General features: G+C 50.3%; 12 protein-coding genes across 25 annotated transcripts; 6 read left to right on the top strand and 6 right to left on the bottom strand.

Annotated features, from left to right (window-relative positions):
* The first annotated feature begins 3,121 nt into the window (after positions 1-3,121).
* SGF29 (SAGA complex associated factor 29) lies at positions 3,122-31,746 on the top strand. Of its 2 annotated transcripts, none has more exons than XM_060078796.1 (10): positions 3,122-3,299; positions 19,079-19,173; positions 23,298-23,373; positions 24,027-24,099; positions 28,601-28,665; positions 29,581-29,710; positions 29,782-29,928; positions 30,171-30,206; positions 30,315-30,477; positions 31,541-31,746. In XM_060078796.1, the coding sequence occupies exons 2-10, from the start codon at positions 19,099-19,101 to the stop codon at positions 31,655-31,657; spliced, it is 882 nt and encodes a 293-aa protein (XP_059934779.1). In that variant the 5' UTR covers positions 3,122-3,299; positions 19,079-19,098; the 3' UTR covers positions 31,658-31,746. The 2 variants fall into 2 exon arrangements, with proteins under 2 accessions (XP_059934779.1, XP_059934780.1); XM_060078797.1 differs by having other exon boundaries at positions 3,122-3,303.
* Positions 31,747-31,898: 152 nt separating this feature from the next.
* Positions 31,899-35,718, bottom strand: LOC132476675 (sulfotransferase 1A1). Of its 8 annotated transcripts, none has more exons than XM_060078788.1 (9): positions 35,571-35,718; positions 35,091-35,258; positions 34,134-34,352; positions 33,902-34,027; positions 33,715-33,812; positions 33,075-33,201; positions 32,876-32,970; positions 32,197-32,377; positions 31,899-32,070 (listed from the first exon to the last, which is right to left on the bottom strand). In XM_060078788.1, exons 3-9 carry the CDS (start codon positions 34,279-34,281, stop codon positions 31,910-31,912), a joined length of 936 nt encoding a protein of 311 aa, XP_059934771.1. In that variant the 5' UTR covers positions 34,282-34,352; positions 35,091-35,258; positions 35,571-35,718; the 3' UTR covers positions 31,899-31,909. The 8 variants fall into 8 exon arrangements, with proteins under 8 accessions (XP_059934771.1, XP_059934769.1, XP_059934770.1 ...); XM_060078786.1 differs by having other exon boundaries at positions 34,134-34,356; positions 35,571-35,717; XM_060078787.1 differs by having other exon boundaries at positions 34,134-34,317; positions 35,571-35,717.
* On the top strand, positions 34,943-40,057 carry BOLA2B (bolA family member 2B). The gene is made up of 5 exons (XM_060078798.1): positions 34,943-35,168; positions 37,668-37,887; positions 39,173-39,426; positions 39,518-39,615; positions 39,915-40,057. The coding sequence occupies exons 3-5, from the start codon at positions 39,364-39,366 to the stop codon at positions 40,012-40,014; spliced, it is 261 nt and encodes an 86-aa protein (XP_059934781.1). The 5' UTR covers positions 34,943-35,168; positions 37,668-37,887; positions 39,173-39,363; the 3' UTR covers positions 40,015-40,057.
* SLX1A (SLX1 homolog A, structure-specific endonuclease subunit) lies at positions 36,257-39,221 on the bottom strand. Of its 2 annotated transcripts, none has more exons than XM_060078794.1 (6): positions 38,719-39,221; positions 38,126-38,177; positions 37,704-38,033; positions 36,713-36,840; positions 36,464-36,620; positions 36,257-36,382 (listed from the first exon to the last, which is right to left on the bottom strand). In XM_060078794.1, the coding sequence occupies exons 1-6, from the start codon at positions 38,904-38,906 to the stop codon at positions 36,353-36,355; spliced, it is 885 nt and encodes a 294-aa protein (XP_059934777.1). In that variant the 5' UTR covers positions 38,907-39,221; the 3' UTR covers positions 36,257-36,352. The 2 variants fall into 2 exon arrangements, with proteins under 2 accessions (XP_059934777.1, XP_059934778.1); XM_060078795.1 differs by having other exon boundaries at positions 36,464-36,551; positions 38,719-39,204.
* Positions 40,058-42,127: 2,070 nt separating the features above from the next.
* On the bottom strand, positions 42,128-47,660 carry CORO1A (coronin 1A). Its single transcript, XM_060120278.1, has 11 exons — positions 47,503-47,660; positions 45,728-45,926; positions 44,447-44,569; positions 44,227-44,356; positions 43,952-44,136; positions 43,685-43,804; positions 43,385-43,489; positions 43,126-43,271; positions 42,953-43,010; positions 42,644-42,859; positions 42,128-42,341 (listed from the first exon to the last, which is right to left on the bottom strand). Exons 2-11 carry the CDS (start codon positions 45,923-45,925, stop codon positions 42,237-42,239), a joined length of 1,386 nt encoding a protein of 461 aa, XP_059976261.1. The 5' UTR covers position 45,926; positions 47,503-47,660; the 3' UTR covers positions 42,128-42,236.
* Positions 47,661-78,266: 30,606 nt separating this feature from the next.
* On the top strand, positions 78,267-84,198 carry MAPK3 (mitogen-activated protein kinase 3). Its single transcript, XM_060120246.1, has 9 exons — positions 78,267-78,356; positions 79,414-79,596; positions 81,426-81,615; positions 81,813-81,929; positions 82,230-82,344; positions 82,725-82,856; positions 83,017-83,126; positions 83,223-83,377; positions 84,086-84,198. Exons 1-8 carry the CDS (start codon positions 78,349-78,351, stop codon positions 83,343-83,345), a joined length of 978 nt encoding a protein of 325 aa, XP_059976229.1. The 5' UTR covers positions 78,267-78,348; the 3' UTR covers positions 83,346-83,377; positions 84,086-84,198.
* A 1,064-nt stretch (positions 84,199-85,262) lies between these two features.
* Positions 85,263-91,192, top strand: GDPD3 (glycerophosphodiester phosphodiesterase domain containing 3). Its single transcript, XM_060078258.1, has 10 exons — positions 85,263-85,608; positions 86,058-86,100; positions 86,336-86,471; positions 86,564-86,609; positions 86,771-86,889; positions 86,969-87,058; positions 87,379-87,512; positions 89,094-89,153; positions 89,254-89,305; positions 91,023-91,192. Exons 1-10 carry the CDS (start codon positions 85,470-85,472, stop codon positions 91,158-91,160), a joined length of 957 nt encoding a protein of 318 aa, XP_059934241.1. The 5' UTR covers positions 85,263-85,469; the 3' UTR covers positions 91,161-91,192.
* A 1,303-nt stretch (positions 91,193-92,495) lies between these two features.
* YPEL3 (yippee like 3) lies at positions 92,496-96,196 on the top strand. Its single transcript, XM_060078015.1, has 5 exons — positions 92,496-92,646; positions 93,318-93,500; positions 93,606-93,649; positions 93,861-93,969; positions 95,708-96,196. Exons 2-5 carry the CDS (start codon positions 93,384-93,386, stop codon positions 95,795-95,797), a joined length of 360 nt encoding a protein of 119 aa, XP_059933998.1. The 5' UTR covers positions 92,496-92,646; positions 93,318-93,383; the 3' UTR covers positions 95,798-96,196.
* A 1,152-nt stretch (positions 96,197-97,348) lies between these two features.
* Positions 97,349-101,203, top strand: TBX6 (T-box transcription factor 6). The gene is made up of 8 exons (XM_060078265.1): positions 97,349-97,466; positions 97,549-97,783; positions 98,696-98,963; positions 99,045-99,191; positions 99,268-99,338; positions 100,506-100,579; positions 100,662-100,845; positions 100,929-101,203. The coding sequence occupies exons 1-8, from the start codon at positions 97,349-97,351 to the stop codon at positions 101,140-101,142; spliced, it is 1,311 nt and encodes a 436-aa protein (XP_059934248.1). The 3' UTR covers positions 101,143-101,203.
* Positions 101,204-101,984: 781 nt separating this feature from the next.
* On the bottom strand, positions 101,985-109,414 carry PPP4C (protein phosphatase 4 catalytic subunit). Of its 2 annotated transcripts, XM_060078064.1 has the most exons (9): positions 109,321-109,414; positions 108,928-109,089; positions 105,404-105,455; positions 104,827-104,877; positions 104,500-104,601; positions 103,713-103,886; positions 103,488-103,614; positions 102,508-102,697; positions 101,985-102,428 (listed from the first exon to the last, which is right to left on the bottom strand). In XM_060078064.1, exons 2-9 carry the CDS (start codon positions 109,023-109,025, stop codon positions 102,299-102,301), a joined length of 924 nt encoding a protein of 307 aa, XP_059934047.1. In that variant the 5' UTR covers positions 109,026-109,089; positions 109,321-109,414; the 3' UTR covers positions 101,985-102,298. The 2 variants fall into 2 exon arrangements, with proteins under 2 accessions (XP_059934047.1, XP_059934048.1); XM_060078065.1 differs by lacking the exon at positions 108,928-109,089.
* A 2,363-nt stretch (positions 109,415-111,777) lies between these two features.
* ALDOA (aldolase, fructose-bisphosphate A) lies at positions 111,778-116,996 on the bottom strand. Of its 2 annotated transcripts, XM_060120601.1 has the most exons (10): positions 116,936-116,963; positions 115,803-115,866; positions 114,350-114,476; positions 114,053-114,264; positions 113,548-113,602; positions 113,257-113,417; positions 112,826-112,909; positions 112,534-112,708; positions 112,170-112,369; positions 111,778-112,081 (listed from the first exon to the last, which is right to left on the bottom strand). In XM_060120601.1, exons 3-10 carry the CDS (start codon positions 114,459-114,461, stop codon positions 111,986-111,988), a joined length of 1,095 nt encoding a protein of 364 aa, XP_059976584.1. In that variant the 5' UTR covers positions 114,462-114,476; positions 115,803-115,866; positions 116,936-116,963; the 3' UTR covers positions 111,778-111,985. The 2 variants fall into 2 exon arrangements, with proteins under 2 accessions (XP_059976584.1, XP_059976583.1); XM_060120600.1 differs by lacking the exon at positions 115,803-115,866 and having other exon boundaries at positions 116,936-116,996.
* A 221-nt stretch (positions 116,997-117,217) lies between these two features.
* On the bottom strand, positions 117,218-123,765 carry LOC132476708 (keratin-associated protein 10-10). Of its 3 annotated transcripts, none has more exons than XM_060078835.1 (6): positions 123,676-123,765; positions 123,394-123,429; positions 122,430-122,573; positions 122,022-122,177; positions 117,598-117,989; positions 117,218-117,309 (listed from the first exon to the last, which is right to left on the bottom strand). In XM_060078835.1, exons 2-5 carry the CDS (start codon positions 123,397-123,399, stop codon positions 117,876-117,878), a joined length of 420 nt encoding a protein of 139 aa, XP_059934818.1. In that variant the 5' UTR covers positions 123,400-123,429; positions 123,676-123,765; the 3' UTR covers positions 117,218-117,309; positions 117,598-117,875. The 3 variants fall into 3 exon arrangements, with proteins under 3 accessions (XP_059934818.1, XP_059934819.1, XP_059934820.1); XM_060078836.1 differs by having other exon boundaries at positions 123,664-123,728; XM_060078837.1 differs by lacking the exons at positions 117,218-117,309; positions 117,598-117,989 and adding an exon at positions 119,284-119,339.
* Positions 123,766-134,512: the final 10,747 nt, after the last annotated feature.

Raw genomic sequence — 134,512 nt, 5'->3', positions numbered from 1 at the left:
TGCCCACTCATGCTTCAGCTGAGGCTTCAGCACCAGGGGCAGGGAAGGAAGCAGGCACAACATTCCACTTTTTTTTTTTTTTTTTTTAACTCTGTGGTTTCCAGTGCAAGAGGACCTTCTCAGCCCAGGGCAGGTGTTAATTCCCTGCTCACATTCCCACTTTACTGTGAGCCCACTGAAACACTGTTTCATCTCAATGTTACCTAAACTCCATTCTTCCCTGAATAATAACCAAGTAATAATCCGGTCTCGTCCTCTGAAGAACAAGAAGCGTCACTTTGGCTTGCTCTTCTCCCTGGCCTGAGCCAGAATTAAATTTAGCTTCTGTTTTCCAGATTTGGGTGATTTGTGAGTTCTTTAACACCCAGGAAATGAAAGTGAACACAAGAGGACGCTTGAATAAAAACAGAGTGGGGATAATAATAACAAACCAGATGATAAGAGAAAGAGGAAAATAACCATAACTTAAACAAAAATAACAAACACACTGGAACTTCCCTGGTGGTCCAGTGAGTAAGACTCCAGGATCTCAATGCCGGAGCCCTGGGTTCACGATCCCTGGTCAGGGAACTAGGTCCCGCATGCCGAAGCTAAGAGTCTGCATACTGCAACTAAGACCCGGTGCAGCAAGAAAGAAAAACAAAAAACAAACAAACAAACAAAAAACCCCAAAACACAAACAGACCAAGGCAATTTAACGTGGAGAAATTAAGAAATACGGAGTTCTTGCAAAGCAGTGGGCTTTATCACTAAGTGTAGTAGCAAAATCATTCCTTCTAGCATGACATGAGATGGCGTGGGGTCGGGTCATTGAAATAAGTTGTTTTTTTTTTTAATAGCTTCGTGAATGTCTAGCAGGACAGTCAGATGTCATATGGGATGTGGGACAATTCCGTGTACGACCGACTGTCCTGCTCCGACCTGAGGTCATTGTGACTGCAGAGAACACACCTACAAATTCCCGAGCTACCTCTAGGGGATGGTCTTTCGCTCATTCACTTCTGCCACCAGGACTCTGGGTTACCAGCTGTGAGATCCTGAGCCCACTTCTTTTTTTTTTTTTTTTTTTTTTTTGCGGTACGCGGGCCTCTCACTGTTGTGGCCTCTCCTGTTGCGGGACACAGGCTCCGGACGCACAGGCTCAGCGGCCATGGCTCACAGGCCCAGCTGCTCCGCGGCATATGGGATCTTCCCGGACCAGGGCTCGAACCCGTGTCCCCTGCATTGGCAGGTGGATTCTTAACCACTGCACCACGAGGGAATTCCGAAAGGAAATTTTTAAGAGTCAGTTTATTTCATCCCTTTCCTCCATTGGGTTCCATGCATACTATGCCACCTTCTGGTCATGATATGTTTTTTTTGTGTGTCAAGGAAAACCACCATTACATGTGAGTATAGTAGTTATAATATCTCCCACCTACCTGCCACATGAGGTCAGGTTGAAGAGAGAGCTTTTTGTTTTGCTTAAGTGGGTGATGGGTGAGCATGAACAGGGACAATCTGAGAGATTGGAGGCTGGCTTTACACAGAAGGTGCCTGAAGCAACCATGTAAAAAGCCAATCCTGAAGGGGGAGAAACCAAAGAGCAGAGAAGGATGTGAGCATGGCCCACAGCAGTGGAACTCTGTGTCAAGGGAGGAATTTGTAAAGGGATTGTTAGGAAAGTATGCTATGTAACTCTCTCCACATGCCCTCAAGAGACCGTCAGTGAAGGGTGCTGTGACTTTTCAAGGCTCTTTGGAAAAGCATTTCAGATGTGTTGCTCTGAAGTGATGAGACTTAACGGATAAATGAAGAAGGCCCAGATTTCTTTGCCATGCTGTAGCTTTCTCACAGGAAGGAACTATGCTGCCCAGACAAAGGGAGTGTTCTGGTCAATTCCACAGTTCTAACTTTCTCCTATATGACAGTACCTGATACATAGTAAGTACCCAACAAATGTGAGCTGTTATTATTTTTATACTGCAGACACTTAGTGATGGATTGAATATGGGCTGGGAGGGAAAACGTGATATCAAGGGTAACTCCCAGCTGCCGGCTTGGGCCATTGTTGCCAAGGGGAAGGTAAGAAAATGAAAACTGAGGACAGATGATTCTTTTGAGAAATCTGCATGTGGAGGGGAAGACAGAGCTACCTCTTACAATATGGGCAACACTCTAAAACACTTTTAAAATTTAATCAAGTGATACATTTTAAGTGATACATGTTTATTGTAGGAAACATAAGAAATTAAAGTCAAACAAACAAAAAGTTGTGAGTGCCAAATCTCCCCTGAGGAGAATCTGAAGTTGGTATTTGACATTCAGGAGAAATAGCTTCTGAGACTCCTACAAACACGAAAATGTGAAGTCCTTGCTAGCATAAGCCTCATAAAATGCAGGATATAAAGCTGAGACTGGGTAGATGGTCATGCCATTTATTGAGAGACCACAGAAAGAAAAGCAAGCTTGCAGGAAGAAATTGATGCATTAAGTTTTGGGCTGAAACAGTTTGTGTTGATGTCTGAGATTCTTCTAATGAATAAAAAAATATTGAAGGCCTATTATGTACCAGGCACTATGCTAGGTAGCTGGAACACATAGGTGACTAAAACAGATGATCCTGACTTTATTGAGCTGGCAAGTGTATCAAATAATCGGAAAAATATATAATTATAAATTTGGTAGGGGTTATGTAAGAAATTACAAGATGCTAGGATGTAGACCATTGTAGTTAAATACTTGCTCACCCAACTGTAGTACATTCCTGGGAAGATTCCCTAAAAGCATGATTTCTGGGTCTACAGATCTGCTTGTTTCTATTTGTTTTTAAATAATTTAAAAATAAACTTTATTTTTTGGAGTAGTTTTACGTTTCCAGCAAAATTGAGGCAGAAAGTACAGAGAATTCTCATATGCCCACTGCTCCCACTTCAATCAACAATCTGCTCGTTTAAAAAAAGTATTATTGTTTTATAGAGGCATTTATTGGGGAATGGGAGAGGATACTGAAAACACACAAGGACCCTGGTTTGGTAAAATAAGGTTCAGTTGAGTCGGGAACTGTGTAAAGTGAAAACTACATTTCCCAAGGGGCAGCGCGGCATGTCACGGAGGAAGACGGCGCATGCGTAGAGGGGTCCTCCGCGCTGCGACCAAGCTCATAAAAGGCAAAAAGCGTGTGTGGTTTTCTCCCTGCCGCGAATCTTCGAACGCAAGCGCGTTGTTATCCGCAGACTTTGAAAAGCATTCGAGGGACCGCGCGCCTGCTCCCGCCGTCGCAGTTTCCAGCGCGACGTGCTTGTTCCATCCGTGGCTCGGTAGGTGGGTATGGGTCGCGGTCTGGGACACCCCCACGCCCCGCCTTCGCCCACCCCGCCCGGAGAATGGCGGGAGTGGAGGGCTGACGGTCCCCATTCCCGGGCCTTGCTGAGGCGGCTCTTGAGGGGCGGTGCGCACGCGCCCTGGGCAGGGAGAGGCAGGGCGCAGGGAGGGAGGGAGGGCTGGCGCAGACCTTACAGAAGGTCTGCGCTTGCGCCCGCCCGCCCTGCGAAGGTGGGAAGCAGCCACACGTGGAGCTTGGCTTGGTGGCCGGGAGAGGTGGGGTACCCAGCCCAGGTGCGAGAAGACGAGGGCAGAGGATGGGCCCCGAACCTTGGCAGCTTCTGTTATTTGCTCAAGATGTGACCATCTTAACCAAACAACCTGATTCTTCCTTCACATTCCTCCCGGTGGCTCATCTCTCTGCCCGTTTGCAGCCAAAATTTCAACCTGTATTCACCAGCACCTTTTCTCCTCCAAACCCACTCCATTCAGGCCTTGGCCCCCACCCCTCCACTGAAACAGCGCCTTGTCAAAGCCACCAATCATCTCTAGGTCGCCAAATTCAGTGTTAAGTTAGTTCTGAGACCCCTAGCAGTATTTGATGCAGTTAGTCACTGCCTTTAATGGAAACGCGTTTTTTGTTTGCCTTGTGGAACATTCTCGTCTTTAGCTTCAGCTCTCTCTGACTTCTCTGCTGATTCTTGCTCTTCCTTACGTTTAATGGTTGTACTGCCCCAAAGCGTCATCCTAGATCTCTGTTCAGTGTTCATTTCCTGGGCTTTAAATATAAATACCGTCTACTGTGCTTAACTCTCAAATTTCTGTCTTCAAGTCATTGCTCTTCCTGAAATTTTGAGTTTTACCTTTCGCCTTGCTCAGTTTTCTCTTTCTTCCAGTTGCTTAGGCCAAGCACCTTGAGTTATTGTAGGTGTCTTTTGCTTCCTCTCTCTCCTCCTCCATCAGTCAGCACATATTTATCCTTGAAGCTTTGAAGTTTCACTCCTGGGTGTCCAGTTGTAGGTATGTTTGGTATTTGGTCAGTCCTTTCTGCCTGAAAATTTCTGTTTTCATTTTTGGTGTTCTCTGTCATTTATTCAGATTTAGCCATTTATGTATTCTGATCCATCCCTTTTAGAGTGTTTATTTCACCTACAATTGAGTATACCAAACTGTTTAATATCTGTGTTCCTCTGGACTGTAAGTTTCCTAAGGTCAAGGCAGGGACTGTTTGTCTCATTCACTGCTGTATACCCCTCATGCCTGGCACAGAGTAGGTGCTTGATAAATGTTAATGAATGAATGAATGAATGAATTTACAAAGGGAAAGTACCTTTTCTCCATAGGTGGTAAGTAGACAATTCCTCTTAAGAGGATATTGGTTACAACTAATTTGTTTTCTGTGGTCAGGGAGGAGAAGATATTGAACAGCCCAGCTTCAGAATTGTTGCAGTGTTTCTAAGAGGTTTCCAGGATTCAGTTCAGTTCTGCAGTCTATTTTGAGGACTTGGTAGGTGCCAGGCCCTGTGCTAGTTGCTGGGAATATAAAGATAAATAAAATTGCATCCCTCTCGTCTAAGAGGTGTGACAGGAGAGACAAGTGAAACAATTAGTCTCCGGGTGTATGTGTGACAGGTGCCAGAACGGAAGTTGGTGTACCGTGTTTTGGAAGTTTCTGGAAGTTTTGGTTGCCCTTGGCAGCAGGGCAGATGAGAGGGGCCTGGGACAGCCAGATCTCCCTGCCAGTTGTTTCTGGCTATAAGCAGCTTTGTCCTTCTATCCTAGTATGCCATACAAATATTGTGTTCTCTGAGTGCCATGGTGTGAAAAAGGTTGGCAAATACTGCTGTAAAAGTGTTAATTTTGCTGCCATTTGATTTGGACCCTGAAAAACGAGTAAATTTGAGAGATCCAGAGGGGAAGAGGGGGAAGGATCAAAGACATTTCAGGCAGGCATAACAGAAGCATAAAAGTCTGTGCTTGTTTGAGGCTGGGGCGCTGGGATTTTTCGGCGTGGATATTGTAGGTCAGTTGAGAGGTGCCCTCCAGGATCTGAAGCAGTGCCTTGGAAGTGTTTGGTAAACCAGAGTGTTCATTTTATAAATACCTGGCCCACCACGAGGCACCCTTTTCTCAGTGGGTAGGTCCAATTAGAGTCCATAGGTTTAGAGACCAATTTTCTGGAGCTAGAAGCAGGGATGTTAAGTCAAAGTCCTTTTTTTCTGATTTCTAAACTTATATACAAAGATTCTTACAAAGGTTTTAAAAATGAATCTCACTTGGAATTTTGATGAGTCATCTGCCTTGGAAAAAATACCCAATTTATGTCACTTCAGGATTTGTGGTCACTGTATCTGTGGAGAGGAAGGTAGAATGGTGAACACTGAACCAGTGGGAGTTGGATGTTGATTCTAAGTTGTTTGAGCCCTTAAGGCTTAGGTTGCAGAGTCAGACAAATCTGAATTTGAATCCCACCTCTTCCACTTATTATTTGTGTTTTCTTGGTAAAGTCATTTATTTCTCCAAGACTCAAGTTTCCTCAGTACTATGAACAGTACTTTGCAGGATTGTTAAATAGGATAATCCATGCAAGAGTGCTTAGCACATGGTAGGTAATCAGGAATAGCTGTCATTGTTACCTTTATTTTCCTACCTCTTTTTTTTTTTCAGATGGCACAATGAATCACTGTCTTACTGGTGGTACTTTCAGTGTAATCATAATAACGTAACAGTTGACTGGCAGTTTACAGTAGACAAATTGCTTCTACTTCCATGATCTCTTTTGCTATTGAATATGCTGAAGTTGTGACAAAACTTAGAATTGGGAGGAAGAGCATAGATTTTATAGTTTGCAGACTTGCAATCCCAGCTCAACTACTTGTATTTCCTGAGTTACCAGCATAACTTAACCTGTCTGAACTTCAGTTTCCCCAGCTGTAAAGAAGGTGGGCTTGTAGCATTGATGTAGGTTTAAAGGAGAATCACCTGTGTAAGCTTCAGTACAGAAGCATGGTAGGTACTGGGCGGGGGTGGGGGGGTAAGTGGAAATCAACGTCTTATTAATTTTTTTAAAGAAACTGATTGATTAATGTAGCTTCTTACTGATGGTGGCTAAATTGAGGGTATGAGATCTGAGTGTAGAGTCTTAGATGCTTTGCTTCCCTTTGACTCATAACAAAGCTTTTATTGTCTTGAGTCCTGTGGGATTCTTTTTAGAGTGTTTTAAGTATAGGATGTTTGCATTTGTTTGTATGAGGCCTTGGCTGCTAGTAGAGAGTCAGAGAACAGTTTTAAGCTGGGTGTTTAGCAGCTGATATGTGCTTTCCACCTGAAGCCTTTGTCCCCAAGAATTACCTCTTTTTAGTCAAACTTCCCAGTTGCAGGTAACAAAAAGGTAACCCAAACTAGTCTAAGCAGAAAAGGAGTATCTACTGACTGTATCTGCTTCAGGCATGGCTGTGTCCAGAAGCCTAAATTATGTCACCAGTATTTTCTGTGTCTTCTCAGCTCTGCTTTTGTCCATGTTGATTTCTCCCTCAGGCAGGTAAAAGCCTCCATCAGTTCCAGGCTTCCATGCTACTCTTTTTTTAAAACATCTTTATTGGAGTATAATTGCTTTTTTTTTTTTAAACATCTTTATTGGAGTATGATTGTTTTACAATGGTGTGTTAGTTTCTGCTGTATAACAAAGTGAATCAGCTATATGTGTACATATATCCCCATATCTCCTTCCTCTTGTGGCTCCCTCCCACCCTCCTTATCCCACCCCTCTAGGTGGTCACAAAGCACCGAGCTGATCTCCCTGTGCTATGCAGCTGCTTCCCACTAGCTATCTATTTTACATTTGGTAGTGTATATATGTCCATGCCACTCTCTCGCTTTGTCCCAGCTTCCCCTTCCCCCTCCCCATGTCCTCAAGTCCATTCTTTACATCTGCGTCTTTATTCCTGTCCTGCCCCTAGGTTCTTCAGAACCATTTTTTTTTTTAGCTTCCATACATATGTGTTAGCATACGGTGTTTGTTTTTCTCTTTCTGACTTCACTCTGTATGACAGGCTCTAGGTCCATCCACCTCACTACAAATAACTCAATTTCGTTTCTTTTTATGGCTGGGTAATATTCCATTGTATATATGTGCCACATCTTCTTTATCTATTCATCTGTTGATGGACACTTAGGTTGCTTCCATGTCCTGGCTATTGTAAATAGAGCTGCAATGAACATTGTGGTACACGACTCTTTTTGAATTATGGTTTTTCTCAGGGTATATGCCCAGTAGTGGGGTTGCTGGGTCATATTCCATGCTACTCTTAACCAACAGAAGGAGGTTATCTTTTTGCAGATAGCTCTAGCAAAAGATCTGAAATTGATTTTGGCCAGATTTGTGTCACATATCTCTTCCTGAACCAGTCATGGTGGTCAGGGAGAATATAATATTTTCACGGGCCCAGGTGGTATACCCAGCCTTGGAGCCAAGGTGAGGGGTGGTTTCCCAAAGGGAAATTAAGAGTGCTATTACCAGACCTAAATATTTACTTAAGAAAAATGAATATGTGTGTTTAAAAAGAATCACATATGGCTGCTCATAGCAGTTTTATTCATAATGACCAAAAGTGGAAATAGATGCTATTCAGAGAGAACAGGTTAAACAAACCAGTTTGTTCATACAATAGGTGCAACTCAGCAATAGAAAGAAGCAAACTCCTGATACACACAGCAACACAGATGAATCTCAAAATACATTAAGTGAAAGAATCCAGACACTAAAGAATATGGATGGCATGATTATGTTTCTATGAAATTCTGGAATAGGCATAACTAGTCTGTAGTGGAAAATATCAGAACAGTGGTTCCCCTTGTGGGTAGAAATAGAAAGTGTGGCCATCTAAGTGGAAAAAAGAGGGTTCTAGGACCCAGAAGGTTTAGGGTACTGGGCCTTGCTTCAAAATTCATAAGAATTCTGAAACTTACAGGAATTGTGTAACCTCTTCTTGGTTTGAGACTAATGCTGAGATCAACTGGGACCCTTGGACTCAGATAATGGGCAGCTTGGGCTGAACATTCAGTTTCCTCCCAGCTGAGAGCTGCCTGAACTTTCAGTTAGATGTGGTCCTGAGTCTGCATTCCGGCTTTGCACCACCAGGCTTAGTGTCCTCAGAGTGGAGAACCACAGAAACCTTTGCCTCTGCTGAGAATGTGTGTTCTGGGGAAATTCAAGTTCACAGCTGACTGGATCCAGAGATAGCAGTAGTTTATTGGAAAATCATAAAATGAGTTGGTTTTCCCAGGCAGGGCGCACCCAGTAAGCAAAGCTTAAGCAGGAGAGGGCCCTTAAATGGTGGGGGCAGTGATTGCTTCCCCAGGCTTGGGATGCATCAGCGTTTTCTGTTCCTTGTGCCTTTGACTGCTTTGCTCAACTTAACACAGTCCCTGTCTTTTTTCCTGGTAGTCCCCTGACCCACATCTACAGATGAGGAGGCAGCTTGTATCTACTAAGTGCACGCTCTGTGCCAGGCACTGTCTATCACCTTACTTGTGTGGTTAGTCCTCACGTGGGTGCTCTGGTTTTTATAGAGACTCAGAAAGGTTAGAGAACTTTCTCAGGGTGAGAACTTTATAGCTGTTCTGTCCCCATTCCTCTCCTTGGAACACTCCTAAAATATGCCTGTCAGTTCATTACCCTGATGGCTCTATTGCAGGCAATCACGAGGGGACACAACCAACACACTTAAAACCATTCTGTACCTAGGCAGCCATTCTGTTTTTCACTTTCAGTGCAGTATTCAATAAATTACATGAGGGGGCTTCCCCGGCGGTCCAGTAGTTAAGACTCCATGCTTCCAATGCAGGGGATGTGGGTTCAATCCCTGGTTGGAGAACTAAGATCCCACATGCCGTGCAGTGTGGAAAAAAAAAAGAAATTAAAAATTAAAAAAATTTTTAAAAATAAATAAATTACATGAGATAGTCACTTTACTGTAAATAGACTTTGGGTTAGACGGTTTTGCCCAGCTGTAGGCTAATACTGTTAAGTGTTCTGAGCACATCTAAGGTAGGCAAAGCTAAGCTATGATGTTTAGTAGGTTAGGTGTATCAAGTGCATTCTCAACTTATGATATTTTCAACTTATAGTGGGTTGATCGGAACATAACTCCATGGTAAGTCAAGGATGATCTGTGTATTACATATACAGAAGGTATCATACAAAATGAAAATCATTGTAGGTTGCTGGGATTTGCTTTAAGATATTCTTTGATGTTGTTGACTTTTTTTTTTTCACCTAAGTTAGGAAAAAATGGAAATAGAGTTGTGACCAGAGTACTTTGGGGAGCCAGGGGAGTTTCTGACTGCCTCGCTGGTTAAGGAGTACCCCAGAGAAGAGAGGGCACTGGAGTAGGAACTCGCTGCCATTTGTCAGTCAATTCCCAGGGGAGGGGCATCAAGGTAGTGGAAACAGTTTGATGGTCCTTTCAGAGAGCTCAATACCGACTGCTTCCAGAGAGAGCAGTAGTTCATTGTATGATAAAATCATAAAATGAGGTTCTCCTAGGCAGGGCACACTACCCAGTGGGCAAAGTGAGCCTCCAGAATCCTGGCACTCATCTCATTACTTCAGAATTATTGGGTTGGCCACAAAGTTCGTTAGGGTTTTTCCATCAGATCTTTTTGGCCAACCCAGTACTTCACACTGAACAGAAATGAGGTGAGAAGAGAGCATTTTAAAAGTCACAAGTCAGTGTTTTTATGTGAGGGCATCCCGACAGGTGTCTTGTCAAAAACAGGGCCCTCCTTTCCCACCTCTGCCTTCTGATTGCAGGATTAGGCCCTGCCTGGCTTGGTATTTGACCTACTCCTTCCCCTCCAGACCAAGTGGGTCAACTTTTTCACTTTGGTTGGCTGAAAGTTTCAACGTCAATTTCATTGTCTGTCTCTGCATCTACTAATTGCAAAAGGTTTTATGAGATAACATACTTTTTCTTCTTGTATATACATGGGATCTCTGGAGAAATACCCAAAAAACAACAGGGGTTGCCTCAAGGGGTGGGAGATTTCATTGTGTTTCTTTTAATCGTTTGAATTTTTTTTACTGTGTGCATATATTATCTAGTAGTTAAAGGTTTTCTTTTTTTTTTCCCCCTTAAGTGGAACAGACTTTGTATCTAACCACAGTGAGACAAAGAGACAAATGATATTGCAGTAATGTGATGAGAGCCTAAACTAAGGCAGTGACAGGTGTGATGGAAGAGAAGGGTCTGGATTTAAGAGAAATTTCTCAGACAAAATCAATAGAATTTGAATGGGGATTGATCAAGGGCATGGGGTTTGGAGATGAGCAAGGAGAAGACCCCAGGATTTCCAGCTTGGGAAGCTGGCTGACCAGTGATGGGCACCACTAACCCACGTCTGGAAGGCAGAGCCGTGCAGGGCAGGAAGTGTGAGGTGTCTGAGGGGCATCATGGTTGGGACGTTCAGGCAGCAGCTGCAGGTCTGAGCTGGGAGCCTTGGAGAGAAGTCAGGGCTGATGATACTGATGTGGAAGTTTCAGAATATGGGTGCTTGAAGCTGGTGACAGTGTTCAGGGAGTGCTTAGAGAATAAGAGGATCCAGGGTGACCTTCCACTGAGGTGGAGGAGGAGGGCAACAGAAAAATAGGGGAGACTGGAGGCCTGGAAACCCAGAGAACAGAGCTTTGAGGAGCAGCGTGTGGTCAGGTATTCAGTGCAGCAGAAAGTTCCAGGAGCTGGCAGGAGATCATAGGCACTCAGGGAGAGCCGGACTGCAATGGTTAAAGATTAAATGGGAGTACAAGTGAGGATGGTGGGTACCGTGCCAGACCTGTGCTAGGTACAGAGGATAAAGTGATCCCTGCTTTCAGAGACTGGACACGCTGGGGGAGGGGACAAATACACACACACACACAGAATTGTAATACGATTTGATGGGTACAGTGGTGGAGAGATGCACAGGGTATAATGGGGACACAGAGAAAGGTAACTTCACCCAGCTGAGGAGACTGGGGATTTCTATGATTAGAGGAGGGGGTGACTTGGTAGTAATCCAGGTCTTAGAGAACAGTTAAATCAGGCAGAGGATTAGGGGTAATCTGCCTGCAGGAAGAACATCCCAGATAGAGGGAGCCGCACAAACAAAGGGCACAGGCATAAGAAGTTACATGGCGCCCAGTCAAAAGCGGAACAGTTCAGTATTACTGGAATATAAAATGTGAGGCAGACAGGGCTGAGAGATGTTGGAGTGGGGGAGACATGAAGATGGAAACCTCTTTGTGGAGACCTTGTGTCCTGTATTAAGGGCTTGACTTCTCCTGGGGGCGGGGACGTGGGAGGGGATTGAAAGTTTTTGGTAGGGAAATGATATGGCCACACTTGTCTTTTAGCTGGATAGTCCTGGAGCTCTGCAGAGGGTGCATTTGAGGGAGACGAGAAAGCAGGGAGGAAGCCCAGCTAGGAGGCTGCCGTATAAGTTACGGTGAGACGGACCTGATACAGCCTGAACCAACGAGTGAAGGACGAAAGAGGAGTGGATGGAGTCCTGAAATACTGGGGCAGTAAATCAGCCAGAGTGGTGATTGGTTGGACATGAGGACTGAGGGAGAAGGGGGAGTTGAAAATAACTCAGGTTCCAACATAGGTGGCTGAATGGGTTAGGAGGAGTGTGCTACCACGTAGGGGTTTGGGGGTGCGGTGAGTAGGGAAGGGATGAGCTTGCTTTTGGACATACTGATTTTTTTTTTGAACAGTTTTACTGAGATATAATTCACCTACCATACAACTCACCCATTTAAAATGTATAATTTATTGCGTTTTTAAAAATTAACCCCAGGTATTAAGCATGGAGCTTGAATATTTCTTTTTTTTTTAAGAAGATGTTGGGGGTAAGAGTATATTAATTAATTTATTTTTTGCTGTGTTGCATCTTCGTTTCTGTGTGAGGGCTTTCTCTAGTTGTGGCAAGCGGGGGCCACTCTTCATCGCGCTGCGTGGGCCTCTCACTATCGTGGCCTCTCTTGTTGCGGAGCACAGGCTCCAGACGCGCAGCCTCAGTAGCTGTGGCTCATGGGCCTAGCCGCTCCGCGGCATGTGGGATCCTCCCAGGCCAGGGCTCGAACCCGTGTCCCCTGCATTAGCAGGCAGACTCTCAACCACTGCGCCACCAGGGAAGCCCTTTATTGCATTTTTTAAAGTATATTCAGAGTTGTGCAACCATTATCATCATCTTATTTTAGAATATTTTCTGGGTACATTGATTTAACAAAATTTTTTTTATTATGGAACATTTCTAACATACAGAAGTAGAATCACATAAGGAGTGTCTGTGCTGGGCAGAGTGATTTGGGGTCTCCTCTGGTGGAGATGTGCAGCCAACACGAATCGTTGTTACGGGAATTTCAAAATGGACCTAACTTCGGGGAGGGGGGTCAGGGCAGGAGAGAGGTGGTGTGTGAAGGAGTAAAAATATGAAGTTCCTGTCGATTTCCCAACACTACTTACCAGTGGGGTTATTGGTGAAAGGGGGTTGTTGATAACAGCAGAGATGACTGTTCTTGCCTGAGGAGCTTCCAGGCTAGTTGGGGAAGAAAAGATCTACCTACATCCACTGGCTGGAAAGCCAGTTTATAGGTCTAGGTAGGTTCCAGGAAAAGTCAAGAGAAAAGTTAGGCTTATTTAGGGATGGTCAGACAAGACCAGTTTTGATCTGGTTGTTGAAACAAGTGTAATGTTTGTATCCTTGGCAGAGAGGGAGAGGGTGTAGATGGTACACCCTTTCAGCCTCTTTGGAGGGTGGGGTGGGATGGGACAGGACATCTGCGTTTGAGTATGTGTAGATAAGACAGACCAGAAGAAATGTCAGCAAATAATGACAGATGACACTGGATATGTCTCAGGGCTGGATCCCACCCCTCACCCTCCAGCCTCTTCAGATGCAGCCCCATTCTCTCATCCTTGGACTTGTTCTCAGTGTGCTCGCGCCCCTCAGCCAACAGGCTCACATTTCCTCCACCTGTAAACCCTCCTCCTTCTGCTTGGCCTCCCCTTCAAGGCTCCACCCCTGTCTCTGCATCACAACCCTGCTAGCAGGAAATTGTTATCTTTATTTGCTACCACACCCCTCCTGCATGGTGGTGGGTCTGAGGGCAGGAGCAAAGATATTGAGGAGGGAGAAGTTTGAAGTGTCAGAATTCTCAGGGAAGGTAACTGATTTACCTGGCAGCAGAGTGGGAGTGCTTGCTATCAATGCTTGTATAAACTAAAACCCACTGTCCGGCTGGGGGGGCTTCCCCAGTTCTTTTTTTTTTTTAATTTACTTTTATTTATTTTTGGCTGCATTGGGTCTTCGTTGATGCACGCGGGCTTTTCTCTAGTTGCAGCGAGTGGGGGCTACTTTTCATTGTGGTGCGCCGGCTTATTGCTGTGCCTTCTCTTGTTGTGGAGCACGGGTTCTAGGCGCGTGGGCTTCAGTAGTTGCGGCACGCAGGCTCAGTAGTTGTGGCTCGCGGGCTCTAGAGCATGGGCTCAGTAGTTGTGGCACACGGGCTTAGTTGCTCTGTGGCATGTGGGATCTTCCAGGACCAGGGCTCAAACCCGTGTCCCCTGCATTGGCAGGCGGATTCTTAACCACTGCGCCACCACAGAAGCCCCATTCCCCCAGTTTTAATGTGCACAGGTGTAGGCATGTAAAAGGCAGGTGGTTCTGACCAGGATTCTGCTTTATGTGGCAGGAGAGAACAGCCCTTTTCCATGCTGATCCGTTCCTTCCAGGGATCTTCCCACTGGACTCTTCTTTGGTCCACACCTTCACCTTGGTATGGTTCAGTGGGGCGGGCTCTTTACCTCTTCCTCTTTGCTCACTCAGCAGATCATCCCTAGCATCATCAATTCCCAAGACTTTAGCAACGACCTTTATACTGATCATTCTCAAATTTATCCACTTTGAATCTCTTAAACTCTAGATCCCTGATTTTGTGTGGTTCTAATTAATGCAACCAGACTTTTTTTTCTTAAGGGACATGTTCTTCTCTATATTAGAATGCATTATATAAAGCTTGTGGTGGTAAAAATAGTGTTGCACGTGTGAGGAAAAAAGATATGTCACAAGCAGTCAAATAAAAATAACTTGGACTTCATAAAAATTAAAAACATTGCTTCAAAAGACAATTCAGTAATCATTTTTTAAAAAACCAATTAAAAATGGCAAAGGGCAGTTCTCCAGAGAAGATACACAAAGGCCAATAAACACATGAAGAGATGTTCAACATCATTAGCCATCAAGGAAATGCAAATCAAAACCACTGGTTACCATTTCACACCCAGTAGGATGGCTATAATCAAAAAGACAGACAATATCGCATGTTGGTGCACATGCAGAGATATCGGAACCCTCATACGTTGCTGATGGGAATATAAAATGGTACACCCACTTTGGAAACAGTCTAGTTGTTCTCAAAAGGTTAAACATAGAGTTACCATATGATCCAACATTTGCACTCCTAGGTGTATACCCAGGAAATGAAAACATGTCCACAAGTATACATAGCAGCAATGTTCATAACAGCCAAAAAGTGAACACAACCCAAATGTCTATCAGTTGATGAATGGATATACAAAATGTGGTATATGCAAACATGAAATATTATTCAACAATAAAAAGAAATGAAGTGCAAAATAGGCAAATCTATAGACACAGAAAGTAGATTAGTGTTTGCCTGGGGCTGGAAGGGATGGAGATGTACATGTATTTAAAGCATACAATTCAGTGGTTTTTAGTATATTCAGAGTTACGCAGCCATCACCACAATCAATTTTAGAACATTTTCACCGCCTGGCCAAAAAGCCCGATTCTCATTAACAGTCACTCCCCTTCCTCCCTCAAACCCCCCCGCCCCCCCAACAGCTTTCTATAGACTTGCCTATTCTGGATATTTAATATAAATGGAATCATACAATATGAGGTTTGTTTTGTCTGGCTTCTTTCATTTAGCATAATGTTTTCAGAGTTCATCTATGTGTAGCATGTGTCAGTACTTCATTCCTTTTTAGTGTAATAATATAGTCTATTGTATGGATAATACCACAGTTTACCCATTCATATAGTTTCTCCACATCCTCACCAACACTTGTTATTATGTCTCATTTTCATTATAGCCATCCTATTGAGTGTGAAATGGTATCTCCTGTGGTTTTGATTTGCATTTCCTTGATGGCTAATGATATCAAGCATCTTTTCATGTGCTTGTTGGCCATTTGTATATCTTCTTTGGAGAACTGTCTATTCAGATCATTTTTATATATGGTCTGAGGTAGGGCCCCAAATTCACTCTTTTACATGTGGACATCCAGTTGTCCTTGCACCATTTATCAAAAAAGACTATTCTTTCCCCATTAAGTTGTCTTGGCAACCTTGTGGAAAATCAGTTGACCATGGATATAAGGGTTTATTTATGGTCTCTTGATTCTGTTCTATTCATCTTTATGTCTACCCTTATGCCAGTACCACAACATCTTGATTACTATAGCTTTATAGTACGTTTTGTAATTGGCAAAACTTTTTCAAGATTATTTTGGCTATTCTGGATCCCTTGAATTTTCATATTAATTTTAGGATGAGCTTGTTAATTTCTGCAAAGAAGCCACCTGGGATTTTGATAGGGCTTTCGTTGAAACCATAGATCAATTTGGGGAGTAGTGCTATTTTAACAATATTAAGTCTGCTGATCCATGAACATGGGATGTCTATTTATGTAGATCTTAATTTTTTAAAACAATGTTTTGTAGTTTTCAGTATAAGAATTGTAGACTTATTAAATTTATTCCTAAGTATTTTATTCTTTTGGATGCTATTGTAAATTGAATTGTTTTCTTAGTTTCATTTTTGGGTTGTTCATTGCAACTGTATAGAAATTGATTTTTGCCTGTTGATCTTCTGTCCTTTAACCTTCTTTATTAGTTCTAATAGTTGTTTAGTGGGTTTCTCAGGATTTTGTATATACAAGGTCATGTCATCTGCAGATGAAGATAGTTTTACTTCTTTCTTTCCAATCTTGATTCTTTTATTTCATTTTATTGCCTTAGTTTGAACCTCCAGAACAATGTTGACTTATTGCTGATCTTAGGGGGGATAGCTTTCAGTCTTTCACCAATAAGTACGATGTTATCTGTGGGTTTTCATTGATGCCCTTGATCAGGTTGAGGAAATTCCCCTCTATTCCTGGTTTGTATATTACTCTTTTAATAAACAAAAGCAGAGATTTTAAGAAGATATGCATATTTAAATACATAGAGTTCACAGTTCATTACCGGGGGTGGGGGACATGCAGTGTGAATCTGATCTTTGTGGAGATGGAGATGTACTAATTGAATGACCTTTATAAGAAGGTAGGGTATAAAGTAAAAATTTCAGCATCCTAAAAAAAAGTTCTTTTTTTCCAGTCTACTTTTTTTTTTTTTTTTTTTTTTTGCGGTATGCGGGCCTCTCACTGTTGTGGCCTCCCCCGTTGCGGAGCACAGGCTCCGGACGCGCAGGCTCAGCGGCCATGGCTCACGGGCCCAGCCGCTCCGCGGCATATGGGATCCTCCCGGACCGGGGCACGAACCCGTATCCCCTGCATCGGCAGGCGGACTCTCAACCACTTGCGCCACCAGGGAGGCCGCCAGTCTACTTTTATCTTTAGGCATATGACCAGTTTCACCTAGTTACAGTAGCTTACTTTTTTTTTTTTTTTTTTTTTTTTTTGCGGTTCACAGGCCTCTCACTGTTGTGGCCTCTCCCGTTGCGGAGCACAGGCTCCAGACGCGCAGACTCAGCGGCCATGGCTCACGGGCCAAGCCGCTCCGCGGCATATGGGATCCTCCCGGACTGGGGCACGAACCCGTGTCCCCTGCATCGGCAGGCGGACTCTCAACCACTGCGCCACCAGGGAAGCCCAGTAGCTTACTTTTTTTAAAAAATTTTTTATTGAAGTATAGTTGATTTACAATGTTCTGTTAATTACTGCTGTACAGCAAAGTGATTCAGTTACACATATATATATATATACATTCTTTTTTTTAATATTCTTTTCCATTATGGTTTATCATAGGATATTGAATATAGTTCCCTGTGCTATACAGCAGGACCTTGTTTATCCATCCTCTATATAAAAGCTTACATCTGCTAACCCCAACCTCCCACTCCATCCCTCCCCCAACTCCCTCCCCCTTGGCAACCACCAGTCTGTTCTCTATGTCCATGAGTCTGTTTCTGTTCCATAGATAGGTTCCCTTGGCAACCACCAGTCTGTTCTCTATGTCCACGAATCTGTTTCTGTTTCATAGATAGGTTCCCTTAGCAACCACCAGTCTGTTCTCTAGGTCCATGAGTCTGTTTCTGTTTCATAGATAGGTTCATTTGTGTCATATTTTAAATTCCACATATAAGTGATATCATATATTTGTCTTTCTCTTTCTGACTTACTTCACTTAGTAGGATAAACTCCAGTTGCATTCACGTTGCTGCAAATGGTATTATTTTGTTCTTTTTTATGGCTGAGTAGTATTCCATTGTGTGTATGTACCACATCTTGGTTTTTTTTTTGTGTGTGTGGTATGTGGGCCTCTCACTGTTGTGGCCTCTCCCATTGCAGAGCACAGGCTCTGCATGCGCAGGCTCAGTGGCCATGGCTCACGGGCCTAGCCGCTCCGCGGCATGTGGGATCTTCCCGGACCGGGGCACGAACCCGTGTCCCCTGCATCAGCAGGCGGACTCTCAACCACTGCACCACCAGGGAAGCCCCCCACATCTTGTTTATCCATTCATCTGTCAGTGGACATTTAGGTTGTTTCCATGTATTGGCTGTACAATAGCTTACTTTTAAAATTACCTTTTATTGTCTCTTATTCTTTTTCTAATTACCTACTGTTGTATTTTATTTTCATCACAATACATTTATCTTACCTTAAGTCAGATATTTTTAGTAGTTAATTTCTCTTCCCTCTACAGTAAAAAAAGTAATAATGCTTTATGACTTAGAAAGTGTCTTCATATAAAATCTTATTTGAATCCTCATTTTACACATTAAAAAAAAAGGGAAACCAGAATGCTTGAATCATTTGTCAGGATAGTAGCAGCAGAGCTGGGGCTAGGACATACTGCTTTTGAAGATACTTAATAAGTACTCCTGACTTGGTTGAACATATCGAATACGAGCATCGTTGGATTAGGGAGGAAATCCAAGACAACTTGCCGCTGTATCAGTTTCCTAGGGCTGCCGTAACAAACGACCATAAACTGGGTGACTTAAAAGAAATGTATTCTCACAGTTCTGAAGGCTAGAATTCCAAAATCAAGGGGTTGTATTAGTTCCAGAATCAAGGGTGGGTTCCTTCTTGGGTGCCCAGAAGGAGAGTATGTTCCGTGCCTCTCTCCCAGCTTCTAGTGGTTGTCAGCAATCCTTGATATTCCTTGGCTTGCAGCTGCATAACTGCACTCTCTCTCTGCGTCTGTCACATGGCTGTCTTCCCTCTGTGTGTGTCTGTCTCTCCACCTGGCATTCTCTGTATGTGTGTCTCTGTTTCTTCTCTTATGAGGACACCAGTCATGTTGGATTAAGGCCCACCCTACTCCAGTGTGACTTCATCTTAACATATATCTTAATTACATCTGCGAAGACCCTGTTTCCAAGTAAGAGGTACCAGAGGTTAGGACTTCAGCACATCTTTCAGGAGAATGGTTTAACCCACAACAGCCACTAACAAGGCTCTCTTCTGCTCCGCCTCTACCCCAGGCGCCCCCGTATACCACACCATGGCCCTCGTGTCTGCTGATTCCCGCATTGCAGAACTGCTCACAGAGCTCCATCAGCTGATCAAGCAAACTCAGGTAAAAATCCACAGCCCTCTACTCCTAGAGGGGAACGTGGGCTGTGATGCTGAGCTGTGGAGGGGGCGGGGCTGGTTGTGTTCAAAGAGATTGGACATGCAGGAACCACAGTGATGTAATGAAGGTGGGAGGAGAAGGAGAATGTAGGGTATGACTTCCATTCCTATTGGATTTTCTGTCATGTGCAGGATATCATGATTCATTTTGTTTAGTAACAGCTATATTGAGAGGTATAATTCACATACCATACAATTCACCCATTTAAGGTGTACAGTCCAATTTGAATCAGTATTCAGAGTTGTGCAACCATCACCATGATCGATTTCAGAACATTTTCATCACCTGACAAAAATGCCCTGTACCCAATAGCAGTCATTCTCCTTGTGCCTCCACCTCAGGTAAATAGAGATACTCTTATCAGGCAAGATATTCCAAGCATGTTTAGAGGTTATCTACTAAGAGCTGGTCAAGGGCCAACCCTTTTTTTGGAATGTGTAGTATTTGAAAACCCAGGCCTGCTGAATTGATCTTTAACTGCACCTGCCACCCCCCTGGCCCTTGGCCTAGGCTCTGTTACAGCAAAACAGTCATTTGAGCATTTACCTTTAGTATAGCATTTATATAACAGATACAGCAATAGTATCAGGATAAATATGCCTAACGTTTGCAGGAATCCTTATAGGGTAGGGATAGACTTAAAGAAACAACTACTCTGTCCTATAGAGCCATTACATACACTTTCATATTTTTGTACTAATTTGATTACCTGTTTTTCTCCTTCATCTACCACCATCTGTACCTTATGATAAATTTGTGTGAAACTGTTTAGCATAGAAATTAGCTGATGGTGAGTTAAATCCAGTTCTTCCTCAGGTCAGTCATTTTCCATCAGCATTACATTCTCAGAAGACTTTGACTCAATCTCCCAATACATTTGGTCATCAATATCAGTATTATCCTATGACTGACTTACATAAGGTAGTTGAATCTTACCAACAGTGCCAGTGTGTTCCACCATATTGAAGTGTGTTCATGGTAAAATTCAGTTTCATTACGGAACAAATCAGTAAGAATTACAGAGCTATTTGTTAGGCCTTTGCAACAGAATTGGCCCTGCCCATTTACCAGATTTTATTACGGACAGGCTTTATTACAGTTGGCCATGATTCAGTTATTTCTGGGTTCCAAGTCAGCTGGGGATAAAGCCAGTCACTCTGTCTCAGCTCAGGCTCATATTGAGATTGGTTTCCATTGCATACTGTTGTATAGCAGAGTCCACCTCCCTCCTATGGGGAGGACACAGGTAGTATTCAGAGTACAAGTCCTACCTCTGCTGACTGGACTTCAGGATATGTCTTATTTTGATCTATTCTTAGGTCAAGGGTAGTCATGGTGCATTGATGTAAATTGCACATGCCCCTTGAGGGCTTCCATAGGTTTAGAGGTCCACAAAATTCCCATAAGTGTGCCCCTTGGGGCTCAGCAGCTAGGATGGAGGGCCGCTGCTCATGGCTACTTATTAAAGTATTATCCATTTTAAAATAGTCAAGAAACCCTGGTGGGTCAAGGTGCAAGCCCGTTCCCAGCAACAGGTGGGTCCTAGAACTATCCACATTACCTGTTGGGTTGGCCTGAACCACTTCACTAAAGCCTCATCATCTTTCCAGGCTGACTCCCATCCCTTGCCTTCCTCCTAGGAGAGAACTCACTTCTGTTCGTTTATTCTAATCAACAGTCTTTTCCCCCTGATTGCTGCTTCTCATTGAAAATGAGTTCAGCTTGCCCCACAATGAACACAACAGTACCTATGTCCCCTAAAGCCTTTTTCTGTCTATGGGCCAATGTTGCCTACTCCACCATGCATTTTGTTGCCATTGTGTACCAATGGCCTGGGTACTGCAGTTAGGATACATATTTTGTACCCAAAAATGTTGGGTGCCCCATACTAGGGTTAGATGAGCGGTAGTCACACCTAGATGTAATTTAGCCTAAGTATATCATATGGCCTCTTAGGCCTCTCAAAACCTTCCTCGTCTAGGGGAGTGGGGGATGGGGCTGTTCCCCAGGGGAATTTGGACCCATCATGTGCCTACTGCTCTAATCCTGTCAGAAACCCACTTTTCCCCTGTTGTTTTTACTTGCTTTTCATTCACAAAGATAAGGATGATATGTATTTGTGCAAGCATGCTGTGGCATATCGTGTCCATTATAACCAGGGACCTTTCTAAGCATCCCATCATCCAGGCTTGTAGTGACACAATGATCAGTCTGCTGGGAGCCGCCATACAACCCAATGGGAGCAGTTTCCAGAGATTCCTTTCCAAATGGTATCCTTTGTAGTGGAATGTGACCTGAAAAATAAGAGTCAGAAGATTCTGGCACACATATTGCTAAGTGAAAACCCAGTCTGAAAGGTTTTCTATACTGTATGATTCCAACTATATGACAATATGGAAAAGGCAAATCTATAGAGAGAATAAAAAGATCAGTGATTGTGCAGGGCTTAGAGGGAGGGAGGGCTGAATAGGGGGAGCACAGGGGATTTTTAAGGGAGGTGAAACTATTCTGTATGATACCGTAACGGTGGACACGTTACATTTTGCATTTGTCAAAACCCATAGAATGTAAAACACAAAAAGTGAATCTTAATGTGATCTATGGACTTTAGTTAATAATAACTATCAATATTGGTTCAGTAATTGTAACAAATGTTCCACACTAATGCAAGATGTTAATAATAGGTGAAGCTGTGCAGGGGAAAGCAGGTATATGGGAACTCTGTCTTCTACCTGCGTGATTTTTCTGTAAACCTAAAACTGCTCTAAAAATAGTTTATTAATAAAATTTTGAAGATAAAGAAAAAAAGATACTGGCACATTACTAGAATTCCAGTCAGTCGTCAACAGTTTGTGTAGTTTATCATCATACTGTATAACCAAAATGTCTCTCAGAAGGTTTTCAGGCTTCCATTTGACTTTGTCAGGGTCTAAAAGCGGAGGTGGTCTTGGCAGACACATGGCATCATCTTCAGGGCATCTGGTATGACTGAGTTAAGAGTCAATGTTATTCTCTTGCTCTCTGCCTCTCTCAGGTATTAATGTAATACTGAATTTCCATTATTGCATAACCCATTTATTCATTCTTTTACCCTCGGTTACTCTTTCTCCTTCTCTGCATTTGTCATTGATTTTTACCCAGATTTTTCTACCTTCGAAGGACATTAGGCTCGGCCACTGTGCTGGTCCTGATTGCCAGCAACAACACTAGTCTAGCAAGTGCCTCACCTTCCTCCGACTCTCCCCCTATCCCCACCCCGGCCCCCGTCCATTCCCATTCATGTAAGGTAGGGTTACTTAGGTATGGAACTAGTGGGCTGTTTTCACCACTAGGCATTATAGCTGCGTTCACTGTTAACTCCATTTTGCCAGGTGGGGTGAAAGTACCTACCCCCTCAGGCACTTAGAAATTCTGACATAAAGGTTAAAAGGTATAGTTCCAATTTCTTCCTTAGGAATCATCCCTGCTTCCGGCATCTTCATTTGCAGCCCTGGTCCCAGGACCACTGATGTGGGGAAGAATTGTATCAGCATCCTTACCTACCCCGCTTCCCCAGATGAATTGATCGTAGATACATGTGTTAATTTCTAGACTCTCAATTCTGTTCCATTGACCTATATGGCAGTATCACACCATTTGACTACTGCAGCTTTGTAGGAAATTTCGAAATTGGGAAACATGAGTCCTCCAGTGTTTTTTTTTTTTTTTTTTAAGATTGTTTTGACTATTCTGGGTCACTTGAATTTCCATATAAACTTGAGGATCAGCTTGTCAATTTCTGCAGGGAAGTCAGCTGGAATTTTGATGGGGATTGCTTTGAATCTGTAGATCAGTTTGTCTTTTTGATAAAGGAGAGTCATTAAATGTATAACTTGTAAGTTAACTTTAATGCCTTTTGTATTGCTTTTGCATTAGTCAGGGGGAAAAATGCTTTTAAACTTACGGATTTGGAAGTTGGATTTACAAAATGAGGGTCATATTTATGGGGCCTCTGGCCTGGGCTGCAGGGTAGTTGCCACAGCAGGATAAAGGGCCTCCCCTCATGTCCTGTTGACCTCGTCCTGCAGGAAGAGCGTTCGAGGAGCGAACACAACTTAGTGAACATCCAAAAGACCCACGAGCGGATGCAGACAGAGAACAAGAGTGAGTAGCTGGGCTCGGGAGAGAAAGGAGTGGGCCAAGACTGGGAACATGGCGGTCATCATTTTCGAAAGGGACTTTTGCATGTATCTGCCTAATCCAAAATGAACTGCTTGCTCCCTAGCCCTGAGGGACAGTTTTCCCTTAGGCTGGGTGACCTAAGATGACCCAGGAGACAGATGACAGACTGCCTAGCCACTAAGGGACCTTAAAATCCCCCAACTCTGAGGACTGGGAAGTCAGGAAATGACGCTGCATCTCGGGAACCCCCTTACAGTGCACAGGACCCCCCAGTTAGCCGGCATTTTCTAGAGCTTCCCTACTTGTGTGCCCTGCACATGCCCTGAGGTCAGTCTCCTGGACTGGTGCTTTCCAGCTCTGAGGAGCTTGGAGAATTGTTTTCTGTTTGCGTGCGTCACACTCTGGCATAGGTTAGAGAGTCCTCTCCTAGATGTTGTGATGGCATCTGTACCATATGAAAATGTGAACATGGAGGTATCAGCCTCGGGGGGCACTTCTGAGCTAGTAAAGCTCATCCCTCAGCCCATGGCCCCTCAGTGCCTCCCAGAGCCTGATTCCGGCGGACTAGAAGCAGTGCCACATTGCTGCCGGCTGCCCCTCACCCATGCATCTTTCTCCCTTTGTTTATTCTGCAGTCTCTCCCTATTACCGGACAAAGCTGCGTGGCCTCTATACAACCGCCAAGGCCGATGCAGAGGCTGAGTGCAAGTGAGTACCGTCCTACTGCCCTGCCGTCGCCTCCCCTCCTCATCCAGGTGCTGGGCTGTAGGAGCCTGTGGACCATAGCCCCAGCCTGCCTCTCCTCCCACGATAAGCAGATTCTGACTCCCCAGCTTCTCCTTTAGGGCCCACTTTCCCTAGAGCCCACTCTGGCCTCTATTCCCTGGCCCTGCTCTTTTATAGATGGCAGAAAGGTGTGGATCAAATCCCAGTGATGCCTTTTTCTAGTCACTTGACCTTGGGCAGTCATTTCAGCTGAGACTCAGTTACTCCGTCATTAAAACAGAGATAATAACTACCTGTAGAATTGTCAGCATAAAATGGGATAATGCACATAAAGTGCCTAATACCAGTATTTTTCAAACTCTTTTGACCATAACCCATGGTTATGCCTGGTGTTGGGCAGTCTCCATAGAGAGACACAAGGATAGTGAGATCCTGCCTTCAAGGGCAAGCAGTCCAGAAAGAGAGACACCCTAAAAAAGTTACAGGACAGTGTAGTTGGTGGGCCAGCCGAGATGGTGTTCACTGTGCCTGGGGATCTGAGACCCTCTCAGGGAGGAGGAGAAACTTGAGCTGGGGATGGGTAGGCAGACAAGTCAGAGAGCCCAAGCGGAGGACAGAGTGTGCCAGGGCCATGGAGGAGCGCATTTGGGGAATGAGAACTAGTCCTTGCATGGCTGGGGGAGGGGAGGGCAGGATGTGGAAGACCTCCAATACCTGGACGTTATCTTGGAGGCCATACCGAGCCAAAGACGATGTAAGAGCAGGAGAGAAACCCCTGGCTGCTGCACGGAGAGCAGACTGGGTGAGATTCAAGGCTAGTTTGGAGACCAGGCAAGAGATTGTGACGGAGTTGAGCTGAGACAATGGCAGTGGGGATAGAGAAACAAGGGTGGGTTCTGAGATCAAACTGGAGGACGAGTTGGGAGAGAAGATTTCCAAGGTTTTTAGCTTGAACAAAGGGGTTTGATGGGGCTCCCTTTGCCAGGGTGGGAAGAGAACAAAAGGGTGGGGCCGACTGGAGGGAAGGGGACACGGTGAATTCTGGTTGGAGGTGTTGCTTGCTTGGCTTTCCAGCCCAGCCTTCCCCACCCCCATCTTCTCCCTGATTTGCAGATTCATCGGGTAGCCATAGTTGGGCCCTTTCCCATTAGTGGGTCTGGAGTTTGGCTTGTATAAGTCAGAGTGACTCAACGCTCATTTGAAAGTGAAAGGCAGACTTTCCCTTCCCAGCTTAACTGCCGGCAGAGTGAGGCGGCTGCTTCTGCAACCAGCTGGTGTGAGCTCTTCTCTGGCATTGACTTAACCAGAGTTTAACACTTAAAGCTTGTTTCGTAAGTGCAGGTCCCTTGCAGTTCTGCTGTCATTTCACTTTTTCAGACTCTCAGACCTTCATACATTCATTCACTAAACAACAAATAAGGTGTCCTCACCTCCAGATACCATGCTGGGAACAGGAGAGTGGGTGAGACAGATAAGATGCCACCCCTACCCGCAGGGAGCTCCGCGTCTGGGTGGGGAAAACATGGTACTGTGTGTGCCTGTGGCACTGACCCAGGTGCTGCAGCACCTATCAGCTCATCTTCTAAATATTTGCATTAAACCTCTTGGGAAAATGAAGAGGCGCCAAGAGCCTGCTTCATGAGCTAGTCCAAGCCTGTGATGCTTCGCTGTTCCTTCTATCCAGTCCTGGCTGGTTTTCCTCCTCCCGCTTTTGCAGAAAACAGAAAGGAACCCCTGTATCTTCATTTAACAGTCATCTCTTTTAGCAGCAGGAGTCAAAGGGAAACAGATCAAAGATGTCACTTTCCGTGTTCCAGTGGAGACGGGTAGCCATTCTGGGTGGGAACAAGATATTTTCTAACATTGGTTCAGAAGGCACTTCTCCAGGTGCGGCTCTGTGAGGGCACAGGAGAGAAGGCCCACAAGGAATTATTTTTCACCCTAATCAAATAATTACTGTGTATTGGTATGCAGCAGTATTGGATTACTTTAAAGAGCCCACGCCATTTAGTCCCTTACGAATGGTTGGGGAGGGGTGCTGGGTTTGGCGGGGGAGGGAGGTTAAGGCTCAGGGTTCTTGGCTGAGGACCCTTCAAAGGAAGGTCAGCCAGCAAAAGGCGTTTCCTCTGCTGTCCCAGGTGAAGTGGGGCTCTTGGGATGGCACCATCCCTGAGGGTTGCTGATGGGCTGGCAGGCTGCCTCCCAGAAGGTAGGGACCCACGCTTTGCTGGGTGGTCATCCTAGTTGACCTGAAGCCTCTATGGTTCTGAGATGGAGAAGTTTCAGCTCCAGAAAACTGCTCTTTAAATAGTAAATGATCTTAAAACATTGTTTCCTCAGATCTCTACAGTGGAACTTCAGTAACTTCAGGAAATGGAATATTACATTCCTCTCCTTAGAGGTTCACAATGCAAATTAAAGTACTGAAGTATTAAAGTACTGCAGTATTAAAGTATTGAAGGTTCTGCCAAGTTCTGCAACAGCAATTTCTTTAACTCAGTATTTCACAGACTTACTTGACAGTGGAATACATTTACACACTGGTTCTCAAGTCTGGCTGCGCCCAGAGGTTCTGCTTTAACTGGGGTGGAGTTCATGCATTGGTGTTAACTTTCTACATAATTTCAGACTTACAGAAATGTATTTTTACCACATTTGCTTTATCACTCTCTCTTTATATATATGTATTTAGAATCTTTTTTTTTCTGAATCATTTATGTTGCAGACATGATGCATGATGCCTCTTGACCTCTAAATACATCAGTCAGCATTTCCTAAAAACCTAAAAACCTAAACAATCACGGTACATTTCTCAAAATCAGGAAATTACAGGTATAAAACTATTAACTGATCTACAGATCTCATCACTGTCCACTGATGACCTTTATAGCAAAAGAACAGAACATTTTTATAGTGCAGGTCAGCACTGTGTTTAGTTTTCATGTCTCTCTGGTCTCTTCCAATCTGGAACAGTTCCCAGGCTGTCTTTGCTTTTCCTGACCTTGACATTTTGAAGATTATAGGCCAGTGTGGAATGTCCCTCAGTTGGGTTTGTCTGATGTTTCCCCATGATTAGGTTCAGGTTTTACGCTTTTGGAAGTAATAGCATGGAACTGATATTGTCCTCCGTCATCATATTAGAAGGCAGAAAGACTCCCACTGGTTAGGGTGGGCTCTTCCAGGTTTCTCCTGTGTCAAGTTATTGCTGTTTTCCATTGTGTGATTAATAAGTATCTTATGAGAGATACCTGGAGACTATGTACATATCCCGTTTCACATCAGACCCACTAGTTTTGGCATCTGTTGATGACTCTTACTTAAAGCAATTGGGATTCTTTTTAAAAAGCTCCCCAGGGCGTTCTGATGTCCATCTAGGGTTGAGAACCACTCCATTAATATCTCACAGAATACAGCTTAGACATACTATGTAAAAGGATGTCCTCCAAACAGGCCCAGCACCAATGATCAGACTTTGCAAGTTCCCTTTGGCCTGCTGGCTTTTACTCCTCCTCTGCTTTCCTGGAAGCCTGATTGCCCCGTGTCCCAGTGCTCACTCACAAGCCCGAGGTGGCTCTGGCTGAGTCATCCTGGCGTCCGACACCAGCCACTCTGAGCTTCAGTGCTTCAAGCCTGTCAGCATGGTGTTCATCCCTCCCTGCTTTGGTTTGCACAGTTCCCTCTGCCAAGGCTGCCCCTTGCCCGATCTTCTGGCCTTTCTTTGCCTGATGAGTCCACAAGAGTCACACCCTCTGGGACACCTCCTGTGACACTATTGTGCTGTGTTCTTATGGGTCTGAACCAAGGCCTTCAGAAACACGTGGTCATTTACTAAAGGTTTGCTAGAGGAATGTGCTAGAGAATAAATGACCTGAAGTGGCTTCTCTGCTGCTTATTGTTGTTGAGATATTCTTTGGGGGAGGTTCCCGAAGGTCTAGGATAAAGCCGCCTTCTTCCCGCAAGGATTTGTGTGCACTTCTGCCAGGTTGCTTGGGTCCCAGCCACACTGGAACCCCCGTAATCGAACTCCAGAGGTTTCCTGGGGCTGCAGTCTTTCAGGGATGAGTTTCCTCCACCCCCAGCCCTGCTCTGAGCCGAGACAACTCCCCACAGTCCTCTGGAGTGTCTCTTTTACAGGTGCCACTAGGGCAGACCCCAAGTTTTAACTTCTGTCCTCTGAATCACAAGAGGTTGTTAGAGTCTGCTGGCACCCAGCAACACTTCTTCAGGATTTGTCGGATGCACTCCGGCCAAGGCAGATCTCTGCTTTGCTTACCTCTCCAGGACCCTCTTAGGTTTTTTGGCCTGCCACTTCCTCTTGCCTCATCAGTTCTTTTATGCTTTTAAGATTAAAAAACACGTGCTTAGGGTTTATAGTTTCCAGCATCAGGGTTGGTCTGAGCTAGCCAGCCTGCCGTAATGAGAAAAGGAAGTCTGCGCTTTGTGCTTCATCCAGACCTCTTCTCTCCCTTCTCCCTGCCCTCAGCATCCTCCGGAAAGCCCTAGATAAGATTGCGGAAATCAAGTCTCTGTTGGAAGAGAGGCGGATTGGTGAGTTGGAGACGACCAGGCCTGCATTCCTGGACCAGGCGGAGTGAGGGCAGCAGTCAGGTCTCCCTGTAGGGGAGCCTGTGACCTCAGTCCGGTGGGATTGTTCCCGGGGGCTTCTGACAGAGAAGCACCTGGGCAGCCTGGGGTTGGGAAGGGAATGGGGGTCATCCCCAGAGCTCCCTGCAGACCACGCTGATTCCCCTGCTCCCTCTGTCTGGGTCAGTCACCTCCCTCCTTCCTACTGCCGCCCCCTCCCATTTCTTGCTGTGAGGAGAACCAGAGCTGCACCCTGGGTGTCTTGAAGCCAGCCTTCCACATGGAGTTTACCTACACGAGGCGCTGGCTTCCAGATCCCTCAGGCTGCTGTGGCTTTCCCACCTCTCTTGCCCCAGTGAACCCCCCGTGTGCAACTCCTCACCCATCAAAAATGCTGTCACACTGCCAGCTGGGTTTGTATGAAGTGGCTGGGTGTGTTGAACCATGCCTGAGGAGGTCAGGGGTCTGTCCACATTTGAGAGTTTGTTTTTTAAACTTTTTGTTGAATTACAACATATATTCATAGAAAAGTACACGTAAGTGGACATACAGTTCACCGAAACTTTCACTAACTGAACAAAACGGATGTAACCAGTACCCAGATCAAGAAATAGAACGTGACCAGCACCCCAGAATCCCAGCTTTTGCCCTTTCTAGTTCCCTCTCCCTAGGGTATCCACCCTCCTGGTGTCTCACCATCTGGGCGGTCTGACTGTGGGCATCTGGTGGAAGGGGCAGGATGGCACCTGGGCCCTTGGCGCTAACTTGGGCGGTGGGGCTGCAGGCTGAGCTCTGACAGCCCGATGCAGGCAGGCTAGGGTGGGCCTGGGGGCGGGCACCCTGTCCCTGGTGTCTCAAGGGCTCACTTCTTTCCCACAGCGGCCAAGATCGCGGGCCTGTACAATGACTCGGAGCCCCCTCGGAAGACCATGCGCAGGGGGGTGCTGATGACCCTGCTGCAGCAGTCAGCCATGACCCTGCCCCTGTGGATCGGGAAGCCTGGTGACAAGTGAGGGCGGGCCCAGGGCTGGGGGCGCTGGCAAGGAAGGGACTAGAAGTGACATTTTATTCCACCCTCAGGCCCCCACCCCTCTGTGGGGCCATTCCAGCTTCTGGGGACTACGTGGCCAAACCTGGAGACAAGGTGGCTGCCCGGGTGAAGGCTGTGGATGGGGATGAGCAGTGGATCCTGGCCGAGGTGGTCAGTTACAGCCATGCCACCAACAAGTGAGTGGACGCCCAGCCCTGTGGGCTCTTCTGTCACCACACCCACTTGGGCTGCGACTCTCACCCGTGCGCAAGATGGGAGAAAAGCGGCTTCCCCTGGGTGCCGGTGGGGATGGTGTGTGAAGCAGTGGGCTCCGGGGGCTACTTCCCTTCCCCGCCCTCCTCCCCCGCTTCCTCGGGGCTCCCTGACTTAAGACTATGCACCTCCCTGCATCCACCGCTTTCCTTTTGTTTACCCACAGGTATGAGGTAGATGACATTGACGAAGAAGGCAAAGAGTGAGTGTGCTCGTGGGGGGGCCATGGAAGCCTGGGGGCAGCTAAGCTGCTGGGATGGGGCCCCCACCTGGCCATGGGTTGACCTTAGCTCCCCCTCGCCCCCACCAGGAGACACACCCTGAGCCGCCGGCGGATCATCCCACTGCCCCAGTGGAAGGCCAACCCGGAGACGGACCCCGAAGCCTTATTCCAGAAGGAGCAGCTCGTGCTGGCCCTGTATCCCCAGACCACCTGCTTCTACCGTGCCCTGATCCACACGCCCCCACAACGGGTAAGCCAGCCTTCACGGGAGAGACACTGGCCCCGCTACAAAGACCAGCTGGGTCATGGAACATCTTCCCACTTTCCGTCCCCTTTTCCTCATCTTACAGCCTCTGTGAGATAGGAGGGCCCTGCAAATCGGCCTTTGTCTTCTGCTTAGTCTGCCCTACAGCCCTGCCCTCTAGGGCAGCACCAGCCAACCCTCCTCTTTCCAAGCTTCAGAGCCTTAGCAAGCCCTGAGCGGAATGGACCCGAAGCATACTCTAGTCTAACCTCGCTTTTGCACTGAGATGTAAGGTTCAATGCCCAGGGCCTGTTTTGGAACCCTTGACTCCTGCACCACTGCCCTTTCCGTGGCTGAGCTGCTTTCTTTCGAGCTCCTGACATTGCCGACGCCCTGGTCACCCATCACCTGATGGTAGTTTAAAGGCTGTTCTCCCCTCTTCCTCCAGGATACCTGCCTGCTGCCCTCTAGGCTGTCTTTTTTTTTTTTTTTTTTTTTTTTGCTGCGTTGAGTCTTCATTGCTGCGTGCGGGCTTTCTCTAGTTGCAGCAAGCGGGGGCTACTCTTCGTTGCAGTGCGTGGGCTTCTCATTGCGGTGGCTTCTCTTGTTGCGGAGCATGGGTTCTAGGCACACGGGCTTCAGTAGTTGTGGCACACGGGCTTGCTTGCTCCGAGGCATGTGGGATCTTCTGGAACCAGGGATCGAACCCGTGTCCCCTGCACTGGCAGGCGGATTCCTAACCACTCCTTCACCAGGGGAGTCCCCCTCTAGGCTGTCCTTGATCCCTTTAACACGGGCTCCCTGGTACCAGACCCTCCAGTTATGGCCCATCCACGTAGGTGGCAAGTCTCCCTTCTCCCTGCTCTTCATCCCTTACCCTTGTCCCTTTGTTGCTGAGGAAAGAGCTCTGTAGTAACAGGGACTAGGTTCAAACGTCTAGACTTCCTGAGTGACTATGAGGACAGGAGAGGCTGGGGGCCCACGAGCCAGAGGTTCCTGTCTATCTAGGCTTGGGGGGGCCTCGCCTGGAGGTCTCTGACCAGTCACTCCTGTCTGCCCCCTACTGCAGCCCCAGGATGACTATTCGGTCCTGTTTGAAGACACCTCCTATGCAGATGGTTACTCCCCTCCCCTCAATGTGGCCCAGCGGTACGTGGTGGCTTGTAAGGAGCCCAAGAAAAAGTGAAGCAGCCTAGCAGACTCGCAATCTCCTGACACCCTCGAAGGGGGATGCAACACAAGATTTTGTGATCAAATAAATATTCCTCCTCCCTTGCCCATGTCTCCTGGGTTTTACTTCTCCAGACCCTTCCTTCCCTCCCCACTAGGGCAAGCTAGAGGCCACCAGGGAAGATGGCCTCATTTGGTCCCAGTGGGCATTTACCCTTTCAGCTCAGGTTTGTCCTTTGCTTCCAGCAGAGGCTCTGTTTAACACACATCAGATTTTATTGTTGAGGCCTGTTTCACGCTCATCCTGATGAGCACCACTCAGCTCCCAGTGGAAGTGGAGGTTGCAGCCTGCCATCTTCGCAGCATAGTCGGCTTCAAAGCGCTCATTCTGGGCCACAGTGAAGGTGGATTTCCAGTCCCCAGTGATTCCTGGGAGACGAAAGGAGAGAGGTCCCCGTCGCAGAGGAGGCCCTAAGTGGCTGAACGGCGGCTCTAGCTGCTGCTCCCCCACTCTCTCCCCAGATGCCCGTGCCCGCTCCCTGGGGCAGCCCTCACCTTTCCTCATGAAGGCAGAGATGCTGTGGTCCATGACTTTGGTGGGTATGGTGCTGTAGTTGGTCATGGGGTTCTTCTTCATCTCCTTGAAAGACGTGTGCTGGACGATGTGATCCACGGTCTCCTCTGGCAGAGAGCGCCCCACAAACTCCAGGATCTTCTGAATCTCCCTTTTGGGGTTCTGGAGCAGCAGAGGGGCTCCTCAGTGGAGGTTTGGATTGCTTGCTGAGCAAACAGAAGGGAGGCCCCTTTCTAACCCTGTGGGGATCTGGCCACTTCTGCTTAGAGACCTCAGACCCTGTTCCTTGACTCTCTGGTCCTCTTTCCCTAGGGCAGGTTTGATTGCCTTCTGCCCTGTGGTCCTTTATTACAGATGTCTGGTTCCTGTTGGGTGAGAGGAGGGACAGTCCTCTTTCATAACCGTAGCCTCAGGAGAAGCAACAGCAGTCACTAGCTGATGGATGAGTGCACGTGTTGCTGACTCGAGTGCTAGGAGATAAGAGCTATACAGGGCGCTGCTGCAAGGGGGCACTGCTGCTCAGTCCTGCGGAGGGGATCCAGGAGGACTGGGCTGTGGGCTGTCATAGGGGAGCGGGGCTGAGAGGGCCCTGGCAGGTCTCTGTGAGGTTCCTGCCTCTCTGCGTGTGACATGGAGGGAGGCAGAAGCAGGTGGTCTTACCTGCTTTATGTCCTCATAGAAGAGGTAGAGAACAGGGTGGGTGTGACTCAGCTCCCACCACTCCTGCACGTGCTGGTACCAGGACCCGTAGGACACTGGGGAAAAGGGCAGGGGGCACGGACACAGAGGTTGGCATAAGTTGTAGCTGATGCCCCTCAGCTCCACCCCACCCCTTTCCTTCCTCCAGAGTCGGCCCCACCTTCCCCAGCCATGAACTTCTCCAGGAAGCTGTCCCAGGTGCCAGGGTCAGGGTGCACCGTGGCCATGCGGTAGAAGTGGTAATAGGAGACAGCCACATCCTTTGCATTGCGGGCAACGTAGACCACCTGGAGGGGCAGATGACCCCCCCCAACCCCAGCACCATCACCACACAGCATACCGGGCACTAGGTGTCCCACCCTTCACAGCATCCTTGCCAGGGAGGTCCTCTCGGTTTGGCTGAGGGAGAAACGGGTCTAGAGGCTGCCTCACTTGCAGTCCCATGGTGTGGGTGAGACTGAGCTGGGGCTTGAACCCTGCTCTGATGCTGAACCCTGGGCTGGTCCCTGAAACCATATTTTATACTAATCTAATCCCCTCAATGCCAATCTGCCTGAATTTGGAACAAGGCATGCTGGATTCCCACCAGCCCCTCTTCCACGGGCCTGTGAGCCCGACTCTGCACAGAGGAGTCTCCTTTTCACCAGATTATCTGACCCCACTAGAGCCATCAGGCAGATGCCCCCCGCCTCCCTTAAGATGAGACCAGGCTGGAGGAGGTGAGGAGACCTTCCCAGAAGGTAGGGCCAAAGCTGGGATGGCCCCAGCAGCTTCCTTCCCTGGCTTCCTCTGCCATTCACCTTGACCTTCTGATCCAGCAGGGATGGTGGAAGCAGAGCCAGGGGCAAGTGTGTCTTGATCAGCCGTGGGGCTGGTGCATCTTCCAGAAGCTCAGCACCTAAGCCGCAGGTAGGGAAAAGTCGGCTGAGCTGGAGCCCGAGTCCTACCTCCCTCCGCTATGCTTGCCCCCAGCACCCCGCCACATACCTGTGGGAACCCCAGGGACCCTGAACTCAAGGAAGGGCACCCGGACGAAGATGGGGGCTCTTTGACACTTCTCCAGGTCGCCACCCTGGTAGATCAGGTCCAGGATCTCGCTTACCCAGGTGGTGCCTGGAGAGAGAGGGAAATGGGAGATGAGCAGGGCTGAGGGCACGCCCTTCCCGGCCCAAGGTGGGGACTGCAGCCCAGGAGAGGCATTGGTGCCCTCATCACCTACCGGATTTGGGGTAGGTGCTGATGAGCAGGTCACTGGGCCAGGCTTGGAAGCTCTGCAGCGGCCCCAGCCCCTCTGCAAAGTACTTGATGAGAGGGATCCCCTTCATGTACTCCAGTGGCAGGCGGGAGGTGTCCTGGACCAGCTCCATGCTGCCACGTTAGGGGCCAGAGTGTAGCTTCCTTCCCTTAACAATATCACAGTGGTGCCAGCTGTTGAATTCTTGCTTTAAGGTAAGGAAACTGAGGCTGAGGGAGCCACTTGCCCACGCTCACAGAGCTAGTGAGTGGTGGGGCTGGGATTCAAAGCCGGATCCAGTGCTCACGCAGTGGGTCACACCCAGGCTCATTTTTATTTGCCTGCAGAGCTTTTAAAATCCCAAACCAATTAAAACACTCTCTGGGGATGGGACCCAGATAGCAGTTTTTTGGACGCTCTCCAGGGGATTCCATTGTGCACTTGAGAAAACCCACTCTAGGTCCTGCCTCTCTGAACTTCCTGCCAGCCCCCAGCTTGCTTTCTCTTCCTGCTTTGCCTCTGGGCCTAATCCTGGTGGGCTCCTCCCTGACGTCCCCTCCTTCAGCTCCCCTCCTGGCCCCTCACGTATGTTGGAAAACTCCAAAAAGGCCAGTTGGTCCTGAGACCCCACTTGCCCAGCTACCCTCCCCAGCTTGGAGAAAAACACAGCCAATTGAGCAACTGTTTGGGAAGCCAGAATCTGGTATGTGAATGGGCAAAACTGATGACTCACTGGAGGAGGGGGAGGGGAGGGAGCAGTGAAGTGGGAGGCGAAGGAGGAGGAGGGGGATTATTCAGGCCAGGCTGTAGACTGAGATGGGCAATCCATGGGGAAAGGGCAGGGTGTGAGAAGCTGGACCAGAAAGATCAACCGACAGGATAAGAGCCAGCAGCCCAAGCTGAGGGAGATCCAGCCCAGCCAGCCCACCACCTCACTCTCACCTGACTTCTCTGGATCTTGGCCTCCTGATGTCTGCGTTCTGCGTGCTGCTGCGTGCTGCGTGCTGCGGCTTAGAGCGGGTGTGGTATGGTGAAGGCAGAACTGCTCTATGAGCTGAAGGTCTTTTAGGTCCAAAGTGGGAGGGATCTGGAGCCAGCACTGGGACTTGGCTGTTGTCCAGGAAGGAAAGGGTGCAGTTCGGGGTGGGAGGGCCCCTCTGTGCTACCCTGCTCAGTGCCCAGCTCGAATCAAGCTTAGATGGGCCTGAAAACCTAAGATGTGGGTTTAGTGTGTAGAAAATAGAAGGCTGAAACTAGACATAAGGGTGCAATAGTTTTGTTTTTTGGTGTTTCGAGCTGTAATCCTGGCTCCTGACCTGCCCTCTAAACTCCACCCCTGAAAAGGGGGCCAAAAGACAGCTTTACCTAACGGACCCAGTCTAGAAAGGGCAGAGGAGTGGAGGGTAAACGTGGGACACTCACCCTCCTGCTGGCTCCCGGCCCGTCTTGAAGAGGCCAAGGGTTCAGGTGGAAGGCAGCCCACAGGCCCCCAGCAGCCCAAACATTGTTCCAGGAACTTCTGGCTCTGACCACGAGGCCAGTCCAGAGGGATGTGCGTGGGCCGGGTCATGGAGTTCGGGGCGGAGCCGAGCAGGGCAGGCTCTTTTTGAGGCAGCAAAAGATAGGGAAGAGCCAGAATGCTTAAGTCGAATAACCCTGGGAGTGAGCCCCAGCTCCATGGCTCCCGTGTGAAGGCGGTTCCCGTGGGACAGCACGGAGCCTCACTCATGGTTGGTAAAACAACAGCCCCCAGAAGGTGCTTTTCTTTCTGTGGGTTTGAACAAGGCTCTGCAGACAGAGATGAGAAGGAGTTGGGGCTTAGAGAGCCACAGGATCCCTTGGGGGGACAGCATCCCCCCTCTCCTCCTCGGCCTTTGTCCTTACTGTTTGGATTAAAGTCCAGAGTCAAGCTGGGCACCAGAGGTGGGTGGGCTCTGTGTGCAGGGTATGAGTCTCCCAAGCCTTCAAAGGACCATGTGACTTCAGAGGCTGGTCCGTGCTGGGGCCAGTGCCCGTTCCCCATTCTGTCCTCCTCAGGCCCCAGTGACTGGCAGGGCCTCTGCCTCCTACCCCACTCTCCCACCCCCCAGCACACACCAGAAGGTACCTTAACTCAGACTTTTTATTGTACTCAAGTAAAAACTGCCCAGACCCACAGAGGGTGGCACAGAAAAGGAGTGGGCAGAGGTTGGGGATGCTGAGGATCAGATCTCCAGCATGTCGGTCCAGTGTTCCTGTGGAGACAAGAGAGTTGGTGAAAGGCAGCCCAGGAGATGGGGTGGGGTCGTGAGGCTGGGGCCCAAGGCACCTCTCACCTCTTCTAATTCCAAGTCCTCCTCTTCCTCCTCGGTGCCCATCCGGCACAGCCAGATCAGGTCTCCCCACAGCAGTGAGTTCTTACAGCTACCAGGGGTGTGGTTGGTAGGAGATAGAATCAGGATCACAAGCCTCCTCCAGGCCAGGACCTGGGTGCTAAGATGAGGACTACCCCAGGCCTGGACTTGGACAACTGGGCACCGTCTTCCCAGAGCTAAACCAGGCTGGAGTAGGGGTGCTGGACTCACCCAGGGCATTGGCCCTCTAGGGGCAGAAGCTGCCCTGGCTCCTCCTGCAGGAACTCTTCTGCCAGGCAGATCACATGGGCCCTCAGGGAGCAGCCAGGGTGGGGGCAACACAGGGGGTCTTCTTCATCCTGTCAGAGGTGGCAGGCAGGTAAGAGAGAAAATGGGGAGTAATGATGTAGCTAGCAATGGTGAAGAATTTCTATGGACCAGACGCTGTTCCAAGACTTACATAAAACCATCTTATGAGACATGCGCTATTGATACTATTATTTGTATTTTATAGATGAGGAAACTGAGGCACGGAGACATTAAAATACTGGCCCACAGGGACTAAGCTGGCCAGTTTTCTCTGAGTGTTAGCAGCGATTATGTAACACCACGGCAGGGCAGCCAGACGTAGAGTTCCTTAAAAGCTGAGCAATCTCAGGCAGGTCACTTAATCTCTGAATGGCAAGAGCTCAACTTACATTTACTGAGGGCTCAGTAGAAGCCAGACTCATCATCTCAATTAATTTATTAAATATTCATTGGCCATCTGCTCTGCACTAGACCCTGTTCTACAGTAGTGAAAAGGAACTAAATGCCCCAGCGGAGTTTAGAACGGGGTGGGGGTAGAAACTGATAATAAGGTAAATAAAATATACAGTATGTCAGACAATAATAAGTGTTAAAGGAAGCCAGGGAAGTGTACAAGAAAGAGTGGCAATTTCAGATGGAGAGCCAAGGAAGACCTCACGGAGGAAAGGTGGCATTTTATCAAGACGTTAAGGTCTAGGGAAGAACCTTCCAGTCAAAGGGAAAGGGCAAAGGCCCTGAAAGGAGGATACTGCCGTCGAGGAATGGCCGCAAGCACTATGATCCCCGTTTTAGAGATGGGGGCAGACTGGCCAAAGGGTGTCAATGGGCTGCCCAGTCCCTCAAGAAACAGCTTGATCTTGAGTCCTCTGAACCCTAGACTGCCCTGACCCGGAGACCAGGTGGAGAGTCTTACCTGGAGCACGCGCGCGCACAAGGTGCAGCGGGTCTCGGCGTCGTGCTCCAGCTCGGACTCGGTGTCAGCTGCGCGGCGTCTCGGGGCTGAGGCCCGGGGCAGCGGAGGCCCGAAGGCCAGCGGCACATGAGGCGGCGGCGGCGGGCAGAGATCCTGGCGGAAGTCGGCGCGCAGCCAGCGCAAGGTGAGTGGGAGGCGCGCCCAGGGCGGCGCGCGCAGCATGTGCGCCAGCACGCGCAGGTGGAAGGCGAAGGTGGCCTCACCGCGCAGGCGCGGACCCACGTGCGCCAAGCGGCGCGAGGCCTGCGGGTGCTGCCAGGCCCACTCGAACTGCAGACGGGGAATACTGAGCTTCAGGGCCGCCCGGGGAAGGCCCTAAGCCCTAGCCCCCGTCCTCCCGGCACCCCCGTCTTTTTTCTTACCCGAAGGGCGGCCACTGCGGAGGGGAAGCCGTGTACGATGAGCACCATCTCCCTGGGGAAGAGAATGAGGGGCACGGCCTGTGAGCCCCTCGCCCCTTCCCGTGTCAAACCGAATCCCCTCGCCATGATGCGTCTCCGGTCCTACCCGAGAGGGGAGTCACACCTGGCTTCAAGCCTAGCCCACGAGGCTCTGCCCCCTTCATGGAGGTATGTCCCCTCGCACCTGCTAACCTCAGGCCCCGCCTCCAGTCACAGGTATTTAACAGCCCTCCTCAGTTCCTCTCCCTTCCAGGCTTTCTCTATTCCAGCCCAGCCTTGTTCACCAAGCCCCCTGTCGCTGGACCAAACCTAGATCATCAGTCCCCTTCCCACCCAACCCCCTCCTCTGAGGCCCACATCCCAGACTCAGAGGGCTCCGCCTCCCCACTACCCCTTCTCCCCCGCGATAGTCCCACCCTCGTCACTAGGACCCCGCCCGCAGCCCTGTTTTTCAGCCCCCACGCCGGCCGCGCCCCTCTCAGCGGGCCTCCCCTCCGCCGGCTCCGGCCTTCTCCTAGAAGCCCTCCTCCTGACAGTGATCCGCTGCCTCTTACCAGGGCCCGCGTCCACTGGTCCGCCAGGCCCCGCCTTTTTTGCGGCCCCCGTTGTGCTGCTGCACCCGACGAGCAGGGTTGACCGTGAACCCTACGTAGACGCGGCCCCGGTGCCGAGGGTTCAGGCAGTAGAGCAGGTAGACGCCGAAGAAGCGCCCAGGCCTCGCCGCGCCCCCTGTGGGGCCCATCGGAATTTGGGGGTTGATTGCTCTGGCCTGTGACCCCGGGGAGAGCTGGGTTGCCAGGGCCGCAAGATGCTTGTCTCGGAAAAAGCGCTTGGGGGCAATCCCGAGGTACCCTAGAGGCCACAGCAATGCAGGCTCGTGCACCCTCTCCCAGCTGGAGCTAGGGTGTCCAAACCGGGGCACAGAACCCGGGCTGCTGTGCAGGCGGCGGGTACCAATTAGCGTCCGCAGGGGCCTTATGCAGACTCTGATTGGCTGACTGATGGTAGGTGCAGAAACCGGAGACTGTTGGAAAACTGGGCTTGCAAGAGGGCGGAAGTGCTGTGTTTACTGACGCCTTAGTAAGGGCGGAAGTAGAGACCTCAACGGAAGTGGCCCTAGTAAGGGCGGAAGCAGTGTGGCAGGGGTCCGAGCAGGGGTTCTCTCCCCGCTGGGCCGTCGCCCCCGTTGTGCTGCCACAATGGAACTCAGCGCCGAGTACCTCCGGGAGAAGCTGCAGCGGGACCTGGAGGCGGAACACGTGGTGAGTTGAGCGGCGTGGACACTCGCCCAGCGAGGGGAACAGGGCTCCTGAGGGGCGGGCTTGGCACCATCCACCCCATTCTGCCCCATAGGAAGTGGAGGACACGACTCCCAACCGTTGCGCGTCTAGCTTCCGAGTCCTCGTGGTGTCGGCCAAGTTCGAGGGGAAGCCGCTGCTTCAGAGACACCGGTGAGACCCCAGGAACACCTCATTCAGCGCGGCCCCAGCTCCAGGACCACATCCCCGGCCGCTCCCCGAAACCTAACTTACCCCCACCAATGCGGCCCAGCACCGCAGACCACGACCTCAGCGATCCCGCCTTCATGGCCTCTGCTTCAAATATTGAGACTTCAACCTTCTACCTCTCTTGTTGCCAGGTTCCGGGGACTACAACCTGGGGGACACCTCCAGTCTCGCGGCTCACCCTAGCTTCGGGGTCTGCGACCCAGGCCCCAGCCTGCCGTTTTCTAACCCCATCTCTCTCTCAGGCTTGTGAACACTTGCCTAGCAGAAGAGCTCCTGCACATCCATGCCTTTGAGCAGAAAACCCTGACTCCAGAGCAGTGGACCCGTGAGCAGCAGAAATAAGGGACCCAGACCTGCACATCTATTAAATTATGAGTCAGGCCCAGCTTCTGTGTCAGTGTGTGTTGTGTGTAGGAGGGTGGGAGGTGTGCAGAGGCCGGGTCTAGGGCCTGGCTTCTCCCTGCCCTCCACTCTCCATTGTTTTACTTTGGGCTTGTCCCTCTCCACACACAGGCCTTTGTGTCCCCACTTAGAAAGTGAAAGTTCAGTTCTTAAAGTCCCTTCCAGGGTGGGCCTTACAGGTCTTCTTTGTAATCCTTGGTGGACCCCCTAGGGGTACGGCCACTACCCACCCGACCCACCTATTCATTGACCATTGCTGGGGGTTCCTGCTCTGTCCTTCAAGATGCATAGATGAGAAGTGCTCAGGGTTTTAGGGCCCTGGGCAATTTAACAAACCTCTCCCTCTCCCTAATATCATCCCAATGTCAGAGGCATTATAGAAGATTCCACACTTCCCCTGTTGGTTCCCCAAGCCCTTCACAGCCTCAGGGACCTGGTACCCCAGCAGGGGCTTCCCAACACCTGGAATGCTGGTGTTTTCTGGCCCCTGGAGAAGGTCCAGTGACCCTTTGGCCCTGGGCTTGATGTGGCCACAGCTGACCCTGGAGAGCTGGTGAGGTTTTTCAGGAACGGAGGGGTGGGATGGGCATAGGGCTGGGTTACAGCAGTAAAGTAAGGCCAACCAGAGCCACAAAATTGGGGCATGTGAGGCCCTAGAGTCGACACAGGTGCCAGGGTTGATTAGGCCTTGCATAGATGAGGGCCCTGAGACCCAGGAGGAATAGAAAGTGTGCTAATTGGGGACGGAGCTCTTTGGGGGTGAGAAATTGCAGATTTCAACCATCCCACCCACCCTGTTCTCCTGTTTTCAAGGCCGGTTTCTTGGCCCCTAAATTACCGCCACCCCCCACCCCCATCTCCCTCTCTTGTTTCTCTCAGAGGAAGCTGGAAATCATGGTGAGTAGGGGCTAACCCTTCTGAGTTCCAGGGATCCTTCCCTGAACTTCTTTCCGTTTCCCTGGGCCAGGAGAACTAGTGACTACCCACCAGTCTGCTTCACTAGGAGGGCCCATCATCCCTTTGTGTGGGAGCCTGAGGCCCAGGCTTCAGATGGTCTCCTTCTCTCTGTACCACACCCCTGATTGGATCCACCCCCTAGGTTCGCAGAGCTGTGGTGGAATCCCTCCCCATTCTATAGATGAGCAACTGAGGCCTGGAGAGAAGTGACTTGCCCAGGGGCACATGGTTTGCATAGAGATTGAGACCCAAATGGGCAGACAGGGACATTTGTACGGCATGCCAAAGGGGAATGGGGGTTCAAAGGGGACATTTAGTCCTTGCTGTGGTCCCTATGTGGATGAACAAAGCCCTGTTGTGGCCAGGACACCCATCCCCAATAGTCCTGTGTCCCAGCTCAGGGGGGGATCACCTGCTAAGTTGGCCATCGGGAACCCATTTCCAAGTCCCCCCTTGATAGGGCTTGACAGATCGAGGCCAGACCCAGGTGGAAGCCACAGACAGGGTTCAAGAGGCGGCCATGCCGTGCAGGGAAGGCTCTGAGTTAGAAGGGGGGGACTTGCATCTTGACTCGGGATCTGTCCCTCAGCAAGCCCAGCTCCTGCTCTCAGCCTGTTTCCTCGCTTGTAAACTAGGGTCAGGGCCTATTGCTTTGATTCTAAGCTTTCTTCTTACAAAAGGACCCCTTATTTTGATCCCTTGGGCTTACAGTTTGAAAGATGTCATGTAAGTGCTGGTTGCTTCATTTTCCCCACAAGCAAGCAGCAGTGTCAGGACAGGTGCGTACAAGCTGGTGGTGTGGTTGACCAGCAAAGGCAGATTTGGGGTAAACAGAATGACCGAGGCTCCAGGCTAGAGCCCTGAGCAGCTTCGACCTACCAGCTGGAAAACAGAGCAGGCTCCCAACCAACATCAGCACAGGATGGCTCCCACCCGCAAAGGCCTCTTCCTGTCTGTGGTCTAGGGCATTCAGAGGCATCTCCCCAGCCCGCCCCTGCCATGGGTCAAGCTCATCAAGGCTATGGAGAGGGAAGCTCAAGCGCAGGTCAGTTCAGCAGACCCAGCATCTGGTGACCAGTCACTGGAGTCTGAGAGGTACCAGAAAATAAAGCCATTTTATTAGTATTTTCTTATCTGCCATTGTGGCCTGGGGAGTGGGAGTGGAAGGGAGGGAGGCCATGCCATTGGCCTCAGCCGGTGGTCCTCTACTTGGCCTGGACTGTCTCCTCCAGCCTATCCAGGCGCTTCTGTAGCTCCTGTACCGTAGCCTGGAGCTTCTTCATCTCTTCCTCCAACCGGGATACAGCATCCTGGGGGATCCAGGGCTGCATCAGGCCCAGCTCCTCCCTGGCCACTAGGCCTCCTCCCAAGAGCCCCAGGGCTTGGGCCCTTCTGTCTCTCAGCCAGAGAGCTGCAGGCCTATAAGCCTGAAACCTGTTTTCTGAGGCCTCAGGATTATCCACTCCCAGCCCCCACAGGATCCCCAACATTGTGAGTTTGGGCTGCCCCAAATGCCAGCCTCTTTCCACTTGGGTCAATGACCACATCAGTAGCAGCCCCTGCCCTACCCCATCTTCCTGTCCTGATTCCTGGGCTCCCATCTGCCTCTCACCGAACTGGGAGCGCCACTGGCCTCAGGTGCCATCCTCTTGCGCCCAGTGTCCAGGCCCCGGTTGATCCTCAGCTCCCGGCTCTTTGGAGGCACGTAGCCATCCTTGAGGGAAATGAGGAGGGGCCCGGCATCCCGACCCCCTAGCCACTCCTCAGCTGTGAGGGCAGCATCAGGCCCTGCAGTGGGCGGGTACAGGTCCTCCTGGAACAGGTCCGACTGTGGGGCAAGGCCAAGGCTGGTTAAGAAAGTGCTTGGGCCACACCACCACCCGCCACTCCGAGGGCCCGGGGAGGGACACGGGAGCATCACCTTTCTAGGCACCGTCATGGCGATGGGCTCACACCTCCGCTCGTGCAGCTTGTAGAATCTGTGGAAACAGGAAGGCGATCAGCACCCACAGCATGGCTGGGCTGGGACTGAAGCTCGTTGTGCGGTCGGCACTGCCCAAGGTGCATACTCAGGTCAGGGGCAGGGGCGGTTACCTGGCAATCTCACACTTGTTCACCTCCAGACCACGTTTGGGCATGTAGCCCATGCCACGCTGGGACTCCTTGGAACTGAACATGGAGAGATAGTGCAGGAATGGGGCCTCGGAAGTGATCTCAAAGTACCGGATAGAGCTATCACCCTGCAGGTGGTGGATGCAAGGGAGGATCAGCACTGGCAGATGCCTCCAGCTGTGGTCCTTTCCCAGTCCCCCTGCCCACCTCGCTCCCCCGACCCCCTGCCCAACTGGGCCACCTTGCCACAGAGGTAGACAATGTTGGTGTCAGGGTCAAAGAAGGGCAGCAGGACACCGCTGCTCGTGTCCAGTTCCTGCAGGGACAGCGGCTCCTCCAGGTGCTTCTGTAGAGACGGGCAGGGGGTTATAATGAGCTGGGCCACGTCAGGCCCAGGTGTGGTCCAGTGATGGAGGAGTGGGGTGGGGGGCTCATAGACCAGCGGAAAACCCCATCTCGCCGTGGGTAAACTGAGGCCATGGCCTTCCAGCCAGACACTTGGCAGGGCTGGGACTAAGCCTGTTCCCCACCGGGCACTCACCGTGTCCCACAGCGCCACCTGCCGCTCACTCATGCGGCTGAAACCTGTGGTCAGGATCTTTCCATCTGACACAAACACGGCACGCACAGGCCGGGTCCCCTCGTGGGGACGTTCCTTCTCCTGGAAGGAAAGGGAGGGGACCGGTCAGCCATCCGCACGCACCCCCTAAGGGCCAGGCCTCAGCTGGGAGTGGGTAGCATCTAGGGGCCTGGTTGGTGGTGGGTAGGAGGGGCAAAGCTCTCAGGGTCAAGGGTCAAGGCAACTCACAGCTACAATGGTGCCTTTGCGGGGCTCAATGATGCGGAATCGCTTGTCGCGGCAGGAGGTACAGATGAGAGCGCCATCTCGGCTCCAGTCCACGCTGTAGATTGTGTCCGGGTGCACGTCCGAGCCCAGCGTCAGCATGGCCGCCCCCGTGCCCACGTCCCACACCAGGATCACGTTGTCGCAACCTGGGCGATGCCCCCAGTGTCAGAAGCCATGAGCCTCCCACCCTCGCTGTCAGGGGACCAGCCCTCCCTGCTTCTCCCCCGCACGGGCACCTGCACTGAGCAGCACATTCTGGGCTGTGGGGTGCCAGGCCACAATGCCCACGCGCTTGGTGTGGCCCTCCAGGGTGACGACAGGCTCCCGCAGGGGCAGCATTAGGCCCCCATCAGGGATCTCCCACACCTGCAGAGAAGCGGTGAGTGAGTCTTGGGGGCTCCAAACGTCAGCTCCAGTGCTGGAGCCCCCTCCTGGCCCGTGTGTCCCCACACTCACCATGACTGTGCAGTCCTCGGAGCCACTGGCAATGACGTTATCATTGTGCGGGCACCAGGCGATGTCCAGCACCGGGGCCGTGTGGCCACAGACCATAGGCACGTTCTTGTCCACACGTCCAGTCTAGAGGACACAGCGGGGCCTCTGAGGGAGGTGCTTTTGCCCTCCAAACCCAATCCAACCTCCCCACTCCCCTCCACGAGGCACAGAGAGAAAAGCTGTGAGGTCCCTGGGAGGCAGAGTGGGGCCTGGGGTGGGAGGGTTTGGGCCTCTGCCCCAGCCCCACAGTTGTCTGGGCAACTCAGTAGCACAGGATGGGCGCACGGGGCTGGTCCTGCCTTGCTGTCAGAGCCTTGCCAAGTTCCTGCCATCTCTAGCTCAGTTTCTCATCCATGCCCCGTGGCCTGGTACTCCCACCCCAGCTTCCCCAGGTGAGGCCCCCATGGGAAGACAGGCCAGGGCCCTGGGCATGGGACGGGCTGGCGGGGGCTAGTTATACTGGGGCTGGAGTTCCCCAGGGAAGTGTGTGTGAATGATGGGGCTGTAGGGATGGGTCCTTCCAAAAGGACAGGGATGGGGAAGTCTGCCATAACCGGACCCCCAGCAGGAGCAGAGGTTTGGAAATGGGCTCTTCCGGGGACAGCTGCTGCAGCAGGGCTTCCTGTGTGAAGAGCAGGCCCAGCTCTCACCCCGACAACCACTTCCTCTTCTCTTGTTTCCATCGGCCCTTTTAAGGTAACAACTGAGGGCCTGTCTCCCCTTCCTGTCTCACCACCCAAGAGCACAGGAGTGTGCTGGGGGTGGGGTCAGCAGACAACAGGGCTGGGGAGGCGAGATCTGACGGGGCCCAGGTTGGGGGAGCGGAGAGGGTCTCTTACATCACCCCTGCCTGTGAGCTGGGAGCCAGAGCTTGCTGTGTTCCCAAGGGCTCCGAAAGGTCCCTCCAAACCCTAAGAGCACTGCTGGGCTTGCCCAGACTCCATCCCAGCCCTCTTCATGCTCCCGAGGGGAGAAAGGTCCAGGCTGAGAATTGGGAGGCCTGGCCCTGGGTCTGCAGGACTCACTGTACGTCCCTTCCCATGTCATCCCCCCTGAGCTTTAGCTTCCATGCGACCACTGCATGTAGGAGCTGAAGGAAGCATAAGGTTCATCTGGCTCAGCTCAATTTTACAGACGACAACACTGCGGCCCGGGAAGGCTTGGGGATAGTCAATCACCTCATCAGGAACCCCAGGGGGCCACTAGATGACCAGAGGCCCCCCCAGGGCTCCAGGGGCTCACCTTGCCCAGGGGCAGCACCAGGAAGGCCCCTCCCCCACTGGCCTCACAGATCAGGGCCACGAACTTGGGGTTGACAGAGCAGAAGCCACTGTCCCAGGTGTTCTGTGAGACGCGCACGTCCTCATAGCACTGGTCAGCCTTGGCCGGCTGTCCAAACACGTGGCGGAACTTGCTGGAACGGACCACCTGCCGGCTCATCCTGGAAGGCACACAGGTGGAGGGCTTTTCTCCCTTCAGGTCAACTCTGACCTTACAGTGGCCCCCATCTCCCCCAGGACACTCCTCAGCCTGGCAGTCATGGTCTCAGCTAACTTCCCCAGCATGTCTCCCCGGCCCCTTGACGCTCTCCTCTGTAACTGACATCCTGCTACGCTCACACTCGCCTTGCCCACACCTCCTCACCCCTGGCTAACCTGCAAGGCCCACCTTCTCAACTCTCCCCAGGCCTAGCTTCTGTACCCTCAGCCTCCCCAGCAGAGCCTGATGTGGGGTAGCACCTAGTGCCGATTTGACCACAGAATGGCTGATGGACACAGAGACCTTCCTCTCTGACAGGTCACACTCCGGGGCCTCAGTGCAACAGCTTGGAGGGTGGGTTCTCTCAGCCTCCGTGTCCAGACCTCACACCCTCACACCCACATAAGAAGCTGCCTAAAGGCAGGGGCCCTCCCTGCCTCCAGGCCCAGGGCTGGACATGCTGAGGGAAGAGGCGTGTGGGTTTGCCTGGGAGGGCAAACCTCAGTGGCAGGAGGGCTTCCCCAGCAGGTCTCTGGGCACCAGAAACAAGCGGATGGCTAGGGTCCCAGCATCTCCTCCTCCATGCACCTCTGCTTAAGCAGGTGCTCTTTAGTGCCTTCTCCAGCCCCATTGGAGCTGTCCACAGGAAGGCAGAGGCCAGCGCTCACTTCTTGGAGATCCAGCTAGGATGGTTTTCCCCCCAGGCTGGGTGACAGCGAAGCCAAGGGGCCTGCCTCTGTCTCCCCAGGCTCCAGGCCGCCATCCTGGCACCCAACAGCATCGCCTTCCAGCTCACCGTGGGGGCCCCCCCAGGGCCTCTCCTCCACGGCCCCAGCTTCACCCTTTTGCCCCCCCTTCAGGCCTAGCCCTTCTCACTGGGGGCTCCAGCCAGCCTCGCCCATCCCATGACTCTCCAGGAGGCTCTGGGGTCCACCCGCCCGGAAAGCACGTGAGGAGCTTGCGTGAGGAGAAGCAGTCTGGGGGCAGGGGATCCATCCCAGGTGGGAAGCCTGGGTCTGGGGAGAGGGGAGCCGCAAATCGGAGGTTGAGAGACAGGAAGCCATCGTCCCACCCCACCTCCTTCCCCACCGCAGGTACCAGGCCCGGAAACCACGGAAAGGGGAACTTGGTCTTTTCTTGTTTTGCTCTCAACCCCTTCCTGCCTCCAAGCTCAGGGCAGCTGCTGGGCTCACCCCACCCTGCCCCCGACTGCCACCCCAAAGACTCCCATTCTGGGGAGAGTCCGGTCGGCGCGTGTCCTGACCCCCCGGGCTTCCCCACCTCCATCTTGGCTGCGGTGGTCCCTCACCCTCGCCCGCTCCCGGAGCTCTCAGACACGCAGACGGACCCTCCTCCGCGCACCCACACCCCAGGCGAGTCCTGCCACGCGGGGCGTCAACGGGCTCTGTCCCCGCCTCCGAGCCAGCTCGCTCTGACAGTCTGTCGGCCCCCGCAGAGGGCTTCTGCCAGGCTCCCGCCTGCCCCACAGGTGGCCCAGGGCAGCGATGCCGAGTCCCGTCCCCGGGCTCCAGCCTTACCTGCTGCTGAGAGATGAGTGACCCCCCAGACGGAGGAAGGAGAGGAGGAGGAGGAGGAGGAGGAAGCAGCTGGAGGAGCCTGCGACTGCCGGCTGAGGATGCTCTTGTCAAGACAATGAATGAGAAGCGGCGGCGCCCGCCTCCTTAGGGGTGGCAGCGCCCCTTTGGGCGGAGCTCTTAAAGCGGAGAGCCCTTCCCTCCGCAGAGGCGCCGCCTCGCCCCACCAGCCCGCAGCCTCCCCTCCCCTCCCCTCCCTCCGCGGAGAAGCTCAGCGCCTTAGCTGCCAATTCCAAACCAAAACAGATGCTGCTGGCCAGTCGCTGACAATCTGATCTGCACTTTTTAATGTCAAAATGTAAAAAATACCCGTTCCTTCCTCCCTCCTTCAGCCCACCCCCAGCCTACTCGCCATCCTTCGCCTGGCATTCATAAAAGGGCCCATCAGTCCTCCCAGCGGGCCTTGGTACAGCCCCCCCGCCCCCCTCCCCGCCCCAGCTAAGGCTATGCTGCCATCTCTTCCCCCACCGACGACGCTCAGGGAACAGGAAGGCGGGGGAACAAGGAGGAGGGAGAACCCTGCACCCACCTGCGCCCAGGAAGCCTGGGGCCTCTCCAGGCTCCTACATTTACAAGCAGGTGGCCTTGGGAGAGTCACTTAACTTCTCTGGGTCTGTCCTCACCTAGGAGCACCTCTGCCTGCCTCACAGGGGCGAATGAAATAATTTGGTGTTATGGAGAGCCTGTTTGCGCAGGGGCTACGGAAATGAAAAAGTCAGAGTCGAGTTCCTGCCCCAAAGAGCTCTCAGTCTACTGAAAGGAGAGGCACAAATAACAGCTCCAAGAGCTAAGTAGAGGCCGAAGCCCAGACTTCAGACTCAAGAGGAAGGAGTTCGTTCCCATCCTTGGCATCAGAGTCTCGGAGGTAGCAATGTGGAAAGGTCCGCTCTAGAATCAGACTGCTTTATGAGCTTGACTCCCAGCCGTCACACCTACTGAGTGACGTTGGGCAGGTTCCTTAACCTCTGTCTGCCTCAGTTTCTCTTTCTGTAACAGCGTCATACCTACCTCCTGACTTTATTGGAACGGAAAGCCTTCTGCACCTCATCCAAAGTGTAGCAAGCACTTAATAAATGTTACCTCTCACCACTGTTACTGTTTAGAGTATTGGGACTGAACCTGAAAGGATGAGAAGGGGCCAACAGGCATGACCGGAGGAGGTCTTGTCAGCAGAGGGACAGCCTGAGCAAAGTCCCAGCGATGTGATCCTTCAGCCCCTGGTTCAAATCCTGCCTCCACCACGGCTTGGCTGCGTGATCTTAGGCAAGAGGTTTAAACCTCAGTTTCTTCATCTGTAAATGGAGGCTAAATATGATTTGTCCTGTCCAGCTCACAGTTACGAGGCTCGAGTGGTTATAAAAGTGTCCTCCACACTTTTATTCCACTCAAGCATTCAGCTGTAAGAACCTCTGTGTTGTATTTCACCTGAGAGCCTGCTACTGGACTGGACTGGACGAGGATGGGCAGGGATTGTGTTGTATAGTCTCCAGCGGAAATGATGAGAATAACGGCTGGGATTTACTGAGCGCCTACTGTGTGCTGGGCACTGCTCTAACACTATAAATACGCTGCACTCACTTAATCCTCACAACACACCCAGGGAGCAGGTACCACCTCCAATGTAAAGAGAGGAAACTGAGGCACCCATGACCTTCAGTCCTGGGACATCTCATTTCCAGGCAGAGGACAAGCACGTTGTGAGGGGCCTGAAAACCATGCCCCCTGAGGCAGAGCCTGACAGGCATGGAGAGGGAAAGGTGGGGATGCGCAAAGGCTGCTTTCTCATTCCAGCTGGTCTGCTGTGGGGCGGGGGGCACAGACGCGAGGCTGGTAGCGGAGGTTGTGAGGCAGCAGCTGTCCCGGCAAAACGAGAGTGAGCGTTAGTTCAGTAGTGGGTGCTGAAGGCTCTTCAGGTGATTAAGATGAGGCTGGTCCTTCCTGTGAGGGGTGTTGGGAGGGTGTTCCTGCCAGATGCCACTGGACCAGCATCTTACCATCCCCTCTTTACTGGAGGCTGCATCTGGGTTTTCCTTGAAGAAACCAACCTTTAGGCACTGGCAATCCTTGAAGTTTGAGAGGGTGTCCAGGGTAGGCACACGGTCCACATTTCCCCAGTCACAGCTACCTTTTATGATTGGTTCAGGGGTGGACACTTAAATCAAGTCTATGCATGCAGAAGCAGATTCACTGGAGCTGCTAGGAAAAAGAGCCCTCTTTCCACTGGGGGTTAGTAAGCTAAAAGGCTGTAAGCCCAGGACTACTAGTGACCATCTTGACACCATGTAGGAAAAGCCAGCCAGAATGAGCCCACACAGAGGACTGCAGACACAAGATATGAAGACAGACATATTCTTGACATCTTTTGAGTATCTGGATCAAGCTGTGCCTGAGTCCCTTAACCTTTCATAAGTTCCTTTTTCCACATAAGTCAGTACGTTTTAGTTGGATTTCTGGCATTTACAGTTGAAAGGGTTCTGACTGGTACACCCACCATGGAGGGAGACAGGACCGGAGGCCCTTCCAAGGTGTCAGATACACACAGTAAAGAGGGACTGAAATGCTGAGCACGGGATAAAGTTCAAACTCCTTAGCAAGGCTCACAAGACCTCCTCTGGTCTGTCCTGCCCTAAAGGTCTGTAGAGCATGATGGAGTCAGCCCCAGAGAACCTTTCCTTCATGGTTCTCCTGCTGCCCCAGTGCAGTGATGTTTCCTCACCTGTAAAGGTGCACAGCACTGCTCACTTACACTAGAGTGTGTACCCGTCACCCAGCTTCAACAAGTACCAACACATGGCCAATACTCGTTCATTCCTTCTTCCACATTATTTTCTTGGCATCTATTAAAAAAAATCCAAGACATCATAGCATTTCAACTTAAATACTTCTGCATTTATTTCCAACAGATAAAGACTTTTAAACTCTTAGAGTTTTTAATAAAATTGCATTAACTTTATAGATTAATTTGAGAAGGATATTAAGACTTCCATCCATGATTATAGTGTATTTCTCCATATATTTATGTCTTCTTTTATGTCCCTTAATATTATTTTATAATTTTCTCTATAAAGGTCGAGTATGTCATTAAATTTCTCCCCCCAACAGGTGTATTATAGTTTTGTGGCTATTTTGAATGGATTCTTCTCATTCTAGTTGTAACCTTATTTTATTTCCTTTCAAAAATCAACTTTATTTACATACAATAAAATACATCTTTATTCCCATACAATATAACACACTCAGTTTAAGTGCATGGTTCAATTAGTTTTGACAAATGTATATACCCAAGTAATTACCACCATAGTAAAGATATAAAATATTTCCATCACTCCTAAAAGTTCACACCCTTCTACAATCAATTTCCACCCTCAGACCCCAGCAACCACTGATCTGCTTTCTGTCAGTATAGATTAGTTTTGCCTGCTCTAGAATGTTCCATACAAATGAAATCATACAGTATGGGTCTGTCTTTTTTCATTCAGCATAACGTTTTGAAATTAATCCATGTTATTGTATGTCAGATAAGGATTTTTATTTTACCCAAGCACAATACCACTATGTAATACATAATTATATCTAAAATGTTTAGCAATAATTTCTTTTTTTTTAATTTTTTAAAATTTATTTATTTATTTTTTTGGCTGCATTGTGTCTTTGTTGCTGCACGGGGGCCTCCTCTAGTTGCGGCGAGCAGGGGCCACTCTTCGTTGTGGTGCGCGGGCTTCTCACAGTGGTGGCTTCTCTTGTTGCAGAGCACGGGCTCCAGGCGTGGGGGCTTCAGTAGTTGTGGCGCATGGGCCCAGTTGCTTCGCATTATGTGGGATCTTCCCCGACCAGGGCTCAAACCCGTGTCCCCTGCATTGGCAGGCGGATTCCCAGCCACTGCGCCAACAGGGAAGCTCTCTCATTTTTTAAAAAATATTTATTTATTTATTTTATTTTTGGCTGCGTTGGGTCTTAGTTGCGGCACGCGGGATCTTCCTTGCGGCATGCGGGATCTTTCGTTGCGGTGCGCGGGCTTCTCTCTAGTTGCGGTGTGCGTGCTCAGTATTTGCGGTGTGTGGGCTTAGTTACCCTGTGACATGTGGGATCTAGTTCCCCACCTAGGTAACGAACCCACGTTCCCTGCACTGGAGGGCGGATTCTTAACCACTGGACCACCAGGGAAGTCCCTAGCAATAATTTCTTAACATCATCTAATTCCCAATTTATGTTCAAATCTCCATGATTACCTAAAGAAAGAAAAGAAAAAGAAAAAAAGAACCCAGAAGTGACTCTTAACATCACCAAAAGTAGGACACCCAGATATTACGTGCCTCCCATAAAATGATATAATAATTATGTAGTGTCACCTTTGCAGTATTCTTGCCAAAATCATCACCATCATCATCATCATCATCACCAGCCAGAATCTAATGGAGCCTCTAGATCTAGCTATTAGTTTATAGGAAATAAAAAGGATAGAAGACCAGGTTAAACAACACCAGGAGGAAGCAATTACCTAAACCTATAATGTAGAAAATTTTATAGGATAAATGATCTGGCTTCAACAAATGAATGGCATTAAAAGGAGGGGAAATATATTAAAAGAGTCTTAAGAAACATATCAACTAACTGTAACATGTGAACTTTCTTTGGATCCTGATTCAAACAAATCAACTGTAAAAGGAGATTTTTTTTGTTTTTGTTTTTTAAGCATGAGTTTTAAAGCAGGGAGACCCTGGTTTGTTTATTTATTTATTTATTTATTTTTGGTTGCATTGGGTCTTCGTTGCTGCGCGTGGGCTTTCTCTAGTTGCAGCGAGCGGGGGCTATTCTTTGTCGCAGTGCTCAGGCTTCTCATTGTGGTGGCTTCTTTTGTTGCAGAGCAGGAGCTGTAGGTGCACAGACTTCAGTAGTTGTGGCACGTGGGCTCAGTAGTTGTGGCTTGCCAGCTCTAGAGCTCAGGCTCAGTAGTTGTGGCACATGGGCTTAGTTGCTCTGTGGCATGTGGGATCTTCCTGGACCAGGGCTCAAACCCATGTCCCCTGCATTGGCAGGTGGATTCTTAACCACTGTGCCACCAGGGAAGTCACTAAAAGTATATTTTTAAAAATTAGGTTCTGTCACTTAAAACCAAGAGTCCTGAATGCTCCAAGCAGCACTAGGTCCTTGGTGCTGCACCAACATTCCATCACTGAAGAGTCTCAAGAGCTCTGTGAGATGTTTTATTGTCCTTCTTTTACAGATGACCAAAATGAGGCTCACAGGCAGTAAATGACCTACGCACAGTCACACAAACTGGGATCCAAATACAAGTCTGCCTGACCCTTGAAACCCATGAGTCCGTTCAAGGTTTCCAGTTGTTTTGCCGAAAGCCTGCTTTCGGTTTTAAGGTTCGTTGGATTTGTTGACAAAATAACCACTCGTTTCACACAAATAAACAGCTTTAATCAATTCTTTAATGAAAGGTAATTTAACTTAATTTTAATATACAATCTTTAGAAGGAAAGGAACAAGAATATTAGAGAAACATAATAGGGTATATACATCACCAAATTGGGCCGACACCGACTTCCAGATCCAAATAACAGCAGTCTGGAGCCCTAGTTGGGAAGGGTCCTGGGCGGTTCGTACACCCCACGGGTGAGACTTCAGATTGGAGTTCTGGGGGCTTCCGTTTATAATTCCAGGCCGCAAACTGATATGATCAGTTTGTGTGCAAAAATGCAGCTCTGAGTTTACTTTAATAATGCTGTTGGCTGGGCTTCCCTGGTGGTGCAGTGGTTGAGAGTCCGCCTGCCAATGCAGGGGACACGGGTTTGTGCCCCGGTCCGGGAAGATCCCACATGCCACGGAGCGGCTGGGCCCGTGAGCCATGGCCGCTGGGCCTGCGCGTCCGGAGCCTGTGCTCCGCAACGGGAGAAGCCACAACAGTGAGAGGCCCACGTACCGCAAAATAAATAAATAAATAAATAAATAATGCTGTTGGTTTCACCATGTGGGTCACAAGATTTTCCAGACCCTGGGGGACTGGCCAGGTCCCCAGGGCTCAAGAAATTCCAAGACCCACTCCCTTTCTTATCGTAAGCGTTGCTTGACTTGCTAGCAGCAATTGTTGCATGTGCAAGCAGGCCCTCAATCCAGGCAGGGTCACAGGTCGGTCAGAGGCCTGCTTCTGCCTCTGAAGCCTGAACAAGACTACTTTATTAATTTTCCCAACACTTGTCGACCTCTCGAAGCAGAGGAGGGCACAAAAGCCAAGAGCAGTGGGATCTGGAGGGCGAACCAGGATTGAAGCATGGTCTGTAGATGGTGGTGGAATGGGTGAATGAAATTACACTTATACTGGGTCTTGAATAAGAGTTTGCCAAGCAGAGAAGAGAGAGGAAGAAAAAGCAAGGAAGGGACAATGACGTTTTAAGGGAATGGTGAGCTCTTCACCATGGCTGGAGCTCAGGTGCTTGGGATGAAGGGGAAAGTGGTGAAGCTGGGAAAATCCCCAGGAGGCAGCTCATGAGGAACCTCAAGCTGTGTCTTCTCAAGGAGTTTGCTGCTTATGCAAGTCTCTAAGTAAAGAAGTGACAGGGCTTCCCTGGTGGCGCAGTGGTTGGGAGTCCGCCTGCCGGTGCAGGGGACACGGGTTCGTGCCCCGGTCTGGGAGGATCCCGCATGCCGCGGGGCGGCTGGGCCCGTGAGCCATGGCCGTTGAGCCTGTGCGTCCGGAGCCTGTGCTCCACAGCGGGGGAGGCCACAACAGTGGGAGGCCCATGTAACGCAAAAAAAAAAAAAAAAAAAGAAGTGACAGGGTCTCATTTGCAAGAAGTTACTCTGACAGCTGGGACCCTGCCCCTGTGGCCCCCAGGCCTTCTCACAGTTGTGGTCCTCCATCCACCTTCAGGCTCCGCCCTGACCCACATTCAGGAACCATCCCGGCCTTAAGCAGGAGGCACATAAACATGCCTTGTCCACAGGCTCAGGTCTAAGCCAACCTTGCTGGCCACTTCTCGCCAGCCACCTACTCAGGCTGCCTTCCTTACCTTTATGAGATGATCACTGCTCCTATTTTATGGAGAAAAGAGGCAAGAATTCTTTCAACCCCTTTACTCCCAACAGCAACAAAATCTCCAACTCCTAGAAACAACCATAGACTGTTGTTACAGAGGAGGTGTCCTCCTAGGGCCCAAGGCTGATGCCTCCCTCTTGGGCCACATTCCTTCCCACTTCCTCAGTGACCTCACTCCATCGTTTAACCCCTTTCTCCTGTACTACCAAGTTCTCCTCTCCACAGACCCTCTCTCTTCAGTATCTAAAAACAAGCTGAGGTCCCCTGTGTCTTTGGGGGAACCTCTCTCAACTTGGCAACCTCAAACCACTTCCCTATCTCTGTCTTACCGTTCACAATCAAGTTTCTTGAAAGAGTTGTTTACACTTATTGTCTTCACTTCCTCATTTCCTACTTAGTCTCATGAGTCTGCCTTCTGTTCCCACCTTTCTGCACAGACGTGCCCTTGCCTCAGCCACCAGTGATCTCCTGATCATTACATCAAATGAGCACGTTCTGGTGATCATCTGATGCTACCTACCACTCCCTTCCTCTAGAATCTTTCCTTTCTTTTGTGTCTGGGCCCCACCATCTCCTGGTTCCCTTCTTTGCTCTGCAGTTTTCTCTCAGTCCCCTGCAGGGTGTCTCTCCCTTTGCTTAACACACTGTCTGTATGATGCTCCCCAGGACACCACCTCTTCCAATGCACCCAATCTCCCTACACCATCTCTTCCACATCCGCAAGTTCAAACTTTGACAGTCCCCAGTCTGTCTCTGTGGCTCAGTCCTACTGCCTATGCTCCCTAGTTCTGACTACCAACTCCATGGCTCGACCGGCATGTCCCATTAGGACCTCAGGGAGAGCCTCACAAGAGGAGAAAGTCTTGACCTTGAATCTCTCCCTTTCTCTCCATGCCCACCACCACCGCCTGAGCTGTGCTGCTTGGACCGTTGTGCTAGCTCCCCGACCAATCGCCTTCTTCTGATTCATCTTCTACCAGGGACTGGTTTCGTGGAAGACAATTTTTCCACGGACCGGGGCAGGAAGGGATGGTTTCGGGATGATTCAAGCACATTACATTTATTGTGCACTTTATTTCTATTATTTTAATTATTGTAATACATAATAAAATAATTATACAACTCACCATAATGCTGACAGGAGGCGGAGCTTAGGCAGTAATGTGAGCGATGGGGAGCGGCTGTAAATACAGATGAAGCTTCACTCGCTTGCCCTCCGCTCACCTCCTGCTGTGAGGCCCGGTTCCTAACAGGCTATGGACTGGTACCAGTCCGTGGCCCAGGGGTTGGGGACCCCTGTTCAATAGCATCACTAGAGTCACCTCCCCAGTCATACTATGCCTACCTTACAAAACGCTACCAGCTCCTGAACATTTCTGGGAAAAAACTGAAACTTCCTCAGCATGGCATCAAAAGCCCTTCATGATCTTCCCCCATCCACCCTTCTGGCCTTGCTGTTCATCATCACCCAAGCTCAACATGCTCCCTCATTCCTCTGGTCCAGAGGCTGGGCCCTCAGATGTCTACAAGGGAAGGAGTGGAGGTGGGTGTTCCATTTAACTGTACGGAGTAAACCATTCCAAAACTTTGCAACTTAAAATGACAACTGCTTTATTAGCTCTCATTATTTTAGGGTTTGGAAAGGGAGTGTCCCGAGAGAATGCTCCAAGAGGATAGGCCTGTGATTTGCATAGGGTTACTTCCACCACATTCTATTAGTTAAGCAGTTATAGGACCAGCCCAGATCCCAGGAGAGGGAAAATTAACTCCTCCTTTTGATGCAGAGAGTTACAAAGAATTTGCAGCCATCTTTTTTTTTTTTTTTTTTTTTTTTTTTTTTTGCGGTACGCGGGCCTCTCACTGTTGTGGCCTCTCCCATTGCGGAGCACAGGCTCCGGATGCGCAAGCTCAGCGGCCATGGCTCATGGGCCCAGCCGCTCCGCGGCATGTGGGATCTTCCCGGACCGGGGCACGAACCCGTGTCCCCTGCATCGGTAGGTGGACTCTCAACCACTGGGCCACCAGGGAAGCCCCTGTTTTTCACTTTCTTGATGGTAGTTTTTGTCTTTCTAGGACTTGTCCATTCCATCTAAGCTATCTAATTTATTGGCATATAATTGTTCATAGTATTCCTTTATAATCCTTTTTATTTATGTAGTTGGTAGTAATGTCCCCTAAGGTATCTAATGAGAAATTGGCTTCAATTAAATGGAAGCTGAAATAAATCATTTGAACCTAAAATAACTTTTGAGGGGGTCAGATACTATGTTTTAAGTCTCTTTCATTTTGCTGACAAGAAAAGCTACCTGCAAAAAATTGAATCCAGAAATTAACTAATCGGGTTAAGAAAAACTTTACATGTGGCTTGTCCAGAAAAGGCAAATCCATAGAACAAAAATTGGATTAATGGTTGCCAGGGACATGGGGTCTGGGCAGGGGATGGAGAGTAACTCCTTATGAGTATAGATTTTTTTTTTTCTTGGAGATGAAAATGTTCTGGAATTAGTGGTGATTGATGCACAACTTTGTGAATATACTAAGGACTAAAACCACTGAAATGCATACTTTAAAAAGGTAAACTTTATATAATATATAGTATATTTCAAGAATGCTGTTTTTTTAAAAAAGATTATATGTGGTCTTACTCTAATTTTCCTAAAGTTAAGGAATTAAATGCTGTATTTTTCTTCCATTCAATGAAAAGAGATAAGGGCTTTTTGCTGGGCAAAAAAATAACTTATTTTATTGTCCTTCTAAAATATAAACCTTTTTTTAAACAAGAATTGTGAAATATATTTTAATAATTATGAGAAATTATTAATCACAGTTAGTGTAGGAGTTTAATGATATTTCATTAATTTTACTCCTTCATCATTTCAGATGATCCTGATTTACCATGACATTTGTGAGATTTCCCATTCAAAATTTCTTTTGTTCCTTCAAACTGTAAAAAGCTGATACAGCTTTTAGTTTTTGAGATAGTCAACACAATTTTCTATCTTCCTTCTGCAGAAGTTAAAAAAAAACAAGTTTAATTAAAACAACAAAAACAGTACCTATGACATTTTCTAGACCTAAACATATCTTAGAACTTTGCTAATATTTCACAACTACTGCATGGTACTATTTTGTATTGGCCTTGCCAACATTCCTAAAACTGGTTTTCTCCTGAAGTTTCTATCTCAAAGACTCAACTAAGAAAACAGAGTGTGTTCCCTGAGTCTGGCCTCGACCATCTGAGGACCTGGATGTGGACTAACATCAGCTCACCTCCCCCTCAGGGTCAGACAATGACAAGGAGTATGAGAAGTGGGGCCTTGGCATCTACCTGAGTCTGAAGGGTCCATCACAAAACATTCAGGTGGTAATCCTGCTCCTTGGCATTTGAAGCACCTCTTTTAATGTTCAGCCACAGAATATTAAAGAATTACATATTTAATGTTTTCATAATTAAGCATTTTAATCTCAGTAGTAATACATGCTAATTGTATATTAAATCCCAAAAGATACATAAAGAAAAAGTCATTTCAACACTAACCCTCCATTCCCATTGCCCTCAGGTAAACTATGTCAACAGTTTGATGTGTTTTCCTGCACACCTGGCAAAGAATATGCTAAGTGTGGCTATTTCCCAGAGAGCCAAAGAAAGTCTTGGATAACATAAGCATGCAAAGGAACCTAGAAAAGAGAATTAAAAGGAACAGTCAGTGGACTGCAAACGGGCCTGAGAAATCTTTGGGGGGTGATGAAAACGTTCTAACGCTAGTTTGTGGTAATGAAACTGCACAATTCCATAAATTTACTAAAAGTCATTAAATTGTGCACATAAAATGGGTGAATGTAAATTATACCTCAATAAAGCTGGGATGGTTTTTTGTTTTTTGTTTTGTTTTGTTTTGGCTGCCGTTTAGTTGTTGTCTTGTTTTTTAAATAGCCAGGAAGATAGGAAGAAAACCAGGGTCTGGTTTTCTCTGTGAGCAGAGGTCTCTGCCCTTTAGAACCTACCTAGACACCCATGGCAGGCAGAATAACACCCCTGCAAGGATGTCCACAGCTAACCCCTGGAACCTGTGATATGTTCCCTGACATAGATAAAAGGACTTTGCGGGTGTGATTAAGTTTACAGACCTTAAAATAGGGAGAGTAACCTGGATTATTCAGGTGAACCCAATCGAATCACCTGATTCCTTAAAAGCAGTGAACTATCTCCAGCTGGAAGCAATAGGGATGCTGCAGAAGAAGGCGGAGATTCGCCAGCCACTGCTGGCTCTGGGATGACCGGGCTCTGCGCACGCGCACTAGTGAGGCCCCTAGGAGGCCAGGGTGGCCCCCATGTGAAGCAGCAAGGAAGTGGGGACCCCAGTCCCACCTACAACCACAAGCAACTAGATTCCGCCAACAGCCTGAATAAGTGGATTCTTCCCAGCACCTCCCTGCTGGCATCCAGCCAGCCAGCACCTTGACTTCAGCCCATAGATCCCAGAGCAGAGAAACCACTTGGGCCGACCTGGACTTCTGCACTACAGAACTGTGAGGCTGGAGATGTGGGTTGTCTTAAGTCTGTAAGTTTGCGGTCATTTGTTAGGGTAGCAATAGAAAACTAATACAATACCGAAATTATAAATCAGATGTCAGACCCCACTTCAAACCTTTTAATGACTTTTTGTTGCCTAAAACCAAATAAAGTCTAGACTCCTTAATGCAGAATGTGTGGCCCTCCATGACCTGACCCCCACCCCACCCTGACTCACTCATTAGCTGGAGGCTATTCTCCCACCTGCACACACACACCTGGCTACCTCTCACCTCCCTTCCTCTCCGTAGTATGACCTTCTCATTCTCTTGGAGTAAACCTAGACATCACCTATTCTAGGAAGACTCTCCAATCTGTGTTCCATAGCACTTGCTGAATGGTTCCTTCATTATAATACAATATAATAATAATAATAATGACATACTTACAAAGTATTACAATGAACCATTTACTGCATGGATCCCCGCTTAGGCTGTAACTTCCTCCAGGGCAGGATCAAATCTTATTCATCTTTGCTTCCCGGGTGCCCTCTACGGTGGATGCTCCATAAATATTATTTACATGTCCCATTTTTTTTACAATATTTATTTATTTATTTGGCTGTGCTGGGTCTTACCTGCGGCACGTGGGATCTTTGTTGCCGCATGCGGGATCTTCAGTTGCGGCATGCGGGATCTAGTTTCCCGACCAGGGATTGAACCTGGGCCCCTTGCTTTGGGAGCACGGAGTCTTAACCACTGGACCACCAGGAAGGTCCCTACATGTCCCATTTGGAAGAAAAAACTTTGGTAACTAATAAAGAAGTTCATTAATCTACAAGGAGGTTAGATCATGAAGGCTGTTCCCATGTCCATTCATTTGTAAGGAAGTAAGTGGGAGTTCGGCTGTGTTCCCTAGTTTATTTCCATGAAACAGGACTGTGTATCAGACCTCAAACTTTAGAACAAGCTCCTTGATCCTCCTCGCAGCTAATGTTTTATAGATACTATTGTTGACATCCGTGGCAGAAGGAAACCTCCTTCCTTGATATTTCGGTGTTAGTGGGAAATCCTCGCAGCTACACATGTCCACACTTGCCACCTGGTTACTCACTTGGATGTTGACTATGTCGGAAGGGCCTTGACGTATGAAACTACCAGAGTCAGGTGACTAAAGTTTCCGCACAGTACCTTCACCAAGCTTTGCCTGTTTTCCTAGTGAATAACAAGCTAATAGGTCTTAGAGGCATTTGCCAATCACTTTTCCTCTTCTCTTGATGATAAATGTCAATGACACATTTTTGCACTTTGCATATTTGGATCTTTGTTCTTCAGAAGGGATTTCTCTTGGGGAAAAATTCATCCCATGTATGCAAGATCATTCACCATTTTTTAATGACCTATTTATTGCTACTACCACATTTTCTAACTAGGATTTTTTTTAAATGTCACTGCCATTTTGTCTTTTTTTAATTAATTAACTTATTTATTTTGGCTGCATTGGGTCTTTGTTGCTGCGCACAAGCTTTCTCTAGCTATGGCGAGCGGGGGCTACTCTTCGTTGCTGTGTGCGGGCTTCTCATTGCGGTGGCTTCTCTTGTTGCGGAGCACAGGCTCTAGGCACGCGGGCTTCAGTAGTTGTGGCACACAGGCTCAGTAGTTGTGGCTCACTGGCTCTAGAGCGCAGGCTTAGTAATTTAGGCACACGGGCTTAGTTGTTCCGCGGCATGTGGAATCTTCCCGGAGCAGGGCTGGAACCCATGTCCCCTGCATTGGCAAGCGGATTCTTAACCACTACACCACCAGGGCAGCCCTCTAACTAGGATATTAAACACTGATGAGGCATAGCAGGGTTAACAATGTTTGAAAAACACCTCAAAACCAAGCACAAACCCAGGAAACACACCAAAGATTAAGGGATAATGCTGATGCCTAGTAATGCTAAAAGGATTGCACACAACCATTAATTCCATCTGTTGGTTCAAGCAGAGTTGGCACATGCTTTTTCTTGGGTACAGCTAGGCTTTTCCTATAAAGGTGTACGAGTTGAATAAGAAGAGAAAATTGTGTCTTTGGACTTGAAATTAAAATTATGTTGTAATATTATAGCACACATATTTAGAGGCAAATGCTCAAAATGTTCACCATTAATTTCCAAAGATTGTTGAGAATGGTGACCCCTGAACTGACAAGTATATAGTTTTCTATACTTTCTCTCACTGGTTCCCTCCTTTCATAAATGAGTACCTGATATGTTCTGCCTCAAATCTATCACGTAACCTAAAAGTGACTGCATGTGTTGGTAAATGAGTTTCATATTCATGTCTCCAGCATTGCTGAGCCCTTGACAACATCTTCCTTTTCCTTAAAATCCACTTAGGATGCTCAAACATCAGGTCTAATCCTGACATCCTGAACCTCTACTTTTTCACCCATGTTGCAACTGGTGTAATCAAATGACATCACTAACACCAACCTGGGAAACAGTACAAATTATCACACCTTATCTATATTTGTAAATATCTTCATCAACATTGAGATGTGTAAATGTTTTATTTGCAACCCTCTGAAGCTGAGTAACGTGATAAAATGCTCTCTTCTAGCAGAAAATCCAACCTTCTGATCCTAGTCCTCAGAGTTTCTTTGTAATCTGCCTCTCATATTCCTCTCCACACAACTTTTATTCTTGACCTCTTTACTTCAGGTAAATTCATCTGGTATTTATCATCACTCCCTTTTACCTACCCAAACCCAGCCCATTTCCCTGAAGTTCCATTTTTTTCCATGAAGTTATTTTTTTTCTGAATTTCTAAATAATTTATTAGGAATCAAAACAATTCAGTCACGAACAAACTGGATGTCTGCATCTTATACTTCAAGAAAAGGTTTACTTTTCTTTTGGCTACACTGCACAGCTTGTGGGATCTTAGTTCCCTGACCAGGGATTGAACCCAGGCCACAGCAGTGAAAGCATGGAGTTCTAACCACTGGACCGCCAGGGAATTCCCTTACTTTTTTTTTCTTTCAGAGACATCAATGGTTTAATGGATGGGGGAATCTTACATGTCTGAAACAAGGTGGAGTGACACCCCACCATGTACGGCAGATAGCGGGCATGACATGGAGGCAGTCTTCCCTTGAAAAGGTTTACTTTTAAAAATTGGAGCACTTCAGGGCTTCCCTGGTGGCACAGTGGTTAAGAATCCATCTGCCAATGCAGGGGACACAGGTTCGAGCCCTGGTCCGGGAAGATCCCACATACTGTGGAGCAACCAAGCCCGTGCAGCACAACTACTGAGCCCACGCACCACAACTACTGAGCCCACATGCCACAACTACTGAAACCCGCGCGCCTAAAGCCCGTGCTCCGCAATGAGAAGCCCACACACCACAACAAAGAGTAGCGCCCACTTGCCACAACTAGAGAAAGCCCGTGCGCAGCAACAAAGACCCAACACAGCCAAAAAAAAAAATGGAGCACTTCAGGTTAAAGATGGTAGATTAAACACATGTATTTACCCCTCTTCCTGCCAGAACTATAATAAAATGACAGTGAGAAGATTTTTCTAATACCCCAAAACCACAAGAACAATGAGAATGAGAGAAGACCATAGGAACACAAATTTTATTGGGTTTTTTTTTGAAATATAGTTGATTTACAGTGTTGTGTTAGTTTCTGGTATACAGCAAAGTGATTCAGTTATACACATATACATATTTTTAAAGGTGATTTTTAAAAATATTATTTATTTATTTGGCTGCATCAGATATTAGTTGTGGCACATGGGATCTTTGTTGTGGCATGCGGGATCCTTTTTGTTTTTTAATTTTTGGCTGCATTGGGTCTTTGTTGATGCACATGGGCTTTTCTCTAGTTGCAGTGAGCGGGGTCTACTCTTCAGTTGCGGTGCGCGGGCTTCTCATTGGGTGGTTTCTCTTGTTGTAGAGCATGGGCTCTAGGCACACGGGCTTCAGTAGTTGTGGTACTTGGGCTCAGTAGTTGTGGCTCGCCGGTTCTAGAACGCAGGCTCAGTAGTTGTGGTGCACGGGCTTAGTTGCTCCACGGCATGTGGGATCTTCCCGGACCAGAGATTGAACCCGTGTCCCCTGAATTGGCAGGCAGATTCTTAACCACTGCGCCACCAGGGAAGCCCCTATGTCTGCATTTTTATAAGAAGCATATATTTATTTTTTATGAAAAGATGTTTTAATGGATCAAAAGAAGAAACTGGTTGAAAAGTATTTCTGGTTACTGGTTTGACAACCTTTCAGCCAGGGACATATACTTCACCTTTATAAATGTAAATAATTATTTGTAAAACTGAGGCAGTTTTAAAATATGGCCAAAAAATCTTTTTTTTTAATGGCTTAAAGCAATATCTATTTTATTGAGCTTACAATTCTGTGGGTTGGTTGAACAGTTCTTCTGAGCCATAAACTCTTTGACCCTCCTCCCATCAAGAGGTGGGGTCTGGGGGAGTTCTCTGGTGGCCTAGTGGTTACAATTCCAGGCTTTCACTGCCGTGGCCCGGGTTCAATCCCTGGTCAAGGAACTGAGATCCTGCAAGCCGTGCCGCACGGCCAAAAAAAAAGAGGTGGGATCTATGTCCCCTTCCCTTAATTAAGGCTGTCTGTGACTGCTTCAATAAAAAGTGTGGTGGAAATGATGGTGGGTGACTTCCAAGGATGGGTCATGCAGTTTTCACCTTGCTCACTGGAACACTTGTTCCTGGAGTCTGGAACTCCCAGGGAAGAAGTCCAGTTACCCTGCCACAGTCATGCTAGTAAGGACACCCATAGGCACTATGGTTGAGCCTGTCCTTCAGCCATCCCAGCCCAGGCCACAGTCATGTGAGTGAAGAAACCATCTTGGAAGTGGATCCCCCAGTCCCAGCTGTTCCAACCCCAGCAGAGTCACTCCCAGCTGTTCAGGTCATCCAAGCTAAGACTCAGACATCATGAAACTGAGTATAGTGTATGACTTTTCCAAATTACTGACCCACAGAGTCAGTGAGCATTTTAAAAAAATGTTTTATACCACTAAATATTGGAATGGTGTGTTACAGAGTAATAAATGAAACAAAAGCTAAGGGCAATAGTGACAAGTAATTATGTATTAATGTACTCAGCATGAAGAAGACAATGCCTACAACCATTACAATGCTGAATTAATCATTGGGTGCTAAATTGATGCATAAGTTAATCATTGGGTGCTTGGGTGCTAAATTAATGAACAATTATTTCATTGCACATACTAAATAATTTTCTCTTTATGTTCCAATACTAAACTAATATGTGTAATTTTAATTATCACTTCAAGAACATCCAACCAAAAGCAAACAAAGAAAAACAAGTCATTCCTTCATCCCTTTTAGATCCTGATGATGATGCAATAGGAGAACATTTAAAGGAACTAAATTGACTGCACAGGAAATTCTACAAGAGAATATGGAAGAGCTACCTACTCAGGGATAAACACACAAGACTGGTATAAACCTATAAGAGGGCTTCCCTGGTGGCGCAGTGGTTGAGAGTCCGCCAGCCGATGCAGGGGACGCGGGTTCGTGCCCTGGTCGGGGAGGATCCCACATGCCGCGGAGTAGCTGGGCCTGCGAGCCATGGCCGCTGGGCCTGCGCGTCCGGAGCCTGTGCTCTGTGGCGGGAGAGGCCACAACAGTGAGAGGCCCGCGTACAGCAAAAAAAAACAACCCTATAAGAATATTATCAGGATGGCTGAGACTGTGAAACATGCTATAGACAACAAAAAGGGCTTTTAAAGCTATATTTGGAGCAAGAAGAAGAAGAAGAAGGAAGAAATGGGCCCATTGCTTAAGGTAGATGGTGTAATATTAACAGATGACCAAGAGAAAGCAGAACCTCTCAACTTTCATTTAGTTTGCCTTCTATAAAGAAAATGATGCTGAAGATTTTAAAATGGTTTAAGGTTGTGGTTCAGAGGAAATTGAAGCCCCAAAAGTGAAGAATAATGATATGAGAACACTAACTCAATTAAAATGTTCAAGACCCCAGATTTGCATGCAATCCATCCACAGGATACTGAAGGAAACTGGAGATATGGTTTGGGAACCATGGTAGACAAACTCTGAGAAATTTTAGAAAATAAGAAAAGTACCAGAGATAGGCAAACACCATTCTTACTTTCAAGAAGTTTTAAAAAGTGATTTTTAAAACTATTCACCAATGACTTTGGTATTAGTCTCCCTGACAAGGTTCTAGATTCTATATTCTTCAGATAATTTGTGAGCACTACTTGTGAGCACCAAGTAGTGGGGACAGTGAGAACTAATGTTAAATAAACCTCATTTCCCTTTTTCATAGTGTTACGATAGGGTTATCCCACGATGAGACAGGGGAACCCTTAGGATTTTATTTGCTTTCTACCGTGATTTCAAGGAAGAAGCACAGTCTTTCAGGACATCCTTGCAGATCATATAAAAGAACGTGGTCATGAGTTCAGGAATTTGGTGGGTCTGTAGTAGTTTGAATGTTAACATTAATTAAATGCTTATTTTGGTGATGTCAGAAAAATGACAGAGAAAGGACCTATGAAAATTCACTCCTACATAAGAGCAGTAAAGAACCCAGCAAAAATTGTCAGAATCAACTTTTTAAAAACTCTATAAATTAACCAAAGGCTAACAGCAGCTTGAGGAATGCTTATTCAAGAAAAATTGCTGAATCTTGGTGAGAACACTGAGCTTTGTGACATTTTAACTTGCTTAAGTCCTGTCCTCTACTCTCCAGCTCTGTTGAAACCTTGAAAAATAGCCCACATTCCCAGTACAACCTGGCAGACACTGGAGGGAACAGAATGGAGCTGGAGCACTTTCCAAGTCTTTTTTTTTTTTTTTTTAAATTGAAGTATAGTTGAATTACAATGTTGTGTTACTTACTGCTGTACAGCAAAGTGACTCAGTTATATATATCCTTTTTCATATTCTTTTCCATTATGGTTTATCACAGTTCCTTCCAAGTCTTATTTCCAAAGAATTGCCATTATTGGCACTGTCTTGTGGCTCCTTGGAAGACCCAGCTTACAAGGCTGTCTGTATTTTTTGTTTTTTTGCAGTACGTGGGCCTCTCACCACTGCGGCCTCTCCCGCTGCGGGGAGCACAGGCTACAGACACGCAGTCCCAGCGGCCATGGCTCACGGGCCCAGCCGCTCCGCAGCACGTGGGATCCTCCCGGACCGGGGCACAAACCCTCGCCCGCTGCACCGGCAGGTGGACTCCCAACCACTGCGCCACCAGGGAAGCCCCCAAGGCTGTCTGTATTTGACTTCACTTGGAGCTTGCCCAGTTTGAGAAGTCCTCTTCCCAGGGGTCATTTGTCAAAAACAGTTAAAGGCAAGTGTTTTAACTTTGCAGCTGCCTGAGGTAGTAGATAGATGTTAGGGCAAACAATGGACTAACCAAAAAGCTTTAGAGGAAAAGCTAGGGGAGATAAAAGCTCTGAGATGACGGTTTGAGGAGCTCTGCATTCCCATTCCCCAGAATAACAAGCAAAATTGATGAAAATTATTTTTTTAAAAAACTTAAAATTTCTGGAAGTTGTACTAATGGCACATAGCCAATGAAGAGACATTTACTCAGGAAAATCTACTAAAACTTGGTAAAACTAGGAAGAGTCTGTGGCATTTGAGCCAAAAGAATTCCCTCCCTCCCACCCTCCCCCCAGCTCATCTTAAAGGAAACTCTGCCCCAGGTAGGTGTGGCCAAGAAGATGGGGCTCCCTCTCCCCTCAGCTCCCAATCAAGCCTTACCATATCTCACGAGGGACAGGCTGCCAGGATTTTTCATCCCCTCCAACTCCAAGCTGAAGAGGCTAAATTTCTGGTGAGTGTGGCAGAGAAGTAGGGGGTTCCCTTCCCCCATGCATCCCCTACTCATAGGATGGAGGCTCTGTCCCTGGTGTGATGGTCCAAGGACACTAGGGTCCCAACCACCCTCATCCCAGCTTGCTTGTAGAGCAGAGATCCAGTGCTGGGAGAAGCAAGCCAAGAAGACCAGAAGCTACTGCCCTAGCCAGTGCCCAGAGTAGTAGTTGAGAGACTTTGACCAGGGAGAGACAGTCCATAGAAAAGAGACTTGAGGCTCTCCCCAAAGGAATTGACTTTATTTGAAATTTAGTATAGGAAAGCTCAAGCCTAAGGGCACTCTCAAAAAAAAAAATAGCTCTTCTTAATTAAGAACCACGAGGCTAAACCATAAGCCACTTAATTCACCAGAGAGAACCAGTGAAAGAGACAGCTAAAAAGAGACCCCCTCCTGGGGTCAGAAAAAACCTCAAAGACCAGGCTTAACACCTACCCCTGCCCAAATTTAATTGAATCAGACTGTGGAGCAATATATGCCCCAGGGCATTGTCAAAAACAATAGAGCAATCAGCCAGTAGTTAGTGGAGCCTAATAGACAGTGTGTAATATCAAATGAAGCAGACAACTTACCAGAGAAATCGGGAAAGAGACAAAGACAGCCTGCTATAACCCCTGTCATCCCAAGGTGACAAGAGCTGAAACAGGAAGGCAGAGTCCAAGGCTATGCCCTTCAAGGAGCAAGACCAGAGCTTTCACGGTGAGGGAAAACTAACTAAAATAGCCTAGTCAAGTCACAAAACAAACAAGCCAACAACAGCAAAAACAACCCCTAGGGAGGGAGAAGGGGAATCAGTATCCAGAGTTGCTATAGTACCTAAAATGTCCAGTTTTCAACAAAAATTATGAAACACGTAAAGAAAAAGTGTAACCTATACACAGGCAAAAAAGCAGGCCAGAGAAACTGCCTGCGAGAGGGACTAAATGTCCAATTTAACAGGCTTCAATGTAGCTATTATAAACACGTTCAAAGAATTAAAGGAAACCATGCTTAAAGAAATAAAGGAAGGTATGATGATGATATCTCATCAGATAGAGACTAGAGACTATCAAATAGAGATAAAGGGGTGGAAATTATTTTTTTAATAACCAAATAGAAATTCTATTTGAATTTGAAGTTGAAATGCACGTTAACCAAAAGGAAAAATTCATTATAAGAGCTCAACAGTTGATTTGAACTGGCAAAAGAAAGAATCAACAAACTTAAAGATAAATGGATAGAGCTTATGGAATCCAAGAACAGAGAGAAATGGAACGAAGAAAAGTGAACAGAGCCTCAGAGAAATGTGGGATGCCTTTAAACACACCAACATATGTGCAATAAGAGTACCAGAGGAGAGGAGAGGAGAAAGAGAAAGGAGAAAGGAAAAACATTCAAAGAAAACTTGGCTAAAGATTTCTCCAATTTGCTGGAAAATGTTAATCTATACCTCCAAGAAGCTCAACAAATCCCAAGTAGGATAAATGCAAAGAGATCCACATCCAGACATATCATAGTAAAAGTACTGAAAGATAAAGAGAAAATCTTGGAAACAGCAAGAGAAAAAAAAGATTTATCACATGCAAGGGGGTTACAATAAGATAAACGGCTGGACCTAAATGTAAGAACTAAAACTATAAAACTCTTAGTGGAAAACATAGGCATAAATCTTCATGACTTTGGAATATACCACAGTTTCTTATCTAAGAAACCTATGTACAAGCAACAAGAGAAAAACTAGATAATTTGGAATTCATCAAAAGTAAAACATTTTGTGCTTAAAGAAAATGAAAAGAATCCAGTGAATGGGAGAAAATATTTGTGAATCATTTATCTGATAAGGGTCTAATATTCCAGAATACATAAAGAACTTTTACAACTCAACAACAGAAAGACTAACATCCCAATTTTAGAGTGGACAAAGGACTTGAATAGACATTTCTCCAGAGAAGATATACAAATGGCCAGTAAGCACAAAGCCTTCAGAAAAATGCAAATAAAAACTACGAGATACCATTTCACACTTGCTAGGATGGGTATTATAAAAAAAGACAAATAATAACGGTGTTGGCAAGGCTGTAAAGAAATTGAAACCCTCATGCACTGCTGGTGGTAATGTTAAATGGTGCAGCCACCATGAAAAAGAGTTTGGCAGTTTCTCAAAAGGATAAACAGAGTTACCACATGATGCAGCAACTCTACACCTAGATATATACCCAAGAGAACAGAAGACATATATTCACACAAAAACTTGTACACAAAAGTTCATAGCAGCATTATGCATAATAGTCGAAAGTGGAAACAATCCAAACGTCCACCAACTGATGAATAGATATATAACTGTGGTATCTGCATACAATGAAATATCATTAAGGCATAAAATGAAAATGAAGTACTGACATATGCCAAACCCTGGGTGAATCTTGAAAACATGCTAAGGAAAAGAAACCAGATGCAAAAAAGCCACATATTATATGATTCTATGTATATAAAATGTTCAGAATAAGCAAATCCATAGAGACAGAAGGGATCAGTTGTTGCCAGGCTGCAGGGTTGGGGGAATGGGCAGTAACTACTAATGGGTATGGGCAGTAACTACTAATGGGTATGGGCTTTCTTTGGGGGATAATTAAATTGTTCTGGAATTAGATAGTGGTGATGGTGGCACAACCTTGTAAATATACTGAAAACCACTGAATTGTACACTTTAAAATAGTGAATTTTGTGAGTTCCCTGGTGGCCTAGTTGTTAGGATTCAGCACTTTCACTGCCGTGGCCTGGGGTTCAGTCCCTGGTTGGGGAACTGAGATCCTGCAAGCTGTGGCCAAAATTAAAAAAAAAAAAAGGTGAAGTTTATGGTATATGAATTATATCTCAATTCAAAAGTTGAATATTAGTATGCACAATGTAATTTAATCTAAAAATATACTAAGCATGAGAAGTCAAACATAAACACTACTTTGTGATTCCATTTATGTGAAATCCTAGAAAAGGCAAAACTAAAGTAACAGAAAGTAGATCAATCATTGCCTAGAAGAGAGAATCACTGGAAGGGGGCTTTTTTTTTTTTAAGTCTTTTGGCTGCACCACGGGCATATGGGATCTTATTACCTCACCAGCGATCGAACCCATGCCCCCTGCATTGGAAGCGCAGAGTCTTAACCGCTAGACCTCCAGGGAAGTCCCTGGAAAGGAGCTTTTTAATTTGAAGAAATTGTTCTATATCCTGATTGAGGTGACTGTTACATAATTGTATTGAATTACCAAAATTCATCAAGCTATGATGTATATGTAAAATGGGTGGATTTTATTGATTGTAATTAATATCTTAATTTTAAAAACAACAAAAATTTGATGTCAGCTTAGGGAGTTACCTCTTATGATAAGAGACATATAACATCTATATATTTTTTGCAGTTTTTAAGGCCTGCATATTTAAAAATCTCTAGGGGCTTCCCTGGGGGCGCAGTGGTTGAGAATCTGCCTGCCAATGCTGGGGACAGGGGTTCGATCCCTAGTCCAGGAAGATCCCACACGCCATGGAGCAACTAAGCCCCTGTGCCACAGCTACTGAGCCTGTGCTCTAGAGCCTGTGAGCCACAACTACTGAGCCCGCGTGCCGCAACTACTGAAGCCCGCACGCCTAGAGCCCGTGCTCTGCAACAAGAGAAGCCACCACAATGAGAAGCCCGCACACTGCAACAAAGAGTAGCCCCTGCTCACCACAACTAGAGAAAGCCCGCGCGCAGCGACGAAGACCCAACACAGACAAAAATAAATAAATAAAATTTATTTTAAAAAAAATCTCTAAAACTTTACTGTACCTAACTTTGTGAAGTAGACAGAATCAATTTATGATCCCATATTTGGATTTGATAAAACTAAAGTTTAGAAAAGTTATGCCACCCACCCAGGTTCACATATTAAAAGCATTTAAATCTCAGCACCCCTATGAAGTAAGTACTATATCCTCTTTTTCAGATGAGAAAACTGAGGAAGAAGTTAAACAACTGATTAGTGGTGACAGGATTCAAACTCCAGCAGTTTGATTCCAGGACCTGAATTTTTGTTTTGCTTTGTTTTTTTATTTTTTTTAAATTAAAGGAAAGCAAAATGACATGAGTCAAGTAATATACATCTGCAGGCTGAATATGGCCTTGGGTTACTTGTTTACAGCCTCCAGTGAAGAATCAGATAGACAGGTGTTTGAGTCCCAGGCCTGACACTTATCACAGGTGTGGTCTCCAGCGAGTCACCCAAGCTTTCCGCCCCAGCTTTCCCATGTGTGAAAAGAAGATGACATCTGTTTCACAAGGCTTGTGTGAATATCAAATAAGATCATGTGCCCTCAAAAATCTAGCACTTGGGAGGCATTCAGTTTTCCCCTTCAGTTTAGCCATTGCCTACCTGGCCCTAAGGTACTCAATTTCATTGTGTGTTGAAATAAAATAACCCAAGCCTCTGCAGTTAATAGGATTATAGCTCATCTCTCCGCAGTTCTGGAAAGTGAATTCACGGAGGCAGAAAGAGAAGGGAACTTGCAGTCCCCACACTTCTAATTACTGTGTTCTACCACTTCACAAGTGAATCTCTGACAAACTGTGCTAAGTCCCATTAAAGAAAAGAACACTGTGAGGAGGCATATGAGGTTCAGGGAAAGTCTCTGTGTGGAAGAGAATAAAATATTGGACCAATACAAGGGAAGCAATACTCCTACTATACTCCCACTGGTCAGACTACATATAGAAAATGGTATTCTATTTTGGGTGCTGCATTTTTAACAGGAACACAGTCAACCCTGAGCTCATACAGAAAAGTGCATCCCAGCTGACAAAGGGTGTGGAGACCATTCCATAAATATTCAATTCTCTCTTTCAACAAATATTTACTGAGTGCAAAACACATCTTGGTACTGAAGAGGGTTGCAAAGTAAAGACACCATCATTACAGCCTTCAAGAAATTCTACCATCTAGTAGGAAGGGCAAGATGAGCACATAAATAAATATAATACACATTTGACATTTGCTCTAAGACTTAAGAGCTGCAGATGCAGCATACGTAGCTGGAGGATACCAGGAAACACTTCATCCTGGAAATGGAAAGGATTCCTTTTATTGAAAAACCTGCATAACGGGCATCCCAAATAACAGAAATTGCATGAGCAAAGGTACAGAAGCAGGAATATGTATATACCATACAAGCCATTGAGAAACTCAGTTTTCCTAGAGAGAAATGTTCATCTAGGAAATGAGCCTGAGAAAGATAAGATTTGGATCAAAGGAAGTAGGGCCTTAGATGTTGGTAAGGAATTTGGACTTAATTTGGTAGTTAAAGGAGGAATGAAGAATCTCTAAAGAGAAACATTGTAATGACACTGTTATTTTGCCTGTCCAGAACTTTCTGAGGATAGCACACCAATTTTCATTAGGAAAACCATCCCTCCCCCAGACCAGTTCATGTCATGCAAGTAGAGATAACTAAATCCCCAGTTCTACATTGATTGGTTCAGGGATTTGCACAGGCTCCAAACAGAACCAATAACCAATGGGAGTCAAATCTGGCATTTTTGTTACAAGGAGACAGAAAGACAGAGATGAGCTTTTCCCCTGCTGGAGTTACTGGAATAAACATCAGACATGAATCTGGACCTGCTGGCAGCCATCTTGCCACCATGAAAGGAACCACCAGAGAATGGAAACAATTCAGAAGAAAGCAGAGGTCAGAGGTGGGACCAAAGTCCTGATGACATTGTTTAAGTCCCTGGAGGCAACTGTGCCTTAACATCTACCTCTACATTTTTCAGTAAGTAAACCCATAAATTTCCTTTCTTATTTAAGTGGGTTTGAGCTGATCTTTAACCACTTGTTACTGAAAGATTCCTGCTTCATACACACCTTATAAGCTCTGTGTTTTAGGCATATCTGAGGAGGAAGAAGACTGAAGAAAAGGAGGCTATTTAGTACAATAGTAGTAGCATCATACAATAGTAGAGGCAAAGTGAAAAGAGGAACCACAAGGAAACATCAGACACACTCTCCAAAAGTGTCAAGGTCAAGAAGGAGCAAAAAAAAAAAAAAAAAAACCCACTAAGGAACTATTCCAGATTAAAGGAAATTGAGTGATAACAACTAAATGCAACATGTGATCCTGATTTGGATCCTGAGCTAGAAAATGGACATTATGGGGACAGGTGGCTGAAAAAGACCTATAGATTAACTCTGTTCATGTTAATGTCTTGATTTTAATGATTGTACTGTGTTTATTTAAAATGTTAACATTTAGGGAGTGTTGATGAAGGGTATACAGAAACTTTTTGAACTATTTCTGCAACTTTTTGGTAAGTTCTGAAGTTAGTTAAAGAGTTAGAAAGTAAAAGAATAAAAACATGAAATTAGGGTTTTTAAAAATATTTATTTATTTATTTGGCTGCGCCGGGTCTTAGTTGTGGCATGTGGGATCTGGTTCCCTGACCAGGAATGGAACCTTGGCCCACTGTATTGGGAGCGTGGAGTCTTAGCCACTGGACTACCAGGGAAGTCCCTGAAATTAGGGTTTGATCAATGGTAGAAGAGATGGCTTTGGGAAATATTGTGATAATAAAATGACAAGGAGTTGGCTAGACGTGGAGAGAAATGGAAAATGAGAAAATAACAGGGTTCAACTCTGAGAGAATGGTGGTCGTCCTGAAACAGAGTCTGTAAGAGAAGCAGGTTTGGGAGTAAAAAGAATGACTTTCATTGGACATCCTGAATTTTCTATATCACCTTGTCTCCAGGTGAATATGTCCATCAAACACTGAAATTTTGGAACTGGAACTTGGATGAAAGGCAATGGCTAAGGAGAGATTTAACATAAAGGAAAAGCTTGACATCACAGGAGTATGATATGACTAAGAGAGAGACATCAAGAAAGAAGGCTGGTGAGGACAGCCCAGGCAAGGAGCCCAGTGGGGGCAGGCAAAGCTGACCACAAAGATTTCAGAGAAGGGATCAGCTGAAGAATGCTTATACCAGGGGAGAGATGTTTAGACCCAGCTAATCTCTCATATATGAAGAAGTGTCACAAGAAAATTATAATGAGGTTTTTTTTGGATTTAAAAAGGAGATCAGTATTTAAATCTTAATAAATTATTCATTGTGTTCTGACCCCTATTCCTGTACATTTGCTCCTTTCTCGGTTTGTGCTGGTGAGCTGAGTTAGCTGAAATGGGATTGTTCATTTGTGTTCTTCCAATGTTACTCGCTTGTATTACCCTGAGCAAATTACCAAATGGCCTCTCTTGTGACCTTGACATCACAAAGAGATAAGAGCTGGTTTAAGACTTAGTCTAGGTTGGGACTTCCCTAGTGGTCCAGTGGTTAAGGCTCCATGCTTCTACTGTAGGGGGTGAGGGTTCGATCCCTGGTCAGGAAACTAAGATTCTGCGTGCTGTGTGGTGTGGTCAAAAAAAAAAAAAAAGGACTTAAAAAGACTTAGTCTGGGTAGATCCAGAGGCTGTGGAGGTACTGCACTACCTGACAGAGGAAATGATTCTAAAGTTCCTTCCAACTCTGTAGTTCAGTGAGCTGCTGCTTATATTTTTTCTGTTAAATATTTATAGTATCTACTTCATATGGCTGTTATGAGGATGACAGGAGATAAAGTACATAAAAGTGCCTGGCACAGGGAATTCCCTGGCCGTTCAGCGAGTAGGACTTAGTGATCTCACTGCCAGGAACCCGGGTTTGATCCATGGTCGGGGAACTAAGATCCTGCAAGCCGTGCAGCAAGCCAAAAAATAAAAACAAAAACAAAAAAAGTGGAGTATTGAAGTCTCCAACTATTAAAAAAATAAGTGTCTGGCACAGAATAGATGTTCAGTCTCTATTAGTTGAATATGAATTTATGAAATAGACTAAGAAATCCCAATACAATCTCCAAGGAAGAAGGAAGTACCAACCCCAGCCACTAGAGGGGGCTCTCAGTCACACGCCTTTAAATGAGGCTCAGATACAGCTGAGGTGGCAGGCACCCCTCCGGATACACCAGCCTTTCCCATGCCGGGAAACTCACTCCTACTCAGGAAACCTGGCTCCACGCTCAACTCCATGGTGTTTTCTCTGAGTCACTATATTCTCCCATAGTTGCAAAATGATCTGGCAAAAGTCCCTGAAAGTCTTTTACTGCTTACTGAGTAACATCCAAACTTCTTGCCGGAATCGGAGGCCTTCCTCAACCTGGCCCCAACCTACCTCTCCAGCCTAAACTCCCCTTAACCCTTTATACTGCAGCCACACGGGACAAATCATGCTCCTGCCTCTATGCGGTGGTTCATGCTGCTCCTTCTTGATGCCTTTCCTCCATACTGTCCTTCTGAAACCCTACTTCTTTTTCAGAGAGGCAGATGCTACTTCCTCCATTATTCCCTCCTCACTTCTCTAGAGTGATCTCACATCTATATATCACATATATTACATCCATCTATCCTGTATTAAATTGATTTCTGTATGTGCATCTTTTCTCTTTTTTTAATTAATTAATTAATTTTATTTATTTATTTTTTGGCTGCGTTGGGTCTTTGTTGCTGCGCATGGGTTTTCTCTTGCTGCCACAGGGCTCCTCTTCGTTGCGGTGCGCGGGCTTCTCATTGCGGTGGCTTCTCTTTGTTGCGGAGCATGGGCTCTAGGTGTGCTGGCTTCAGTAGTTGTAGCACACAGGCTCAGTAGTTGCAGCTCGAGGGCCCTAGAGTGCAGGCTCAGTAGTTTTGGCGCATGGTCTTAGTTGCTCCATGGCAGGTGGGATCTTCCTGGAGGACCAGGGCTCGAACCCATGTCCCCTGCATTGGCAGGCAGATTCTTTTCTTTTTTTCTTAACATCTTTATGGGAGTATAATTGCTTTTGGCAGGCGGATTCTTAACCACTGTGCCACTAGGGAAGTCCTATCATTTCTTTTTAAGATTAGAAACTCGATGAGTAGAGAGGCCAGTGTGTAATCTGTCCAGGATAACATAGCAAGTGGCAAAGATGGGATTCTAATCCAGGCAATCTGACACCAGAGAGCTCTTGCTCTTCACCACTAATTCACACCATACAGTAATCTTTTATCAGCCCTAGTGCCTAGCTCAGAGCTTTGCACACAGTACCATTCAATAGCTTATCAAATGAATAACTAAAAAAAAAAAGGATCTAATTAGCACCTCTTGGGTTTTTTTGTTTTTTTTGTTTTTTTGTTTTGCGGTACGCGGGCCTCTCACTGTTGTGGCCTCTTCCGTTGTGGAGCACAGGCTCCGGACGCACAGGCTCAGCGGCCATGTCTCACTGGCCTAGCCGCTCCGCGGCATGTGGGATCTTCCCGGACCGGGGCACGAACCCGCGTCCCCTGCATCGGCAGGCGGACTCTCAACCACTGCACCACCAGGGAAGCCCAGCACCTCTTGTTTTTAAAAGTAATTAATTATTTATTTTTGGCTGTGTTGGGTCTTCGTTGCTGCACGCAGGCTTTCTCTCCGTGCGGCGAGCGGGGGCTACTCTTCGTTGCGGTGCGCGGGCGTCTCATTGCGGTTGTTCTTCTGTTGTGGATCACGTGCTCTAGGCGTGCAGGCTTCAGTAGCTGTGGCGCACGGACTTCAGTAGCTGTGGCACATGGACTTAGTTGCTCCGTGGCATGTGGGATCTTCCCAGACTAGGGCTCGAACCAGTGTCCCCTGCATTGGCAGGCGGACTCTTAGCCACTGCGCCACCAGGGAAGTCCTAATTAGCACCTCTTGAACCTTCACTGACTTGTGGGTTATTGGGAACCAGCAACTTGGTCTCAATCTGAATTAGAGCCTCACCATAGATCTAAGTATGAGCAATTTCAGAATCATAATTACAGGTCCATTTTGTCTCTTGATCTTTAATGCATACAAGGACCTACTCCCAGCTTCTAAGGAAGACAAAAACAACATTACTTAAGCCTAGGAGGTGTGTTTCTGTGAAGGTCCCAGCTCACATTTTCACTGTGAAGTGAGGGAGATGGACTGGATGGTCTCTGAGGGCCCTCTCTTCAGTTTTAACAGACTATGATTCCGGGAGACAGAATGAAATTAAAAAGAGCCTCTACTTATGTGTCAGAAGATACCATGTTGAGTCTCAGCTCCCCAACTCTCAGGTTTCCCATTCTGTAAGAGTCGATTCATCCATTCAAAATTTTCTGAGGGTCTGAGTTTGAGTGTAGGGGTGAGGGGTGGGGGATACAGCGATGAACAAGACAGACATGGCTCCTGCTCATCCAGCTCAGAAAAGCAGATGACATCTGCATTGTGGGGTTGTCCCAATGAAGAAACTGAAGTGGACCAAGTATTGTGTAAAGTCTAGTACAGAATCAAAAGATGATGATCTTGACAGGATTGCCAAACCCAACTACAACAAAAACGTTAGCTATCTTGCTGTTTTTGAGAAAAACCTAATAGTATATTTTCACCAAACCCAGTCAACGCAGCTCTCTCACCTCTCCCCTGCTCTCCATGTAAGGATAGGCTGGGAGTATCTGTCCTCAGGATACAGGCACAGCCTGGTTGCTGAGGCCAGGTCCCTAGCCCACTCAGATAGGCCTCCTTCTGAAAGCCATTACGCTGGGAGTCTGGAAGCCTGGGTTTTCCAGCTCTCAAGTCACCTTGTCCAGCTCAGGTTTCAGTTTCCTCATCTGTGAAAAGCACGCCACATCTGTGAGGCATCCATCTCCCACCGCCACTGTGAAATATGCATTGGATCACTTAGCATCGGGCCTGGCTCCGGGAGGCCAAACTCCAGAGGGCTGGTGAGGGTTCCCTTAAGGTTCCATCTCGAAGCCCGGGCCACTCCTCCGGCTGAGTGGGGCTGGCAGGGGCAGTGGGGCCACGTGGCCCGGTCTTGATCCCCGGTCCAGCACTCATTTGCTGGGTGGCTCTGGGTGAGGTCACCGGGCGGCCCTACTGGTCTGCATTCGGGGGGAGGGTCTGGACAGTCTCAAGATGGTCCTGGGGAGCTTCTAGGTTGACTGGAGTAGACGGAGCCGACAGGTGCCAAGGACCAGGCTCCTTAAGCTGGGCGCGGGGTGGGGGTCACGTGACGGGGACGGGCGGGGGCGGGGCCTGGCGCGCCAGGCTCCGCGGGTGACAGGGCGGGCGGGAAGGGGCGGGGCCTCGGGCGGGGCCGCCGGGGGAGGCGGGCGGGCGGGAGGGGAGGAGTGGAGATGGCGGCGGCGGCGGCGGCGGCTCAGGGGGGCGGGGGCGGGGAGCCCCGGGGAACTGACGGGGTCGGCCCGGGGGTCCCGGGGGAAGTAGAGATAGTAAAGGGGCAGCCGTTCGACGTGGGCCCGCGCTACACGCAGCTGCAGTACATCGGCGAGGGCGCGTATGGCATGGTCAGGTGAGGGGCGTTCTGGGGGAGGGGGCGTCTTTGGGGAGGGGGCTCCGAGGGAGGGGGCAGGGAGGGTTGCTGAGAGCTCTCTGGGCCTTGGGGACTCTGAGCATCCTGAAGAAGCTGAGGCTTCAGGAGGCTGGGAAGCGTCCCAGGGAGAGGGCCTTTGAGTGCTTTCTGGGGGAGGGGGCGCTGCGTAAAATCTAAGGAGAGGGGGCTTGGGAGCTTTGAACCCACCATTCTGTAATAAAGAGAGGGGCATCTGAGTATATGTGGGGGAGCTGTGGGGACCTTGAGGACCCTATAGACACGGGTGAGGAGAAGAGAATAAGTCTTCTGGGGGAGGTAATATCCTTAGTGAAGGAGTGAAGGACCCTTCACTGGGGAGAGGATGCCTTGGAATCCCCCCTCAGTGAGGCTTGCCAAGGAGTTTGGGAGAAAAGAGCAGAGCTCAGGGCTAGGCAGGGTGGGGTGGGGCTTTGGGCCTGGGGCCAGGGACCCAGTGAGCAATGAGGGGTCCAGGAATGCCTTCCTGCAACTTTTCAGAGGGGTCTGTGAGTTCTCCCAGCCCCACTGGGTGCTCTGGGCCTTTGTTCATCTGGGAATAACTCTGCAGCCCAGGAACCTCCCCCTGACACCCACCCCTGCTCTGCCTATCCCTTCTCTCCAGTCCCTCCTATGATTCCCTCCTTCTCACTGTATTTGCCTCACTGTACGTCCTCCACACCTCCCACCCCCGGGACCTGCCTTGGGTTGAGGGAGCCCATCCTGGGAAGGGGAGGATGAGGGGTCAGGGCAACTAGAATGGAAAGGGTTGAGGAGAGGGGAAGTCAGTGATCGGTCAGTCTCTTCCTCTGTTTGTGAAGTCACTGAAGGGCTGCCTGGCTGGTCCCCAGCTTTCTCCCTGGAGATCCCAGGCCTTCACAGCAGGAAGGAACCAGCATTGTTTATGACTGGCCAGAGCCTCTCCTGCTCCCTCCCCTCCCTGCCAAGACCTGGGTGGGGCCACCAGGCCTGGACTCCCCCTTTCGTAAGGCCACGCCAACAACATCTCTGGCCCTCTCAGCTCAGCTTACGACCACGTGCGCAAGACTCGAGTGGCCATCAAGAAAATCAGCCCCTTTGAGCATCAGACCTACTGCCAGCGTACGTTGCGAGAGATCCAGATCTTGCTGCGCTTCCGCCATGAGAACGTCATCGGCATCCGAGACATTCTGCGGGCACCCACCCTGGAAGCCATGAGGGATGTGTATCCTTCACCTTGGCCAGATGGCTGGCCAGGCACAGCCTCAGAGCTGGGCTGGGAGAATGTTGGCTTGTTTTCTGTTTCCTTCTTCCCTACCACCCTCCAAAACAAATCCAGTAAAAGAAACTTTCCAGCAGTAAAGAGGCCACAGAGTGTAAGAGGACGACGGGGAGGCCTCAGATGAATCCTGGCCTGCTGCAGCCAGGCAGTATGGCCCTGGGCAAGTCTGTTCTCTGAGTTCTGCCTCAGTAGGGGGCTGGGCAAGATGGTCTCTATGGGAGCTTTGTCTTCTGACATCTGCAGTTCTGTGATGAGATCCAGCCTCTGCCCACAGTCAGTTTTTTTGTTTAACAGACGGTGATTCTTTCTCCTCTGGGTCCTCAGACTGGAAGGAAGGCAGGAAGGAAGAAAACTGCTCTTTTTGGAGGGGCTACTATGAGTCTGGTGCAGTGCAAGCCGAGTGCTTTGACATTTCTTATTCTAACTCCCAACTGCCCTATGAGATGGGTCTCATCAGCTCCATTTCAAAGATGAGGCAACCGAGACTCAGAAAGCCTCAATAAAATCAAGTGCTTCTGTTGCTACCTCCTCCTTTCCCCCAAATGAGAACCTGTCCTCTCTCTGGGACTTCCTGCCCAGAGCCCCACCCCAATCCTCTGTGGACTTGCACCTTGCCCCGGGAGGGACAGCCTTGCCTTTGTTACCCTCCCCCCATATTGCTTTCCTAGTTTGTTGTCCACTTCCTGCCTGGCTCAGTGAGCAGCTTATAACACCCATCACCTCTCCCCTGCCCCACCCACCCCAGCCAGTCCCAGTCCTCCACCCAAGAGTGAGGATTAGTATTGCACCGTCTGCAGCTTCCACCACAAACCGTGGGCAGGAAATCTCCACACTCACCCCCAGCTTGCCGTGTGACCTTAACCAGGTCACTGCATCGTGTTGGGCCCCCTCATCTTTAAAACAGCAGGGTTGGTCCAGGTGTTCTCAGAAGGCCCTTTGGAGGCTGATTCTGAAAGACAGCCCTAATTTAGTCTTCCAGAAACAAACCACATGACATTTATTTGTTTATTTATGTGTAGTCTTTTTATCTTAGAATATAAAAGGACATTTACTCCTCTGTCTTTGGATGTATGGCCAAGCACCCTGAGTAGGAGCGTGCAGTGGGGAGTTTCTCCTCATCGTCTTGCACAAACCATTCCCATAACGCAGGCATTTATTTTTAAGCAAACATTTATTGCATGCCAGATGGTGTTCATACATTATCTCATTTAACCTTCTCAAGAGCCATGCGGCTCACGCTTTTATAACAGCAGTACTAGTTCGTGTTTGCCGAGCACTTACAACATGCCAGGCCCTGGGCTGGCTGCTCTATGTGGGTCATCTCTCAGCTAATCTTCACAACCACTTTCTAAAGAACAATTTTTTTCCCTTACTTTACAGATGAGGAAATAGAGGTGCAGACAGGTTGAGGCCATAAAGCCAATGAGCAGGGCAGTGGGGATTCAGACACTGGCAGGTGAACTCCAGAGTTACTGCTCTTAAATGGGACATTCTCCTGCTTCCCACAGTTTATTAGCCCTATTCTCCCAGTAGGGAAACTGAGGCCACAGAACTGAAGTGCTTTGGTCAGGGTCACTGGCTGAGATCCGGCAGAGGCCTTGAGCCCTACTGCTAAGTATGGGCCTTGCCCAGCTCATGATATGAGTTGGCAAATCTGTTGAGTCCCAGGGGCATCAGCTGGAGGGATATGAAACCTGTTCACCAAAGGCTCTTCTTCTTAACCAAGTGCCTCTCGCTGCCCCCATCTGGGGGGTCTCTGGCACCAACCTCAGCTACATTGTGCAAGACCTGATGGAGACAGACCTGTACAAGTTGCTTAAAAGCCAGCAGCTGAGCAACGACCACATCTGCTACTTCCTCTACCAAATCCTGCGGGGCCTCAAGTATATCCATTCCGCCAACGTGCTCCACCGGGATTTAAAGCCCTCCAACCTGCTCATCAACACCACCTGCGACCTTAAGGTCAGAGGGTTGAGGGCCGGTCTCCTCCTACCCCTGGGGTCTCAGGCTTGCAGGTGCCCAGTACCACCACCCCCCCCATAGGTAGGAGAGTTCCCTTCGCAAGCAAAGGGAACAGCATGGGCAGAGACGCGGTGATATGATTACTTGGGCCCAGGAGGCCTTGAGCACCGAGCTCAGTAGCCTGGCTTGCATTCTAGATCTGTGATTTTGGTCTTGCCCGGATCGCCGATCCTGAGCACGACCACACTGGCTTTCTGACGGAATACGTGGCCACACGCTGGTACCGGGCCCCAGAGATCATGCTTAACTCCAAGGTAGGGGGGCCACCCACCCCTGAAGGGAAGGGGCTGTGTCCCACAAAGCCCTGGAGCCGCCTCTAAGCCAGGCACTGATCCCCCATGATGCAGGAAGTCTACCCCCAGGTCTTGTCACATTATTCTGGTCCTTGGGCTCTGGAAAGAAACTGTGGATTAGCTCCTCTGGGCCTCTGCCCTCTGCCTCCCTGGCTGGTGTTGAACCTCGGTCGGGGGTTGTGGGTAGGCCCAAACATCAGGGTTGGTTCAACAACAGGTTGAGGCTGGCCCAGGAGCCCACCACTTTCTCCTCCTCCCCAGGGCTACACCAAGTCCATCGACATCTGGTCTGTGGGCTGCATCCTGGCTGAGATGCTCTCCAACCGGCCCATCTTCCCGGGCAAGCACTACCTGGACCAGCTCAACCACATTCTGGGTGAGGGGGGACTGGCCAGCTGAGTGGGAGGGAGATTTCACTTATTGGAGGTGAGATTTCTTTAGGGTCAGTGAGTCTGTGGGAGTCAGGTCAGGGGGACGACCATGTGTGGGGCCCCTACAGCATTTCACAGTAGTTCACTGAGGTATAGATACTGTCCCCATTTGATAGACGGGAACAGTAAGGCTACATACACCCCATGCTTAGGAAGTGCTAGGGCCGGGATTTGAACCTAGGGCTGCCCGAATCCAGACCCCTTGCTCTTCACCACCATAGTACTGGCTGGTGGCCTGGAGCAGGTTGGTGGAGGCTCTTGTTCCTGGCGCCTTCTGTTCCCAGAAGGGAGAGATTGCTCACCAAGTCACCTGCTTCACCTACAGGTATCCTGGGCTCCCCCTCCCAGGAGGACCTGAATTGTATCATCAACATGAAGGCCCGAAACTACCTACAGTCTCTACCCTCCAAGACCAAGGTGGCCTGGGCCAAGCTTTTTCCCAAGTCAGACCCCAAAGGTGAGAGAGACTTGGGGGCTGGTGTGTGATAAAAACCGGGTGTAGAAGAAGGTACATGAGCCCAGTAGCTACCTGGGCCTCTGGACACAGAGAAGAAAAGCAATGCTTCTGGGAGCTCCTCTGACCTTCCCTTTGACCCCTGACACCTGCGCTTCCCTAGCTCTTGACCTGCTGGACCGGATGTTGACCTTTAACCCCAACAAACGGATCACAGTGGAAGAAGCACTGGCTCACCCCTACCTGGAGCAGTACTACGACCCAACAGATGAGGTGGGCCAGCCACCAGCAGCAGGGCTGGCAGGTAGGTGGATGGGTGGGCATCCCTCAGTCCCTGTCCTGAGCCTCCCCACTTCTTTGCCACCCCAGCCAGTGGCCGAGGAACCTTTCACCTTCGACATGGAGCTGGATGATCTACCCAAGGAGCGGCTGAAGGAGCTCATCTTCCAGGAGACAGCCCGTTTCCAGCCTGGGGTGCTGGAGGCCCCCTAACCTGGTCAGATGCCTCTGCTCCCTGGGGCCTGGTGAGTGCCCCCCACCACCCATGCACAGATTCACCCTGAGACCAGGGTGCCCAGCATGCCTCCACGCAGTCACAAGCTTGCTCACGTCCATGCGCCACGTGTACGGTGGCAACAGAAGGGCCAGAGCCTGCCTCAGCCACAGACCTGTGGTCGCCCAGCCCCACATGTCTCCCACCTGTCCACACCCTGCACACTCCAGCCCCAGGTCACTGAGGGCCCCCTCTCACCCATCTGAGGAGCGGAGCCAGGCTTTGGCTCCCCCAGGATGGGCAGAGAGGCAGGTGGGGCAGTGATTGCTTTGGGAGGAGCCGGCAGCACCCGGCCTGACCCACATGCCAGGCTTTTTCACACCTGGCGTCCAGGTCAGCAGTTCCCATACCTTTGGGGGACCCGGCTGGGGCTACCGCCACCCACACTGCTCTCCGTCCCTCCTCTAGTTTCCTCTCTGTCTCTGGCCAGCTGTGGCCTAATAGCAGCAAGGCAGACACACCTGGGTTCAAAGCCCGGCTCTGATACTCAATAAGGGCTGTGTGATATTGTGCAAGACACCTCACCTTTCTGCAGCTCAGTTTCCTGGACACAGTCCTGATAATGAGAGCAAACACTTCCCGAGCACCAAGCATTGTTGTAAGAGATTTGCATGTATTAACTCACTTAGTCCTTATAGCAGTACCTTGAAATGGGTACTAATGTCATCCGCATTCACAGATAAGGAAACCCAGCCGCATCACACTCAGCTGTGAGGACGAAATGAGGGAAGTGGAGGTCGGGCTCTGGCAGGTCTGCTCAAGGGTGCTAATGGTTCCTTTCCTGCCTGCCTTTTTGTTTAGGCCCTGCCTCCTGCCTGCCCCTCCCCTGCTGGACTGTTAGAAAATGGACTCTGTGCCCAGCCCAGACCCCGACAGCCCAGGTCGAGGCAGAGGGCGGGCCTGGCCACCTTCCTTTGCTTTGCTCAGGCATCCTGCTTCAGGCAGGCCAACGCGCCCTCCCCCCTCACCTGAGGGGCTCAGGTGGCCCCAAAGCCAATTCCCCTCTGCTGCTCTGCCACCGTCTGCCCGGCTCTCCCAGTCTCTGGTAGTTCTGGAATTCAAGGGCTCTGGCTGCCCCGAGACCTACTGAGGGGCAGTGGGGGAGGGACACGGAGGGCACTGAGTGGGGACTCTGGGCCAGCCCTGCCCCACTCAGCTCATTAAGACCCCACCCCATTTTCCCTGAAGGAACATTCCTAAGGCTCAAGGACTAGTGTCCCTGAGGAGGAGACCTAAACCCTCCCCCACAAAGCTGCCACATCTAACGTCCCCGCTGCTTCTGTGTGTGGGTGAACAGAAGTGGAGGCGGGGGCACATGGAGAGCCCAGTGCCCCTGCCCACCCCGTGCCTGTATCTAATATATAAATATAGAGGTGTGTCTATGGATGGCCCTGGCTCTGTCTGTGTTCGCCGATGCCCTGACCATAACCCTTGCTGCTTTGAGGACTGAGTCTCCAGCCCCGCTGCTTCCCACCTGTGGCTTTACCTGGAGCGGTGGCCTTTGGCTCCCCCGCTGGCCAGGGTTGAGGCTGGGAGGGTAAGGGGTTCCAGACTCCTAGACGGAGTGGGGTCAATCTCCCCCTTAGTCACTGTTCCGTCCCCGCTCTAATGGCTTCCTGTCTTAACTGGCTGGGGGTGATTCTGGAGTGACTCGGGAACACACTATACACCCCCGGCTTCTCTGGAAATGGCAAGGGGTGGCATGTTATATACCCTGGGCGCACATACCAGTGGGAAGGGGGAGTGTTGTAGCAGAGCTGGTGGGGGGCGGGGGGGGGACTTGATTCCCCAGTGTGGCCACGGAGAGAGGGATTCTGGGGTGTGTGAAGGGCCTGGGGGTACGCGGGCCAGAGCTGCCTGGCCTCTACTCCTGCCTCTACTCCAACCCCAGCTGAACCCTGCAGTCTGGCCTCAGGCCAGAAGCAGGCTCAGCAGGTCCCAAGGGGTGTGGTGGCAGCCGGTGGTGGAGCCAGCCTACATCAGCCGGGCAGTCAGCGAGGCACCACAGTCCATCGGGAATGGCTCAGCTTGCGGCAGCCAGAGCCTGAAGAAGCAGCGCGGCCATGAGCCCTCTGCTGTACTACGCCCTGCCCGCCCTGAGCAGCTATGTCATGCTCTCCATCTTCTTCCTGCGCCGACCTCGCCTGCTGCATACGCCATGGGTTTCAGCCTTCTGTCCCCGCCTGGGGGCCCACCGGGGAGGTGAGCTGGGCTGGGGTAGACGGGGTGGGGGCTCCTGAGGATGGATAGCAAGGCAGGTGCCAGCGTGGACAGCAGAGAGGGGTAGGTCCAAAGGGCAGGATGTTTTTTCTTGATTGTTTGCTTTTGCGGTACGTGGGCCTCTCACTGCTGTGGCCTCTCCCGTTGCGGAGCACAGGCTCCGGACGCGCAGGCTCAGCGGCCATGGCTCACAGGCCCAGCCGCTCCGCGGCATGTGGGATCTTCCCGGACCGGGGCACGAATCCGTGTCCCCTGCATCGGCAAAGGGCAGGATATTAAAGGAGGGCAGAGTTCGAGGTGGGCGGAGAGCCGGGTGGCAGGGCAGGATGTGGAACAGGGAAGAAGAGGCTGCTCAACCTGGCCTGCCTGGGGCTGATGAGGCAGGGGGCGGGGGCCAGGCCGCAGGAACCCACCCTAGATGCCCCACACAGGATCTGGAGAGCGCCTGGAGAACACCATGGAGGCCATGGAAAAGTGAGTCCACCTGCCTGGCCAAGCTGCCGGGTAAGATTGTGCCAGCTGTACGAGGCATGACGCTAAGGGGTGCTGTTCACTTCCTGCTCTGGGTGACTGGAGCCCCTTGGAGTCATGCAGTGCACAGCCTGCACATCCGGCCAGAACTGCCCCATGTTCCCCTAAACATCCCCACCGCCCTGCTGTCTGGCGCATCCCCCATCCCTTGGCCACTCACTGACCTTCGCTCCCATAGCGCCATGGCCCAGAGAGCCGACCTCCTGGAGCTTGACTGCCAGCTGACTCGGGATGGCGTGGTGGTGGTGTCACACGACAAGAACCTGTCCCGCCAGTCAGGCGTGAATAGGGATGTGGGCAGCCTGGACTTTGAGGTGGGCCTTGCCCCAGCACCCCAGCCGTGCCCAGAGAACCACCGTGCCTCCACGTGTGACTCCTGGTGACATGCTCCCTGCTCTCCCTATAGGAGCTGCCCCTCTACAAGGAAGAGCTGGAGGTTTACTTCTCGCCGGGTGAGCGTGTGGGCTGTCAGCACCGGGCTGAGCCAGCTAGAGTGGGGTCATGGCCTCAACCTCCTGCCCTCTTTTCCCCTTTGGGACCCACGCCCTCCCCCCGGGCTTGCACCCCCCCCCCCAGCAATCCTTTTCTGATCCTTCTTCCCACAACCCCTCAGGCCACTTTGCACGCGGGTCAGACAGGCACATGGTGCGTCTGGAGGACATGTTCCGGAGGTTCCCGCGGACGCCCATGAGCGTGGAAGTCAAAGAGCAAAATGAAGAGCTCATTTGCAAGGTGGTGCTGCGGGCAGGCATGGGCAAGGGCCCAGGGCTGGATGGAGGCCTGACTCTCCATCACCTCCTCCTCCTCCCAGATAGCGGGCCTGGTGAGGCACTATGAACGCGATGAAATCACCATCTGGGCCTCGGGGAAGAGCTCAGTCATGAAGAAGTGCAAGGCCGCTGTGAGTCCCTTATCCCTCCCTGCGCCCACTGCCCCTCCCAAACGGGCTTAGGCCAGAGGGGTCTGGGGGTTCTGCAGGAGCCCTGAGCAGAGTCTCCAGGGGTGGGATTTGGAGAGTGGGGGAGGTAGGGAAGGTGTGTGAGCAAAGGCATGCCAGAGGGACAGGGAGCGGGCTCTGGGCCTGGAACGCTGGGCCAAGATGTGGCTTTGATCCTGCAGGTAGTGGGGTTTCCTGAATGTTGAAAACTGTGCAGCCCAAGGGTCCTCTCTGCTTCTGCAGGAGCAGACTGATCCCCTTTCTCACTTCCCCTTGGCTTCCAGAACCCCAATATGCCCACCGCTTTCACAAAAAGCCGAGGATTCTGGGTGCTGCTGCTCTATTACCTGGGGCTGCTGCCCTTCATCTCGATCCCTGAGAGGTTCCTCATCTCTTTCCTGCCCACCATCATCAACAGGTACCTACAGGGTCCCCGTCTCCCTTCCTCATTCTCCCCCAGGCTTCTGTCCTCAAAAACACCCTCCTCCACCCTCCACCGGAAACTAACACAACATTGTTAATCAATTATGTTGCAATATAAAATTAAGAGTTTAAAAAAAAACACCCCCCACTTCAGACCTCATTGTGCAGGGTCCCGTGTGGAGCAGGAGATCCAGTGTCCCCAGCTCCCTGGCTACCCTCAAGGATAATCTCCCATCCGGGGTCCTTTGAAGACAGTGGTCTCACCAAGCATTCATGAATACTGAGGGGGACATGAACCCCCTGAAATCCTATGCAAATGTGCGTTGATCTGGATGGAGTTTTAGGACAAGGGTTCATTTGTTCATCTAGTCATCCAACAAAGAGTTATTGAATGCCTACTCTGTTTCAGGTGCACTTACACTAGTAAATAAGACCAATGTAGGTGGGGAGAGGCCCTTCATGAGCTTACAGTCTGGGTGGGAAGACAAATATTTATTAATTACAGCATCATTCTGATTCTCAAACAGAAAGGCAAGCATTTTCCTGCTTGGGGACAAGGATTAACAAAGTAACAGCTGGGCAAAGTATCAGGAATTTGGATACTTCACCAGCTCTCAGGCCGGGACCCTCCCTCTGCCTTCTGAGACCTCCTCTGTGGCGGCCCCAGTGCTTTCTGCTCCCCTCTGTCGTCCTGAGGGAAGCTCCCAGCCACCCCCATCATCCCTTGCCACAAAGAGATCATTATACTACAAACTTGGTGTACCTAACTTTTTATCCAGGATTTGCAAGGTGTTTTCACATCCTTTAGTTTATTTGAGCCTTACCTTGCAGCACCCTCAGGAGATAACAGGAATCATGACCCCCATAGAGAATCTGTGGCTCAGAGAGGTTCTGTAATTTGCCCAAGGTCACACAACAGAGCCTGCCCTGGGACACCGTGAAAGCCTCTAAAGTCACCCCGGGACTTCCCTGGAGGTCCAGTGGTTAGGACTCCACTCTTCCACTGCAGGGGGCACGGGTTCAATCCCTGGTCGGGGAACTAAGATGCCGCATGCCTCACAGCGCAGCCAAACAAAACAAAACAAAACAAAAAACGACAATAACAACAACAACAAAAAATTCATCATTAAAAAAATAATAATAAAGTCACTCTGGAGTGGAACAATTAGGGACAAGTAGCCGACCGATTAAAATGCTGTCTGGTCTCAGGAAGTTGGTCAGGCCTAACCAGGAGGACCTCCAGCTGCGTATACAGTTTGGGAATCAAGCTGGGTCCTGGCCCTGGCCCCACCATGGATTTGTTATGTGACCTCGGGCAAGTCACTTTAGTTCTCCAAGACTCAGTTTCTTCTTCTGTAAAACGGTGAGGGGAGGGGCACACGCTCAAAGCATGGAGTCAAGGCTACCGGAGTAGGAAGTCACTGAGCAATGGGTGACTTGTTCCTCTGGGCAGCTGCAAAGGTTCTTCTAGAGGGAGTGGGGTTATATGGGTTGGGGGGCGGTCACTACCGCCCCCACCCCACCCCTGTGACAGAGAGAGACCCAAGGGGCTGACCACAACACCACCTCTCCACAGGACCTACTTCCCATTTTCCTGCTCTGGGCTGAATCAGCTGGTGGCTGTGGTTTCCAAATGGTGAGGTGGGCGAGAAGGCTGGGTGGAGGGATCCCACAGAGACCCGCCCTTCTCCTTAGTCCCCTCTCATCACAGCCTTTGCTACCCCGCCCCCCACCAGGCTCATCATGAGGAAAAGTCTGATCCAACACCTGGAGCAGCGAGGGGTGCAGGTGAGCAAGTGGGTCGTTCACAGTGTGGGCCCAGCACGGCATTCCAGTCACAGCTCTTTTATTAACTGGCTGGGTCACTTGGGCAGATCACCTTCTGTGTCTCAGTTTCTTCATTTGTAAAATGGGGATAATGATATATTTAACTCTTCTGGATATGTAGCCGATACTTAGTAAGGGCTTGATAAAGGCTAGCCGTTACGATAATGATGATGTATTGAACTGTCCTGATCCCTGATGAGTGGGGCTGGGAAGAGACCAGAGAAGGGGAAAACCAGCCCAGGCCACCCCCCTCCTCCAACCTGCCCAGCATCAGCTCTGACCAGGTCATTTAATTAGCAAACCTTTGTTGGGAACTGACTGTGTTGAGAACACAGTTCCAGGCACTGTGGTCCTGGGGAAGGAGCAGGGAGCTTACCATCAGGGGCAGAGGAAGAGGAAAAGCAGGCATCGCAGGGGCAGGCAGTGGACAGAAAGGAAGCAGAGTGCTGTGGTCTGTGGGGTCAGAGAAGACCTAGAAGCAGCGAGGAGCCGGCTGGCAGGGAGGGGAAAGGGAGAGCATCTCAGCAGGAGGCTCAGCATGTGGGGAGGTCATGAGAAGCAAGAGGCCAGCAGAGGAACTGAGAGGGGTCCCACCAGGCTGCAGTCTGGAGGAAGTGGCACCAGGGGAGCTGGAGAAGGCAGGAGAGGCTGTGGCAGGCAGCCTGTGAACCTCAGTAAGGAACCTGGGCTTCAGCCCAAAGGAGAGGGCCTTAAGCAGGGGAGAGACCTGATTCAATTAAGCCTTGTCGAGTGAGGGTCACTCTGGCCACCACGTGGAGAAGGGATTGTGGGGGCCAGTGTGGAAGCAGAGTCTCACTAGGCGCCTGATGCTGCCACCGACAGGACTGAGGCTTCGGTGGCAGCAGCGGGGATGGACGGAAGGGTGAAGTCACAGACAGGCCGGACTCGCCACTGAGTGGATGTTGGGGTGAGCAAGGCATGGGGATGACATAGCTCTTTCAGGTCAGGCCTCCTGCTCCACGGTCTTCACCATAATACTGGGAGGTTAGACCATCACTCTCATTTGTGAAATTAAGAAACTGAGAGGTCCATCCAGTGACTTAGCCCAGGGTACAAATACCAGCTCCACCTACTTCAGTGCCCACAGGAGAGGACTCAGAAGGCAGGGAAGATGTAGAGCAGCAGGATATGGGCAGGCTGGGAGGCAGGCTGGGAAACATTCCACTACCGGCTGTCCCAGGGGGAAAGAAACCCCTTGATTTGAACATTAGGTAATTTCCCTGCTGTATATATACTCCCACCTTGGCCAATTTCAGGCTACCAACATGAATTCACAGAACAGAGTTGGGAAGAGATGTGTGGTGTGGTAGCACACCATTATATATTATTTCCATCTTATACATTCGATAGATGTAGACAACCTCCAGAACATGGGTAACAGTAAAATGTGGTAAAACAGTTAGGAAGTGATGAGTTTTGAGTATTTATTACCTTTGTTTTTAATATAATTTATTGAATTGTATGTTTATATAATGTAATACTTAATAATGGCTGTATTTAATAACCAGTTTGCAAAATTCCTGAAAATGTGACAGTCAGCTCCAGCATAGCACTGCTGGGAGGTCTCCACAGAGGAGGAGAGCTCCCAGCATCTGGATACAAGGGGAAGCGCTAGGTAAAGTTGCTGGGAAACTACAAGCCCCTCCCTCCCCACTAGGTGGTATTTTGGTGCCTTAATGAAGAGTCAGATTTTGAAGTGGCCTTCCGCCTGGGGGCCACTGGCATCATAACTGATTACCCGACAGCCCTGAGGCGCTACCTGGACAACCATGGACCACCTGCCCTGGCCTCCTAACCCAGAGGTGCTCACCCTCTCCTCTATTTCTCTTCTCCAATAAATGTATTCTTTTCAGTCACGTCTTTGTGCTTGGGGAGTGGGGGAAGGTGTGAGGGGTTATATCCTAGAAGACTACAAAGATGGCAGCTTGTGGCAGAAGAGGCCAGCTGAGGGCCAGAGTCTGAGGCCCTAACCACCCTGACCCACTGGTTCTACCACATTCCAGACCCAGAGTAATGCCACACCCTGTGCCAACCTGGCCTCCACTCTCCTCAGGAATGTCCCTTGCAAGGCCCCCTGCCCCTTCAGAGGCACAGACAATGGTTCCATTCTCCTGAGGACATTAAGAGCCCCAAGCACACAGCAAGAGACTTGCTTTGCCCCTGTGAGCCACATCACCTGGCTTCAGAGGATGGGCATGGCTGGCCCATCTGCTACCTCAGCCATTCCAACCTTCCATTACCAGGTGTCCCACTCCAGAAGCTTCTCGAATTCCTCAACCCTCATTAGCCCTACTACCTTATTCATTTAATGAATCACATATTTCACAAAGAAGTTATTAACTATAGGCCAGGCTGGGTACTGGGGCCAGTGCAGGGAACAAGACAAGCCTAGCATGGCAGGCACATGTTTAAATGGACATTGTCATTTTCAACCCAGTTCAGAGGTGAGAGGGAAAGCAAACCTAACCCAGCCTGGATGGGCAGGACATCAGAGGAGAGTGCCGGGAGGAGGTGATGCACAACAGTAGGAATCGGCTTGTTCTGAGGCGCTGGCTCCCAGGGTCCTAACACAGATGGATACCTTTAGCTCTTCCCATCCAAAAACCTGGCCCTGGTGCTGTGGCAAGAACCATGGAATCGGGCCAAAGTGAGAATCTCAGCTTCACCTCTTATCAGCTGAATAAGCTTTGGAGAGCTGCTAGACCTCTGTGGACCTCAGTTTCCCGGTAAAATGGGAACAATAGCAGAAGCTGTCTCCTAGGATTGCTGCGGGGATTAAGGGAGTAGGGCACGGGCGGTGGATAAACGCAGATAATTTTGACTATTATTTCCCGGGGCGTGCGGCCAGACACCATCTCCTTCCTAACCCTACGTCAGGTCAGGTACCTCAGATCCTCGTCCCTTCGAGGACCGCGGGAGGAAAAGGGGGCTACCAGGCCCCGGCCGTGGGGCCGGCCGGCTGGGTTTCGGGCCGCAACCGCACTTCCGGGCCGGCCTGAGCCAGGAGCAGGGGGGAAGGGCAGCCCAGGCCTGCGCTGGCCGCTGTGTGACGCGCCCCCTCATTTGCATACTGCACGCCGATTGGCCACAGCGGCCGCCGGGACCAGAGGCTCTCCCCCTCCCCCTCCCGCCGCAGCGGCGGCAGCAGCTGGTCTCGGTGTAAACAAGTCGCGGAGGCTGCGAACCCGGGCCGGGGTGGGGGGGACGGCGCCCACCAGGAGCGCCCCCCACTCGCAGGCCAGGCCACCCCGGCGGACTGGACCCCCGCGCGCCCAGGCGAGGTGAGGCCCGCAAAGTCAGGGTTGCGCGTCACCCCGCGCCCCCGCGGCGAGCACTGCCCCCTTCCCCCCCGGCGCCGGCCCCTCGTCCCCGCGCCCCAGGTGAGCCCTAGGGTCTCAGGTAAGGCTCCGCGATGCAGGTAAGATCCCCTCGGCATAGACAAGGCCTCAGCGCCCCCAGGTAAGAGCCCGTCCCCTCCTAGGTGACCCCCCACCTTCACTGAGGCCTCCTGCCTTCTCCAGGAGGGTGAGGCATCCTCTCCCCAGGTGAACTCCCTGTGCCTCAAGTGAAGTCGTCCCCACCTCCGGCAGTTCAGCTGAGGTCCTAAGGACCATACAATTCCTAACCCCCTCCATGTTCCCCCTAAACGGAGAACTGACAGCTCATCCACTCTAGAGCCCCTTCCTCCAGCTTCAGTTGCCAGGTCAGCGGGGGGTGAGGCTGAAAGCAGGTGGGTGACTCATCTTGGGCTCCTCCTAGCCTCAGTTTCCCCATTGATGCAACTTGAGGACTCCTCAGTGAGTCAAAACTCAGATAGCTCTGGCCCCTGGAGAGGCTGCTGGCTCTAGGGAGAGGAGACAGCAGCCAAGTGTGACAGAGAGAGTCCCCGTGGTCCAGGGCATGCCTGCATGTGTGTGGCCCGGGTCCTGACAGCCCACTCCCTCCGCTGCAGGCACTGGGCTCCCTCTGCTCCCCGTGGGCCGCTCCCCGCGTGGGGCCACTGCCCCCGGCCCCCGCCATGGTGCGGATTTCAAAGCCCAAGACATTTCAGGCCTATTTGGATGATTGTCACCGGAGGTATAGCTGTGCCCACTGCCGTGCTCACCTGGCCAACCACGACGACCTCATCTCCAAGGTAACCAGGTCACAGCTGGGGCTGGACTGGGAGGCTAGAGGGGCTGCCTGGCAGCTCCCCACCAAGAACCCTGACATCCCCTCCTTTTTCCCTCCCACCCTTTAGTCCTTCCAGGGTAGTCAGGGGCGTGCCTACCTCTTCAACTCTGTGTGAGTATTCAATCTCCCTTTCTTTCCCTGACCTCTGTTGTGACTTGTGACCCCTGGCATCATACTGAGACTCTCAGAGTCCCCTGGTTTGGGCAGGAAGCTTTGATCGCCTTTCTTTTGGATGCTAAGGACAGACACAGTAGGATGCAAGCTAGAGGCGGGCTTTGTGATGGTGGGGACCCTCCCTGGGACTGCCCCCGTGTCCCCACAGGGTGAACGTGGGCTGCGGGCCAGCCGAGGAGCGGGTGCTGCTGACAGGCCTCCATGCTGTTGCTGACATCCACTGCGAAAACTGCAAGACCACTTTGGGCTGGAAATATGTGAGTCAGTGACCTCTGACCCCAGGCTAGCCTTTGACCTGACCTCATATCACCTCCTCCTCACAGCAGTCATCTGGTAGTCTTTCAGGGTGTATAGGCCCAGTTCACCCAAGTCAAACTATCTTTTCATCCCCTGACCATGTTCTCTTCTCTCACATCCTGCAAGGGCTTTTAGAATTTTTCTCTTAACTCCTCCTTCTCCTCACAGGCACAAACATTCCCATTTTAGAGATGAGGATATATAATGAGAATTACCGTTTATTGAATGCTTATGTGCCAGGCACTGTTATGTGCTTGGCATATTTTATCTCATTCACTCATTACAGCAGTCCTGTAGGTAGTCTGTTATTATCTCCACTTTACAGAAGAAGAAAGGAAGGCCCAGAGATGTTAGGTAACTTCCCCAAGGTCATACAGCTGGTAAGTAACAGAATAGGGACCAGAATCCTCGTTTTGTCTTTTTTTTTAACTCCAAACCCTTGACCCCTCAGCTTCTGTTGCCATTCAGAGGATCAGAGAAGTTGCCCAAGACCCCACAGCAACATGGAGCTTGGGTCCATGAGCCTCCTTTTCCACTGCCCTCATTGCCACTGCTGTTGTTCAGGGTCTGATTTCACCACCCTGAGCATCATTTCCTTATCTGGCAGTGGAGGATAAAGCCACCACCTGGCACCCAAAATTGTTACGGGGATCAGATTAGATGCAGCAAAAGAAGATGCTCTTGGGAAACTGCAAGTGACAGGAATCCTCAGGCATCTCTTGGAGCTGTGGTGCCTCTGTGAGGCACCGCCCCAGGCAGAGACAGAACCCTGACCTGAGTTCACCCCTGGCCCTGCCACAGATTTGCTTTGTGTCCCTGGACAGGTGGTTTGGCCTCTCTGGACCTCTGTAAAATAAAGAAGTAGCCTGATCCAGAGATCAAAAACTCAAGTGCTTGCAGGGCCAAGCAGATGCTGTGGATCTGCAAAAGGGGCAACATAGATCTGGAGAGGGGGTCAGTCTGGCAAACTGGAATGAGCGTGGACTGCCCTGTATTTTACTGTTTGAAAGTTATTTTTATTAAACTCTCTGTTGGCCAAACAAAACACATGTATAGGCCAAAATTGGCCCTCAGGCTACCAGTTTGTAATCCCTAGATCTTTTATTTTTTTATTTATTATTTTTTAAATTGATTAATTAATTTTTGGCTGCATTGGGTCTTCGTTGCTGTGCACGGGCTTTTCTCTAGTTGCGGCGAGGGGGTGCTAATCTTTGTTGCAGTGAGTGGGCTTCTCACTGCGGTGGCTTCACTTGTTGCGGAGCAAGGGCTCTAGGCTCACGGGCTCTAGAGCACAGGCTCAGTAGTTGTGGCACACGGGCTTAGTTGCTCCGCGGCATGTGGGACCTTCCCAGACCAGGGCTCGAACCCGTGTCCCCTGCATTGGCAGGCGGATTCTTAACCACTGCGCCACCAGGGAAGTCCATCCCTGGATCTTTTAGAACCTTCCATATCCTCTCTGTTGGAGCCAACATTAGTACTTAAAAAGTACCTATGATTCAGAGAGTTCTGTCTATCCCCTATTAGTGAGAAACCTGGCCCTGCCATTTACCAGCTTTACGTCTGTGGGCAGGTGGCTTGGTTTCTCTGGTTGACAGTTTCTTCATATGTAAAATGAGGCCAGTCATGTCCACTCCCCAGCCCCTATTCCTTTTGGTAAGGCCCTAGCTCCAGGGATGACAGCCTCTCCCCTCCTTTCAGGAACAGGCCTTCGAGAGCAGCCAGAAGTACAAAGAGGGGAAGTACATCATTGAACTCAACCACATGATCAAAGACAATGGCTGGGACTGACCCCTGCTCCTGATGCATGTGGCTCCAGCCCTGCCTGGCCGCCAGGGGGCGCCACTGGCTTCCCTTCACCCGAACGGAGCTCTGGACCATCAGGGCCTCTGCAGAGGAAGGATCCAGCTCCTGTACATATATTTTATTGCATGCACTGTGACCTTGGGGGGAGATCAGAAGGTGGACAAGGTGGACGACACCCCCTCACCTCCCTGCGATCTGGCTGGCTTGGATCTCATTTTTAACCCCTTCCTGCCCCGCCTGCCCTATAGATATGGCCTGTGTGCTTCTCTCTTGGCCCCAGTGCACCATCTGCCCTGTGAAATTTTCCTCCCACCGGGCACCTCTTACCCCACACGTGTCTGCTCCCCTTGTTCTGTAGCGTTTGTACATAATAAAACCATGGAGTGGAGACAGCCCCAGGCTCACGTGGAATCCGGGAAGGGGGGGACTCAAATGCAGATTCCTGCCTCTATAGACCTGTTCCCTTTTGAGTCCCAGAGACATGGGGTGGTAGGCACGGCGGTCAAATATGGGAGCCTTCGCTCCTGGGGCTCAGCTGCCTTCTCTAGCACCGGGGGCAGATCTCACTGCAGGTGGAGATTCCCACGCCCACTCTAGCTCGCTAGGCCTTGACCTCAGCTGATCTGCATCTTCTCAGCCTAAACGTTTTGACGCCGCCTAGGGGCAGCTCTCCTGAGAGGCAACTGCGCCGCGGGTTTCACCGCCCCTCCTCCTCCCAACTACAACTTCCAGCGGCCCCAGCGGCACCTGCCTGTCTCCTTCGCGCCAAACCTCGGCCCTGAGCCTGCTGGGAAGTGTAGTTCCGAGGGTTCCCCAACGCGGGACCTTCTGGGAAACCCGGGCGTCAGCGGTCAGAGACCGTCGAGCTGTCGGCGTCTCTAAACTTTTGAGACTTGGCCGAGGCTGAAGGTTTTTCAGAATGGGAACTGGGAAGGACTCCAGAGTTCAGGCCTCGTCTGCGGACTCCTTGAGGTCCCCGGTGCCCCGCATTAACAATAAGCTCTGGTCGCGTCCCTCCAGCCCTGCTCCTTCCCTCCAGTCATGCTTCGTCCGTCTCATCCAACAAGTGAAGGAGGGGTGGGTTCACCTGCCAGAAAAGTCTGGGGCGCCAAGGTCTGCCCCAGGACTCCAGGCTCCATCCCAGGGTCCAGGCCCCGCCCCTCAGTAGCTTATCCCTAGCCGGGGCTCCCCCCGTGGGAACGGGGACCAGCTGGCCGGAAGCGCCAAACTGCGTCCCTGTCGAGCCCCGGGGATCAATCAGGCCGAGGAGTTAATTATGTAATGAGGGGGCAGGGGGTCGGGGCTAATGAAGCCTGGGGGGGAGGGGAGGAGGGGAGGGTACCCAGGTATCCGGCCCCCTCTCGGACCCCTTCCAGGCCCCAGGGGTCTCCACCCCAGCCTAACTCCAGGGCCCCAAAGAGGGGAGGGGCTGTGATCCTGGGTCTGGAAGGGGCTGAGCTGTGAGCTATAAAGGGGGCATCTCTCAGCACTGGGGCACTCTAGGCAGCGTGACCTGAGGCCAGACTGGACTACTCCATGTACCATCCACGAGAGTTGTACCCCTCCCTGGGGACCGGCTACCGCCTAGGGGCCCCCCAGCCCGGAGCAGATTCCAGCTTCCCGCCTGCCCTGGCAGAGGGCTACCGCTACCCCGGTGAGCAGTAGGAGCAGCTCCTGGATGGGAACTGGGGTGGAGGCTGTGGCCCTCGGCTGGCTCATTCTCCTCCCATCTCCAGATCTGGACACTCCCAAACTGGATTGCTTCCTCTCCGGGATTGAGGCTGCTCCCCGAACTCTGGCCGCTCCCCCACCTCTACCCCCGCTGCCCCCAACCCTGGGCACTGAGCCGCCCCCTCCAGCCCCAGAGGGCCTTCATCCACTCCCTGGAGTCAGCCTGAGCCTGGAGAACCGGGAGTTGTGGAAAGAGTTCAACTCCGTGGGAACAGAGATGATCATCACCAAAGCTGGGAGGTGAGGGGGCTGGGCCAGGGTCCGAAGACCCAGTGTGTTCCTGGTGGGGGTCTCTTGGGAAAGGCAGAGTCCCCGGTGATGGGGCTAGGTGTGGGGATTCCTAGGGAGGCTAGAGCTCTGCCTGAGTTCAGAGTGTGACTGTGGCCTGGGTCAGGGGTTCTTCTGTGGCTGGACCAGGGGTCATTCTGTGGCAAGTGTCAAGGGTCAGTCTGTGGAGTCTGTGGCTGGTTTAGGGACTAACCTATGGCAAGGGTCCTAGGTCAGTCTGGGCCAGGGGCAGAAGGTCGGGCTGGGTTATAAGTTAGTACGTGGCCTAGATCAGGGGTCAGTCTGTGCCTAGAGTCAGCATTCAGACTATGACTGGGGTCAAGGGCCAGCCACTGACCAGCATCAGGGAAGTCTGGCCAGGATCAGGGGTCACCTTGGAGGCAGGGATATGGTCAGTGTGCGGTCTTTATCTAGGCCAGGAGCTCAGGCACTAGCGTGGTGAGTCCCCTTTTTATTTTCTCTGAAGCAAGTTTGTCCAGCAGCTGTAGATTCTGGTGCTGGAGATCAAGCGAGGAGACCAGGGTGGGGAGCAGAAGCCTCCTGGCAAGATTTCCAGAAGAAGAGTGTGTCACTCCTGCTTCTGCAAATGGAGTTTGAGGGGCCGGGGGTCAGGAGTCCAGACTCTGCTCCTAACCTGCTGTTTGACTCTGGTCAGATCACCTGACCCGTTGGTCCTGTTTCTCGTCTGTAAAATGGGATGAAACAAGCTTATAGCTCTAAGATCCTGCCCTCTGAGTTCTGATTCTGCATCCCTCGATTTCTGTGACAACTGTGTGAGCCAGTAGCTATGCCCCCTTGCGGGTGCTGTGCCCACCGCTGGCCACTGGGTAGCTCCAGGCCTCTCCCGTCCCTTCCCCTGTCCAGGCGCATGTTCCCTGCTTGCCGAGTATCAGTCACTGGCCTGGATCCCGAGGCCCGCTACCTGTTTCTTCTGGATGTGGTTCCGGTGGACGGGGCTCGCTACCGCTGGCAGGGCCGGCGCTGGGAGCCCAGCGGCAAGGCAGAGCCCCGCCTGCCTGACCGCGTTTACATTCATCCTGACTCCCCTGCCACCGGTGCCCACTGGATGCGGCAGCCTGTGTCTTTCCATCGTGTCAAGCTCACCAACAGCACGCTGGACCCCCATGGCCACGTGAGGCCCAGGCTGGGACCCCCGGATAAGGGTTGGGGGTGGGACCAGGGTAGGAGGTCACTCCTGTTTCTTCCCTCCCAGCTGATCTTGCACTCCATGCATAAGTATCAGCCCCGCATACACCTGGTGCGGGCCGCCCAGCTTTGCAGCCAACACTGGGGGGGCGTTGCCTCCTTCCGCTTCCCCGAGACCATGTTCATCTCCGTGACAGCCTACCAGAACCCACGGGTGAGTGACCCTGCTTGAGGGGGTGGCGTGCCCTGCCCAGGCTGTGGGAGTTTTGACTCTGGATGTGCACCCCCAGATCACACAACTGAAGATCGCAGCCAACCCCTTTGCCAAGGGCTTCCGGGAGAATGGCAGAAACTGTAAGAGGTGGGCATCATTCATTCATTCATTCACTCGTTCATTCATCAAATGTTTATTAATCGTCCACTGTGTGCCAGGCACTGTGCTGGATGCCAGGAACACAATGTAAGTAAAAACATGTATTCACTCACTGATTTGACAAATACTTACTTAGCACCAGCTTATGTGCCAGGCACAGTTCTAGGCAGTGAGGATGCAACAGTGAACAAACCAAAGCCCCTGCCCTCATGGAACTGATGATACTCTAGTGGGCAGAGTAGACAAGTAGACAAGAGAAATAAATATTATATAACATGTTAGGGATAAGTTCTAAAGAGAAAAGAAAGCAAGCAAGGAGGATCAGAAGGACTGGAGAGAGGTATTTATTAGATAAGAGGCCTGGAAATGCCTCACTCAGAGGACATTTGAGAAAAGACTTGGAGGAAGTATGGGAGGGAGCCAGGTGGATATCTGGGAACATGCCAGGGCCCTGAGGTGGGAGCATGCCTGCCGTATGGCGGGTGTGGAGTGAGAGAGGTGATGGGTAGCCAGGTTATGGTGGGCTGTAAAGGTTTCATTCGTTAGGACACTGGCTTCTAACTAACCCCTTCAGAGCTGGCCCTTGCCCTCAAGACACTTAGAGTCAGGCAGAAGAGATAGATATTAATTCAAGGATCACCCTAACAAATGTAACAGCATCACTCTTGACAGAGGTTATCAGGGAGGGCGCGTGGTGCTGTGGGAAGTCAGGAGGCCTCCTTGGAGGAAGTTGTGCTTGCACTGAGACAAGGAGTAAAGCAGGTGAAGAGGGGACAGACGGGGATTCCAGAGTTGTGGCTGAAAGGCAGCTAGTGGAGATGGGCAGAGTGAACAAGGTGGCATGAGCTGGGATCAGAGCATGCCCTGGCCTTGTTGCTTGGGAAGGAGTTTCCATGGATTCTAAATGCCATAGGAAACCATTGGAAAGTTCTAAGTGGGGAATAAATCCCAGCTCTGCTATTTCCGAGTCATTTAATTCTCTGGCCTTCCATTTCTTCTTCTGTAAAATGGGTATAATAATGGCACCTACCTGATAGGGTCCCTGGGTGAAATGCCTGGCACCTGGTAAGTGCTCTTATTACCATCATCACCATCACCATTATCATCATCATCGTCATCATCATCATCATCATCACCATCATCACTATTCCCCAGGGAGCGAGACGCCCGTGTGAAGAGGAAACTGCGGGGCCCAGAGCCAGTAGCCACAGCGACCTATGGGAGTGGAGGTGAGTGTAGTCCCAGTGGTGATGGGGCCAGGCCTGAGATGCTGATCCTCCTTGGCCTACACTGTCCCTTCTGTCTCCCCAGATGCACCAGGTGGTCCCTGTGATTCCACACTGGGTGGGGACGTTCGTGAGTCGGATCCAGAGCAGGCCCCAGCGCCCGGGGAAGCTGCCCCGGCCCCAGCTCCTCCCTGTGGTGGCCCCAGTGCTGAGGCCTACCTTCTTCACCCTGCAGCTTTCCATGGGGCCCCTGGTCACCTTCCGACCAGGTGAGTGGGACAAGGGCACAGGGCTGGGCTGTTGCAGGCTGGGGATCCCTCTCTCCTGTTCTGGTAACCTCTCTGCACTTCAGGAACCCCAGCTTCCCTGAGGCTCCAGACTCTGGGCGCCCAGCCCCCTACTCAGCTGCCTTCCTGGAGCTGCAGCCCGGGCCAGCAGGCTCAGGATACCCAGCAGCGGCACCCCCAGCGTCCTTTGCCTCGCACTTCCTCCAAGGGGGCCCCTTCCCTCTGCCCTACCCTGGGCCTGGGGCTTACCTGGATGTGGGCTCCAAACCAATGTACTGAACCTTTGCTAAGCCCCTCTGCCTCCCTCCCCGTCTTCCATCACAAACCTCCAGTTCCCCTCCCCCAGGCCTGTTGCCCCCTCACTTCCACTGGCCCCATCCCCCACGCCAAATGGCTGCCTCAGGCCTCCCCCACCCCACTTCACACTTTGATTTCACTCCCACCCCCCTCTGGCTTCAAAGCTCTGGCTAAGCCGCTGGGAGTCCAGCTGGGGCCAGCTTCCCCTTCCCGGCTCTCACCTCAGTGTGAATGGAGGGAGGCTCTGCCTGGCCAAATGGGACCTGGGACCAGCACTCCCACCTCCCAGCCTCACCCTTGGGCCCGGCAAGTTCTACCCCTTCACCCCAGTGCAAGCCAAGCCGGTCTCTTCTCAGGACTAGAGTATCTTTTGTTAATAAAACTCGGAAGACATCAGTGTTCTGGAAACATTGGGCTAATGGTGTTCGGCCCGGAGTGGGGCTGGGTGAGCACAGGTTCTGTGAGGAGACCCAGGCCCCAGTCTAAACTTGTCATTTCCAGCTGCTTGACCTTGTGCGTGTAAATCAGCACTCTTCCGGCCTGTTTCCTCTTCCGGAAAACGGGGGAATCAGTGTCTTGACACTCAATGTTCTGAGAATTAAATAGGGCTGCCTGAGAACCCGCCCCTCTACCTAGCACTCAGGAAGCCCTCAGGAGCGGTCACTGTCACTGGATGGGGACCAGGAGGCTCTGGGCAAGTTGACTGGCCTGAGCCGCACCTTGCTGGCAGGACTGGGGTTCCAGGGCAGTCAATGTCCTGACGTCTACCAGGCTGCGCTGGCATCACTGCTCGTCCCCAATCAATTCTGACACAAACCCAAAGACCATTTTTCTTCTTTTATTAGATTTTTTTTCTTTTTTTTTTTTCTTCTCAAAATTTTTATCTAAAAACAAACAAAAAAAAAAAGGAAAAAAAAGAAAAACAAAATTATTGGAAACTTCACGGTTCAAGTGGGGAGACGGGAGGAGGAACATGGAGCCAAGGCTCCAAGCCTCTCCAGAAAAGTCCTCACCCGCGAAGTGCCCTCTTTTGGGGGGACAGCATAGCCGGGGACAGCCCCCCAGCCTTCGTCTGAAGAGGGCAGAGTCACAGTGGTCCAGGGGCCAGAGGGGCTGGAGGGGGCAGGGGCCAAAGGGGTCACAGGAAGTAGTCAGCCACGGGCTTTTTGGAGGGGATGCCCCGTGTCTCTTGGGGGGCGGCCTCAAAGATGATGAAATCTTTCTGGAGATGCTCGTCCAGCTCCAAGATGGCTGCCACATTCCCACAGCTGGAAGTCGGAGGGCAGCGTGTTAAAGGAGCGGGTCAGCCTAGATCCCCACCTCGACCTCCCAGCCCAGGCAGCTCACCGGTAGCAGTAGTTGGGTGCCGACCACACAGTGAGTACAGTCTCGTTGAAGTGCCACTTGTAACCTTCCATCACCAGTTGGTGGGCACGGCAGATCATGTCAATGTCGTTGGCTGCATTGAACTGGGCCACCACGTCACTGCCAAATAGGTAGCCAGCCCCACGGGGGCTCACGCCCCAGCCTGTTGTGTCTGAGGCAGATGAGGGTAGGGATGCCGAGAGGGTGTCTTCAGGGCATCAGTGGCTATCTGCGGCCCTTTGCAGGAGAGTGCCCTGCCCCTCCCCCAGTTAGGCCTGTGCAGCAGGAGCACAGGGCCCGAGTGCGTTGAGGGAGCCTGGGGGCAGGACAGCAAATGCTGAAGCAGATAAGCTCCAAAGAAGAAAGAATTTCCTGATAGTTGAGCCACCTCACCATCAGGGTGACCATGTAATTTACTGTCCAAACAGGTACACACAAGAGCGAAAGGAGGTGCTGACAGCAACCACGCCGCGACAGCACCTGTGACCCCGGGCTGGGCCCGGCGGGGAGGTAGTAACAGGGCAGCGAGGGAGTGGAGGCCGCTCTTACAGCACAGGAGCCCTAGACGGGGTGAGGAGGCTTGGCTTTCATCTCGGCCCTGCTCCACACTAGCTGAGGAGGCCCACAAAATGAGGGGTCCTCAGGGGGCTACCACTCTGGGAGTCTGACCTCTGCAGAAGCCCCTTCACATTCAGGGAGCCGATGATTTTGTCCTCAACAAGCCCCTGAGCAATGGCATACATCCTCACCAATCCCCCAGCTCAAAGCACCCAGCTCCCCATGTTCTCCTCCTCATCAAGGGTGCCAGCCAGTTGGCAGTCAAGCATGGACGCCAGTGAGGACCAGCCCCGCTCTGCTCCGTCCCAAACTCACCGGCTCGGGCTGTCCCTTTAAGGCAGCTGCTTTAACCACAGGACCCCCTCAGTCACTCACTAAACTAAGAGTAGAGCTCCTGCCCTCACCTTCAGGGTCGGACCAGAGCAGGTCACACATGGGCCCGTCATGAGGCACCTCTTGCTTTCGGTCAATTGTCCGGATCTGGTCCAGTGTCTGGATGGAGGGGGAAAGGCCCCCGTGCACACAGAAGATCTACAGGGGAGAGCGAGACAGGTGGGAAGGGAGGCTGAGGCTGAGGCCCAGCGCCTCTTCCATCTCTCCCATCCCTGGGAGCTGTGTGGCGGGCCTACCTTGCCATCGATGATGGCCGACAGGCTGAGGTAGTCAAAGATCTCAGTGCAGTAGCGCCACACGGTCACTGAGCCGTACTTGCGCAGACACTCGTCATAAAAGCCGTAGACCTGGGTGATCTGACGGCTTTCGTGGTTGCCCCGGATCAGGGTGATGCGGTCAGGATAGCGAACCTGGAGGTAGGCACCACGCCAGGCCTGGGGTCGAGGCTCTGTCTCGTGCTCCTAGATGTCCTCACATCTGCCAGCCCCGCTCCATCCTCATCACTACTGCCATGGCCCAGATTCATGTCACCTCTGCCTGAACTGGGTTACATCCACCTCGCACACTCCCAGTCCCTCCTCCAGAGGATGCAAAGCTGAATCCTCTCCCACCTCCTGCCCCCCTCACATCAACTACAAACCTAACGGCCCCTCCATCCACCAGGTACAGACCAAGCCCTTAGCTAGACACTTAGAGCACCTTGTCATCTGGTCCCTTACAGCCTCTCTCCCCGCAATGGATAATGCACCCAGCTGAACTCAACTCCTTGTCACTTTCTGAACTGGATGAGCCTCTATTTCCTCCCCTACAATGCCGTCCCTCTGACCTCATCCTCCAGGGGCCCAACCAGATGTCCCCAAGTCAAGGAAAGCTTCTCTGACCACCCAAGCAGAATCTGTCCGTCACCAGCAGCACAGCTCAAGAGTTGGGGGTGGATGCAGCAGGAGATGAGGGCGGAAAGGATGCAGACAGGTCAGGCCTGAGGTGGCCCAGGTCTGGGGTCCAGAAGTCAGGGGGTCCCACCTTAAGTGCCAGCAGCAGGAGGAACGTTTCGACGCTGTAGAAACCACGATCCACAAAGTCCCCCATGAAGAGGTAGTTAGTCTCAGGGACGTCGCCTCCCACCTGGGGAGGGAGGAAGAAGGTTCTGCTTGGTCCTAAACTATCCCCGACTCACTGTGGCGGCCCACTTCCAGTCAAGTTGAGGCCCTTCTTTCACAATGGGCCCACCTGACTAGGGGCCTCTGGCCTCCACTCCACTCACCAAACTCGAAAGTTTCCACTCTCAGTTAAAGGGGTCTCTTCCAGTCACCCCCCAGGTCACCTTTCCCATTGTTTCCCCACACTCACTCTGAACAGCTCCTTGAGGTCATAGAATTGTCCATGGATGTCACCGCATACCTGGAAGTGAGAAAGCAGGTCGGAACTCGGCAGTCCGAAAGCCTCTGCTACCAGGGGCCATCCTTCAAAACACCCCCTGCTTGGGAAGATCCTTCTCTCGGCTAAGCCTCTTGCTTCTCAGGGCCAAAAACCTACTCTCCCACCCCAATCCCCCCATCCCACACTGAGTGCCAGCTATTCTGGGGGCAAGAGCTAGAGCCAATTCTTTCCAGCTAGACCTGCTGCTCCCAGAGGACCTGGCCCCCTCCTCTCCCTACTCCCCACCAGGCACCCAGAATAAAGTCACTAATAACACACAGGAACACATGGAGTCACCACTCACCGAACTGAGTTCTCTGCCCTGGTCAAGAGCATCCCTCCAATGACTCCAAAGACCCTGCCCATAACAGCCAATTCTTCTAGCAAAGCTCCCCTGAAGATGGGGCTCTCAGGGATGAGGGGTAGACCTCGGAGCCCACAAGATTAAGGGGAATGACCACGTGCCTAAAAGACCAAGCCAGGCTGTGGAGGGACAGCGGGTACTCACTGTGACTGGCGAGTCCACCCTCTGCACGTTGCTCTCCTCCACCAAGATCTCTCTGGAGACAAGAGAAGACCAGGGTCACCAAAGCTGAGCCAGCCCAACCCTATTCCTGACCTTTTCTGCGGGGGAGGGGAGGATATGAGGCTGTCCTTGAACCTCTAGGGGGCAGGTCAGAGGTGTGCAATTTCCCCAGGATAGCCTGACCACAGCCCCACTGCTCGAGACCCTTCTGTGTGTGGCTCCCTGCTGCCAACAGGCCAAAGCCCAAGCTCTTGTTCAGCCTTTGCAAGGAGTCTGGGACTTTGCCGGCCTCGACCCTCCATGCTGCTCCCTTTCACACAGCCAGCACTTACTCCCAGAAAACAGATGTCCTCCTCCTCCTCCTCTCCACAGGGCCCTCTGCTCAGAGACTGTGCCCTTGGCCAAGCTCCTACAGCCCCTCTCTCCCCACCACAGGGGCCTCCTCCTGGACTGTCCCAAGTCATAGGGGTGGTGCCCTGGGCAGGCCGGCCGTCGGAGGCACCTTCAAAGTGATACGCTGTTGACGCTTTTCTATTATTTATTTAGAGGAAGTGAGGACTTTGTCCTCCCTTTCTCCTTGCAGTGCAGTCTACTTCTACCTGAGTGAGCTTGACATGAAATTGCTTTGTCCGTTACAGACACCCAATCGTAAGTAGTGCCCTGTTTCTAGATTTTGTCCTGATGATCACAGCAGCCGTGAACACTTCAGTTCATACCACGTGCCAGGACGGTAGTAAGAGCTCTGCATGGATGATGCAGGCAATCAAGCCACCACCCTCGAAGGCAGGCACTGTGATGATTCCTATGGCTCAGATGCAGAAAGCGGCCAGTCACACAGGCAGAAAGTGAACCAAGGCCCTTACCAAGCTAGTCTGATGTGGGAGGCACTTGCTCAGCCCGCTCTCTCTGCCAGTCCCCTCCCACAAGACCAGGAGTTCCCTGGGCTTAGGGTGCTCTGTACGACTAAGGTGGCTCCAGGGAGGTGTGCCCCGGCTTCCAGGGATGGCGGGAGGCGCTGGCGGTGGCCCAGGGGCCAAACCGCAGCCAGGCTCTCCCACCTGTACGGCATCCTGTGCCAAACATCCGCCACATGACTGCTTATAATGACCTTTCCAACTGACTCGGGAGGTTCTTTCCATCCTCATCTGACAAAAAAACCTGAGGCTTTAGAGAAAAAAAGGGGCAGAATCGAGGTCACAAAGCTGGAGAGTGGCTGAATTGGAACCTCGGGGACCCAAGTTCCTGAGACTTTATACCAGCCCCTTCCACAGACTCTGGGTCGTAACCTGCCCCAGTGCCAGCAAGGCCTCAGCACAGCGTGGGAAGCAGGCCCCAGCTCTGTCACCTGCAGCACATCAGCAGCCCTCTCGGGGCTCCCACCTGCTCACCTTCACTTCCACAATGAACACTGCCGACCAAAGCGCCAGACCCTGTCCCTGGATATGAAGAATCTCATGCAGGCTCCGTAAGGATTTCAGACTTGGAGATGTAGAGTGACTTGACCAGGGTCACACTGTTTATAGGTGACAAAGCCATACTTCATACTGAAGACTACCCCCCCGATTCAAAACCCTCGGCCGTTCTAATGTGCTGATGTTTTTCACAAGAGCAAATTCAGCTCCCAGGCCTCTGTAGTTCCAAGGTTTTGAGCCTCCGTACCCTCTGAGCAAGCAAAAGCTCTTGACACGACCAGCCTCAGCCTGGGCCCCTGGTGGTTCCTCAGGAGGCCATGGCCAGGTGCTAGAGTTGGTCCTCCTCCAGACTGGGCCTGGGATAACAATGGCCACCTCAGGCCTGAGCCTAGTACCTCCAAGCTCCATCTTAGGAGCTGGGCAGGACCCTTCCACCCCTCAGTAGTCCCCTGCTGCCTCTCTCAGAGTCTAAATGTCTGTCTGCCTGGCTGTCAGTGAGCGTGGAGTATGGTCAAAGACCTGGATCCAAAACCAGGCTCCCCTCCGATCAGCTGTGAGACCAGGGGCAAGACATTATCTTCTCTGAGGCTCAGTGTCCTCTTTGTGAAATACTCACCCCATGCCCTGCCTATTCCACAGGGCTGCAAAGAGCAATGAAGACTGAATACATGAAGAGCCACAGATGAGCATTTAAAAGCAGGCCCTGCCTGTTCACCAAATTCATGCAGGACCTGTCTGGCTGTTACAGGTTTGTGTGGGGCAAAGCCAAGCAAAGAGCCTGACAGCCACTTTCTCTCTGGGTGGCCTTGGTCAAATCACTAGGCTTCAAGGAGTCACAGCTTCCCGTTCTGTAAAATGGGGCTAATAATTCCAACCTCACAGGATGGCTGTGGGACGGAAATGGATATAAGGTCTTTGCCAGTACAAGGCCAGGCTAACAGTGGGCCTGTTGTTCCATCAATGTGGGGTAATTCTGCTGGCACTTTCCCCACAATTCTCCAGCATGGTGGAAGCCATGGAAAGTTCCTCAGAGGCAGGTAACTGGTCTCACCACTGCCCACACATCTCAGGGCTCCACTCCTATTCTCATCCTGCTAGGAATGCCCTTCCTCACTGGGCCTGCACCCATCAGCTATCCAAATTATTTTCACCTTTCAAGGCCACCTTCTCTTATAATCCTTCTCTAATAACTTCTGTCCATATCAGCATTGCCCTCTTCCTACAAAATAATTTCAGTAACACCCAACGTTTGTCCGGCACTTACATTTTACCAAAGCCTATGCTAAGCACATCCCAAGCACCAACCATCTTATTAAGTACTATTATCCCCACATGAAGAAACGGAGTCTCAGAGACCTCAACATCAGCAACACAGCGAGGAAGTTGGCAGAGCTGATTCCAGCCTACTGCCATCATATTCCAAAACCTGGTTCTTAATCACTACATCACCCTACTTCCCACAGAACTGAGTTGGGCCTCCCTCCAGACCTTGCTTAATTCTACTCTGGCTTATTGGCTACTATTTCCTAGGCTCCCACAATGAATATGAGAGTGATCCAACTCCACTTTCTTGCATTATAGCCCGAAAAGGGGCAGGACATGGAGAACTGGCTTCACGATCCATCCCTTAATTACTGAATATGAGAGTCCTCACCTGTAAGATGGGATCAATTCCATCCACCTTTTAGGGTTGTTATTGGAATTAAAAGAACACTGTAAACCACAGAGTCTTTAGCTTTTCTGCCTTGAACTCCTGTTCTTGCTGACACTCCCTTTTATCATCTTATTCTTCGACGTCTATCCCAAAGTTCCTCCAAGAAACGTTCTCTGTTCCCCCCAGACAGACAGGGTTGTTTCCCTGAGCTTCCTAAGTACTTTCTGTAACTAACTACACTGAAAACACATCATCTAATACTTCAAGTGTCTTCATCCAGGTCTGTCTTCCCCCAACAGGCTGGCTGCTCCTCGAGGAAAGAGGCCCTATTCCGCTCCTCTCCAGGAAAGCTTCCAGGATGAGCCAGGCCCAAAGTTCTCAGCTGGGTTTGCCCCAGGCCGGAACCCCAAGCCTCTCTTCCCCGGAGCCACAGGGCTCACCTAGCCTTAGCGCACAGGGCCTTGACTTCGCTCTCCTTGATGAGCTCGCAGCGCCGCAGCTGCTCGATCTGCCGGTCCAGGTCGCTGATCTCCGCCATGGCCCACCCCCCGGCGCGGGTCAGAGCCGGGGCCCCCGCCCCCTCCGCACCGCACAGGGGTCTCCTGGGAAAGGCGAAGACAAGCCCGCGGATCAGAGTGTCCCTAGGGGGCGCCGGGTCAGGGTCGGGGGCAACTCGATTCTGGAGCTGGCCCGGCCTCCCCACTCCCGCCTCCCCTCACATCGGCTCCCGGGCCCCCAGCGTCCCACAGGCCAGGCAGCATCCCCGCTAACTCCCGTCGAGCCCAGCGGGCCCGCGCTGGGGATGGTGGCCTAGAGGGGTCTCAGACTATTACCGCCGCTGCAACTCCGGCTCCGGCTCCCGGGATCCCTGTCTTCCTCTTTCCCTCCGCTTTGGGCCGCCGCCACCACCGCTTCCACTTCCGGCCCCGCCGCGGAAGCATAGGAAGACTAGTTCCGCCGCGCGCCGGACGTGGCGTCATACGCACACTCCCCCCTCCCACGCCGCGCCCTTACCCCACCCCCTCAAGCCTGGGAATGGAAATGAGCCCAAGGAACCGGATGTCGGCAACAAACGGACGGAAGTGATTGTGGGCTAAGTCGATTGGCGCTGCGAGGGATGTTGGGGACCTCAGTCCAGTCCCCCCATCTCAGTGAGGGAAACTGGAGCTGAGCCGGGATTCCACCCTGTAACTTTAAGTTACACGTTTTTGTTTACCTGTTTTAGCAGGCCTCCCCCATTACAATCCCTGAGGGATGGAACTTTGCCCTGTTTACACTTGCAGCCGCAGTGCTTACTTTGAACAAGGCCTGGAACAGTTGGCATACAGAAATATTCGTTCAATGGTGAAGGAATTCCAGTCCGGATCTCTTTCCAGGGCCCCAGAAAAAATCTCTGCTGTGGAGGACCTCCGAAATTAGTGGAAAAGAGTCCACCTTCCCCACACCAAGTCTACACCTCAGTTAACATGACCTCCCCGATTCCAGAATGGTCCCTTTGAAACCCCTCAGCTGCTTATGGTCTGCATTTTTTTAGAGGAGGAGGAAACTGGCTAAAAAAGGTTAACTTGTTCATGGTTGCATAGCTAAGAACTTTGGGTTTGAATCGAAGTTGAAGTTTTTGTTTGTTTGTTTGGCTGCGTTGGGTCTTTGTTGCTGCCCGCAGGCTTTCTCTAGTTGCGGCAAGCAGGGGCTACTCTTCATTGCAGTGCGCGGACTTCTCATTGCGCTGGCTTCTCTTGTGGAGCACAGCACGCCGGCTTCAGTAGTTGTGGCTCACGGGCTCTAGGGCGCAAGCAGGCTCAGCAGTTGTGGCGCACAGGCTTAGTTGCTCCGTGGCATGTGGGATCTTCCCGGACCAGGGCTCGAACCCATGTCCCCTGCATTGGCAGGCGGATTCTTAACCACTGCACCACCAGGGAAGTCCCCAAAGTTGAAATCTGAACCCAGGAAAGCTGTGTCCTCAGTTCTAGTTTCTTCTTCTGTCACTTACTCTTTCTGGCACTTTGTCATTAGAAACTTTATAAATCATCCCAAACTGACATTTGAAGTCCTCTGCTTCCCTAGTCTCTTGCTGCACGCAGAGGAAGTGCTTGGTCTTTAAACAAACTTCTTGGTGTCAAAGCCCTTTTGGAACATCCTTTTTGCTATCTTCTATGGCCCCTCAATTTCTAGTTGCTTGCTTTACTTCAGACTGTTTCACAGAGAGCTGAGTGAGGCCACAGTTTGAAGGAGCACTAGACACCAGTTCTGTTTTGGATGTAGGCAACAGATGCAAATGTGCAGAGAAAGGTAAAGGACTAAGTTCTTAAATTCCTAGAAGGTACTAAGTTTCTGTGCAGATGACTATAGGGATTCAGTAGGTCCAGAGATCAGAAAGGTGAAGCTTTTTTTTTCCCCTCTAGAGAGCTCAGACAGGAAATGGTCCACATCATGAAATTTGGGAAGTGGCAGGACTATGTCGTTGGTTATGACTAAGATCTTTTATACCCAAAAAGATCTGATATAGTTACTATTACACCCCAGCCTGGGTGAACGGAGAAGGGTTCAAAGCATGGTATAGGGGAAGTGCAGGGCCCTCATTCTGGCTTCATGGAATGCAGAAGCCACAGAGGTTCAGTTCTTAACCCGGAACCTGAGCTCCACAGTTGTGTGTGTGTGTGTCTGTGTTGTTGAAGTGGATGTCGGAGAGGATTCCAGGTTCTTCAAGGGGTTCCACAGCCCAGAGTCTAAGAAGTCAGTTCTAATCCCATCTCCTTTTAAGATGGGAAAACAAACAAGCTCAACAGTGCAGATTAAGAAGACATGCATTAATAATCTTGTTTCAACCAAGAAACAGTGAGGCAAGATCACCTTAAGGACAAATTGGGAAGAACAGTACCTACTCCTGTAGAATACTTATCATGTTGTACGGTTTATAGATTCGGGAAATCTTAGTTTCTGTCAGTGGCTGGTTTTTGGGACAGGGGCCTTCTACACCTGTGAGTTCTGGGCCTAAAACTGAGGCTGAGGTTGCAGCCTCCTGAGACCAGCAGTTACACACGCACCCCCCACTGTGAGCCTCATCAGATGCTGCTGGCAGAAGCAACAGAGCACTGGGTGGTTGGAAGAAAATTCACAAGCTCTTCTCTTGAAGCCCTGGGCAAGTATTAAAGTGTTAAACTAGTCCATCTCCTTCACCTATTTTTCTGCTCAAGAAGGAAGAACATAATGCAAGGGCGCTTTCTTCTCTGGGCTCTGCCACCTCCCCCAGCCCTCCCCTGCCCGAGACACCACAGACATGGACAACAGACTCCCCCTTCAATAGTTGTTTATTGGCAGTAGGCTGGAAATGGTGGAGTTAGCGTACACAGACAACACCAGGCATCAATGTCACAAGGGAGGCAGGAGTGACGGGAAAGAGCAGCCTGGAGCCCCGGATGAGGCCCCCTCTCTTCAAGAGTGAGTGTGCGAGGGGGCAGGGCCTGGAGTGTTGAGGGGGCAGCCTTAGAACACCTCCGCTTAGTAGGCATGGTTAGAGATGAAGAGGGACTCACTGGCTGCAGCCCCCGCCTTACCACTTGGGGTGTACTTTCCTTGGCAGGCAAGGCTGTTGGCCTAAAAGGGGAGAGGAGCCAGAGTGAGAAGGTTCCTTCTCAGATCCCATCCACCCCAGCACCGTGCCCACCTCCTGCCCCATCCTTACCAGGGCTCGCTTGATGTATTCTTCCTGGGCAGCCTTCAGGTTCTCCTTTTTTCCACCCCAAGCCTTCAGGGCAGAGGCCTGCAGGGCTCGGCCATAAGAGAAGGTCAGAGCCCATGGCTTCAGCAGCTGGCACTTGTTGATGGCGCTGAGGTTGATGGATGCATCCTCCTCACTCTGGCCTCCAGATAGGAAGGTGATCCCTGTAGAAGAAGGGGGTGAAATGGGGGGAGGGGTTGTAGTCAGAGACCCGGGGGACTGGTAGGAGGCCCTAGAAGCTGACCTGGAAATTACAGCACATGGGCACAAGGTTTATGGGTACAGTTCGTCTACCTCCCAAGGGTCAAGATGAGGGTGTGGGTCTCACCAGGGACAGCGGGGGGCACTGTGCGACGCAGTGCTGTGACAGTTGCCATGGCAATCTCCTCGTGAGAATATTTATGGGTGCAGGCGTGGCCTGGGGTTACCATATTGGGCTTCAGCAAGGTGCCTTCCAGGTAGATGTGGTGGTCACTCAGAGCCTTGTAGACAGCAGCCAGCACCTACAGCAGGGTGGGACCAAAGTGGGGTGGGGTGGAGCAGGGAGGGGGACGGGGGTCAGCCCCAGGGCCCCCAGCCCAGCTCTCTAGCCCACCTCACTGCCCAGGCAGGCAACCTACCTTCTCGGTTACATACTGACAGCGTTTCAAGTCATGGTCCCCATCAGGGAGGATCTCAGGCTCCACGATGGGCACAATGCCATTCTGTGGGGTGAGGGACAGGGCAGCCTTGAGGCCTCCTAACCCAGAGCCCCACCTACGGCCCTCCACAGCCACTGACCAAGATCTTATCTCCATGACGACAGAGAGCCCTGGATTCACAACCCTTGGCAGATTGCAGGAGATCAGCCATCTCCCCAGATCCACCCGCACAACTCCTATTCTGCTCTTCTGCTTGCAAAGCCCTCCACGGGCCCAAGCCCGGTGCTTAGTGAGAATCCGGAGCAGTTGCCTTGGGGAAGGTAGGTAGCCTGGCAGATGGGTGGCAGGCTAGCTGACACGCTGGAATGGAAAGAGGTGGGAAGTGGCCTCTTGGGGACCTACAGGCCCACCTGCTGGCAGATGCTGGCATAACGGGCCAGGACGTTGGCGTTTTCCATGATGGCGAGGGCGGAGGGGGTGTGTTCCCCTATCTTCAGCACACAACGCCACTTGGCAAAGTCAGCTCCGTCCTTCTTGTACTGGGCACAGCGCTCCGACAGCCCATCCAGCCCTGTAGAGGGGACGGAGGAATCAAAGCATGGCAGAGGAGGGGGCACGTGGCTCCCACACACCCTGGGCACCCAGAGGGGTACCGAGCTGGGTGGGCTGGTGGGTAGGGCTGGGAGCTAAACGGTTCTCACCTTGGGTGGTTGTCTCGCCGTTTGTTCCTGCCAGGGGTACCACACCCTTGTCTACCTGTTGGAGTGGGGCAACAACACAGGACAGGGAAGTGATCTCTAGTGCTTTTCTCCTCTGTAGCCCCACCCTGCCCCGGCTTTACTTCATCTCTCAAGTATCTTTCCTGGTTTGCAAATGTTTCACGTAGTCACGTTATCTGATCCTATAGAGCAGGACACACACAGAGCCGGGACTCCTACCACTTACTGACCCTATGAGCAAAATACTTCGCGGCCCTGAGCATCTGGTTTTTCAATTGTATAATAAGCGTTAACACCTGCCTCTCACAATTGCAAGGATTAAAAATGCCAAGCAGGTCCCATATGTTTCTAGCTTCTTTACACACGATTTGGAGGTGATCTGGGGCAGACTCCACCCGACCCGAAGTTCATCCCCCAGCCTGCTACTCTGGATTTCTTTCCCCCAGATCCATCTTACATCTCACACCCTGAGGCCTAGCCCCCTCACCTTGATGCCCACAACACCGCCCTTGGCTTTGATAACTTGGGGGAAGGGACGCCCATCATCTGCCTTCTGGTAGAGCGTCTCATGAAAGAGGATGACGCCCCCAATGCAGGGATTCACGCGGTCGTCGGCAGTCAGCAGCAGTTGGCGGTAGAAGCGCCGGTTCTCCTCGGTGTTCTCAGTGCCAATGGACTGCAGTCGCTTGGCAATGCTCCCTGGAGGGAAGCATCACATGGGAATAAGGGGATCAGCCTATCACCCCCAACCTGGGGCCCTCCTCCCACTGTGTCCTGCCCGCACCAGTGGACTCATCTGCAGCCAGGATGCCCTTGCCCGGAGCCACGATCCGGTGAGCAATGTCAGAGAGCTCCTTCTTCTGCTCCGGGGTCAGTGCTGGGTATTGGTGGGGCATGGTGCCTGTCAGTTCCTGGGCAGGAGACAGACCAGGGAGGGCTAGTTAGCAGGGTCTTCCCGTGGTCTCCCAACAAGCAAGGCCTCTTCCCTGCAGGTCAGGGCAAAGGTTCCGTACCTCCCCTGCCCCACAACTGGCAGGGCTTGGGGCACTTCCTGTCCCCAGCTCTCCCCTACATCCGACTTCCCTATACTAGGCCTGCCTCCTGTACCTTTCCTAACTCTGTTTGTTGCTGGGTGTTGCCCAGCTGAGGGTGGGGCTATATACTGGCATCTGGGGTAAAGGGAATAGGACAGAGCCATGGACAGGCAAGTCACGTGGAAGCCGGACCCTCCTTGCTTGCGCTCTGCCATGGGGTCACCTTGCCTGGAAGCAAAACCGAACGAGAGTATTTTAGAATTAGAGGTGGTGCAGAAGGCAGAAGGCCCAACCTCCTCATCTGAAAGGAGCCTGAGAAGGGGAAAGGTCGGTGTTTCAAGCCACACAGCAACCCTAGAGCCAGATGTGAGAGTAGAACCCAGATCTTCTGACTGTTACAGGAGCGTTCCTTGCAGTCCACTCGAGATCCCAGGGCTGGCTCAGGTTCCATGGCCTCAAGGACACCTCAAGGTCAGGCTTCTCCACCCACGGTGGGGGGAGCTTGTTAGAAAAAGGGTGTTAGGAAGAAGGCAGGAGGGTCATCAGAAGCCCAGAAAAGGGCCACAGAGGAAGCCTAGCCCGAGGTGGAGAAAAGGGGTGAGGTTTGTCGTTCTCACTGCTCATACAGGGTGAGAGGAGGAGAGGCAAGCGCCCACCCCCTCCCCTGAAAAATGCTCATGTCTGCTCTGCCGCTGCAGCTGTTCCAGACTCAGAATCAAGGTCACCCGATAAGGAAAAATAGGGAAAGTGTTCATGGGGCATCAGAAGCTGCCGAGGGGTTTACCCTCCCGTCTCCCAGGACAGGGACCAACCACCCGCTTTGGGGAACCCTGAGGCAGTATATGAGCTGGCCCCCACCCCTCGTGGCCTCCTAGGATCCCTGCAGAGGCAAAGGGGCCATAATACTTGCACCAAGAGTCCTAACAAGAAAAGGAGAGGGGGAAATGGTACTTCATCTCGCCCTGCTTCCTTCCTCCCTGCTGTGACTCAGCGCGGAGCGGCCCTTGGACTGCGCAGCAAACCGCGGGAGCTCAAGCTCAAGCTGGGGAGTCTGGGCTAGGAGCACAGGTGTGGGTGGTGGTGGAGAGGGGAGATGCTGGGCCCGGGTGGGGGGCTCCGCGCGGACGCCCGACCCGCCACTACACCCCGGATCCTTCTCCACGACCCTCTCCCTGACCTTCGCACGTGGGGAGGGGCGCTCACCTGGCACAGGAGAGGGGCGGATTGGCGGGGTGCAGCGGTGGAGGGCCGCGGGCTGGCGAGTGGACTGAGGGAGCGAACGCGGCAGTCGTCACCGGGACTCTGGTTCTGCGGCGCGTTCCGAGAGGAACACAGCCAACTCAGCTCCCGAGGGGGGCGCGCGGGGGCGGGCAGGCAGGGGGTGGTGCCGCGCCTTATAAAGGCACCGCTCCAGTCTCCGCTGGGTTTTTCCCTTTGCAGGGGGCCGGAGGCGCCCCGGCGTCCAATTGCAGGCGAGGGACTGTGCGAGAGTCCGCCTCCCGAAAGGCGAAGCCCGGAGGCGGCGCTTGGGCAAGGACAGTGCGGCGAGAACACGATCCCTTCCCCCACCCCGTCCCCCTCGGACGTGACTCGGGCCACATCCCGCGGGTCGCGGGGGCCCTCCCCTCCCTCTCCCTTCTCCTCCCCCCACCCCCCCCTGCTTGGCGTGCTTTGGGGCGCTGTGACTCAGCCGATTTGGGGCACCGGCAGAGATGGGGATGGGGTGGGGGTCGGGTCGGGGAAAAGCGGGTGGCAGAGCCCGAGAAGACTGAGGCTCAGCTTCCCCCGCCACGGGCCCAGTCCAGCGGCCGGGGGCAGCCCCAGCTTCCGGCTGCGCTGAGGCAGCGTGCGTCGCGTTGTAACCGAGTCCGGAGGTCAAGCGACTGCGAGCCCCGGCGGAAGAGAGGGCGGCGAGGGCACGCACGGGGAGCGCGAGGAGATGGCAGGGGCTGGCAAAGGGCGGAGGCGAGGCGGCAGCGGTTCCGGGTGTCCCGCGGGGAGAGTGCCTCCGCCGCATCTGTGCCCCATTCCGGCGGGTCTGGCTCCCGGGACCGGGAGGGTGTACGCGTCCGCCGCCCGGGCCGCCCCCCGAAAGCCAGACCCAGCGGAAACCCGCCGGCTACCGCTCTGCCCAAGCAAGTCTGGGGATGTGGGGCCAGAGCCCCTGCGAAACTTCTCCCTGGCACTGCCTTCCTTCTCCAAAATAAAATCCGTCCCCCAGCTGTCAGCCTCCCAGATATTTTTCTAGCGTCCCCATCCTACCCGCCAGGTCTCCCCTCTTAATCCCGAGGCCTTCAGCCCAGCCCCACCCCCCGCTCCGTCCTGCTGGCGCCCACCTGCGAGGAGGAGGCCGAAGGAGCGGGCAGAGCCTGGTCAGCAGCGAGTGAGTCAGGCCACACCCGGGCTGGGTTATAAGGCAGCTCCTGCCCTACCCCCAACCAATGTCCCCGACCTTCTCCGGTGACCCTTGCCCTTTCCTCGCCACAGATCCCCTGGCAGGGGATCTATATTTAGGGAAACCTGAAGCTCCTGACATTCATGCCAGCTGGGGGCCTAAAGTGTAGGATGGGGAGGAAACTGTGGGCCTGCCTCTTTGGGGGTGGGGGGAGGGTCCCCTGCCCACTCACCAGTACTTCAGAGGAAATTTCCTCCTTGGAAATCCAGACTGAGGCCCTCAGAAGGTTGTCAGGAGAAGTCTTTGGACAGGGATCTGTGGGGAGGGAAGGAGGGCAGGGGACTCAGATTCGTGGCCTTCCCTGCCCCCTCTGCTCCCCTGACTCCGGGCCTCTCACTGGCTGCTGTGATTCTCTGGAGCCTGTTTCTTTAGAGGGAGAGCAGATGCAGGCACTACACTCACACCTCGGAATAGCCAAGAGTCTGTGGACAGGGTGTGCCTGGGGTACCCCTACATCCTGATACTCAAGGCCCAAGTTTGTCCCATAATGCTCACTGTGGTAAGCAGTGTCCCCCACCCTCACCTTCAAATACGATCATTTACTTGGGGAGGGGGAGAGGAGGGCAGGGGCACCTGCCAGAGCACCAGCCACTCTCTCTTCTGGCCCTCCAAAGGGGCTGCCATCCGGCTGGCGGAGGGCTCCTCAAGTCCCACTCTGCAGGGAGCCAGGCTCTCCACTGCTGGTTCCAAGGCTGGTGAGCTGGGTAGGCCATTTGTGGTTCCAATAGCCTGGAGAAAGGTGTCCTGAGGCCCCTCAGGGAACAGGGCATGTGGGCCCTGGGAGCTGGCCGCTCCCCAAAGGGCAGGGACCCTGGGTCTTGTCATCGGAGCTTGATCTCAAAGCAGAGACAGTTGAGGCTCTGGCAGTCAGGAAGCTGGCACGCACAGGCACAGTCACAGAGTGGGCAGCAGCGAGGGCAGTGAGGGGCCCAATCCTGAGGGAGAGGAGAAGGGGGTGAGGGAGTTGGGCAGGAGGAAGGGGGACCAGAGCCTGAAGCTGTTTCCTTCTCAGGGGAGAAGGGAACAGAGTGGCCTGGAAAGTCCCATTTGCCCAGTGGATCAGAGGGTACCATCCACCATTCTTGGGAACAAATCAATTCTTTGTGCTGTTGAGAAATCAGCAAGGAGGCAATGTTCCTAACAACTGGCTTCAGGAGCTGGAAGAAATCATTCGGTGGGGTGGGGGTGGGGGTTGTCCTTTCTTTCTTCCCATCTTATGGATGAGGAGACTGAGGACCAGAGATCAACTGGCCCTGGACCCACGCTTAGCTCACAATGTTCAGCTCAGAGATGGTTCTCTTATATCACGCAACTGAAAGTTGTTAGACTGGGAAAGCACACACACACACTGTCTATGATGAAAACAACTTGTTGGTTTTGTGGATTTCTTCCTTGGCCTGAGACTAAGCTGGATCTCATTCATCCTCTATTACTGAGCACCTACTCTGTGCCAGGCACAGACTATTTTCATGAATGATTTTTAAAATCTAGTTTTCCTTAAAAATGGTAATTTGCAGATTTAATTTTTTAATGTTTAAAAGGAGTTACATCTCTTTTATTTATCAGAACCTTGAGTAGAGGGCCTCTTTACAAAAGAGGAAATGGAGGTTCAGAGAGGGGAGTGATCGTGCAAAGGAATACAACAAAGGAATGGGGCTGGGATGGGTCTGGGCCTGCCTGCTTCCAGTCCTGAGATGCCCCTTGACCAACTGCTTCCCAGGGGCATGAATAGCAGCTGCTTTCAGGGTCTGCTAAGGCAGGGACAGATCATCTCCTGTCTCCACTGAGCTACCAGGGGACTCAGGCTCAGCAGGTGTCTGAGATACAGATGAATGTTGAATGAATGAATCAATCAAAGCATATCATTTTTCCCTCTTTAGGCAAAGAAGAAAGAAGAGGGCTTCTCAGCTCCCAGGGGAGACAGAAGGTCTGCCTCTTGGGGAACAGGAACAGCAAGTCCTTAGGAAGGGAGAACCGGTCCACTCCGACCCTCTCCTCTTCTGCCCTGGGACATGAATGATCTGTCACTGCTGCAGGCAGGGACTGGAGTCAGGCCAAGTGGCTGGAATAGGACCCACCCAGGATGTGTGACAAGGTTGGCTCCTTGAGGCCCGAGGCAGAGTTAGTGACAGAGTTAGTCACAGCTGCACAGCTCAGTCAGACACCGGGCCAAGCCAGGAATAGGGGAATGACCTTTAGAAGAGCTGAGGTTTCGGGGTGCAGTGTCCGATGACTGGTGAGATCAGATATCACCAGGGGCTCCGGTGAGGGGAGGGCATCTGCTCCTGCCAAAAGAATTGTCTCTCTAGAAAGAGGTAGAAGTATATCATGGTGGAGGGGAGAGAGCGAGGTGGCTTCCTTGTGTTTGATGGGGGTGTGGTTTGGGGTGTCTCTGGGGAGTCCCAGTCTAGGCTGAAGTCAACTCTGTGGGTTTTTGGAGGACTGCGCCGTCATTCTGTGCGCAGAATTGGGGGCTGAGAGAGGTCCCACTGCTCTCGCTTCAGAGAAGAGGGTATTAAAAGCATTTCTTGGCTCTGCCGCCTGGAAGGGCTTGGCTCTCGTTGTTAATAACTAGCTAATGGATATCTCGACTCTCACAGGCAGCCTTGTGGCTTCTGGAAGGAATCTGCTTTTTAAGTACATTAAACAAGGGCTCCACGTGACTGTTAACCCCCGTGTTTCTCTAGGCCTGTAGTTTTTCACTCTGATTTCTTTCACTTTGAGGTTGTGAAGGGCAGCCATCGTTACTGTTTGGAGCTCAGGGTTTGAATCTAGTTCAGGCCCAGGTGTGGCTAATTCATGATTTGCGCCTCAGTTTCCTCATCTCTGAAATATATCTTAAATATAACACCTACTTCACAGGGTCACTGTGGGGAATCAGTGGAAGGCACGAAGCACGGTGCCTGGTAGGGAGGGAGCTCTCAGCAAAAGGCAACTCTTCTGTCACAGCGCTTTTCCCTTAGCAATAGCTGTTAACCCTGGTGGTATGAGTCAGTCGTAAGAACTTGTAAGAACTTGTTAAAAATTCGCAAATTCCGATCCCATTCCAGATCTGCTGGGCATGGGGCCTGGATGCCTGGCTTTCCATTTAAGCCTCGTTCCAGCTTCTGATCACACAAGGGGCTGAGAACCAACCACTGCCCTGGACTGCATCATTTCTCACCCTCGATTCAGAATGTGAGGCAATTTCTCACATTGCCTACTTATTTCTCTCTGTCCTTCACGCCCCGTGGCCGTGTCTACCTTGTTTCCACTGCGCCCCCAAGGCTCAGCACAGTGCCTCAACAGTGACTCCATAAATCTTCCATAAGTGAATAAATAAATGAATGAATGAATTAGGTCCTCACGACATACCTGTGAAAGAAGTAACATAGGCAGGTTTCTCCCTGAGAGAAAGAGAAACCTGGGTTTGTGTCTCCACCCAGGCTTTAGGCCTCTGTAAGCCTCAGTTTCTACAGCTCTGAAGGAGCCAAGAGCTTTGGAATATTCGTGGTGGCTGTTGTTACTATAAGGAAACTGAAGAACACAGAAGCCTTACTGTGCTTTGAGGAAAGATAGCTCAAGGACAGAATGACCATTCGTCATTCTAGAATCCTTCCTGGCTCTGGCAGAAGCCGGGTAGGATCGGGACCTGAGGTCTCCAGCTTGGATGCCCTGCAGCCCTGGAGGGAGCAGTGGGAGGGGCCAGTCCCTCCTGACAGTGCACCTCACTTTCAAGGAGGAAGAGAGGCCTCTGACACTTCCCTCCCCGCGGACAGAAGGCAAAGTAAGTGGTATCCCCAGGTCAGGGGGCCAGAAATCATTGTGCAATTGAGCATTTCTTATAGAATAGGAGGTTTGAGGACCCAGGGTCTTCTCCTTTTTCCCCTTTGTCCCCCTAGCCCCAGCCCTGGGCCCCGTCTCCGGGCTATGCCTGGGAAACCAGAGGCAGATTACCTGAAAGAGGAGAACTCCTTGCCCCATAATTTATTTTGAAACTCAAAACATCTTGCAGGGATTTGCAACTGCAGTTGCCCGAGTTATGAATTTACTTGGTCTTTTCCCCTCACTCTTCCCTCCCTAGGGAAGGTCCCCACTTCAAGGGCAGGAGCTTTGCTGTCTACATCTCTGAGCCCAAAATAATCAGAGCCTAGGAAGGTGGTCAATTACAATTAACATGTGGCTTTAAAGCCACAAATGCAAAAATGGCCTGTCCTCTGTGAGCCAGGCTTCTCCCTGAGGGTTCTGTTTCAACACATGATGGAGCAATTTGCTGTGCAAGACTCTACTGTGGAATGCTGGAAAAGTGACTAAATTTCCCTGAGCCAATTTATTCCCCTGCAAAAGGAGGATAAAAACATGGATAGGTAGCCAAGGTGTGATGTCATGTTAAAAAGGGCAAGTGGCGGATGTGAGGAAATAGTCTGTGTGGTATATGTGGTATGACTACATTTTTACCAATAGTAAAATACAACAGTGATAGTACTGTATGTGTATTAGTATATGAGGGACATACACCAAATGTAGCAACCTTGGTTAGAGAGCTAGTTTATAAAGTGACTTGTACTTTCTATGTATTTCTACATGCACATTTTGTAATTTAAAAAAATACATATAGATAGTTTTTTTAAAATATCCAGCTCTCGGGGTTGTTAATAAAGTAGCACAGTATCTAGAACATCATATTTATTCTGCAAACAGAAGGAGCTCTGTGAGGGGCTGTCTTTTCTTTTAACTACCATTTTCAGAAGTAGAAATGTGCCCATGTTACATACATTACCTTTCTCCAGCTGCTGCCCTATTTTCCTTTCTCCAAGTAGCTTTCATTACCAGAAAATATCTGATATGTTGTTTTTGGCTGTCTCCACCTGGAACTGTGCCTGGCTTAGAATAGGTACTCAGTAATAAATTTTGTTGAACCAAAAAATGAATGCACAGAGAGTACCAAGGTCAGGACTCAGGGGCCAGGGGCCAGGACAAGAACTCACAGATTCGGCGGGCTGGGGGCAGCAGGCATCCAGGTAGTGGGCTGGGCTGGGCAGAGGGAAGTCACAGGCTTCTGCGCAGGTCCAGCAACAGTCTTGGGGCCTGGAGGCGCCTTGCTTCCTGCAGGGGGAGCTGCAGTCTGTGCAGCAGCCCTGAGCCTAAGAGAAGGCAGGGCTCAAGATCTGGGCCAGGCAGCAGGTAGGGAGGGACAGCCAAGACTCAGTTTTGGGGAGAGGGGCAGAAGAAGGTTCAGCTGAGTACGAGAAGAGGATCTCCTGGTCCCACGAAAGGGACAGATGCGGGGACTAAATGGCAAGGTGTCTCAGGGTAAGGGCCTACGAATGAGGGGAAAAATTGACCAGGTTCCTCCTCCCCCAGGCCCACCCTTCAGCCCCCACCAGGCCCCTCACCAGCAGGCAGTGCCTAGTCAGCAGCACTAGGCCCAGCAGCAACAAATAGATGCCCACAGCGAGGACGACAATGGCAGGGATGGGGAGCAGCAGGGAGGGGCTGCTGACGGGAGCCGGGGGTGGATTCCACGGGCTAGAGGAGGCCTGGACAGCACAGGAGGAAGGGGTGATGAGGAGATGTGGAGGGGCTGCAGGGACACAGAAATACCAGGAGGGACACGGGAGGTGGCTGGGAAAAGGGGAGGAACAGCCACCAGGTGGTGGGGAGAGAGTGAATAGGACTACACTGTCTTGTCCCCGAACCTGCCTTTTCTCTTGTCATCCCCATTTCAGCACCATCGAGGACCTGTTGGTCATTCTAGACTTTTCCAAGATTTATTGCTTTTCCTTTCAGAATGCCTCTCCAAACAGATCTATTGTCTCTGCTTCCACTGCACTACTTTACCATCCCTCAGCCCACAGTACTGGCCTCTAACTGTCTTGCAACCTGCAGTTGTGCCCCTTTCCACACCAGCTGTCCTGCGTATCCCGCCCTCCCCTGCGGTCCATCAGTGGCTCCCACCAACTCAGTCCAAACTTCTTATCTCAGCGACAAAGGCCTCAATCTGGCCCTGCCTACCTCTCCCTCTCCCCCATTACACTCCAGCCATACTGAAGTCCTAGCAGTTCCCCAAATGCCCTGGCCTCTCTCTCACGCCCACGTCTCTGCCCATGCTGTTCCTTCTGCCTGGGATGCCTTTTCTTCTCTGTTGCTTGGCTACCTCCTCATCTTGCCAGAGTGGGATGTGCCCTTCCATGGGAAGGCCGTCCCTGCAACTGTCTTTCTGTCTCACAGCTCTTGTCCTGAGCTGGAAGGGTCTATGTTGGGTAAAGAGACCCCTCTCAAGTCCAGGCTCCAAGGCAGGCAAAGTCAGGGTGAGTGGAGGGCGCTGAGGGGGACGCTCCAGAGAGGGGTAGGACTCACGTCCATTGGGCAGGACAGCGCCGGTCAGTCCAGGAGCTGCAGAGGAGAGAAAGTCCTGGGCCTCAGACACTGAGAGGGGCCATTGGGCTGGGATGCCCATTCTCCTCCTCCCCTTTCCCGTTTGGGGAAACTGAGGCCCAACGACAGTCCCTGGTCCGGACAGCGATGATGGGGGTTCGGGGATTCGGGGCAGCGCCTCCTTCGAAGGCCCCAGCCCGACCCTGGCCACATCCTACCGTTGTCCCCAAACCCCGGGCTCCCTCCACCGACCTATCCCATCACCTGCGCCCTCGGGGCCGCGGGCACTTCACGGATTCCGCGCCTTGTTTGCTCCAATCGGCCGCAGCTACTGCACCGCCCAGAAGCCTCCCGCTGCTTCTCGCTGTTGTCATGGGGATCAGAGCGCCGCTACTACGGCGGCCGCTCAGACCCAAAACTCCTTCTACGCGCCTCGTTTCCCTTTTCCAGTCTGTGGACGCCCGCTCTTCATTTTAGTCGCTGTCCGCTGGGCTTTCCGGCAGTTACCGAGTAGAAATGGCGAGAGTTCCCACCGCTACCCGCCTGGCTCGGATCCTCACCGAGTGCTGGGTCCTGCGGCGCTGCAAAAGCAAGACTGAACCCCCGGGCTACACCGCCAACTGGCTGTGTGACTTCGGCCAAGTCACTGCACCTCACTGAGTCCATTTTCCCCTCTGTAAAACGGGGAAACGCCTGCCTCCCAGGGATATTGTAAAACTCAGAAACACTTCTTAATTGTATAGAATTATCCTCAATAATTTTTCAACCTGACCCCCCACTCATTTTTATTGACAGTGCCCAAAGTTAAGAGCCATCATCTGGTCTCTTCAACCTTCACATCATTATCAAAGTGATTTCCTCCCACCCACGTCAGATCTTGTGCCTTTTCTTTTCTTTTTAAAAAAAAATCAATTTATTTATTTATTTATTTTTGGCTGCATTGGGTCTTCGTTGCTGCGCGTGGGTTTCCTCTGGTTGCAGTGAGCGGGGGCTACTCTTCGTTGCGGTGCGCAGGCTTCTCATTGCAGTGGCTTCTCTTGTTGCGGAGCATGGGCTCTAGGCACTCGGGCTTCAATAGTTGTGGCACCCAGGCTTAGCAGTTGTGGCTCGCGGGCTCTAGAGCGCAGGCTCAGTAGTTGTGGTGCACGGGCTTAGTTGTTCCGCGGCATGTGGTTCTTCCTGGACCAGGGCTCGAACCTGTGTCCCCTGCATTGGCAGGCGGATTCTTTTTTTTTTTTTTTTGAATGTTTGAATTTTATTTTATTTATTTTTTATACAGCAGGTTCTTATCAGTCATCAATTTTATACACATCAGTGTATACATGTCAATCCCAATCGCCCAATTCAGCACACCACCATCCCCACCCCCCCATGGCTTTCCCCGCTTGGTGTCCATACGTTTGTTCTCTACATCTGTGTCTCAACTTTTGCCCTGCAAACCAGTTCATCTGTATCATTTTTCTAGGTTCCACATACATGCGTTAATATACGATATTTGTTTTCTCTTTCTGACTTACTTCACTCTGTATGACAGTCTCTAGATCCATCCATGTCTCTACAAATGACCCAATTTCGTTCCTTTTTATGGCTGAGTAATATTCCATTGTATACATGTACCACATCTTCTTTATCCATTCGTCTGTCGATGGGCATTTAGGTTGCTTCCATGACCTGGCTATTGTAAATAGTGCTGCAATGAACATTGGGGTGCATGTGTCTTTTTGAATTATGGTTTTCTCTGGTTATATGCCCAGTAGTGGGATTGCTGGATCATATGGTAATTCTATTTTTAGTTTTTTAAGGAACCTCCATACTGTTCTCCATAGTGGCTGTATCAATTAATCCTTTGTCCATTGATTCGTTTGCAAATATTTTCTCCCATTCTGAGGGTTGTCTTTTTGTCTTGTTTATGGTTTCCTTTGCTGTGCAAAAGCTTTTAAGTTTCATTAGGTCCCATTTGTTTATTTTTGTTTTTATTTCCATTTATTTCCATTTTATTTCCATTACTCTAGGAGGTGGATCGAAAAAGATCTTGCTGCGATTTATGTCAAAGAGTGTTCTTCCTATGTTTTCCTCTAAAAGTTTTATAGTGTCCAGTCTTACATTTAGGTCTCGAATCCATTTTGAGTTTATTTTTATGTATGGTGTTAGGGAGTGTTCTAATTTCCTTCTTTTACATGTAGCTGTCCAGTTTTCCCAGCAACACTTATTGAAGAGACTGTCTTTTCTCCATTATGTATCCTTGCCTCCTTTGTCATAGATTAGTTGACCATAGGTGTGTGGGTTTATCTCTGGGCTTTCTATATTGTTCCATTGATCTATGTTTCTGTTTTTGTGCCAGTACCATATCGTCTTGATTACTGTAGCTTTGTAGTATAGTCTGAAGTCAGGGAGTCTGATTCCTCCAGCTCCGTTTTTCTCCTTCAAGACTACTTTGGCTATTCGGGGTCCTTTGTGTCTCCATACAAATTTTAAGATTTTTTGTTCTAGTTCTGTAAAAAGTGCCATTGGTAATTTGACAGGGATTGCATTGAATCTGTAGATTGCTTTGAGTAGTATAATCATTTTCACAATATTAATTCTTCCAATCCAAGAACATGGTACATCTCTCCATCTGTTGGTGTCATCTTTAATTTCTTTCATCAGTGTCTTATAGTTTTCTGCATACAGGTCTTTTGTCTCCCTAGTTAAGTTTATTCCTAGGTATTTTATTTTTTTTGTTGCAGTGGTAAATGGGAACGTTTCCTTTATTTCTCTTTCCGATCTTTTGTTGTTAGTGTATAGGAATGCAGGAGATTTCTGTGCATTAATTTTGTATCCTGCAACTTTACCAAATTCATTGATTAGCTCTAGTAGTTTTCTGGTGGCATTTTTAGGATTCTCTATGTATAGTATCATGTCATCTGCAAACAGTGACAGTTTTACTTCTTCTTTTCCAATTTGTATTCCTTTTATTTCTTTTTCTTCTCTGATTGCCGTGGCTAGGACTTCCAAAACTATGTTGAATAGTAGTGGTGAGAGTGGACATCCTTGTCTTGTTCCTGATCTTAGAGGAAATGCTTTCAGTTTTTCACCATTGAGAATGATGTTTGCTGTGGGTTTGTCGTATATGGCCTTTATTATGTTGAGGTAGGTTCCCTCTATGCCCATTTTCTGGAGAGTTTTTATCATAAACGGGTGTTGAATTTTGTCAAAAGCTTTTTCTGCATCTATTGAGATGATCATATGGTTTTTATTCTTCAGTTTGTTAATATGGTGTATCACATTGATTGATTTGTGTATATTGAAGAATCCTTGCATCCCTGGGATAAATCCCACTTGATCATGGTGTATGATCCTTTTACTGTGTTGTTGGATTCTGTTTGCTAGTATTTTTTTTTTTTTTTTTTTTTTTTTTTTTATTTTTTGTGGTATGCGGGCCTCTCACTGTTGTGGCCTCCCCCGTTGCGGAGCACAGGCTCCGGACGCGCAGGCTCAGCGGCCATGACTCACGGGCCCAGCCGCTCCGCGGCATATGGGATCCTCCCAGACCGGGGCACGAACCCGTATCCCCTGCATCGGCAGGCGGACTCTCAACCACTTGCGCCACCAGGGAGGCCCTGTTTGCTAGTATTTTGTTGAGGATTTTTGCACCTATATTCATCAGTGATATTGGTCTGTAATTTTCTTTTTTTGTAGTATCTTTGTCTGGTTTTGGTATCAGGGTGATGGTGGCCTCATAGAATGAGTTTGGGAATGTTCCTTCTTCTGCAATTTTTTTTTTTTTTTTTTTTTTTTTAGCGGTATGCGGAGCTCTCACTGTCGTGGCCTCTCCCGTTGAGGAGCACAGGCTCCGGACGCGCAGGCTCAGCGGTCATGGCTCACGGGCCCAGCCACTCCGCGGCACGTGGGATCCTCCTGGACTGGGGCACGAACCCGTGTCCCCTGCATCGGCAGGCAGACTCTCAAGCACTGTGCCACCAGGGAAGCCTCTTCCTCTGCAATTTTTTGGAAGAGTTTGAGAAGGGATGGGCAGGCGGATTCTTAACTACTGCGCCACCAGGGAAGCCCAGATCTTGTGCCCTTTCAATTTTTCACCTCCACCCCAAAGGGCTCCCCACTGACTCCAGGATAAAACGCAAATGCTTTAGTTGACTGTCCACACCATCCACCCTGGGCCTATCTTCGGTTTATTCATTCACAATGTATCCCACAGCGTGCCAAGCACTGCTCTAGGCTCTGGGACTCTAGCAGAGACTAAGGCAGACAAATTTCCTGCCCTCATGTTGCTTATATTCCACTGGGGGAAGAGGATCAGATAATATGTATACAGATAAGATCGTTTTGTGCCCCATCAGCTCATTCAAGTTTCCACCGTAGGATCTGTTCAAGGTTCCTGAACCAGTGCATAGGGTTTCACAGCTGCTGTTCCCTCTGCGTAGAACACCCTTCCCCTATCTCTCTCCACTGCCTCCACCCCAGCTAACACCTTCCTCATCCTTTGAGCCACTGCTCAGTTTTGCCTCAGGGTCGTACTCCTGCCTGCCTTAGGCAGAGGTGACTGCTCTGGTCACCATATACATACAGCTGTTCTAGCACTTCTCACAAGGTAGTTAAATTCTCCATTTCACTGCCTGGCTCTTCAATTAGACCACAAGTGCCTGGGTCTAAATCGTCTCCATATCCCAAGCCCTAGCAGTTAGCCTGGCCTTGAGGGGGCCTCCACTGAGTTCTTACTGATTCTATGAATGAATAGAATCCAACAAATGAAGTAATGTTATCCAGATGCCCTGGTTCCCTTGGCTCTTAAGGCACTCCTACCTCCCACTTTCATTCCTGACCTGTTTGGTTCTCCACACCCACGCTTGTACACAAGATTGCGCACACGCACGTGCACACACGCACACTCAGGTAAGCACACCTCCCCCACAGAGGCCTCAGACTTCATCCATGATTTCTGCATTCTGGCATGTTCCCCTGAAAGCAGCACTGTACACCTGCTTCTGTCCACATTCTCCACCCCTATGTATCTCGCCATAGCTGCTGCCCCAGGGATTTTCTGCACCATAAGGCAGCCACAGAAATTGCCAAGGTCTGTGTTCCTGGTTCCCAAATCTCTCCTCTCCCCTTCAGCCACACTGAGAGGGTCCCAGGCACCTTCTCTGCCACCCCAGCCCTCTCAGAGGGGGCTTCAAGCCCAGAAAACAGGAGTCTAGCTGTCCCCAGTGACACCTCTGTTGAGTCGAAGTCTGGGTCAGACTGCCTGCTTAGGGCTGTCCTGTTGTCTGCCCCTATCTTCGCAGAATCCTGAGACCCAAGATGAAACCAGTTCCCACCTCAGCCCCAGGAAAGGCTTCAAGTGACACATGGCCCCTCCCTCTCTTCAGCTCCTGCCAACAGAGAGACATCAGCCTTGGCAAGACCTCTGGACACGTCCAGGGCCTGCAGTGGCCAGACTCACCACGGGTGGTATTCTGTTCCTGCCACGGGTGCATACATTATGCAGGAGGGTGGACAGGGCACCAGGTCTGCTCACTACAAGGCAAGCCAGTAGGAGGGGTGATGTATGCGCCCCACTTTGCCAGGGCCCCACTTCTACCCACATCACACCATTTATTGGAGGCAGGGAGAAACTGACTTCACAATAGCTGAATAGCCGTAAGATCTCCCTTTTTCTAAAGTTCAAAGCCAGCAATGTCAGATATTCTCACCTGTGGTTTTACACTGCCCCTGGGAAAGAGAGTAAAAGATGATGTCCTAATCGTCATGGGGTGGGTGGGAGGCCTGAGATGCAGAGAAAACCAAGAAGATGAAAGACACCTCTGCACACCTGGGCTTGGATGTGGGAAGGCAACCTGACAGTTCTGATTTTGATCTGATACTTTCAACCCCCTCCTATGGACATCAGATAATATTGCCTCCCAGAGACAATGAGGGGTTCACTAGCCTCCTTATTATGAAAATAAAAGGCCTAGGCTTAGATAATTACTGCTTATCCCCGGGGGAATAAGAAGCTGAGCTGAGTTGAGCATCAGTAGAAGCCTCTTCACAGACTTTATCTTTTTTTTTTTAACATCTTTATTGGAGTATAATTGCTCTACAATGTTGTGTTAGTTTCTGCTTTATAACAAAGTGAATCAGCTATACATATACATATATCCCCATATCTCCTCCTTCTTGTGTCTCCCTCCCACCCTCCCTATCCCACCTCTCTAGTTGTTCACAAAGCACCGAGCTGATCTCCTTGTGCCATGCAGCTGCTTCCCACTAGCTATCTATTTTACATTTGGTAGTGTATATATATCCATGTCACTCTCTCACTTCATCCCAGCTTCCCCTTCCCCCTCCCTGTGTCCTCAAGTCCATTGTCTACATCTGCGTCTTTTTTCCTGTCCTGCCCCTAGGTTCTTCAGAACCTTTTTTTTTTTTTTTTTTTTGGATTCCATATATATGTGTTAGCATACGGTATTTGTTTTTCTCTTTCTGACTTACTTCACTCTGTATGACAGACTCTAGGTCCATCTACCTCACTACAAATAACTCAATTTCGTTTCTTTTTATGGCTGAGTAATATTCCACTGTATATATGTGCCACATCTTCTTTATCCATTCATTTGTTGATGGACACTTAGGTTGCTTCCTTGTCCTGGCTATTGTAAATAGTGCTGCAATGAGCATTGTGGTACATGACTCTTTTTGAATTATGGTTTTCTCAGGGTACATGCCCAGTAGTGGGATTGCTGGGTCGTATGGTAGTTCTATTTTTCGTTTTTTAAGGAACTTCCATACTGTTCTCCATAGTGGCTGTATCAATTTACATTCCCACCAACAGGGCAAAAGGGTTCCCTTTTCTCCACACCCTCTCCAGCATTTATTGTTTGTAGATTTTTTGATGACAGCCATTCTGACTAGTGTGGGGTGATAGCTCACTGTAGTTTTGATTTGCATTTCTCTAATGATTAGTGATGTTGAGGATCCTTTCATGTGTTTGTTGGCAATCTGCATATCTTCTTTGGAGAAACGTCTATTTAGGTCTTCTGCCCATTTTTGGATTGGGTAGTTTGTTTTTTTGATATTGAGCTGCATGAGCTGCTTGTATATTTTGGAGATTAATCCTTTGTCAGTTGTTTCATTTGCAAATATTTTCTCCCATTCTGGGGGTTGTCTTTTCGTCTTATGGTTTCCTTTGCTGTGCAAAAGCTTTTTTTTTTTTTTTTTTTTTTTTGCTGTACGCAGGCCTCTCACTGCTGTGGCCTCTCCCGTTGCGGAGCACAGGCTCCGGACACACAGGCTCCGCGGCCATGGCTCGCGGGCCCAGCCGCTCCGCGGCATGTGGGATCTTCCGGGATCGGGGCACGAACCCGTGTCCCCTGCATCGGCAGGCGGACTCTCAACCACTGCGCCACCAGGGAAGCCCCCCTGTGCAAAAGCTTTTAAGTTTCATTAGGTCCCATTTATTTTTGCTTTTATTTCCATTTCTCTAAGAGATAGGTCAAAAAAGGGCCTTGCTGTGATTTATGTCATAGAGTGTTCTGCCTATGTTTTCCACTAAGAGTTTTATAGTGTCTGGCCTTACATTAGGTCTTTAATCCATTTTGAGTTTATAGGAGTGTTCTAATTTCCTTCTTTTACATGTAGCTGTCCAGTTTTCCCAGCACCAGTTATTGAAAAGGCTGTCTTTTCTCTATTGTATATTCTTGCCTCCTTATGAAAGATAAGGTGACCATATGTGCATGGGTTTATCTCTGGGCTTTCTATCTTGTTCCATTGATCTATATTTCTGCTTTTGTGCTAATACCATACTGCCTTGATTACTGTAGCTTTGTAGTATAGTCTGAAGTCAGGGAGCCTGATTCCTCCAGCTCCGTTTTTTGTTCTCAAGATTGCTTTGGCTATTTGGGGTCTTTTGTGTTTCCATACAAATTGTGAAATTTTTTGTTCTGGTTCTGTGAAAAATGCCATTGGTAGTTTGATAGGGATTGCATTGAATCTGTAGATTGCTTTGGGTAGTATAATCATTTTCACAATATTAATTCTTCCAATCCAAGAACATGGTATACCTCTCCATCTGTTGGTATCATCTTTAATTTCTTTCCATCATTGCACAGACTTTATCTTATTTCATCCTAACAGTAGACCTCAGTGGCAGAAGCCATCATTTTCACTTTACAGATAGAAATGAATTAGGACCTAGTTGGGAAGGAATTTTAGAACCAGGCAGGATCTAGGTTTGAATTCTAGTTCTGCCACCATGTGTCTGTGTGACCTTGGGCAAGTCGGTTGACCTCCATGACCCTCAGTCTTCACCTGGAAAGTAGGAATTACATAAGAGACTGGCAGGGCTCATTGTGATGATTAGAGGAAATATATGCAGAGCAGCTGGCACAGAACGGGAGTCATTAAAAAATAGAACAACATGGGACGTCCCTGGTGGTCCAGTGGCTGACTCCACACTCCCAGTGCAGGGGGTCCAGGTTTGATCCCTGGCCAGGGAACTAGATGCCATATGCCACAACTAAGAGTTCACATGCCGCAACTAAAGATCCTGCATGCTGCAGCTAAAGAACCTACATGCCACAATGAAGATCCCACGAGCTGCAACTAAGACCCAGTGCAGACAAATAAATAAATAAATATTAAAAAAATATATAGAGAACAACAAGAACTATTAATGAGTGTCACAATGAATATTTACAATGTGCCACATAGGAACTGTGTTCACATACATCTCATTCAGTCATCCCACAGTCCTATGTAGAGGTACTGCTCTTGTCCCTATTTTATAGATAAGAAGCCTGAGGCTCAGAGGAGTTAAATCACTAGCACAAATTCTTCTGGCTAATGAGTAACGGAACTAAGATTTAAGTCCAGGCAATGGGACTTTGTGTGTATTCAGCTGAAGCTAAGAGAGGTTCTGACACTTGATCAAGGTCACACAGACAATGTATGGGAGAAAAAGGGTCTGGACGCTTAGTTTTCTCCCTCCAACTCACCTGTTGTGCCCCCTCGGCCTTTTCTATTATAGAGATGAAAGGTGCGACTGAACTTGCCTGGAACCTAACACTAAATAATAAATGATCTGGCGCACTGTCCAGGACACACCCCAGAGCACGGGGAGGGGGAATTGGACCCTTCCGTGGGTATCATGTGGGAAACAGGCCACTTCTGGCTGTTTATCGTTTACTTATTCACAGGCTTCGATGATATCACACCTGCACACCTCCGCAGGGCCGCGGCGGCACGGCACACAGGTAAAGAGGATGCGCAAGATAGCATTTGGACCTAACGGAGGCTGAAGGAGCAGGAAACGGTAAACTCCAGGCCCGGGGTGAATTGTGTGACAGGTCTGTGAGGTCCACTTGGGGGTGAGAGACCCACCTGGGAGCCAGGCCGGGGCGGGAAAGCGGCGGCCGAAGTCGTGGGAGCGTGGACGGGCACTGGGGCAGCGCCACCCCACGCTGCCCGTCTCCACGCGGGCGCTGCCGGCTGCCTTCCAGAGGCGCGTGTAGCCAGGGGCTGCACCCACACGCCAGAACTGGCTGGCATCTCCCTTCCTCCGCGGGATGTTCAGACACTCCTAGAACGCCAAGACAAGGGACCACGGTGTGTGGAATGCATCCCATCTTGGGTTTATTTTAGGTGGTACAGCCATTAAGCAAGAAAGCGCTGCGCGCGCGCGCGCGCGCGCACACACACACACACACAAACCCCTGAAAGCCATTCTCTTTCCAATTCCCTTTCAACGCTTCTGATTATTCCAGGACAAAGTCTCATTGCGCTGCCAGAAACCCTTTGACACCTCTCTATCCATGCTTCTCTTGTCCTGTCTTTAACAAAGAGGGCGGCCTCCAGCTCAGAATTCCAAGCACGTGCTAATAGAATGTAAGAACAAGTTTTTTTCATTTTATTTTTTGTTACCTTCTATTTACAACAAATAATACTGGTTTTCTATTTTCCGTACTGATAAAAAGTTTCCTTTTAACGTACATGGTTAAAAGCAGGTACTCTGGAACTCATACTATTAGGTTCAAATCCCAGCTCTGCCACTTACTACCCATATGACCTTGGGCAAGTGACACAACCTCTCTGTGCCTCAATTCCCTCAACCGGAAGGAGAAAGTAATAATAGCATCTCCCTCTTGGGTTATTGTGAGGATTACATTAATTAATGTATGTGAAAAGGGTAGATTGGTGCCTGACACCTAGTATATGCTGTAAAAATGTCTCCTATTATTAGCTCAAATAGGAGGGAAGAAAACCCTGAGGTTTAGAGAACACTTCTTTGGACCAATTCCGCCATTTTCCATGTGAGGGAATGAAACTTTGGAGAAGATAATTAAGCAGCTGAGCTAGGATCCGTTAGGTCTCTGGATTCCCAATCCACTTACCAGCCATTTCAATCTTCAGTAATTAATATAACCTCTCAGCCTCAGCTTTTTCATTGCAGAATGGGACTAATACTATTTCATTGGATGTTGGGATGCTGTGTGTAAAGGTGGCTCAGAAAATGAGTTGGTATGATGTCTCCAGTGCATTCTCAACAGGGGTAATAGCACCCCCCAAGAGGGCAGAAATTGGTTCTTTGCGGGTGAAAAATATCTTTTAGATATACAAAGCACAGACATATAGTATATAAGTTCATGAGAAATGGTGATTAGGAAACAAAATGTCTAAAAAAGGCTTGGGGAGCAATAGTTAAAAAGAAGTTGAGAGTTGAGAAATACTGCTCTTAACCAAGATTTTTTCAACTTGGGTTGTTACTCATAAGTGGATTATGAAATTGGCTTAATGGGTCATGATAAGCATTTGGGGAGGAAAAATGATAAAGAGGAACAATGATATAGTCCGGTGTGCACTGCACATAATCAGGATCAGAAAGTATCGTGAGAAAGTTTCAGTTCAGTTTGGCATGTGCATGCCTGTGCTGAGTCATGAAATAAAAGTCTCTCTTGAGGCTCACTGTAAAAAAGTGGTGCAAGCCATTTCTCTAAACCACAATTTTCTTTTTCTCTCCTCATTATTTATCTCTCAGACAAGCCCATGCAGCCTCGAACTATTTTACTCTGAACAGGAAGAACCTGATAAGGAAAGAAAGAAATGTAGAAGAGAGTGTCCAGATTCC

Source organism: Mesoplodon densirostris, chromosome 16 (assembly GCF_025265405.1).
Source record: "Mesoplodon densirostris isolate mMesDen1 chromosome 16, mMesDen1 primary haplotype, whole genome shotgun sequence".
Lineage (NCBI taxonomy): Eukaryota > Metazoa > Chordata > Mammalia > Artiodactyla > Ziphiidae > Mesoplodon > Mesoplodon densirostris.
This window is presented reverse-complemented; position numbering and strand designations above follow the sequence as displayed.

Coding starts and splice junctions, on each gene's coding strand:
- BOLA2B (XM_060078798.1), top strand. CDS start 39,364: ATGGAACTCAGCGCCGAGTACCTCCGGGAGAAGCTGCAGCGGGACCTG. Junction 39,427..39,517: donor ACCTGGAGGCGGAACACGTG/GTGAGTTGAGCG, acceptor TCTGCCCCATAG/GAAGTGGAGGACACGACTCC. Junction 39,616..39,914: donor CCGCTGCTTCAGAGACACCG/GTGAGACCCCAG, acceptor TCTCTCTCTCAG/GCTTGTGAACACTTGCCTAG.
- SLX1A (XM_060078794.1), bottom strand. CDS start 38,906: ATGGGCCCCACAGGGGGCGCGGCGAGGCCTGGGCGCTTCTTCGGCGTC. Junction 38,034..38,125: donor CCGCAGTGGCCGCCCTTCGG/GTAAGAAAAAAG, acceptor CCCCGTCTGCAG/TTCGAGTGGGCCTGGCAGCA. Junction 36,621..36,712: donor CTAGAGGGCCAATGCCCTGG/GTGAGTCCAGCA, acceptor TCCTCATCTTAG/CACCCAGGTCCTGGCCTGGA.
- CORO1A (XM_060120278.1), bottom strand. CDS start 45,925: ATGAGCCGGCAGGTGGTCCGTTCCAGCAAGTTCCGCCACGTGTTTGGA. Junction 43,805..43,951: donor GCAAAGGCACCATTGTAGCT/GTGAGTTGCCTT, acceptor CTTTCCTTCCAG/GAGAAGGAACGTCCCCACGA. Junction 42,860..42,952: donor CCATGACGGTGCCTAGAAAG/GTGATGCTCCCG, acceptor CTTGCCCCACAG/TCGGACCTGTTCCAGGAGGA.
- SGF29 (XM_060078796.1), top strand. CDS start 19,099: ATGGCCCTCGTGTCTGCTGATTCCCGCATTGCAGAACTGCTCACAGAG. Junction 23,374..24,026: donor GATGCAGACAGAGAACAAGA/GTGAGTAGCTGG, acceptor TTTATTCTGCAG/TCTCTCCCTATTACCGGACA. Junction 29,711..29,781: donor ATCGGGAAGCCTGGTGACAA/GTGAGGGCGGGC, acceptor TTCCACCCTCAG/GCCCCCACCCCTCTGTGGGG.
- MAPK3 (XM_060120246.1), top strand. Junction 81,930..82,229: donor AGATCATGCTTAACTCCAAG/GTAGGGGGGCCA, acceptor CCTCCTCCCCAG/GGCTACACCAAGTCCATCGA. Junction 82,345..82,724: donor CCAGCTCAACCACATTCTGG/GTGAGGGGGGAC, acceptor CTTCACCTACAG/GTATCCTGGGCTCCCCCTCC.
- ALDOA (XM_060120600.1), bottom strand. CDS start 114,461: ATGCCCCACCAATACCCAGCACTGACCCCGGAGCAGAAGAAGGAGCTC. Junction 114,265..114,349: donor GGCTGCAGATGAGTCCACTG/GTGCGGGCAGGA, acceptor GCTTCCCTCCAG/GGAGCATTGCCAAGCGACTG. Junction 112,709..112,825: donor GTCAGTATGTAACCGAGAAG/GTAGGTTGCCTG, acceptor ACCCTGCTGTAG/GTGCTGGCTGCTGTCTACAA.
- TBX6 (XM_060078265.1), top strand. CDS start 97,349: ATGTACCATCCACGAGAGTTGTACCCCTCCCTGGGGACCGGCTACCGC. Junction 98,964..99,044: donor CGCTGGACCCCCATGGCCAC/GTGAGGCCCAGG, acceptor CTTCCCTCCCAG/CTGATCTTGCACTCCATGCA. Junction 100,846..100,928: donor CCTGGTCACCTTCCGACCAG/GTGAGTGGGACA, acceptor TCTGCACTTCAG/GAACCCCAGCTTCCCTGAGG.
- YPEL3 (XM_060078015.1), top strand. CDS start 93,384: ATGGTGCGGATTTCAAAGCCCAAGACATTTCAGGCCTATTTGGATGAT. Junction 93,501..93,605: donor ACGACGACCTCATCTCCAAG/GTAACCAGGTCA, acceptor CCCACCCTTTAG/TCCTTCCAGGGTAGTCAGGG. Junction 93,970..95,707: donor CCACTTTGGGCTGGAAATAT/GTGAGTCAGTGA, acceptor CCCTCCTTTCAG/GAACAGGCCTTCGAGAGCAG.
- LOC132476708 (XM_060078835.1), bottom strand. Junction 122,178..122,429: donor TGACTAGGCACTGCCTGCTG/GTGAGGGGCCTG, acceptor GCCTTCTCTTAG/GCTCAGGGCTGCTGCACAGA. Junction 117,990..122,021: donor GCCCCCAGCCCGCCGAATCT/GTGAGTTCTTGT, acceptor CCTCTCCCTCAG/GATTGGGCCCCTCACTGCCC.
- LOC132476675 (XM_060078788.1), bottom strand. CDS start 34,281: ATGGAGCTGGTCCAGGACACCTCCCGCCTGCCACTGGAGTACATGAAG. Junction 34,028..34,133: donor CAGCACCTACCCCAAATCCG/GTAGGTGATGAG, acceptor CTCTCTCTCCAG/GCACCACCTGGGTAAGCGAG. Junction 33,813..33,901: donor GGTCCCTGGGGTTCCCACAG/GTATGTGGCGGG, acceptor CCTGCGGCTTAG/GTGCTGAGCTTCTGGAAGAT.
- PPP4C (XM_060078064.1), bottom strand. CDS start 109,025: ATGGCGGAGATCAGCGACCTGGACCGGCAGATCGAGCAGCTGCGGCGC. Junction 104,878..105,403: donor GGGTGGACTCGCCAGTCACA/GTGAGTACCCGC, acceptor TCTCACTTCCAG/GTATGCGGTGACATCCATGG. Junction 102,698..103,487: donor GCTCTGGTCCGACCCTGAAG/GTGAGGGCAGGA, acceptor CATCTGCCTCAG/ACACAACAGGCTGGGGCGTG.
- GDPD3 (XM_060078258.1), top strand. CDS start 85,470: ATGAGCCCTCTGCTGTACTACGCCCTGCCCGCCCTGAGCAGCTATGTC. Junction 86,890..86,968: donor ATGAAGAGCTCATTTGCAAG/GTGGTGCTGCGG, acceptor TCCTCCTCCCAG/ATAGCGGGCCTGGTGAGGCA. Junction 87,059..87,378: donor TGAAGAAGTGCAAGGCCGCT/GTGAGTCCCTTA, acceptor CTTGGCTTCCAG/AACCCCAATATGCCCACCGC.